Source organism: Podarcis bocagei (assembly GCF_964188305.1).
Source record: "Podarcis bocagei genome assembly, chromosome: 6".
In the NCBI taxonomy this organism is placed as follows: domain Eukaryota; kingdom Metazoa; phylum Chordata; class Lepidosauria; order Squamata; family Lacertidae; genus Podarcis; species Podarcis bocagei.
In genome coordinates this window covers 22,117,985-22,256,415 of record NC_138130.1, presented here as the reverse complement: position 1 = coordinate 22,256,415, position 138,431 = coordinate 22,117,985, and the positions used below count along the sequence as shown (strand labels likewise).

The 138,431-nt window shown below is 41.0% G+C and overlaps 1 protein-coding gene and 1 long non-coding RNA gene across 17 annotated transcripts; one reads left to right on the top strand and one right to left on the bottom strand.

The window, feature by feature from the left end:
* The first annotated feature begins 21,574 nt into the window (after positions 1–21,574).
* On the top strand, positions 21,575–128,729 carry DOCK9 (dedicator of cytokinesis 9). 16 transcript variants are annotated; one of them, XM_081198219.1, is made up of 55 exons: positions 21,575–21,890; positions 56,115–56,231; positions 66,103–66,192; positions 67,061–67,143; positions 68,340–68,409; positions 69,502–69,597; positions 69,964–70,098; positions 72,256–72,430; positions 73,249–73,316; positions 76,011–76,085; positions 76,183–76,323; positions 76,881–77,084; positions 77,178–77,300; positions 79,157–79,239; positions 79,994–80,116; positions 81,002–81,081; positions 81,162–81,349; positions 81,492–81,557; positions 82,821–82,913; positions 84,575–84,698; positions 85,088–85,209; positions 85,788–85,874; positions 86,354–86,443; positions 87,401–87,516; positions 87,654–87,723; positions 87,827–87,952; positions 89,058–89,129; positions 89,754–89,900; positions 91,187–91,270; positions 92,269–92,380; positions 92,713–92,754; positions 94,863–95,041; positions 96,100–96,216; positions 96,327–96,447; positions 97,495–97,628; positions 99,989–100,103; positions 101,790–101,856; positions 104,322–104,369; positions 106,788–106,924; positions 111,354–111,469; positions 112,789–112,926; positions 114,400–114,582; positions 115,114–115,227; positions 115,844–116,059; positions 116,464–116,521; positions 117,876–117,982; positions 118,511–118,633; positions 119,464–119,577; positions 120,216–120,251; positions 120,947–121,093; positions 121,432–121,642; positions 123,289–123,479; positions 124,889–124,989; positions 125,087–125,225; positions 127,564–128,729. In XM_081198219.1, exons 1-55 carry the CDS (start codon positions 21,756–21,758, stop codon positions 127,684–127,686), a joined length of 6,372 nt encoding a protein of 2,123 aa, XP_081054345.1. In that variant the 5' UTR covers positions 21,575–21,755; the 3' UTR covers positions 127,687–128,729. The 16 variants fall into 16 exon arrangements, with proteins under 16 accessions (XP_081054345.1, XP_081054341.1, XP_081054349.1 ...); XM_081198218.1 differs by lacking the exons at positions 21,575–21,890; positions 92,713–92,754 and adding exons at positions 36,172–36,679; positions 106,137–106,174 and having other exon boundaries at positions 104,322–104,376; XM_081198226.1 differs by lacking the exons at positions 21,575–21,890; positions 106,788–106,924 and adding exons at positions 36,172–36,679; positions 107,392–107,435.
* A 124-nt stretch (positions 128,730–128,853) lies between these two features.
* LOC308589475 lies at positions 128,854–130,283 on the bottom strand. Its single transcript, XR_014009300.1, has 3 exons — positions 129,806–130,283; positions 129,238–129,554; positions 128,854–129,021 (listed from the first exon to the last, which is right to left on the bottom strand). It is a non-coding gene; the product is annotated as an uncharacterized lncRNA (long non-coding RNA).
* Between the last annotated feature and the right edge of the window lie 8,148 nt (positions 130,284–138,431).

Below are 138,431 nucleotides of genomic sequence, written 5' to 3'. Positions count from 1 at the left end.
AAGATCCAGAACAAAGTGCCGCCTTTCAGAAATTCCTCCTGGACGTCAATTCCGCCTTTGAACGTATGGCAGCCCTATTTTAAAAAGCAGTAAACGGCAGACAGATAATTTTGGAAGGAACGGGAATCAAACAAGGACAGCCCAGTTCTCCTGGAGTAATCCAGTACTGTACATAAAAATGCTACTCAACCTGAAAAAGTTAAAGCCAGTTTGGGATAATATTTTAGGCAATATTTAGAGGCAAACATTAAAGCATAAATGGCAGAGTTTCTGGAAGTGGCTTTCTCAGTTTAACACCCCACCTCCAAATCAGAGGAACTGAAAGCTGAGATAAACAGAGGCTTAGTCTTTGAAACATTTATGGCAGTGGATTGCGAGAGCTGTCTTCGGCTGATTGATGGGAACTCCGCTTACTATTGTCTCAGCTACTGAGTTGTTGTGAAATGTTTATATGCATTTTAGCTTCTCATAAGTTAATAAAACAAACAAACAAAAACCTGTCAGCACACAAAGCCTAGAGACGGACACAATTAAAATCTCACCCACTCACAAATATGCACTTACAGAGATCTTGTACAGTGGTACCCCGCAAGACGAATGCCTCGCAAGACAGAAAACCCGCAAGACGAAAGGGTTTTCTGTTTTGGAGGCGCTTCGCAAGACGAATTTCCCTATGGGCTTGCATCACAAGACGAAAGCCCATAGGGAAATGCTGGCGGTCGGGAGCAAAGACTTTCGCCCACAGCCGGCCTTCAGAAGAGGACCTCTTCTGAAGGCCGGCGGGGGGCAAAAGTCTTTGCTCCCCCCCGCCTGCCTTCCCCCCCCCTGCCCCGGGCGATCTTAAAATGCTGGCGGGCGGGAGCGAAGCGTTCGCTGCCGACCCCCAGCATTTTAAAATCTCCAAGGGACAGCAGAGAAGTCTCTGTCCTGGGGAGATTTTAAAATGCTGGGGGTCGGGAGCGAAGCGTTAGCTGCCGACCCCCAGCATTTTAAAATCTCCCCCTGTCCCGGGGAGATTTTAAAATGCTGGGGGTCGGGAGCGAAGCGCTGCCGACCCCCAGCATTTTAAAATCTCCCCGTGTCCCGGGAAGGTTTTAAAATGCTGGGGGTCGGGAGCGAAGCGTTAGCTGCCGACACCCAGCATTTTAATATCTCCCCCTGTCCCGGGAAGGTTTTAAAATGCTGGGGGTCGGGAGCGAAGCGCTGCCGACCCCCAGCATTTTAAAATCTCCCCGTGTCCCGGGGAGGTTTTAAAATGCTGGGGGTCGGGAGCGAAGCGCTGCCGACCCCCAGCATTTTAAAATCTCCCCGTGTCCTGCCTTCCCCCCCCCCGCCTGCCCCGGGCGATCTTAAAATGCTGGCGGGCGGGAGCGAAGAGTTCGCTGCCGACCACCAGCATTTTAAAATCTCCAAGGGACAGCAGAGAAGTCTCTGTCCCGGGGAGATTTTAAAATGCTGGGGGTCGGGAGCGAAGCGTTAGCTGCCGACCCCCAGCATTTTAAAATCTCCCCCTGTCCCGGGGAGATTTTAAAATGCTGGGGGTCGGCAGCGCTTCGCTCCCGACCCCCAGCATTTTAAAACGCTGTTCCGAAGGGGGGGTGGGGACACCTGCCCCAGCCGCCCCACTTCGGAAAGCTGTTCCGAAGTGGGGAGGGGGGGTGGGGACACCTGCCCCCGCCGCCCCACTTCGGAAAGCTGTTCCGAAGTGGGGAGGGGGGGTGGGGACACCTGGCCCCGCCGCCCCACTTCGGAAAGCTGTTCCGAAGTGGGGAGGGGGGACACCTGCCCCCGCCGCCCCACTTCCGAAAGCTGTTCCGAAGTGGGGCGGGGGGCGGGGACACCTGCCCCAGCCGCCCCACTTCGGAAAGCTGTTCCGAAGTGGGGAGGGGGGGCGGGGACACCTGCCCCCGCCGCCCCACTTCGGAAAGCTGTTCCGAAGTGGGGAGGGGGGGCGGGGACACCTGCCCCAGCCGCCCCACTTCGGAAAGCTGTTCCGAAGTGGGGCGGGGGGCGGAAACACCTTCTGAAGGCGGGCAGGGGGCGAAAGTCTTTGTCCCCCCTGCCTGCCTTCCCAGGGGCTTTTAAATCGCCCCGGACAGCGGAGAAGTCCTCCGCTGTCCGGGGCGATTTTAAAATGCCGCCCGCCAGCATTTTAAGATCGCCCCGGACAGCGGAGAAGTCCTCCGCTGTCCCAGGGTTTTTTAAAATGCTGGGGGTGGGAAGAAAAGCCCTTGTCCCCCCCCCAGCCTTCAGAAGAGGTCCGGGGGCAGACTGTCCCCGGACCTGGTCCGAAGGCGGTTTCCCTAGGAACGCATTAATTGATTTTCAATGCATTCCTATGGGAAACCGTGCATCGCAAGACGAAAAACTCACAAGACGAAGAGACTTGCGGAACGAATTAATTTCGTCTTGCGAGGCACCACTGTACTCTTATGTTGCAGTGGAATGCACCACAGCTTCATCAGATAAAAGGGGTGATAGTCAACTAAATTTTACTCTATTGAAATGAAATAACTTGACTAATCCAGGTCCATTAATTTTAATGGATCTGAGTAAAACTTAGCAGAATACCACCCAAGCATTACAGATGGCTTGTCATGTGTGTACATAGTCTCCTGGAGCTAAAATATTATGGAACGGCAATCTACACAGTCCCTGCCGGTTCTCAATTATTCCAACAAGTAAAAACTTTTGCAATTTGTTGGGAAACTGAGCACACAAACATATAAAAGAGCAAATATACCAAGGACAGGGCTTGTTAACAGAGGCTGCACAGTGGCTTTAATAATGCTGGACTTTCCCCTCTGCTCATAACAGTTTCTGTTTATAATTTCCATTTATTTCAGTGGGCATCACTTCCAAGTTAGCATCCATAGGACTGCACTTTTGTAACTTACTTTTATTCAGTTACCTTCTTCCCATTTCCCTGAGCAGTGAGAAATTTAAGGGGCAGAGCATACTTGCCTTTGGTTATCTTTAGAAGGATTGATCCCCAAAGGCTTATGACCTTTTATAATTAAATTTATTTACAGATATACATTGAGCAAAGCTGAGCTAGACAGCATAGCTCTACTGCCCTTGCAGAATTCAGAGCTAACTCTTTTCCTGTTTCTCTAAAGACTACACCTTCTGTAGTTTTTTCCACAGTGAACTCTTACTCATCGCTTCCCTTAGCTAGGGAGAAGAGAATGAATCATCTTCACCAAAATGGCTCTGACCTTCCAGCGCTATCTCCAGCTATTTCCTAGCCACTCTGGGTCATTTACCTGTAATCCTCCTAACAATCCTGTGGCTGCCAGTTTATCTGCTGACTACGGATGGAAGAGAAATTAAATTCAGTTCACATTTGAAAGGGAACTTGGCTAATCTGAAAGAAGATGCAAACCAAAATGCCGCTGTCTTTCGAAATCCACACTTTTCTGAATTTTGCTAGGCCGTTCTCCATTCAAGATATTGGCATCCATCTGTCCTGAGAGACAATGGAGTGCCCCTCCAGGGGTGAAGTCAAGACACTGCAGTGTGTATGGGGAGCAAGCCTGTGCAGTGTGTATGGAGGTCCTGGGCTGCCCATATGACAAGGCCTTGCCGATGTGGTCCAAAGGAAAGCAGAGCAAAAGGTCTGGCACCTTCTTGGCTGCAGGAGTTGCTAGAAGGAGGCGTACAAGGCACCATCCAACCGACTTAGGAACTCCACTCTGAATTTATGTAGGGTTTGCTCCTTAGTCTTCACTTCTCCCAAATATATCCCCTAAGGCAGTGGAGGTTTAGGATCAGAGTTTTCCTTCTCCTAGATGGGCTACCTTTCCAGGCCCCACCTGCTCCTCACTTTCCTCTACAGCACATGCACCTTCATGACTGTTGGACCCACTATTGGTCTCGTCCGCTCAATCTTCCGGAGTCTGTCTTTGCATAGGGGGAAGTTCCTAACACAGAGGGTTTGCGACCTATCGGCTGCCCTCACTTGGTTTAGCTGGCCAGTCGAAACTGTTTCCCGGGGCGTGGCCACTGTTGCATGCTTACAGTTTCTGGGAGCCACAGGTGAGAGCTGAGTGCAGGATGGACACCAAAGCACTGGCGGAGGCAGAGGGGGCGGGGGGGAGTGCACAGCCCCCAGCACCACGATCCCGGTGAGGTGCCACCGTGGGCTGCCTCCCGTGCTGGGCGCCACGCCCCCAGGACACGTGCCACGCCCCTGCGGGCGGTGTACCACGCTCCCAGTATGCACACCACGCCCCTGGGACGTGTGCCATGCCCCCAGGACACGCGCCAGCCATGCCCCCACCTGCTCTCTGTCCCCAGTGCTGGAGCATGAAGCTCCGCCACTGCACCAAAGGTGGACAAACTACCCCAGATGGAGCACAGTGTGTCCCCCACCAGAGTTACTACCCCTCCCCTAACACCTCATACAAATAAGGTGTAGGAAAATGTATGCCCTGGGGAAAACTGTGTATGTACAGTGGTGCCTCGCAAGATGAAAAGAATCCGTTCCGTGATTCTCTTTGTCTAGCAGTTTTTTCGTCTTGCGAAGCAAGCCCATTGACGGATTAGCACTATTAGCGGCTTTTAGCGGCTTATCTGCTGATCTGGTCAGCTGATAAGCGGCTTAGCGGCTTAGAAAAAGGGGGGGAACCAGCAGGAACTCGCAAGACATTGTCGTCTTGCGAAGCAAGCCCATAGGAAATTCGTTTTGCGAAGCACCTCCAAAACGGAAAACTCTTTCGTCTAGCGAGTTTTCTGTCTTGCGAGGCATTCGTCTTGTGGGGCACCACTGTAAATGCATACATTAGTGAAAACAACATACGAAAATGCAATATATTTGAGAAACTGCTTTGCAAACATGTATATTGGGCAACATTCTCACCAGAATGCTGATGAATTTTCCCAAGGGCTTTTTATTAATAAATCACATACTGGTGTGGAAATGTGGGAAACTGAAGTTAAGATAGGAAAAATGAGAAATTGAGAGAGGGGCCAAAGCTGTCAGATCTGCCCATCCCTACTGTTGACTGTTAAGGAACTTCAAGCAATCTGTCTCACCCCCCCCCCACTGCCCCCGTAAACCCTCTCCTATCAAAGCTCTCAAAGTAAGATGGGACTTGCATGTCACAAAAAAGGAAACATGTCATCAAAAGACATACTTGCATGAAATGTGCATAAAAACCCATATCTGTATAAATGCAACTTTAGAAGAAGAAGAAAATTACTATAATAGAAATGCAATGTAGCTAACCCTAGACTGTGACAAGGTGCCTAGTACTCACTGTTGGAAGGGCAACTTCAAAGCCTTCTTATAGTTCTTTATCTTTAAACTAGAGTTAAATCAAATAGAGGACACCTTCAAACAGAGGGTTGTTCTCTGTAAGGCAGGATTCTTATCCAGCTTATCACATGCTGCAATACATCAACTGTTTAAAGATGGTGAATAAAGGCAATTGTAATAACGCTTTAGTGAGAGAAGCAATAAGGGAGGATTATGTTTCTTTTTTCAGTTACACTCATCGTACAGACTTTGAATCTCTGTCATTGGCTGAGATGTTGTTTAAGACACACAGGCACACAAACAGCAGTGTGGTATAGTGGTTAGAGTATTGGACTAGGACCTGTGGGACAGGGTTTAAATCTCCACTGGGTGGCCTTGGGCCAGTCACCACCTCTCAGCCTAACCTACCTGATAGGGTTTTTGTGAGGATAAAAAGGGAGGGCGTGAACCATGTACACTACCTAGAGCACCATGTGTCGATCACACAGGGTCCCTGGACATTTGATGGTCTATTGATCCCTGTGCCACCACCACTGTGCTCGCTTCCCCGCTGCCACCAACCCATTTCTTTCGGGTACACACTGAGTCCAGACAGTTGTTAACATTAAACCAAATATACAAGTTAATTTTATAAGCATGAACAAGTTTATGGTTTCAGATAATTTTCCTTGTCAGTTTCTTAATCTTAGTTTTTTTACCGGCCTGCACCTTCCTAATACCTTCTAACTGATTACCCCAACTGTTTAACCGACTCCTCTTAACAGATTCTCTCACTCTCTCAGGTCAAACTAGCCCAACCCACAGACTTATCCTCCCGGAGTCTCCCTTCTCTAACTCCAGACTCACTTCTTAACAACTCTAACTCCTCCCCTTGGGTTCCTATTGGTTAATCATTTTACACTTAGTTAACCCTTTCCTTATGACCCAGTATGATGTCACACACCTAGGAGGCAAACGCCACACACCACTTCAGAGGAAAAGTGGTAGAGAAATGTAGTAGTAGTAGTAGTAAAGTAGTAGTAAGTAAAGGTAAAGGGACCCCTGACCTTTAGGTCCAGTCGTGACCGACTCTGGGGTTGCGGTGCTCATCTCGCTTTATTGGCCGAGGGAGCCGGCGTACAGGTCATGTGGCCAGCATGACTAAGCCACTTCTGGCGAACCAGAGCAGCACACAGAAAGGCCGTTTACCCTTCCGCTGGAGCGGTACCTATTTCTCCACTTGCACTTTGATGTGCTTTCGAACTGCTAGGTTGGCAGGAGCAGGGACCAAGCAACGGGAGCTCATCCCGTCGCAGGGATTCGAACCGCCAACCTTCTGATCGGCAAGTCCTAGGCTCTGTGGTTTAACCCACAGCGCCACCCGCGTCCCATAGTAGTAGTAGTATTAATACATTAATAATTATAATAAAAATTAATTAATTAATAGTAAAACAATTGAGTGAGCATCAGTAACCTGAATGAAGAGAGATACATGAAATTATAATTGCATCAGGAAGCGTACTTGGAAATGAAAAACTTTATCCAGAGCTGATAGAACAAATTTTGAGGATGTGAGGCCCATTTGAAGCAACCAGCCAGTTCTCTGTCTATAAACCTCTTGTATGTGGCAGTTCCGATCATTTTTACGGATTAATTCATTTGCTTTTTTCCACGAGCTTCAGAAATAACCCCCGTATACGTTTGCTTTGGTTCACCGCAACTCTGTCCTTTTAAGACTAAGCACAAAGGGATTAAAGCCGTCAGACTTCAGGTTTGCCTGGCTGCAAATTCAGATGTTTGACTTACAGTTATTGGCTCTAGGGAAGTTGGATTTGTTTCTGTATATTTATGTTGCCAAGAAACAAAGAAATGACTATTGTAAGAATTTTTCCTGGTGCTGGTTATACACAAGAATTTCCTTGTGTAGCCTGAACTATAAGTACGTAATCATAATTGTCTTCAGCAGTGGGGTTTTTTAATATAAAAGGGGGTACTCAAGGGTACGCAGTACCGACACCTATTTTGTTGTTGTTGTTAAAAAGAGTGGCACTTACGGCACCCATTTTTCTAGAATGGGTCTTCAGAACCATTCAGATAGCCAATGCATATCACAAACTGTTTAAGGCAGAGTATTGGAATTTCAGCTGAATGTAGTACAGTGGTACCTCAGGTTACATACGCTTCAGGTTACATACACTTCAGGTTACAGACTCCGCTAACCCAGAAATAGTGCTTCAGGTTTGCTTCAGGATGAGAACAGAAATCATGCTCCGGCGGCGCGGAGGCAGCAGAAGGCCCCATTAGTTAAAGTGGTGCTTCAGGTTAAGAACAGTTTCAGGTTAAGAACGGACCTTTGGAACGAATTAAGTACTTAACTCGAGGTACCACTGTATTATACCGGGGTGTGTGTGTCAAATTTTATTTGAACTTCTTGATGCTGTAATAAGGTAGTTGTCTTACCAATAGTACAAAGCCACATTATTTATTTAAGTCATTTATACCCCAACATTCAGATAAAAAGACTGTCCGAGAAACTTACAAAAACGAGTACAGTAGTCCTTGTCTTTCATTTTACAGTGACATGATACATGAGGAAAAGTGAAAAGGACAGAGAAAGGGGGGAAACAAGCTCAGGCCCCGGTTCTTATAACACATTTATGCAGATCTGTGAAGATCCTGGCTGTCTAGGAGAGCAGAAAAATATCCACCCTGATCAGAGGACAATGTCTAGGCTAAGAGGCCACGGCCATTTCCGAGCACAATTCAAAATGTTGGTGCTGACCTTTAAAGCCCTAAATGGCCTTGGTCCTGTATACCTGAAGGAGCGTCTCCACCCCCATCGTTCAGCCCGGACACTGAGGTCCAGCGCTGAGGGCCTTCTGGCGGTTCCCTCATTGTGTGAAGTGAGGTTACAGGGAACCAGACAGAGGGCCTTCTTGGTAGTGGCCCACCCTGTGGAACACCCTCCCTTCTGATGTGAAGGAAATAAGCAGCTATCCTATTTTTAAAAGACATCTGAAGGTAGCCCTGTTCAGGGAAGTTTTTAATATTTAACGCTGTACTGTTTTTAACACTTGAGTGGGAGCCGCCCAGAGTGGCTGGGGAAACTCAGCCAGATGAGCTGGGTATAAATAAAAAATTATTATTATTATATTATTATTATTATTATTAGTCTCAAAGTGACTTACAATAAAAACAAACCACATACAAAATTTAAAATGCATATTAAAACATCAGAAATAGAAACATTAGAACAGCACTCAATGTCCAAAGGCCTCCAGGGTGGGGGAATGTTTTCACGTGGTTTCTGAAACTTAGCAGGCATGGTGCCTACCTGATTTTGAATAGGAAGGAGTTTTACAAAGTTGGGCCCTCTGCAATTGAAGGCCTGAGTCGTGGTTGACACGAGTTGTGCTTCTGGTCCATCTTGGTGCTGTTACGGCCTGCTTCAGTCCGTCTGGTAGGAACTGGAAAGAGGAAATTATCGTAGGTGATGCCTGCAGCCCCTGCCCACGATCTGGTGAGCATTTTCAGTGATGCGTTTCCCCCCCACATTTTTAACATCATTTTTTATTTACCCAAGTGTATATGAATGAGATGTTACTGTGGTTGGTGTTATTGTTGTGCTGTGTTTTGATACTCGTGTGAAAAGCAGTATATAGGTCTTTGAATAAACAGGGCTCCTTTGGGAGGAAGGGCGGGATACAAATTGAGTAAATAAATAAATTTAGCAAAGAAAAATAAAGAAAAAGTGGGAAGCCCACACAGCAGGACATGAACACAATACTGTTCTCCTTATGTTGTCCCACAATGACTGGTATTCAGAGGCATAGTGCCTCTAACTTTGGAGATAACTATTTTTTTGTTTTTATTCTTATTTATTATTTAAATTTGTATACCACCCTTCATCTGAAGATCTCAGGGGGTACACAGCATAAAAATACAAAATAAAAACACAAAATACATAACAAAAACAATAAAAAACCAACCCATAATCACCCTCCCACGAACACATTTTAAAAAACCCATAGAATGTTAATCAGCCAAAGGCCTGGTTGAAGAGGAACTAGAAGCAATTTATGGCTTAATCCTCCATGAACTTGTCTAATCCCCTTTGAAAGCGATCCAAATTGGTGGCCATCAACATTTTTTATGGTAGCAAAGTCCATATTTGAATTACGTTCTGTATGAAGAAGTACCTCCCTTTGGTTTTCCTGAACCTGCTGTGTGTTCTAGCGTTGTGAACTTATGAGAAAACCACTTTACATTTACCATGCATAATTGTATAAACCTCTCTCATATCTACTAAACTCCCCCCCCCCAAACTAGGATGTGTCATCCCTTTGTTTCAAGGGATGAATAAAGGACAACTCTTCCTGAAGAAGAAGCAGAGCCTCCAAAGATTTAGCAGAATTGTACAGAACAAGCTGGCACTGTGGCATCTGAATATAGACTGCATTTTTAATCAAGGCATATATTGGCTTATATCTTGATCAGGTAAATGGGCTTAGACTTTCAAAAGTTTCATGCCAGGCACAAGACCAGCTGTTTTTAGAGAACCTTGACAGTGTTTTCCTCCTAGACAATGAGACGCCATCCAGATATATTAGTTGTCAAACATTTGTTTAGAAACCTTCAAATGAAGGAGATCTTTCAATGTTTATGTGAACCCAAGGTCTCTGACATCTGTTCAAGATAAAATTTTAAAATTATTAACCATCTGTTTTGGAGGGCAAGGAGGGCAAGAGGTGAGCTGGTAATTAAGATTCTTTGTTGAGACACATGTAAGATATATTACTACTTATTTGTCATTTATAGATGTAACAATATATAGCTCTTTGTGTTCCATATAAGGACAGGAGGATGGATATGGGTGTATCTTAAAATTGGTTATAGCAATCAGCCAATAGGAAATTCAAGCAGGCTGATTGAACAGAGGCAGCCACAGGAGCAGCAAAGGGGGGTGGATTAAGGAAATATAAGGGCTGGCCATAATGGCAGGAGCCAGGCCAGAGCTTGGTAACCATATACCACTGTGCCTCTCATTTATTTGTCTGACAAATAAATTATTATTTAATTTCTCTGTTGCTGCGTTGAATATTTCATTCCAGCTAAGCGTTAACCACAAGCAGGGTGCTACATTTTATGGTGCCGTGACTCGGATAAGTGGTCTGCTGGAACGCAGCGCCTTCGCCTCACTGGACGGGGTACAAGAGAGAGGACAACTGTGCCTACCCAGCGCGCACTGGAAAAATTTTTTCCAGGGGAACGCAGCAGTCTCGTCTGTCTGATACCCTGCCCACTGACGGCGACGGACCGGGGGGGACCAGAGAAATAAACAGGGAACCAGCTAAGGGTAAGTGCACTAAGGGGTTTTGGCCCTCCAATTAATTGGGAGGAAGAGAAGTCCTGATCAAACTTCTGCGTCTCAGTAAAGGGGAACTGAGTACGCTAGGTGGCTGGGTATATCAGATGGTGATCTGGTGGGGGAAAAGGGAAGAATGGGAGGTAGTGTGTGGTGAAGTATCTGGCGCATTGCATGTGTGAGAAAGTACAATGTGTAGCTGACCTAAGTGTGGAGTGAGTACTACTTCGTTTACCAGTAAGGTGTGTGTGTGAGTGACTGAGTGGAAACTTCACAGGGCCATACAATGGGAGTTGGGGGTTCAAAGGGGGGAAATACACCTTTTGAATGTATGTTAAATAATTTTAAGAAAGCCTTCTCAGGGGCATATGGAGTCAAACTGACGCCAGAGCGCCTGAGAACGTTATGTGAATTAGAGTGGCCGAATCAAAATATTGAATGGCCATCTCAAGGAACCTTTGATATAAATTTAGTAAGCAAACTTTGGTCTAACTTCGCCAAAGAGACTGGAGGGTGCCCAGAACAATTTTCATATATAGATTCTTGGCTGAGCACATTAAATAAAAATCCTCCATGGATAAGGGAATGCAAAGTCCAACGATGCAAATTATTGGCTGTAAAAGCCAAAGCTAGGAAAGGAATCTTGCCAAATAAATCCAAACACTCCACCAGTTGTAACCCCAAGGCAAGAAAGTGGAATGAATAATGGGGGTGGAGTCACAGAACTTGATTCCTTGATAGATTATGATAAATATCTTCAGGAGGCATTGGAGTTCTATAATGAAGCCCAAGCAGAAGTGGTTATTCCACCTGTGAGTCCCAGTAGAGCTCCATCTACAGTCTCCTTTAGTGGAGCGGCTGATTGCCCACCCCAAACCCCTGTACATCCAAGTCCTAGAGAATTATTACAGAAGTTACAGGGAGACCTTGATCGGTCAGCAAGCAATACAGCCACCTCAGGCTATGATGGACTTGGTGACTTCAATAATAAATACTCATAGTCCTACTTGGACAGATTGTCGCCAGCTCCTGAATACTCTCTTCACCACTGAGGAAAGGAGAGACATAATTGAAAAGGCACAGATATATTTGCGTGAGCAGGCCAGAGTGGGAAATATTTATAATATTGACCGTCATCTCCAGGACAACTTTCCCTTGGAAGATCCTAATTGGGATCCAAACAATGCAATTCACCTGGCCAGGCTTACCACCTACCGCCAGACGCTTGTGCAAGGTATCTGCAGGGCATGCCAGAAGCCCACTAATATGTTTAAAGTCTCAGGAGGGTAGACGTGTTACCCATAACACTGTTTTGTGTTCGGTGCACACCCACAAAAGACTTAAGTTGTCACCTTTTGAGCTCCTGTATGGGAGGCCGCCCTCCTTTGTTCAGGATATTCCAACTGACCTCAAACAAATAAGAGACCATGTGACACAGGGACAAGTGCAATCTCTCTCCCGTGTTTTTGTCTCTCGTGTTTGTTTGTTTGTTTGTTTTTATCTTAACAGGTGGGCCCTCGAGCGCACGCCGTGCAGCATTGCCGTGCCGATTCATCAGCTTCAGGCTGGCATAGCATATGGGTGAAAGAGTGGAAACGTGATCCACTTGCACCTAAGTGGCGTGGACCTTACACCGTCTTGCTCTCTACTCCAACAGCGGTGAAGGTAGCTGAGGTGACCCCCCTGGATTCATCACTCCCGTTTGAAGAAGTCCGAAGGCAGTTGGACGTGCAAAGGTGACCCCTCTAATCCTCTTAAACTGACTCTCTCCAAAAACCCCTGTATCTAGCCCTACCGGGAACGGGCTAGGTCTCGGGCAGCATTAGACGACCGGCCTGCTGCAGCCACAAACCTGGAAGCTGGCTGACCTGCGCACGCCTGAAGCTTGAGGAGCGTCTGAACCAGAGACTGTGAGCGGGAAGATTCTCTTATACAATTGATTGACTGCCCCCTTGTGGAACAATTATCAGGGATATTACACATTGGGGATCTTTGGGATATATGTTTTGGTCTTGGTGGTTCCCCATTCCTGTCACTGGGGGAATTATATTGGGACTAATATTTATGCTATCACAATACGGTAATCTTTTGTGGAAGGAATGCATATGCTAGACATCAACATGATTTTATTATTAATCCTGATCCCTTGGGAAGGGGAGGGTCCTTGAATCTGACCAAATTTGCTAAATATGGATTCCGCTATGACCACAATATGTGGGTAGGTTTAGCTGAGATGGTAGCCAATGTGCAAATAGGACCAATTGCCTTGTTTGCTCTCTTGGGCCAGATGATTCAGAGGGAGGTGTGCCCTTATTACCGATACCAATAAATGCCATTGGTATGGTAAGCGAAATGCTACACCAAACAGAAGTACAGAATTTCCCCGGATGGAACTCAACTAAACATTACGAGTTATACCTGTATAAGGGGAATTCTGTGTACATAAATCATCAGATGCAGCTGATTCTACCATGATAGGCTCTTCTCATTGTCACTATACTTGGGATTATATTAAGAATAGTCATACCTGGGCAAACGGTACTACCTATCGAACTCGGAATACCTTGCCCTGTGCAACCCCTTTTATTCATGCATGGAAAGTGGTATGGAACATAACTGTGACAGAGAAAGGCAATCTAACATACTGCACTGTGAACTCTATACCCCTTGTGATATTTCGCCTCATGCACTCCACATACCAAAACCCTCAGACCCATGGTTGTGGTGGATATGTGGAGAATGGGCATACAAGAAACTCCCCTCCAAATGGAGTGGGACTTGTTTCCTGGGATGGGTATTGCCACCAATGTGGATTATGCCCACTAATTTGCCCAAGCGTACACGAAGAAACGCTGATATTTCTCATATAGCAGGAGGAAGTACCCAAAGTTGGAGCGGTACTGATGATTGGCCACCAGAGCGCATTATAGCCTATTATGATCCTGCCTCCTGGAATCCTGGTGAGCTCATACAAGGGGCACGGGATCCTATTTATAATCTAAACAGAATAATTCGATTGCAAGCAGTAGTGGAACTTGTAACCAATGTAACGGCCCAGAGTTTGAGACGTATTGCACAACAGTTGGATGAAAGTAGAGCCGTCATTTTGCAGCTGAAAATGGGAATGGATTATGTACTTGCCAAGCAGAGAGGCCTATGTGGAGTCTTGAACTTGACAGGGAATGCCTGTTGCTTTAACATTTCAGATAATGGTGAGGCAATCCGTGTGTTGGCCACATGTCTTGCTTGTTTTTCTTGACAGTAGTAGTGATGGTTTTATGTATGATGCCATGTATCATTTCATGTTTTAGAAGTACAATTAGCAAGATGATTTCGAATGAAACTCTACCTCATGTCATGGCCCTATACAGAGCTTTAACTCAGAATATGATGCAGATCAAGCTATCAAGGACGCTTGGTCCTTGAGCTTGAAAGGGGGGAATGTGGCATCTGAATATAGACTGCATTTTTAATCAAGGCATATATTGGCTTATATCTTGATCAGGTAAATGGGCTTAGACTTTCAAAAGTTTCATGCCAGGCACAAGACCAGCTGTTTTTAGAGAACCTTGACAGTGTTTTCCTCCTAGACAATGAGACGCCATCCAGATATATTAGTTGTCAAACATTTGTTTAGAAACCTTCAAATGAAGGAGATCTTTCAATGTTTATGTGAACCCAAGGTCTCTGACATCTGTTCAAGATAAAATTTTAAAATTATTAACCATCTGTTTTGGAGGGCAAGGAGGGCAAGAGGTGAGCTGGTAATTAAGATTCTTTGTTGAGACACATGTAAGATATATTACTACTTATTTGTCATTTATAGATGTAACAATATATAGCTCTTTGTGTTCCATATAAGGACAGGAGGATGGATATGGGTGTATCTTAAAATTGGTTATAGCAATCAGCCAATAGGAAATTCAAGCAGGCTGATTGAACAGAGGCAGCCACAGGAGCAGCAAAGGGGGGTGGATTAAGGAAATATAAGGGCTGGCCATAATGGCAGGAGCCAGGCCAGAGCTTGGTAACCATATACCACTGTGCCTCTCATTTATTTGTCTGACAAATAAATTATTATTTAATTTCTCTGTTGCTGCGTTGAATATTTCATTCCAGCTAAGCGTTAACCACAAGCAGGGTGCTACAGCACCATCTGGTCAAAAGACAGCCGCTTCCCTTCTGCATCTCTGTGACATGCATAATTGACACATTGATTTTTATTTTTTAAAGAGGAATGTTTTTTACAACCTTCTGCCATTACACCATTGTGCCAGTCAGACTAAGATTTTGTCTGCATCTCTGCCAAGTCACTTAAGCACAGGATGTTGCCAAATTGCTTTTTAAGCTCACCAGAGAGTTTGGTAGCAAGGACTGGGCGGAGGCTGTTGTGGCAAAATTTAATGAAAAGCACTGGACCTCTGCCATTGTTTCAGTCATGTGTCAGTCCTAACTAGCATGGTTTAGTTAAATAGGCAGGGTTTTGTTAAGTGGGGTATGTTGGGTCTATAGGTTGCTATCACTCAAGGTTAGGTCACTGCGAACCTTAAAACACTCTCTCTCTCACAGAGACACATTCACATGCACACTCTTGCCTTAAAGGAACTGTCAAGCTCTTAATCCTGCAAATTATCTGAGTAAATCCTATTGTTTCTGCAAAGAGATTTATTTGGGGGTGGGGCTTACATTTCCACCAGAAGGTAAACAACAAGCTTCCAAAAGAATATTTCCAGTGCTTGCCTCAAGTTAGATGTCTGTTGAAACCTTTAAAACAACCAACTGAAGTATCCGTCTCATGACAGCAAATTAAGAAACCTAATATCCATTCATGATTATAGTTTGAAATCCAGTTTTAGCAGTTCTTTTATGCCATAAAGGGGACAGGGGTTGGGTTTTTTTTAGGTCAGCTACCCAGTAAAATCGACAACCAGCTGGGTCTGTCTGGTGAGTTTTGTTTTATAAGCAAACACGTACCTGCAAACTGATATTAATACTTTCTAATTAACAGCTCCCATTATTCCTGCAACAGGTTATGAGTCAACTGTGCCTATATACTACTAGGTGTCAGGATAATATGACAGCCAATGCATGAGCCACATCCTTAAAAAAGAAACAGGGTTTGGATGGAGAAGGTGAAAGAAAAATCTGCTTGCTGGCAGGGATTTAAGCTTACTCAGCTGTTCTGCCATGAAGCACTTTTATGGAGATATATTTATGCTATGTAAACTGCAAGATTTTTACAGCTGAATACCACCCTAACTTGCTCCATCTTGCTTTTCTCTGAAGTCAAAGGTGCTGACACACAGACAGAAGCACAACTGAATATGGGCGGGCATAATGGAAAGGAAGATGTTAGCACTGAGAACTAGCAGAATCAAAATCATCTGTTCAGTTTAACTTCCCTGGCATTAAACACTGTGCTTCTCTAAGCTGGTTTGTGTGGTCTGGAAACATTTGACCTTGATAAGTACTGTTGTGCACACCCCAGTCTCTGAGCAGTGAGAGACTTTAGGGGTTCCAGCACATATCCAGGGTGCTGTTTTCTTGGAATGAAGGTCAATGGAGGCTCTGATGTCTTTAGGATATATGGTTTTTACAACATATATAACCATAACCTACCCTACTTTTGCTGGTCTATGGCCGTAATAAAGATTTGATTGATTGACATATATAACCTGGGCATAAGCTGGAAATGCTCACAGCATTAACACTCCAACAGATCTTGTTTTCCTATAAGGCAGGGGTGCCCAAACTTTTTTCAAAGAGGGCCAGATTTCATGAAGTGAACATGCGTGAAGGCCGACCAAAGGACCAACCATAGTTGTTCAGCTTTTTCTAGGATTGAAGTTGTTGAACTTTTTTCTTAGGATTTCTCCCTGAAGTTGTTGGGCTTTTTTTAGGTTTTTACCCCAGGACATATGCTGCCACGGGGGCTGGATTAAATCAACCGGCGGGCCCCTGAAACGGACTTTGGACATGCCTGCTATAAGGTTTCTAGTTGTGTCCCCAAACCCAGAGCTTTGGATTCAGCACAGAGGGCAACTCAAACCTCTGTGACCTTCCAGCTTTCACCCATGGCCCCATACTAAACCAAAAGACTAGCTCCTGGCCTACTGTTCTCCTACCTATAAGATGATGTGGCCTCTAGCCAATAGGGAGGAAAGTCTACCTCCTCTAGAAAAAGCATCAGTACCCAGTTGTCTCTGTGTCAACACATCTGTTCTTCACCACCTTGTCAGACATGCAAATGGAGGGTGACAGGCCGGGTTAGGGCAATTAACGGGGGGGGGGGGACACACACAAAAAACAAACCTGGTCTGATCGGTTCTACTACAAACTACAACCTTACAGTTATGAAATCACAGGCTTGGTTGGGATCCATGGACACCACCCAAACAAATCCTCCAATACTATAGCACAATGCAAGGGATACTAGACAGCACACCTTGGCAATTGCAGGGGTGTGTAACCTCTTTCAGACCAAGGTCCACGTTCTTTTTGTGGTCAACCTTCCAGGGACACACCAGTGATGGATGGGACCAGAGGCTAAAGTTTGCAGAGCAATAGACACAGATAGGTCACGTGGGTAGAACCTGTCAATACCTAGGATTTGCTGTATTTTTAGTACTGATTACTAGTTAGTCCCATATAGACATACTCTTTAAATATCCTCTCAGCTCCATGGGTGGGCAGCTCCTACCCAGCTGAGAGAATTGCAAACACTGTAATATCCTATGCTGTACATGTTTACCAAGAGGTAAATTCCACTGAGCAAAGTGCAGCTTATCCCTAAAGCAACAGTCAGGATGACTCAACTAGAGTTGTGTGGGTCAACTGCTTGGTGCTGTAGCAAAAAGATCCAGCTGATCCACGTCCACATGAATGGCTCATTTAAATGTTCTCCCAGTCTCACAGAAGCTGCTTATGGAGAATAGCTCCCACACAATATGTCTAGGTGCACCTAGCAAAACGTGATTTTACTGGTTGGACTAGTATGTGTACTGGGCGGTTTGCAAATTCTTAAATACACTCTAAGCCTTTAGAGGCCAAAAACTACTGTGATTCCAAACTGTACACAAAGCAACCTTTGGGCTACTCTAAAATAACATCACTAGCAGGAGAACTAACAGGAGGCTTTGTTCTCCTGGCAAAGAGATAGGAGTTCACATACTCCACCTTTTACTTATATGTCATATTTGAACCTACAATGTACAGCAGGGAGGAGGAACTGTTTTTCAGCCCAAGGGCCACATTTCTTTCTGGACAGCTTTCTGAGGGCCACATGGCAGTAGTGGTCAGAGCATGTTGGCAGGCTGCTAAATACAAGAGCCTGGGAGACAAGTCTACCCCTGGATTTGCATTTATGATTTTAAAAGTGGCTTCAGTAGGGTTTCCTGCACAGAAAAAGCATGGAGGCTTCTGGAGGCCTGCCTGATGGGGAAAGTTGCTGAAGGGATCAAATTGGTCACCTCAGGGGAGGTGATTTTATATATCTTGTGAGCAGGACATAGCTTGAGCAATCCAATCCAATCTACCCACCTTACAAGAAGATTTCCCTCCGGAGATGGGTCAATTTTTCAGCAGTACAAATTTAATAATGTTAACAAAGGAGTGAATAACACTACTGTACTGTTCTCCACAAAATAAACAAAGAATATCCTGGCAGTGTAGGGACTTGCCCCATCTTGCCACAAACAGAGTTTTACTATGCTGTAGAGAACAAAAGGATGCCCAGGAATTCGTGCCTTCCTCTAACCAATCAGTTTTGGAAGTGCTCTGAAGTTTTTATTTAGGAGGGTATATTCACTCTGGGCTCCACAGCCAAATTGCAAAATCCCTCTTGCTGCCAGCACATAGCCCGGGTCTTTCTCCCCTGGCTTTTCCTCCACTGCTTCCAGTCAGCTGCCTCCATGGATCGGGGCTTGATGAAGCTGATATTATTGCCCTAGCTGTTCAAAAGCCCTTTTTAGGGATCTACATACTGCTGCCACTGTGACTATCTCGCTTCTGTTTTCAGTGTGCGATGAGTGTTTTGTGAATAAACCTGACACACTGAGAGGGGGAGCTACCCCTGTCTTTGTCATTTCCAGTTGATGATGTCAAACACCAGGAATCCTGTTCAGGTGATGAAGTGGAGAAACTCCAAAACAAAAGGGGAAGGGTCTGCTGAACACACCCCAGAAGTACTGCCACCCGATGACACTATGGAAGAGTCAGAGTAGCCAGAAATTCCCTTTCTCTACTGCAGTCAGATACTAAAGCAAAGCAGCAGCTTCCAGTACTGGAAGGGCTCACAATTAGGAGGCAACTGTGTTGACCCTATATAGGGCTGAGCCTCAGTTCGTTCCTTGATGAAGCAACATGGGAGCTATGTGTTCTGTGCGGGGTAGAGCACATCATGAAACCTTCCCTAACTAGTCTTGCCTCATCCGGTGTTCCACTTCAGTCAGCTCCAGAGTATGACAGATGAGTCTAAAGATGGTAACAAAAAACCCCACTTCTTCCTCAACATACAACTTGCAAACATGCCTTAGTGAATTTTATTCCATATCTCTAGCCATGGTTTATGAAGTCACCCAGTTCATCCTACACACTCTACCCAATTCAGTGGTACCTTGGTTCTCAAATGCCGAAAACCCGGAAATAAGTGTTCTGGTTTGGAACTTTTTTTGGAATTTGAACGTAACGTCCGATGTGGTTGTTGGCTATTGTTTCTGGGGCGCCTGCACCAATCAGAAGCTGTGCCTTGGTTTTTGAACATTTTGGAAGTCAAAACGGACTTCCAGAATGGATTAAGTTTGGCGCTTTTGTTTTTGCTATTTATTTTGCATTTTTGTTTTTGAGGCTTTTTCGGTTAATTTGTTATTGTGACTGTGTGAAGCCCAGTTCAGCTACTGATTGATTGAATGTGTGACTGTGGAAATGGATAAAAGCCCTCCATCCAAACAATGGCTATCATCAGTGCCGGTTAGGAAAAAAAATAATTTTAATTTTTAACAGCTACAATACTGTCTTATGTATTTTATAGTACAGTACATTAATTATTGCTTTCATTTTATGGATCAATGGTCTCGTTAGATAGTAAAATTCATGTTAAATTGCTGTTTTAGGGGTTGTTTGGAACAAATTAATCTGGAACAAATTAATCCCTTTTGCATTACTTTCTATGGGAAAGCATGTCTTGGTTTTGGAACGGACTTCTGGAACGGATTAAGTTTGAGAACCAATGTACCACTGTATTAAAATATGTGCCCTAAGTTACTTCGCTCCACCATATTACTCATTATAAACCCTCAGAGTTCCGTTGTTACTCATGAAATTAGGACTGACGTGTAAAGAGGTGTCTAGCATTGTTCTAGCCCCTTACGCAGTACCTTTTCCCTTTGAAATTTCCTTATTCTTGTGAATATAATTTTTTGGGGATTTTTTAAGAATCTAACATAAAATGTATATTTGAATCAATAACACAGTAGATTCCAGTAGCTCGAATGTCAATTAGGGCTAGCCCTACTGACAGCCATTCTCTTGGACAGAGTTTCAGAGAATGTGAAACCTATCTGGTGTCTGGTGGCAATAGTTTCTGGACTGGAGAAGCAGGTTGTCTCCCGTTTCACTTTCTCCTATACAACTCAGCTGAGAACCACCTGCATAGCCCTGAGCTGGGTCTGTCATGCCAGGCTAGAATATGAGGAACTGGCAGGTTGCCAGATGTTGCTTTTTCAAGGCAATCTCCTGCTCATGGGCATAAAACAATAAAAATACTTAACTAACCAATCATATTGGTTCTGCCCCCCCACAAAAATCCTGGCTACACCCACATGCTCCTGCTGTAACATTCAAGTGTAAAAACAGTGATGTAACTTAAAAAATGAAAAACATTAAAAATGCTACCTTTGATTATTCTTTGCAGCATTGTACCATACTTGACAAATAAAAGGCTGTGCGGACTTGATAAATAAAAATAATTCTAAATGAAAGTACTGCTGAACCCCTGACCCCTGTAGAAACGCTACCAAATCTACTTCCCTAATATGGAGACAGGAATTTGGCAGTATGTAGCTGGAATATTTAAAAAATTGTGGGTGAAATCTGGAAGAGTGCTTATGGACTTGGAACAGAATGAGGTGGCGGCCTTTTAAATAAGTAGAGCCTGAGCCATTATGGATTGAAGCCGGCAACTGGCCCTGTTCCTGGAGTGTTTTAAGGAGCCAGCACAGATGCTAGAGCTCTAGCAATATGCATCACTTACGGTAAAGAGCTTCCTCGCGAAGCCGCCCTTTGAAGTTGCATCGGGGGAAAGTACTCACAACGCAAAGGTGATCGGAATACAAAAAAACCGCTAATGCTTTAAAAGTAATAAATCTTATTTATGGAACGTGCAAATCGTATTTATACACACACATCCGCACCGCCGCCCATTGGTTGGGAGTTATATGTATTGCACTTCAGGAAAAAGACCAGCAGGCACAGCGCTCTGCCAAGGGCATCCCTTCCACAGCCGCCCGCCGCCATCCACTGTGGAATGACCTGGTGGCACTCAGTACCGCGCTAGAGAAAGCCAGGAGAGAATAAGCGCCGCTCTGGGATGGGATTTCCGCTCCCTCTCAGCCACGCCCCCTCCTCCCAGGCCGAGCCAATAAGGGGGCCGGGGCCAGGGTGGTGCAGGAGAGCAAGCCAGGCAGGTAACGCGAGGCCCAATCAGGAACCTCGCCAGGGCCACGCAGGTTGGGGAGGCGGCTGGGAACTTCGCTCCTTGTGGGGCGAGGAGGGAGCAGCCGGGCCACGCCCCTCCGGCGGCGCCCGCGCCAATCAGCTCAAGCGAACCCGCCTCCGCTTCGCTCTCTTCACCCCCGACCGCCCACCCTCTCCCGCGTGCCAGTGTTTGGGGGCTGGCGCGAGCGGGCGCCGTTGGTGTGTGTGTGTGCGCGCGTCGCCCGGAGGGAGGGGCCGCCTGACAGGAGCGGCGCCGCCGCGAGCCAAGACCAGCTGCGACACTGACTGGCCGGCCGGCAGCTCGCTCTCTCGCTCGCGCGGCGTTGTTCAGGGGATGGTGGGGGCGGCGGCGGCGACGGGACGCCGCCTGAGGAGCCTCCAGGCAGCGCCCTGAGAGGGCCGGGGATTCCGCCAGGGCCGCCGGGAGGAGCGAGGGCCATGGCAACGATGCCCTTCCAGCCGGCGCTGGGGCCCCCGGAGACTCGCAAGTTCACGCGGGCGCTGAGCAAGCCCGGCACGGCCGCCGAGTTGCGGCAGAGCGTCTCTGAGGTGGTGCGAGGCTCCGTCCTTGTGGTGAGTTGACGGCGACGCGGGTGGGAAACGCGCACACCTGACAGGAATATCCACTTCGCGCCCACTTCTTGCCCCGCCATTACTTCTCGCATGGGGGAGTGGGGGGTGGCGTCGTTGAACCTGGCGCCCTGTTCCCTCCTCCCTTTCCCCCCCACCCTCGGATGGACCTGGCCGAGATGGACACACCTCCTGGGGCACTTCATCCTCCTCGCCATCTCCCCACCTGGCCTGACACCCCCCCCCCATCCTCCGTCTCCTCTCGGAAGCCTCACTCGCTCCGCATCCCTCCCTCCGTGGGGGTTTCCTCCTCTTCCAAGTCAGGGCGTATCCAGGGGCCGGATCCTGGCTTCGTTTCCTCGGGAAGGAAACCCTTTCCTTTAAAAAAGGGGGGGAAACTGTGCTTCCCTCCCAGGAAAGCGTGCGTGAAGGCGCAGCCCAAGGCAGAAGAAGCAAAAAGAGGAGAGGGCGCCTTGGGAAGATTTCTCTCTCTTTTTCTTTCTCTCTCCCCTCTTCCCTCTCTTTTCTCTCCTAATCCGCATGTCGGAATTTGCATGGCTCAGCTTAACCTAATCAGCTGGGGGAAAGGAGCGCTTGGGTGGGTGGAGAGAAGGGGGACACAGCCTGCTTCCGGCCGGCCTTTCCTCCTTTCGTTTTCCATTCCAACCTGCGTATATAATACTTAGACCCCATTTCCCGTCGCTCAAACCCTTCTGTTTCCCGTTCCTTGCACCGGGATGCTGAGCGCACAGGAACGGGAAGGAGAGGGTGGTCCTTTCTAGCCTCGACGTCTGTCTCCAGACGTGCGCTTCTCCCTCTCTCTCACCCCCCTTTCTTTCTCTCCCTGTGAAAACTTCCGTCCATTCACATTGAGTCCCGCCCTTGCTTCCTTCCCCGCGATATCTATGAATGAATGAGTGGCTGGAAAACTTTGGAGGGGGATTTCATATTGCCTGCCCGCACACGAATAAAGGCTGGGAAAAATTTCTGGGTAATTCGCAGATTTGTTCAGTCCCACCCCACATCAGATCACAAAACCCAACATTCAAAGTTGTGGCTGTACATTCATCATACACTGATATCAGGGTGAATGTTTGATTTAATGTTTAAATAGTTTTACCCATCCCCAGTTATGTTTGAAAGTCTGGACTGCATTCTTGTTACTGCCACTGTCCTCAGTTCTATGATTTTTTTGTGATCTGCTGTCTCTTGGTGTCTTATTTGGAATGGCAAGTGGAGCACATTCATTGTGTTTCTATTTGTGTTTAGTTTGGCAGCTTAATTGTTGCTTCCCTGCCTCCTTTTACACTGGGTATAATACTGTAGCTATATGGTAAGCTAAACTGAAGATTCACAGCAAGGATAGAATTTATTTCAAGCAAAATATGTGTTATGGAATCTTTCATAATCTACACAGAATAGAATTTAAATTTTGGCAGCCTTTATTCTAATTCCTACTGTATTATTCACCTTGAATTTGTTGCAAGGTTTTAGTGTGATGATATTACTATTCTAAGACATTTGCTATTAATAACTTGGTATAGTCATTCACAATTAATTGTCTTAAGAATTTGATGCTGCTATCTAATTCTGTTTCTACCTTTTGACAGGACTGGCACTTAAACATATTTTTAGCATCCTAGAATTTTTCATATAGTTATTGGCCATGGATGTTTATTAATTTACAAGAACAAAGTGCTGTACAGTAAAACAAAAGTTAGACCAGTCTTGCCTGCAAATAGGTAAAAAGAGGGAGAAAGGGAGCTTTAGCATTTCATTCAGTGATGTATATTCACTTTGCTAAGGCACTTGAATTTGTGATGAGGACTGGTATGTATCACATGGCTATCCTGCTGATAGGGGAAACTTTTTGTGCACATTAATTGTCATAATCATGTTACTTTTATTGTCACAAGCAGAAATGCCATTGCATTACCATAATTAGAAGATTGTTGTAGCTGGCAAAGTATCAGAGTCTAAAAACCTGTTCACTATACATCTGCAATGTGCTGTGGAAAACATGGCCACCATGAGCTGGACATATGTCAAGAAATGTTTTTAAATTCTTGCTCTCAGCATTGTTGACTACTTCATTCTCAGTGACTTGAAGGTTCTTCTGACATACTAACTTGCACTCCAGTTTATCAGAAATAAAATGTGATTAAACAAAGAAACATAGAAGTACGAAAATGTACAGCCTTTAAAAACTGCTGAAGCTAGATTCTATCTGGTTACAAGCTGTTCCATTACCACATAACTCTTAGCTGTTAAAGGCTGAACCATAAATAGTGTACTGGTCAGGTTTTAAAGGAATTGCTTTACTATGCAATGCAATATGACAGACCACTGCTTCACAGATCTCTTAGCTGTCTTTTTACCTTTTCTCCTCTCTATGTAAATTTCATTGTATATTTTTCAGTTGTACTGTCAAAACTCTGTATAGTGCATTTTCTTTACTATGTGAGGTATTCCTCCCTCTGTGCTATTCTATATATTTCTTAGAGTTAATGTTGCTTAATACAGTGGTGCCCCGCAAGACGAATGCCTCGCAAGACGGAAAACCCGCTAGACGAAAGGGTTTTCCGTTTTTGAGCTGCTTCGCAAGACGATTTTCCCTATGGGCTTGCTTTGCAAGACGAAAACGTCTTGCGAGTGTTCTGATTTTTTTTTCGCTCCCCCCTTTTTTCTAAGCCGCTAATAGCCTTTTAGCCGCTAATCCGCTAAGCCTTTAATAGCCGCTAAGCCTTTAATAGCCGCTAAACCGCTAATAGCGCTAATCCGCTAAGCCGCTAATAGGGTTGCTTCGCAAGACGAAAAAACCGCTAGACGAAGAGACTCGCGGAACGGATTAATTTCGTCTTGCGAGGCACCACTGTATGTTGGAAATACTATGGACGTGTTGACAAATAATACGACAAGTAGTTAATATGTTCTAAAATCTTGCTGTTCTGGGCTTGAGTTCTTCAGTTTATTGTATATTACTGGCTGCCATAGTGAAATTGTTTCTCAGCAGAGGTACTAGACAACTTGGATCTGGGAAATATGCTCTGTGTTAGAAAATACTCTTTTTTTTCATGCTGGTGCCCACCTAAGCTAGTTGAAGCCTGGTGAAAAAATTAAATCACCGTCACTCAATCTGGTTCTACTAAAGTCGTCAGTCTGCTTTTTTGGAAACATTGAAATAATTTATTTCAAATCTGTTTTTGATCTTCCTTGCTTATAGTGCTATCATCTGGATCCTTGTTATCATCTTTTGTCTCTCATGTTTGTACATATTTGTGCTGCTTGGTCTGTTGGCAAAGTATTGCCTACTGAAGAATAATTGGTTCCCCTGATTTTGATTGCAATACTGGTAGTATCTTCTTGTCTGTCATCCTCAAGGTCCTTGAAAAATGAATCTCTTCCTCATCAAGGCCCTTAAGAAGTATCTTAACAGTGCATAGGTTCAGAAATAACAAACTATTAACAGACACATGAGAGCTGGCACAAACCTCTGGCCTGTACAACTATATTCCCCTATATATTGGAGGGGGGAGATTTATAGTTTCTGCCATCATTAGGAACAAACAGTAGTTTGTTGCTTCTTACAAACACTGTAAACAGTGGTTTCTGCAGACCAGATTTTTTTTTTTTTTTTACAATCCAGGATATCAAATCTAGATCTCATCCTGAGTCATGGTTTGTTATACCTGAACTGCATCAGTGAATTTAGTGAATTCCTTTATTAGACCACTTTGAAGCTTTGGGGGTGTGGTGATGCTTCATTCCAGGGTTTCCTAACCTAACAGCATTGTATCACCAGGTGTTCAGTGGGGCCTTGGGGAAACCTGAATCTCTATGCTGAGAGCCCTGGAAGTGTTTTCTTGCAATTAGGTCATACATATATGATAATGAGCACTATATTAGTGAGGGAAAGCTCTTTGCTTTCAGTTATGATTTGTTCTGGTCTCTTATCCATTCACTAACATTATTTTAATTATTGATTCATACTAATACTCCCTCTCACCTCTATCTTCCAAAGCTGCTCCTATTACACTACTACTACTACTACTACTACTACTACCACCACCACCACTACTGCTACTAAATGTAGATTCCATTCTTGTTCCTGAAGGGCCCAGGGCAGCAAACAACAGAGTAGGTAAACAATACAATTAAAAGTTTTCAGAAAATTAGGGGGGAGGAATTAAAGTCATAAACCCTCACATCTATTGTTGTGAGTCACTCATGTTTTCTTTATCTAGCATTGGGCAACCTCCAGTGCACTGGCCTAATTGGGCCCAGTAAGTTCCTTGTTTGCTGCTTTTGCTAAACGGTGCTCATGGGCCCCATACCTGTGGCAAAGCAACATTTGCAGGCATTGTCAATCAGTCCTGTTCCTTTGCAAGTACCAACAATCAGCAGATTGTCAGTGCTTACAAAACCCTTACCTGCAGTAGTGGAGGAAGGCTCTCGGGCACCTGGGGCAGCGTGCCGAGGGGCAGGGCGAACCGCCCATAGGGGCCGGGCGCAGGGCTCATAGGGATGGGTGCACAGCGGGGAGGAAGCGGGTGGACAGCACAGAGCCTGCAGGCACCGAGATGTGCGGCTCGTGAACGCTGCAGGCCCCACGGTGACAAGTGCCGCCCGCCATTTTGTCACCCCCCTGTCAGAGTGACACCTGGAGCGGACCGCACCCTCCGTATCCCCCCTCCGTACATCCCTGCTTGCCTGACAGCCTGTCTTCAAAGTCCATATGCTTATATTAACCAATAATAACTGCATGTGAAAAAACTTTGTGAACTGGTAGAGGCATTCATTATGGAACTATAGTGATTCCATAGTTTTAAAGGGACTTGCTTTTTAAACATTCAGTCATTATAAACCCTGAAAGTTCTTTGTTGTGAAGATAAGATGATTTATCCTATCAATATGACATTTGACATGGGAATTTGCTTTCATTAGTAGTGTAATTTGAGCAAATTGCAGAAAAATTCTATAGAAATTGTTGAGTTACAGCAGTTTTAGAAAGTTTGCTTTTTAAAACTACAGGTGCTTCAATTGTTAAGTGTTTTTCTGGTCATCAAATACATCATATATGTGTTTAAATTTTCATTTTTGTCTTTTAGATTATATAATATAATCAGAGATATTCTGGGAGTCTGCCCTTCAGTGGAAATGCATTGTGTATTTCTAAAACTATCAAGTTTCTAAGACCCCATTTTAAATGGGAAACAATGCGTGTCAGGAATTCTGTGGGTGCATAGAAGTGAAGGAAGTCCTGGCAAATGCAGCACATGCCTGATTTGGCAGATGGAGTTGCCAGGGTACAGCTGCATCCTAGCTGCCATCAAATCAAGCAGAAGGTGGGGATAGTGGTATCTAGAGATGTGAATGCCTGAAAAAAGAGGGGGGAAATGAAGGACTCCCCCAATTTTCCTATCCTTCCCCATTTGTTTTTGAAAAGCAGTGGCCCACCAGATGCTTAGACAAAACTTGCATCGGAAGGTACCTAGCACTGAGTTCGACCATTGGTTTGTCTAAGTAAGTATTGTCTACACTGACAGGTAGTGGTTTCCAGGATTTCAGACAGGGTTGTCTTCTGCCCCTACCTGAAGATGCCAGGGATTGAACCTGGGACTTTCTGTATGCAAAATTGACTTTTTACCGATGGCTAGAAGCTTGGCCGGCCACTTGATGGATCTGATCAACCCCACAGACTGTTGGCTTGCCACTTTGGCTATAAAAAGTAAACATGTACTTCAGTCTGTTATAATGATCACTTAGAACGTCATCTCCTTTTGCTCACACTTACCCTTGGTCTTTCAGCCCAATCCTTTTATCCTCTTGTTTGGAGTTTTTGGGGCATCGCTTGCTGAAATTTGTGGTATGTCAAATTTTAACATATGCTTTGAAATGCTAAACCATTAATTCTGACAATCAACCTCTGGCAAAATTTATTTTAAGTTGAGCACAATCTTTAACCAAAAGTTAAAACAGCAGAGTATCTAATCATAATTAAAGCATTATCCTTGTAGATATGCTCTGCTTGAAAAATCTGAATATTTAATAATATTAAAATAGAACCATCCTGTGAGAGAGCATAGTCCTGTGCAGTTTAATTCATAAATATTGGGTTCACCACCTCTTATTTCTTTTGTGTATCACTAAATAATAATTTGCCCCACTGCCTGTTTGCCTCCAGTCTTGTGTCCTTTTCTTCATCCTTGGTCTATCATCTTTATTCTCTCTCCTTTGTATATAGGTGGAATCTAGACACTTATAAAAAACGTTGTGAAAAATGCTATTTTTTAATGTTTTGAAAAACATATTGAATTTGCCATAACTCATCATTGCCCTCTAGTGTCCCATTTGTATAATTCACTTTACAGCACACTTAAAACGTTTTATTTGCAGCTGTATAGCTGAGTCCTTAGTATGACTTTTTACTAATGCCTTTCTCTAACTCAAATGAAATAATGTAGGGGAAGCAGGGGAGAGTCATTATTTCCCTCACCTGGAACTGTAAAGCCTAAGATATGAGGATACGATATGTGGGATCAGAGAACATGTTTATTGCTTATTAGAACAACTTGTCTCTTAAATGAAAGGCGCCCATTCTAGGGGAACTATGTAGCTTCAAAAGTTCAAATTATAAGATATATATTTAAAATTATTGTTTTTGTTGTTTAAGTACACACTTAAAATATGCTTTGAGAGCCAGAGCTATGATAGACCCTAATCTATTTGTGTTCATACATATTTTTTTTCCTTTTGAATTCCAGAGGATTATTCTGTAATCTAGGAGCGGCAGGATAAAATGCCATTATAATCCTGGGGCTGTCAGTTTGGTTCATGAGATTTATCACTAGCTACTTTACCTCAGTGAATCTCCTGTGAATACTCTTTGAATTTTTGCAGCCCATGTGCAGTGATGAGAATTTAACAAAATGGAACTATTTGAACATATATTTCATTCAAAAATTGTTTTAGTTTATGGACATATCTAAGATCCTTCTCTTGATCAGACTCCTGATTCAATTCTATGGCTCAGGCCAGGCAATACAAAAAATGATTTGGTGCTATGGGAATTAACCTTATGCTCACATGTGCCTTCCCTTGCTTCAATAAATTGCTATGTGGTTTGATCAGACCACAGTTTCCTATGCCTAGAGAGGTTTGCCATGTGCCAACCTATTGTCGTTTTGGCACCAAGCAGAGACTGAGCTTTTTAGATACGCTTTTAATCCTGCTGTTTTATGCAGTTCTTATGTTTTATACTTTTTGGGGTACACTTTTTGTAATTTGTTCCAGGAATACAATTGAATGGCAATATAAATAGACTTATTGCTTGTTTGTGCTTACCCTATAAACCACAATTGGAATCAGCTCCATGTATGTGGATTGAGTAGATAAACTCTAACTTTTCTGGTAGTGTTAACTTGTAAAATGTTTTGGAAATGGATTAAGAATTAGTCAGCAAAATTGTTGGATTATACACACACACACACACACACACACACACACACACACACACACACACAATTTAACCTAATCCTTATAGAGAGCACCCATCGCTGGAATATATGAACTGATAGCATGGCTAAGTGAGATTTGAAGTTAGGCTTGAAATTTTTGATGATTAAGTCCCCCATCAGATTTTATTTGAAAATTCTACTAGAACTATGTCTGTTTTTCAGCCACTGCAGGGGTATTCTGCTTCAAGTCCTTTACCTGTAGATTCACTAAGCATTTTTTCAGTATACCTTGGTGCCCACTTGATTGGTAAAATTTGATGAGGAATTCTGCATTCCTTATTCCAGTAGAAACTTGTTGAACATTTTTTTTCAGAAGTTGTTTGGTTTTACCTACAGTTTAATGCCTTTCGGCAAGATCAGCAGCAGAAAAAATTGAGAGAGCATGCCTGTAAATTTGAATTCCACCCTACTGACTTAAACCAGTTACACATCGTTTGTTTTGTCATTAGTTGAGGATTAATTAGAGCTCATGAAAATTCACAGAATACTGAGTAGGAATTTGAGCTTTAAGAAGCATGTTTCTCTCCTTCCCTCAGATCTTTTGGTGGTAAAAAGGTCCTCCTCTCACTCACCAAATGATCCTTAGAGGAGAAGGCACTGCGTCCTCGGAGACCCATTGGCCACTCTAGCCCCCTTCTCCCAGTCCAAGACTTGAACGGAAGCTAGTGATGGGCTGCTTACAGTGGTGCCTCGCAAGACGAAATTAATCCGTTCCACGAGTCTCTTCGTCTTGCGAAGCACGGCTATTAGCGGCTTAGCGGCTATTAACGGCTTAGCGGCTATTAACGGCTTAGCGGCTTTAAGAAAAAGGAAAAAAACTCGCAAGACGTTTCGTCTTGCGAAGCAAGCCCATAGGGAAATTCGTCTTGCGAAGCGACTCTAAAAACGCAAAACCCTTTTGTCTAGCGAGTTTTTCGTCTTGTGAGGCATTCGTCTTGCGGGGCACCACTGTATTTCCTTTAATCTTCCAATCCTGGTTGGTTGAGGGCTAGTGCCTGCCCAGTAGTTAACAGGAATTACTGTCAACTTGAGAGCAGTGTCCAGGCTTGTATGTCCAGGCTTCACAGAGTAGTATATTTAGAGTTACCGGTAAATGTATTCAGTGGTATCTATCCTTGATACATCTATGTTGCCATCTAACCCTAGAACATAGATTGGTTGTAATAGACAAAAATATATGGCTGCTTTCATCGACACATTGCAATTTACCAAGCCCCTAAAATAACTTTTATCTAAATTGAAAATATGCTTTATATGAATAATGTACCTCTTCTCATGAGAAGACTCCCTGGAAAAGACCCTGATGTTGGGAAAGATGGAGGGCACAAGGAGAAGGGGACGACAGAGGATGAGATGGTTGGACAGTGTTCTCGAAGCTACTAACATGAGCTTGACAAACTGCGGGAGGCAGTGGCAGACAGGAGTGCCTGGCATGCTCTGGTCCATAGGGTCACGAAGAGTCGGACACGACAAAGCGACTAAACAACAACAACCTCTTTACTATTGGGTTATTTTAATTAACCTCAGGATTTCCCCAACCATTGAAATCTGGGGCAACAGTGTACTTTATAATGAGAGAAAAGGAACAATATTCTTAAATCAAAGATTTATAATTAATTTGCACTTGAACATTTTAGTAGCTGAAGCATTGAAGATTTATTTTGTATTGTGTGAATTCACTTCCACGTTCCTGGCCAATACAGCTTGTTGATTTTTAAAATACTGTATTTTTAATATAGTGTTGAGAAAATGCCCCACTGGACTGGGCAACAGTGAATTCACTGTAATGTTTTGAAGTAACATGCATAGAATAGTACTGCACATGACTTTAAATGTATGTACTCCAACCACTAGATGGAGTAATATGAAAGCATTTTAAATAAGATGCATCATACTTCAAAAAACTATATTTGAAGACAAATTGTATTCTTTTAGGTTTTATATTAAATATTTGTTTATCACCAGTGAGAAACATATTTTTCAAGTCATAGCTGTAACATTTTTAAGCTTGTGGATAATAAACCAAAATATTTCTAGTAGTATTCAAATCAAGAAGCTGCTTGTTGTTGTTTAGTCGTGTCCGACTCTTCATGACCCCATGGCCAGAGCACGCCAGGCACTCCTGTCTTCAACTGCCTCCCGCAGTTTGGTCAAACTCATGCTGGTAGCTTCGAGAACACTATCCAACCATCACGCCCTCCGTCATCCCCTTCTCCCTGTGCCCTCAATCCCAACATCGGGGTCTTTTCCAGGGAGTCTTCTCATGAGGTGGCCAAAGTATTGGAGCCTCAGCTTCAGGATCTGTCCTTCCAGTGAGCACCCAGGGCCGATTTCCTTAAGAATAGATAGGTTTGATCTTCTTGCAGTCCATGGGACTCTCAAGAGTCTCCTCCAGCACCATAATTCAAAAGCATCAATTCTTCGGCGATCAGCCTTCTTTATGGTCCAGCTCTCACTTCCATACATCACTACTGGGAAAACCATAGCTTTAACTATATGGATCTTTGTCGGCAAGGTGGTGTCTTTGCTTTCTAAGATGCTGTCTAGGTTTGTCATCGCTTTTTCTTGGAATCCAAGAAAGTAAAATCTCTCACTGCCTCCATTTCTTCCCCTTCCTATTTGCCAGGAGGTGATGGGACCAGTGGCCATGATCTTAGTTTTTTTGATGTTGAGCTTCAGACCATATTTTGCGCTCTCTTCTTTCACCCTCATTAAAAGGTTCTTTAAATCCTCCTCACTTTCTGCCATCAAGGTTGTGTCATCTGCATATCTGAGGTTGTTGATATTTCTTCCGGCGATCTTAATTCCGGCTTGGGATTCATCCAGCCCAGCCTTTCGCATGATGAATTCTGCATATAAGTTAAATAAGCAGGGAGATAATATACAGCCTTGTCATACTCCTTTCCCAATTTTGAACCAATCAGTTCTTCCATATTCAGTTCTAACTGTAGCTTCTTGCCCACACCGAGATTTCTCAGGAGACAGATGAGGTGATCAGGCACTCCCGTTTCTTTAAGAAGTTGCCATAGTTTGCTGTGGTCAACACAATCAAATGCTTTTGTGTAGTCAATGAAGCAGAAGTAGATGTTTTTCTGGAACTCTCTAGCTTTCTCCATAATCCAGTCCATGTTTGCAATTTGGTCTCTGGTTCCTCTGTCCCTTTGAAATCCAGTTTGCACTTCTGGGAGTTCTCGGTCCACATACTGCTTAAGCCTGCCTTGTAGATTTTTAAGCATAACCTTTCTAGCGTGTGAAATGAGTGTAATTGTGAGGTAGTTGGGGCATTCTTTGGCACTGCCCTTTTTTGGGATTGGGATGAAGACTGATCTTCTGCAATCCTCTGGCCACTGCTGAGTTTTCCAAACTTGTTGGCATATTGAGTGTAGCCCCTTAACAGCATCATCTTTTAAAATTTTAAATAGTTCAGCTGGAATATCATCACTTCCACTGGCCTTGTTATTAGCAGTGCTTTCTAAGGCCCATTTGACTTCACTCTCCAGGATGTCTGGCTCAAGGTCAGCAACCACACTTACCTTTGCTTTAAAATAAACACTCTAACAGCATAGCTTATACACTATAGAAGAAAAATGCTTATCCTTGATCTTATGTACTCCTTGATCTTATGTACAAACAAATAGATCAACTGAATATAAGCAGTTGTCTCTAGTGCTTACTCTAAAGGCTGGAAAAAATATTTCCAATTTCTAGGCTCTTATCAAGCATTGTAAGAAGAAACGCCTGCTTGGAGTGGCTGTAATAATTAATAGACAGAGAAGGGAATACAAACTGATGTTCTGGGTAGGGTTGCACTTGCTCTGAACGAACAGGTTTGTTGTTTGGGAGTGCTGCAGGCTCCATCTCTCTCACTTGAGGCTCAAGTAGCCTCAGAGGCTAGGAGTGCCTTTGATCAGCTATGGCTGGTATGCCAACTACAGCCATACCTCGGGATAAATACGCTTCAGGTTGACCGCTTTCAGGTTGCGCTCTGCGGCGACCCGGAAGTAATGGAGTGTGTTATTTCCGGGTCTCGCCACTCGCGCATGCGCAGACGGTCAAAATGACGTCACACCCATGTGCGGAAGCGGCGAAATGCAACTCGTGCACGTGGAGACGCGCTGTCGCGTCTTACGTTCTGTTCAGGATGTGAACGGGGCTCCCGAATGGATCCCGTTCGCATCCCAAGGTACCACTGTATATCTGTTCTTGGACAGGGATAGCTTGACCACAGTGATTTATCTATGTATTGGTAACCTCTAACAGAGACTCCCCCATCACAAAAGCTCAATTGTTAAGCAGGAATGTGAGGAATTCTGCAGTCCTTAAGGTATTTGGGCCCAAGTTGTCAAGGGTATTGTAAATTAATACAAGAAACTTGAACTTTGCCAAGTAGGTAAAAAGATGAAGTCTGAGGACTGGACAGTTAAGTCCAGTCGAAGACAACTATGGAGTGCGGCACTCATCTCACTTCAGGCTGAGGGAGCCACTGTTTGTCCACAGACAGTTTTCCAAGTCATGTGGCCAGCATGACTAGGCTGCTTCTAGGGCAACGGGACACTGTGACGAGTGCCAGAGCACACAGAAACGCCGCTTACCTTCCTGCTGCAGCAATACCTATTTATCTACTTGCACTGGTATGCTTCCGAACTGCTAGGTTGACAGGGGCTGGGACAGAGCAACAGGAGCTCACCCTATTGTGTGGATTTGAACTGCCGACCTTCTAATTGGCAAGTTCAAGAAGCTCAGTGGTTTAGACCACAGTGCCACCCGCTCCCCTTACTTTGCCAAGTAACACAGGCGCAGCCAGTGCAGACTTTTAGGCACCAGAGTTATGTGTTGGTGGTAGTCTGTCCACTGGCATGGTGTGGGGGGCATTGCCCTAGGTGCACAACAAAGAGGGGTGCCTGAACCCCACAGAGATCCTCGGTGTGCAGCTGGGTGAGTGCGGAGAGTGAAGACCACCCTCTGTGCCTCACGTCTGCCTTAACCCTCTATTTAACCCAGCCCTCATTCCCGACGAGCAGTTGGTCTGCACCTGGCAACTTCACTCCTGGGTCAAACTGCTGCCCCTCTCGGCTAGGTGACACCGAGTGAGGATGCTTCCAAGCAGCATTCTTGCAGCTGGACTGGGTCCAGTGGCCTCCCAGCACATCATTAATGGGTAGAAGTCAATAGCCCTTTCACCAATTTTAATGCATATGCTAACAAATTTTAAAAGGCTCCCTCAAAGACAAAACAAAGAAACTGGGGACAGGACAGGAAGCTAGAAAATGATACTGCATGGGCCAGGTTCCAAAAAATAAGCACAGATGCAACATACATGAATATAAGAAACAGGAAATATCTTTTTTTAAAAAAATATTTTTTTAATTAAAGATTTTCATAATACAAGCAGAACAAGTGGAATACCGAGTTCTCTCCTAAAGGCAATTCTCAGCCCCACAAGCTACAGAAGGTAGCAGCCCAGCCCATCTCTCACCTGGGATCCCTCCTTTTCCTTCCTGCCTCTCATCTGGGGGAACCAACATAACCCTGACTCCAACCTTGGAAACAGAAAAAATATCTGTTTTGATATCAGGGAGGGGAACCTCAGGCCCAGAGGCTGAATGTGGCCCTCCAAACCTCTCTCTGGTCCTCAGAACTCTCCTCAGGACAGTTCTCTTGTCCCAAGGCCATAGCCCTCATCAACCCTTCTTTGTACAGTGGTAACTTCAGTTACGAACTTAATTCATTCTGGAGGTCCGTCCTTAACCCGAAACCGTTCTTAATCTGAGGTACGCTTTCGCTAATGGGGCCTCCCGCTGCCGGCGTGCGACTTCCGCAATAATATTTTAAATTTAAATTCAGACTTCAATTCTGATATTAAACATATGGGATTGGATTTGGCTAACTGGTCCTGCTAGCAGAAGCCCTCATAATAACATACGCTAGTGCAATGTTTCTTCCCCATCCCTCTCCCTGCTACACCCTGTTGGCTTGGGGGTGTTGGTAGAAGCCTGAGAACAGTGCATGGGAAGAGTAGAGTGAAGATTTCTCCATTACGCAAGTAGCAATGTGCGCTAACAGAATGTTTGTTTCAGCATGGTGATGAATTCCTCCCATAGGGTGGTATTCAATTAAGTTTTAATTAGAGTAGATCCATTGAACTTAATGGCACTAATGTGGACATGCTCATTTGTATAAATGGGTATTAGTTGAACACACCTCATAGTCTTGTTTTCTGTATTCACTGTGAGTTACTTTCAAATACAGTTTTATTCAGAAGTGTTAAATATGTTTGTTCCATTCTGAGAGCACATAGGATTGCAAGTTTACAGCACATTCCTATACTTGTCTACCTTAAGTCACATGGAATTTAGTAGGGCTTATGACCAGATAATAGAGTTTAGTATATATTTTTTGTTTGTGTGTGTCCCCAGTTAAAATAACAAGGTGTGTCCTCTTTGTTTGGACAAGGGGAAAAACCAAAAACGACAGAACAAAATCTTATGCTCCCTAGTGGTTTTCTACTTACAGTACAAGCATATAATAAAGTGATTTGAAATAGGCTTGCACATTAATATGTGTTAAAGTGTTTCCATAGCAGCAGTAGGTGGGACAATTCTCCTGAATTTTGATTTTTATGAAAGGGATATGGTTCCCTGTCAGTTCCCCCACCCAATGCAGTACTCCCCCACCCTGCAATATTTAGGTCAAGCAAAGAAACGTTGAATTTGAAGCTAAGCATTCTGGGCTAGCCTTTTCTTGCAGCAGATGAGAATTCTTTGTGCCTGACGGTAGAAGCTGCAGCAGCATCTTTGCTTTAATAAGATTTGAGGATATTTGACAAATGGAATTGAGGCAATTTCTTTAACAATATTATGTTTCAGTGTATTGTATTAATAGCATTTGAGAGAGCATTCTCTTTGAGAGAGGGTTATATTATGAGGTGTGGCTCTTGCTGAAACCACAGGATTTTTAGCACTCAGCTAAGCAAGCTTACAATACGGTCACTGATGGTATTTAATCTGAATAGATACTAGCTGGACTTGGTAAAGAAGACTGTGCTTATGAAGCAAAGGAATTAGTCTCTGAAGAGATCATTTAGCAAGAAATGCAAGCTGAATTGTTTCTGGAATGGGTTGCACTACTAGCGTGATTTTATTTAAAGGTATTCGTACAGTTATTGAGAGAAACTGTTCATATATTTGCAAACATCAAGGAGAAAACAATGCTCTGGAATATGCAGCAAATAGTTTGACAAAAGAAGATTCTGGACTATTGAGCCATTCATTACTGGTAAATGTTCACTTGTTTCATTAAGATTTTTTTAAACTGACTTAATATGATTATGTTTTTTTATATCTGGTGTTTCAGAAATGGTCCAACAACTACTGAACACAATGCTGTTGAGTCTTTATTGACACTATAAATGCTATTTGGAATGGGATTTTAATACTGCTCTTATTTTGTGGAAAGCAACATATCTTGCATAGATATGCTTATTCATAATTATAGGAAGCTCTCTGTTTTTGTACAAATGTCCAAATCATACATTTGGATAAACCATGATTGGGGTAGATGGAAAGTTATTTCTCTTTCCTGTACAATATATGTGGTTTAATGTGGTTGGTTGAAAGGATGAACTGAATGCACAGAAGACAAAAATAAGTGATAGCCTCTAAGGCAGGTTTTTATTTCTTATAGCCAGGTGTTTTGTAGGTAAGTGTTGATAACCTAAAGAGGGCTGCTTAGGAAATAGGCACCACTCATTTACTGATGCTTCTTGGCATAACAGTGCATGAACTAGTACTTGGTGGTGGTGGCTGGTAGGTACCACTCGCCTAACTATACACTGTAAAAGCTCATTTGAATAGTTTTTGGAATTACCTAAGGCTGATTCTTGTTCCTTTGTGTTTAGCACGGCTGTTTTGGGAATATGCAATCCTGTACAAGTCCCATTGAACACAGTATGGATTGTACTTTTATGTTTTGTTGTAGATAGCAGGAGACAGTAATTTCATTAGTTTTTGTGGAATTGATCTATGTCTAATATTTTCTAATAAAATCAGAAATGTTGAAGAGAAAATAATATAATGCAGTGGTTCCCAGTTAGCTATGCACTGCAGATACCCTGTTTTTAAAAGCCAAGCCATGGACCCCTCTACTTTTGAAAATTTAGGTGTCTCTATGGTAGCTTTTGTGTGTGAATGGTGCCATGGACCCCCTGCATGGGTTACTGATACAGTGCAAGCAATTTTATTGAAGAAAGACGTTCTGGAAATTAGGTAGCTAATGAGCCTGATTCATACAACCATCCAGTGTCAAAAGAAAATCTAGATACAGAATCATCTTAATTCACCTTTTTAAAATAGCATTGTGGTAATATTAATATATTAAAGTAGCTAGATGCCTGCAGACTTGTGGAGGTAAGTGTATCCTGACACATTGATATTTTATGGAAGGTGTGTTCATTTGAATATGCTTAAGCAAAAAAACAAAAATCTCATTGCCTTAATTAGGAAGACACTTTGGTTTGAAAAGGCTGTATAAGGAGAACTAGGTTACACTACTGAATTTCTTTAATCTTTACCACATCAGTGGATGTAATTTCTCCTTGAAAAGTTTGAAAGGAAATATTGGCTAGAAAAAGTTTCATATTTAGACATGAAGGTTATTGGGTGCTGTTCTGACTGAGGACACTGAAAAATTCCGAATTATCACTTAAATGTAAGCAAATACAAAATTTTCCTAGGAGCAGATCAGAAGACTGAATCATGACATGGTCCTAAAAGAAACTCCTTACTCTTCCTCTATGCTCTTGGGAATACATTACCAGGATGAATATTAAAGCTAGTTTCTAATATAAATTTACACTTAGTAGTCTTGTGCCTTCTCCCAGACTACTCCATTCCATTTTATTTCGCCCTCTTTATGCCTTTATGTCTCTCTCTTTCAAGCAGACACTCTGTGACTAGTGAGCCTGCTCATTCCCAACTTACCTGTTTTGGGAATATACTTAATTCAAGGCACTATACACTGCCTTGTATGATGCAGAAGATAGGTGTGCACCGTTTGGCTTTCTCAATAAAAGCACATAGATTATATACTTGTTAGGGGCTGTGGTAATCAACTTCACTTTGTGTGACTAGGTGACAGGTCAAAATGTTTTTATTTCAGCAGACCCCCCATATATTTTGTGTTGTGAAGGAATAGAATGCCTGGCAATTTGGATTATGCAGATTTATATGTGCCGTGTGTGGAGTTGGTGGTGATTGGAACAGCATTCAGTGCCAGACTGTATTTAATATTCAAGTGGGGGAGATTTTAATGCTTGTATTGCCACTAATTGGGACCTACTAACCAAGTCCAAATGGTGGACTCCCCCATGTTTGGACAACTTTGACTTGGAACATACCAGAATTAGAACTTCAAAGGACAACAGAGTAAACAAAGCAGGAGTGACCCTTTACCAAATGGCCATCCGCTTGAATCTAGTATTCTTGAACGGCACCTTCCCCCCCGATATACCGGGGGAGTTCACTCACCTGGGACCAACATCTAACAGTGTTATCGATTACTTCTTGATCTCCGCAAATTTGGCCGTTAATGTACTTTCCTTCCAAGTTGAAAATCAACATTTCAGTGATCACCTCCCAGTAGTGACCACTTTGTCATTGTTCCGGCGCCAGAAGGACTATAAACACTCAGTCCTTCTGGAAACCTCATCATCGGTCCAAATAAGAGGGACCAAATGGTCGGAGGCTGTGGCCCAAAAATACCAGGATTTTTTCCATAGGGAAATCACTGCCTATCTACCTCAAATAACTACTGATTTACAAGATTCCAATTCGGTTTTGAAACTTTTTAACCTTCTTACAACAAACCTTACCACTTTTTTTACATCACCTCCTCAAAAGGCGAAAGTGGCGCATTGCAGTGTTGGGGCTCCTTGGTTTAACACCTCTTGCAAACAAGCAAGATCCCTTCTTCGTTCCATCTATAATGAATACAAAAACTCTAATGCCCAAGCTCTACCATCCTCCTATTTACAAGCCAAAAGAGCATACAAACAGACTTTAAAGCTGGCCAAACGCGAGTGGCATCAAAAGCGTTGGCGAGCCTTGATAGCGGCCTCTAGATCCCGCAGACCACAGGAATTTTGGGCTCTGATAAACATAAGAGGAAGGAAGTACCCACTGACGATTATCCCTGCGCCCACATGGGAAAAATTCTTGAGTAAATATTTCTCCTTGGCAGAGGAATCCAACTCATCCACGGAATTCCGAGCCGACCACCTACCTTTGTGGCCCTCTACCGACCCAGACCTGATAATGGACTTGATATTAGATCTGAAAACGGGCAAAGCCCCCGGGCCGGATCTAGTCCCTGCTGAGGCTATTGTTGCGCAACCGAGGTGGTGGGCTGAAATTCTGGCCAAAGTCTTTGACGCAATTAATTCTACGGGGCTTATCCCTAGGTCATGGAAGGAGGCCGTGATCGTGCCAGTCCATAAAAAGGGTCCCCCTGCTGACCCGGAGAACTATCGGAACATCAGCCTTTTGTCTATCATCGGGAAAATCTATGCAAAATTTTTGCTGTCTAAGCTGTCTCATTGGGCAAACGACTCAAATCTGATTGGCCATGAGCAAGCGGGCTTTAGGAACAATTACTCGACCTCTGACCATATGGTAATTATGTATCATCTTGCCAGAAAATATTCTGCCCCGAGGCGGGGGCGCCTATGTGTCGCTTTCATAGACCTAAAGGCCGCCTTCGACAGTATCCCAAGAAACTATCTATGGAAGAAACTAGAGAGATGGGGCATAGATAGAAGACTGTTATGGCTTATAACCCAATTACACCACGGGTCGTCGGCTAGAGTGAGACTCACACCTGCGGGAAACCTATCCAACGAGGTCCCAATAAATAGAGGTGTGCGCCAAGGCTGCATTTTGGCCCCACTCCTCTTCAACCTGTTTATTAGCGATATGAAGCTCTTTCTGAATGAGTCTCAAGCCAACATTCATGCCCCCCGCCTAGCCGATTTTCGCTGCCCTTTGCTCCTATACGCCGATGATGCAGCGATCCTTTCCTACTCTAGAGTCGGTTTATGCAGAGCTCTAAAGATTTTTGCGGCTTATTGCAAACTCAACCATCTGACAATTAATCATGGGAAATCTAAAGTCCTGGTCTTTACCAGGTCTCGGAAAACTTACAGCTGGAAGTTAGATGGAGTCCAATTAGAACAGGTTTTTAAATTTAAATACCTGGGAGTCTTTTTTCACTACAACCTAAGCTGGAAGCCACAGATACAGTATTTACTAAACAAAGGGAAAACAATACTTTATGCTCTACTCCAATTTTTTGCGGCTGACGGAGCCTCCCACATCCCCTCTGCACTGAAGGTATACCACGCAAAAGTGGTTTCCACCCTCTGCTATGCTGCCCCGCTCTGGGCCCCTGGGTCCAATTTAACATCGCTGGAGACATTGCAGAATCAGTTTCTCCGTTGCCTCCTGAAACTCCCCATGTGTGTGAGCAACGCAGCCATACATCTGGAGTTAAGGATTGCAACATTGGAGACTGTCATCTGGAAGCGAGTCTTTGGCTATTGGCTGTCCAGCTGGCATAGGCTTCCCGACCATTACCTTTTTCAGTGCCTCTGGCGGGACGAATTTGTTAATCCGTGGGTAGGAAAAATCCATGCCAAACTTCTGAGCTTCGGAATTTCCCCAGCGGACTCCCTAAAGATGAACTTACGCTCAGCTAAAAGCCTCATTGAGCAAAGATTAGCAGACATTGAAAATCAACACAACCTTGCCAGAGGTGGGGGTGTCTGCTCCCCCAGGTATCATGGAATAACCCCACCACTTGACCTTCCATCATACATGTCATCTCTTTCATCAGTACCACACCGACTTGCATTTATTCGTGCAAGGTTCAATGTCCTTCCATCGAACCTGCTGAGCCACAGATTTTCCAAGGGTTTGGTGTCTCCGCTATGCGTGTGTGATGGGAAAACTGTTGAATCTCTTCCACATATAATGTTCAACTGTCCCCTACATAGCATAGCCAGGACTAAATTCCTGGGCCCTGCTTTACTGCGCTTGGTTAGCAGGCCTGTTGAGTCACACGCCGCACTGCTTTTGCAGGATACAGATCCTTCTGTTACTCTGCAGGTGGCGAGATTCCTGAATGCGGTTATCTCACATGCAAAAACCACCAAAAAACAACAACAACATCAAAATCTAATCGGACAGTTATGATGAGAGTGCATGTCGGATCTCGTCTTCAGTTTTCCTTTTTCTGTGAACCGTCCCTTGGAGCTCTCCGGGCCACATCCTGTTATTTGGCTTTGCCCAATGACCCACCCTTGCATCGCAGTGTTCACCTTCTGTTGTCAGATATTTCGGTTTTTAAGCCTTTGTGCTTTTTTATGTTTGTACATATTTTATGGGCTAATAGCCGTAAATAAATAAATAAATGAAATGAAATAAAAAATATTCAAGTGCATGCACTTCAGCATTCTGGGCTATTTTATTTTTGAATAAATCACAATGCCTCATTGTTTACAAGTGAAAATTTATTTTTTATATTCTGTACCTTCTGTATCCATTCTCTATTTACACAGTAGCAACACACACTGCGAATACCACCCATTCATAACACTTATTCACACACAGTCTTAACAGCTGAATATTCATTGTAGTAACGGCCTATGTTCCTTTTCTGTAGCCCTTCTCATCAAGTGTAGCATCTGTTTTTAGTAGGGCCGTGCACCAGATTTGGCTTCTGCCTCAGTCTCAGGCCAAATCAGATCAGAAGGATTTGGGCCTCAGTCAAAGTGAGTTGAGACAGCCACAGACTGCTTAAGTTGGGTTGGATGGCCCAAAGGATCTGGGGCTGTTATGCAGTAGGGCATCAGGCAGGAGGAAGAGGCAAGCATTGGGTTTCCCATGAAGAGGCGGGGTCCTACCAGATGCATTGCTGGTTGTGTCTTCCCAGGAGAACTGAATTCAGTGTGATTTACTTCTGAGTTGAAATGTACAGGGTTGCACTCTCAGGCTGCAATATTATGCTTTCACACTTGTTTGGAAGTAAGATGACAGCTGCACAAAGATGATTTCTAGTTGGGTAGGGTTGAAATGATGAAAGCGTCATGAAAAGGGCAGGGAAACCAACCAGGCAATTCATATCAGGCAAAGACATCTCACTCCCTCTTCACCCTCTGGTGTGGACAGACAGCAGAAGATGTGGAAACACATCAAAGCAGAGGAACTATAAAACAACATGCAAATTCAAATTTAAACAGTGTGGTAATGTGAACACAGCATTGGCCCTACTGGTTTGGGATAATTGTCACCCAGATTCAAATATTCTATCTTGGTCAAAGTGTTGAAACGTATGCTGGCTGTTCAACTCCAAACAGTGTTGGAAGATGCAGAATCTGGTTTCTGCCCTGGTTTTAGGATAGATGAAGTCTTGGTTACCTCGGTGAATGACTCACACTGGTGAAATGGATACAGGAAATTCAAGCCAGTTGATTTTCTTGAACTTCTCAGCAGTTTTCAATACCACTGCCCATAGAACCTTTTGGAGCACTTGTCGTTCAGCCTGAGACGCATGATGTGATGGTGTTTCTAGTCCTTTGTGGATTATTCTTCTCAGGCAGTGCTGAAGAGTGACTTCAGTCCCCATAATGACAATTGACTTAATGACTGTTTCCAGGTTCTGTTCTGTCACTCATGTTTTTTAACATCTACATGCAAACATTGGGAGAAGTCATCCAGAGATTTGGACTGAAGTGCCATCAGTATGTAGTAGTAGATTATATTTGTGGTGGTGGGTGTCCCAAGTCATATCAGAGTAAACCTATTGAAATTAATGGACTCGACTAACTTTTAAAATTTAATTTCAGTGGTCATACTCATGAGTATGACTAACCCTATGTGTTTTATATGTTAGTTTGATTTTGAGAGCCACCTTCTGTTGCTTTTTTTCTAATATTTGGGGTATAAATTCACTAAATAAGTTACTTTTTGGCATCCCATTATCTCCTGAACATTTCTTTTTTTTTTCAGTAGGTTGTCACTTCTTTAATTCTGCTTACTCTTCTGTCTTTTGTTTTGCAGTTTTTATCAACTGATTATTAATCATGTTTTATGTTTCTGTGTTTAATTTATTTTAGCTGCCTTCATTGGTTCAAAGCTTTAACTGGAGAGCTGGAATATAAGTACTTTAATTGTATAATCCTTCAGCTTTCTATTTAAGGCTAAACATTGTTTCTAAGTCACTATGTTTGCTTTTCTTATAAATCAACATTGACAATAGTGTTAGGCAGTCAGATCTCCTTTATCTACAAAATGATGCTATTCATTCCAATAATCCTTATATAGAAATATGACATCACATTTTATCTTGAACTCTTTCCTGCACCTTACTGTGGCTTATTGTTGTTAAAATAATCAGTGATAAATTTAACCCATTTCTGTCACTAAATACATTCGTTTGTCTTTTAAACGTCAAACATAAATTCACTAGCATACATTTTAGATAATGTTTAATGTTACATCTGTGTTTTATCATGATGAGATCCACTTCATGTGTAGGTTTATGCAGAGCTCTGCAGAGGAAGCATCAGGCTGTTGTCCAGATCTTAATCCCTAATGATTGGGCTTTTTTAAACAAATGGAAATTCTGACAGTTTGTGCAGATACATGTTTATACAAAGAAGTGGCTGACAGCCAAATGTGAAACCCATCAATAATATCAGAATCTCCTCAGTTTGGTACGTAGGTCATGGATTTATAACTGAAAAATGGCTATCTTTACTAGCAAAGTACCTGTAAATTTCATGACTGCAAAAGGGAAGCCAGGCCTCGCTATCCCCAAATACAGATCAGCTTGTTTCTGTCAGATAGTTTTGGCAGCTATACAGGTGAAAGGTGAAAGAGAACCCACATGGGTAGAGGGATTATCAAATAGTTTTTGTTTTACAGTTTTCCAGATCAGTGGTACTCTGTGAAAACACCTTTTAAAACAAGCTAGAAAGCAAGATCAGGAGAATGTGGTAGATTGTGTTGTTCATCACTACCATCATCACTAAGATGTGCAGCAAGTGTCCCCTTCTTTCTGTCTCCACACATGCATACACATGTGCCACATTCCACAAGGTAAACAGAATAGCAGTGGAAGTACTGTTTGAGAGAAAGTACTATATTGGTAGCATCGCTAAATATATTTAAATGGGCAATAAATATATTAACATCTATTTATTGCCTATTTAACTTCACTCTAGAAAGAGAATATATTATTTTTAACTTTCAGCTTCCTCCAAGTGCTGAATGCTGGAACTGTTAGGTGCAGAAAATGAGGTTCTGGTCTCAAATACCTGGTCCACCTGACTTACTGCAGCACCAAGCTAAGCAGAGCTATCTACATTTTAAAAACTGATGCTAGGCTGCAACAGGGTTGAGTCCTTGAAGCTTTGCTCTCAGGTTGTGTCCAGAAAACTAACACTGGGTCATTAACTTCTGGGGTGAACCAAGGCTGAGAGTTAGAAGAGCTGCTGAGAAGGCCTAGGCTAATAGTGCTGCTGAACCAGTATGAAACCATTCCTATATCAGCTTCAATAGAGGACCATTGACTAATCTGGGGTGAAGGAGAGGTGAAGTTGTCTAAGGTATATGACCCTGAATAAGAAGAAAATGAATGGGTATGAGAGGGAGGAGAGAGCAAGCAGGTAGTGGTAGGGTTATCTGTGACATCCTTCTTCTTCCTGTTGAATGAATTCTGCTTCTGAAGCAAGGTAAGGAGGATTTGAAGTAAACTCATAATTTTCGATAGCAGAAACTAATATGTCAACACAATCCCTATTCTTAGTAACATATGTCAAATGTTTATTGAATACATAATTTGTTCAGACTGTGGCAAAAATCCACCCAACATTCATGGGAGAATGTGGTACGATCTTTTAGAGCAGTCAAATAAAACTTTATTACATAGCACGACAAAGGTCTAATTTTATCAAGACAATTATTTGTTGTTTACTGGGTTGGGGCACGGTAGAAGCTATTGGTAATTGCGGCTCTGCAGGTGGGCACACGCTTGCAGAGCCATCACCAGAACTCTGCTGACCTGACCTCCACCTTGTCCCTCCCCATCCTGATGAGTGCGACACCCCACCACAAGCCACTTCATCCTACTGTAATCTTGTGGCTGCCCTGAACCTTTTGTGATATGCATATATTGCCCACATCCTCTTTAAAACTTGACCACACTGTTTCTTCTCTCCACAGTTGCCACAATATTTTACTCTGCAAAATATTGTAGAAAGAGACATATTTAGGTGGCTCAGTTCAGTAATATCAGTGCAGAGGTGCCACATTAAAGGCTCAGACAATTTTCTTTGCATGCTCCTGAGAAAAGTTGGCTATTTCATATCAACATCAGTGTTAACTGAGAGAACTTTGACTTGAGTTAGTAATTAATTTCATGGTTTAAGTTAATCATTTTGAAAATCTACTGAAATGACAATACTCAACTGTAAGATTTGCTAGCTTTATTTCATGGGAAAAATTGCTTTCTGTTCCTAACACTGAAAGGGATCCGCCTTCTCTTCTCCCACACTCTTTTTCTCCCCCTCCCAAGGGGTTGGCCTTCATATGTCATGCATTCCCACCCTAACTTGTCTCAGACTGCTGCAGAGTAGCACAAATACTTGGTTTTCTTTCTAGCTTGAGGGTGGAAGAAGCTTTCATTTCCTTGAGATCACTGGTATGCTGCTGTTGGAAGAGAAAATTGCTGAATTTTACAATTGTGTTAAACCTTTTGGTTAAGAATGCTGGCAAGAACAAATAGTAAAAATATGAAAAAGGAACTGGTTATAGAATCTCCACAAAAGTGCCCAAACGCAGCAAGTTCTGAGGCAGAAGTGGACAGTCCAGTTGAAGTTTTGGTAAGGTGATCTCTCTCTCTCTCTCTCTCTCTCTCTCTCTCTCGTGTGTGTGTGTGTGTGTGTGTGTGTGTAAAAGGGAGAGAGGCTATGCAGAAACATTTCTATTTAGAAATCCTTGAAGTCTTGTAAAGTTTCTTAATTTTCTTTGTGATAAACAATTGCATCTTCTACTGTTCACTGTTCTGTTGCAATCTGCTAGTGTGACTTTCAGTGACTAATTTCTATATGAAACATTTGGTCTCTCTTTATAGTTGGTAAAAACACTTTCTAATTTCTTTTCTAAACGGCTACCTAATTTTAAATTAATATAAGCAATCTAAAGTGGAAACTCTTAATCCTTTGATATTTTAAATAATATGATGAAGCAAATGTTCTGCTGTCCCCAGTTTAATTTTCAATGTAGGGTGCATTTAAAATACTTGAGTGTTTGAAATGTGCAGTACAGATATTGTTGCTTTTGCTATCTTGCGGTACACTTCTTAAGGGGAACATTTTTTGTAAGTGCAGACTGAGAATTCTAGTCCTCTTGTTGAGCTTGATTATATTCAGGGGTGAGGGAGCAAGGCATGCAATGCACTTCTGAGGAATCATTGAAAATTTTATGCTCTTTGTGACTGATGAGCTTCTATATTCCACAGGCGACCTGTATAGTTGTACAAGTTGTACAAGAAGTTTCTGGTTGCGTACTCTTTTTGTAAAATCTGCATTAATTTTTATATGTATTGTTTTCATTTGTTTTGGGATTTTTTTTGGGGGGGGGGAATGAGAATATTATGACTTAATAGCTCATGAGTTGTGACACCAAAGGAAGTATGGTTGGACCTTATTGTGTGCGAGGTCCACCAACACTCTGCACTCAGATAATTAGTTCTTTCAGCTGTTTGGCAAGACATTAACTAGAACATTGTGTTAAAACAAAACAGCTGCAAGTGAGCAATTGTTCCAATTGGCAGGCACTCTTCATTAGACCTAGGTGTATTGTTTGTTAATATATAAATGGCTAATATCTGCTAGACAATTTTCAAACATGCATGTTCTCCATGGAGAAATAAAATAAACACGGCAAATGTTTTGCCAGAAAGAGATTGATTTTAAGGAGAAAGCAATGAGCAGTGTGCTAGATTCCTGCTTGCTTCTGTTTTGAATATCCTTCCTGTAAAATCCTTGTGGATTTTGTATTTGGATGCATTGTACTTTCCTAAGTATTTGGGAAGGGCAGTGGGGGATGGAAAAGGAGACATGTCTTAATAGCTCATGAGTTGACTCCAAAGGAAGTGCACACTGCTAACAAAATTGAACGGAGAAGTGAGCCACATCCCTTGTTTTGAGAAACTAGTAATCAGTGGGTGTATATTCTAAATAATATCCGGGTTTTCATCAGAGATATTCTAAGCAAGTTTTCTTTCTCTAAGCCCTTCTTTTGCAATGCTTCTTTATTTAGACACATTGCATTTTCACCCTTATGTTGTAAACAAATTAAATGTTAAAAGTGAAGTTATTCTGCATGCTGGTTATTGAAATTATTTTGTACATTTCAAATGAGTTAAAGGGGGAGATGAAACATTCATAACTTCATATTTGTTGTGTAACATTGAAGTGGGAACTATGTAGAGAGATCTGCAAGTTTCAGTTACATATTATGCTTGTGCATTTAGTTCACAGGGAAGATGCCAATTACGGTTGTAAAAAGAAGGGCTTTCTGTTTCCCACCTGGGGAAACAAGTATGGCTTGTTGCCTTTCACATGTAATTTCAGAATGTTTTGTAACGGTTAAAGGTAGATAAAAAATGAAACCGTATCGCAAGGTGGATTTCTGTTAACCATAGAATAATATCCTTGTTCAGCATAATAGTAAGCTGTTGCTTCACGCTATGTACATAAGTTAGAACGAACCCAAGCAAAGCCTTGGAACTATCCTGTCCCCATGTAACTGGGTGAAGGACTGCTGCAGCATTATGCATGAACCAAAAATTGTTGTTTAAAACACACACACACAATTTCTAAACAAACCAACTTCAGAACATGGGTTCATTGTGCATGTAGTGCTAAACTATAAACAGTAACATGAAAAGTCAGTCCATTATGGTTGACAAAAAATAAATAAATGTGAGTTTAAGGTGGAAAGTTGAGTACTATAGTGTTATTTCTTTGTGTATTTTCTTAGAAAAATTATAGGGCGGAATTCAACTCATTGGACCTGCTAGCAAAAGCCCACACAACTACTTATACTTAAATCCTACCAAATGAAAGTAAGCTTGATAAGGATAAGTCATGTACGGAAATACTGCGTTATCTCCTACCTCTTCGCCATTCATGCTTTTCATGAAGGGAGAGAGGAATGCTCCAGATACTTTGCTCATAGCTTACCATGTTTTTGCCGTAGGGTGGGGAAATCATGGTGGTGAGGCAGAACAGACTGGTCTTTAATTGTGTAACTAAGGGGAATGTATATGCTGCTTTCCTACATCTTGCTTCCCTGTCTTCTTTCTTCAAGTTCCGCAGCTCCTTTACTGGATCACCTTCTTGCTGTAATCCATGTTAGAGTTAAAGGACCCCTGACAGTTAAGTCCAGTCGCGAACGACTCTGGGGTTGCGGCACTCATCTCACTTTACTGGCCGAGAGAGCCGACGTTTGTCCGCAGACAGTTTTTCCGGGTCATGTGGCCAGCATGACTAAGCCGCTTCTGGCAAAACCAGAACAGCGCACGGAAACGCTGTTTACCTTCCCGCCAGAGCTGTACCTATTTATCTACTTGCACTTTGATGTGCTTTCGAACTTCTAGGTTGGCAGGAGCTGGGACCGAGCAATGGGAGCTCACCCCGTTGCGGGGATTCGAACCACTGACCTTCTGATCGGCAAGCCCAAGGCTCAGTGGTTTACACCACAGCGCCACCCGCGTCCCTACCCACCCGCACCCCATGTTAGAGTAGTAATGCTTAAATGCTTATACCACATTGGACACACAATTATTTTAACCAATACCCTTTTGAGTCCTTAATTACATAACTTCTCTTGTATGGTTTGTGCAAAACAAAGTAGTGAGGAAGGAGCAGAAATGCAGACTCTACTGAGACCTTTCAGACTTTACTTCACATGAATGGGTCTCAGATTCCAAATTCAGGCACATGTATACAGAATAGGATTGTAAAGATGAGAACAGAAGGAAATGAAATATAGAAAAATACAAATGGTGGTGATCACAAATGGTGATCATTACCTTGTTAAGAATGGCCATTCACAAAAGTAGTTGATAATACAGAAATTATGGCATTGATAAGCCAGTTAGCACATGCAGTGTGGAAAAAATACCAATTGTGCTGATTCAGATGTAGTCTGAATGTAGTATGTCAGATGTAGTATGCATCTGAATACCAGCTAATAGAAACTGTAGAAGGGCAGAGTATGTCTGAGTTCAGGTCATGCTTGCAGGTTTCCCATAAGCATCTGGTTGGCTACTGCAAGAACAGGATGCTAAACTAGATAGGTCACTGGCTTGTCTTATGTTCTTATGATAGTACAAGTGCTGAACTGCAGCCTTACAGACCCAGAGGGAATGTAACTCTCCAGGGGGTGGGAGTTGCCCCACACCTGCTGCATGGTTCATTACTTTTCAGCAGGCCCTTTTCTTGTGCTACAAATACCTCTGTTCACTACTTACCCCAAAAGGTCACAATATGTAGTTCTGAATACATCTAAAGAGTGGAGCTTGTGCTTCCAAATGTGTGTGTTTTACAGGGGTGAAGTTATTTCCTAGCATCTTGAGGCCCAAAAATAATCACTTTAGAGGTAGTATTGTATGTAGCCTATAACTTTTCCCCTGTTAGACAATGGTTTATAGAATGGAAAATATCTGTAAGAGGGAGCACAGGGGAGAATCTGCTTTCCTGGAAAGTGTGTCACTGTAAGTAGTGCCAAAGTCAATATGTTGTCCTCTATTCTTTTGTTGAGAATGATGAAATATCCTTCCTCTTACTGAGGATGTGAACTCTAGAAAACATATCTGAATATTCCCTTAAATGAGATGATTATTGTTAGGGTTATGCATAGGTGTGTGAGGCATTAGTTTCAAGAATAGCATGCAGTCTTAACGAGGGCCCCGCGGCTAAGGTTAGTAGATTTCCATATGTTTCGGTAGGGTAGAAAGGATAGGAATCTTGTCCATTAGAGCCAAATGTAATCCATGCTATTCAAAAGAAGATAAGAGCAGGTTCACTGGATCAGGCCAAAAGACCATCTGGTCTAGCATCTTGCTCTTACAGGACCAGCCAGACCACAAGCAGCACCTGAGGTTATGAACACTTCCCACTTAAGACAGTGGAAATACAACATAGCCATCATAGCTAGTAGGCATTATATGGTGGTTTTATTTATATTTATAAACTGCTAAACCTTACAAAACACCACAGTGGTTTTTTACAACAATTTTTATTTGTTTGTTTAAAGGTCATACCCTGCTTTCCACCATGCAGGTTTCAAAGCAGCTTACAACAACAAATAAAGTACAACAAATAAAGCAGTTATCCCAAGAGAAATCAGTTACCGCCCATGAGTCAGCTCATCCTTCCTGTAAAGCCTGTAGAAATAGGAGAGTTTCTGGCACCTGACAAAATATGTACAATCTCATAGCTGGGTTAACTTCAATGGGTGATGTATTCCACAAGGCAGGTACTCTGTGTGGAAGGACTTCGAGTCACTGTGAAACAAACCTCTGGTACATGGGACACCACAAGCAGGGCCCCCATAAATGATCACAGTGAACAAGCAGGGCTTTATATATAAACAGTAAAATATTAAGTTTGGCCCAGTAGCTTATTGACAGTTTCTCAACACAGGTATTATGTCCCACATAGAACTCATTGCAATAATTCAGTTGTGATTTTACCAATGTTACCAATGTCTAGGAATATTTGTAGTTGGCACACCAGCCAAAACTTACAGTAACTACTCCCGGCCACTGAGGCCACTTGAGCCTCCAGTGACAATTACAGATCAAGAGGTACTCCTAGACTATATAAATATTCCTTCAGAGGTAGCATAACCCCATGCTGAAAAGGTAACTGACCTATATCCAGAACAGCACAGCCATTCACCCACAGAGCCTCCATTTTACCAGGATTTGGCTTCAGTTTATTGCTTTATTAATATTCTGGGACAATAGGCTTTGAAATACATTCTTTATTTTATTGTGTATCTACATGTGGTTGCAAGATGAAAGGGGGAAATAATCCTATTTTGTTGGATCAACACATGTCAGTACAAACAACAAATAATCTCCCAGTTATTCGTAAACCTTAGCTTTTTATTCAACAGATTAACTACTTTGCTAGAACATAGAAGTAAATATGTACAGTGCCTTAAATATTAAAACATTGTCATGATAGGGAAGAATAACTTTTACTTGTATTCAAACAACAAATTTTATAGTAAAGTAAATGAGGAAAGGAGTTTAAAACTGGTTGTGGGTAGAGATCTGGAATATAACTGTCCACACTGAGGAAGAGAGAAGGAGGTTGTAACTTTTTCCAGGCTTGTCTTTAACAGTAATATTTCTAGCTGCTTTAATTAGTTATTTTTCTATTGGAAATGTGTATTTATTGGGGCTTGAACCTCTCATTTACATTGTGTGCGTATACTTTGCTTGAACTTTTCGTGCTATTATCAGTATCTTGTAATCTCACCAGATGCCTTTTTCATAGGAAACTTTCCATGATATGCTTTATTTTGAAGCTTTCAGGAAATAGAATTTCAGGAAGCATATTTAAAAACAATAGTCTGAGCTGTGTTTGTAGGAGATATTTCCACCTGATACCATAAAACCAGTGTTCTTTCTTAGTGTTGCTAATAGACCTGGGCCCTTGTCCAGAGAACCACAAAAGCAAGAGAACATTGCATAGATGGGCTTGTTCTCTTACAGTGCCAACTGGAATTGAAGCAGGAGCTTAACACAGTGTTGATCCACAGTTGAAGGAGTATAAATAGGGGAAGGGTGTGCCTCTAGTTGTGTTTCTCCTATTGCAGATTGGCATTATGAAGCTTTAGAGTGAAGACTCTCGCATGTTTACCTATTAGACTGGTGAGGAGAGCACAAAGATGGCACTTGTTCAAGTGTGCACATACAGGCAGCTGTGTCTGAGACACAGCACTAACTGGTTCACCCATAGCCCTCCCCACAGTTGGCTTCTGCACCTGTAGTATGGCTGATCTGGAAGATATCTGCATATGGGAATTGCATTCTCTGGATGTATGCAACTGGAAGCTCTTTCACTACCTGTGAAAGAGCTTCAGTATCATTCTGCTTCCCAGTGGTAACAAGTGGGTACAGTGGTACCTTGGGTTAAGTAATTAATTCGTTCTGGAGGTCCGTTCTTAACCTGAAACAGTTCTTAACCTGAAGCACCACTTTGGCTAGTGGGGCCTTCTGCTGCTGCCATGTCCCTGAGCACGATTTCTGTTCTCATCCTGAAGCAAAGTTCTTAACCCGAGGTACTATTTCTGGGTTAGCGGAGTCTGTAACCTGAAGCGTCTGTAATCCGAGATACCACTGTATTTGATCATGGAGTAATAGTCATTATTTCCCTACCCCATAGTATCATTAATCTAAACAGTGGTGTGAAAAGTACAAATTACAGAATCTAGCTCTTCCATTTGTTCGTGTATATTTTCTTTGGTGGAGGAAATAACTGTTATGGTTAGCAGTTCATGCACAGGGGTAACAGATTCTTTAGGTAGCTTGTTTCCCTTTTGAGATCAACAAAGAACTAGTATTTGTTAATAGCACCAAATGGAACTAATTGACATGAAGGGGTGTGATTGGATCTCAGCTAGAAGAGAGATGCTATCATTGAGCTCTATGTAGTGTCCTTTCCCAGGGGCGGAGGAAGGGGGGGTGCAGTGGGGGCAGTTACCCTGGGTGTCACCACTGAGGGTGGTGACAAAATGCCAGGCGGCACTCGGGGGGCCTGCAGCGAGCCCAAGCCACTCGTCTCTCCTGGGAGACACATGGGGCTTGAGCGTGCCCGGGCTCCGCTCTGCCAAATGGTCCGCCCGCTGCCTCCCCCTCAGCTGTAGGGCAGCAGAGTGGGAGGAGGCAGGTAGACTCCGGAGGCCTCGCAGAGTGTCCTGCCCCGGCTGGCCCTGCTCCATGGGTGGTTGGCCCCACTCCCGGGCGCAGGGCATGCGACCACCCCCAGGCGCCTGATCGGCTTGCTCTGCTGCTGCCCTTTCCATCCTCTGTTTATAAGGCAGGCTAATTATTTAAAACCAGAAACAAATTTAGCAGCAATACTGTTAAATTGAGAAACAATTTCCTTTGAAAAAGATTCTGAATTAAATTTAGATTAGGAGTAAACAAAAATAGCTCACCCACAGATTTTTATTGGCTTTTATTGGCTCAAAAACTCAAGTAAAAGTTAATCTATCTGTGTCCTAATACTAGAATGTTCAAGCCAAATGGCTTCCATTGTGTTTTACTCCTTTGCGCCGTGCTGTTGCTGTTTGAAACACTGAGAGAAAAATGAAGATACTAAGTAAACTTGTGTCTACAATACTCTTTTGGGAAAATGTCTCTGGAGTCCTTCATGGTTCTGTCTTAGAAGCAAGGCAGAAAATTTGCTGCAACTCTTAACTGTACACATTCTAGCATTTAAAATCTGCCACCTGGCTTATGCAGGCAATTAAGAAAATTGATGGTCACTGATTTTAAATGTGTATGTGTTGTATTTTATTGTAAACTGCTTTCATGTTTTTTATGATACAGTGGTATAGAAATATTTAAATAAATAAATAAATAATACACATAAAAGTTATTTATTCCTATATAGCACAATAAAAACATTTCTGGTTTGCTATCATATGCGGTTATTGCTTTCACATACAGTTGTGTGAAATACCTGTCATGGCAATCTGTTTCTAATAGAACCTAGATGGGTAGCTATATCATGTCTGTTAAAGTTTTGATACTTTTCTGCAGTAAGCCTTTCTCAGAGTAGGATCAGTTACCTTTATGTTCTTTTTAATCAGTGTTCCTTGATTAAAGGAATTTATCTTTCACATTCATTGGCAATGGTCAGCTGCTTTAATAAGTCTCATCCTGATTTGTTCATTTGCAGAAATCATTAGATTTTGCTGGTGGTTTCAGCGAAAATATGTCTATATAACTAGAGATGTAATGATTTCGTTATCTAGCTGTTGAGTAACAAGTGGGATATTATGGTCAAGTTGTATTTCAACCAGAAAAACTGTGTGTGTGTGTGTGTGTGTGTGTGCGCGCGCGCACGCCTTGTATTTCTTTCTATTATGTCGCCAAGAGTTTCTACGTTTACTTTTGAAGTTAAGTTTGCCTATTCTTTTGCATGTGGGTGTTCTTATTATTCTTTGAACTAAGTATGCTCCGCTATACAAACAATTAAAGCATACTTTTCTTTTTTGTGATAATGTATTGTGTTCTCTGTAAAAAAACAAAAACTAAAACTTAGTTGCACACTCCCAGTTCTCTAGCCTCTCCTTTGATAGTGTTTCTTTCCAAATATAACATTTTGTTCTTTTGAACTCCATCCAATATGACGTTTTATTTAACAGGAATGTTCCCATGTGGTAGATATTAGAAAATCTGAATTAAATTTGACTAACCTGTGTGCAGATAAGTGTGTCTCCAAAGAAGCCTTTTTCGAAGAAAATCTTAACATATGCTGTATCTTCCTCTGAAAAAAATGATCTTTGATAAAAAGTCTTCTGATTTGCCTTAATTTACTTCATGTATTTGTTAAATATTGGGACTTACGGTAAATTCCCACATAGTGTTGCTGATACAGAGAAAGTTTGCATATTTTCCAGTAAAAGGAGCATTCAGAAGAAAAATACTTTATGGGAATTCAAGCAAAAAAAGTGAACTTAAACCATTCTCGTACTATTTTCTGCAAGCTTCCTTCCATGGTATTTACACAACTAGAGCCTTTCTAGATAGCAATAAAAACCTTATCAAGACATGTAAAGTGTTCTATTGCAGCATAATTAGTATTCACAGTTTCAGCTAGAAGTTTACCTGGATCCATGATCCAAAAGGTTTTTTTTTTTGTTGTTTTTTTGTTCAGAGATTCTTTAAAAATAATCAGTTGCTCACTTGGAGTTGGGCAATAATTGGCATAGTTTCTTTATCTATGTTATGTTGAGTAATTTTGCTTAAATTGTATGTATGTATAATGAATAGATAGTTGGATTAGATAGTGTTATTACAGTTATTTCTAAGCCATTAGAATCAGGTTGCTTAATTGCGGCAAAATATACTAGAGGTGTTTGCCTTGTGTTAAGAAAGGCTGCACAATATTCAGTGATAAGAGTAAAATATCTCATTTGTAAACTAGGAGAATACTTGAGAATAATGCAGCTATTAGATAAAGTGAAGCATCAGCTTAATGACATAATAATGTGCTGATTAAAAGAAATGGATTGCTTTATATAAATAAACCTGCATAATTTGTTAAGCATTTTGAACTTAAGTAAAACTTGACTTGTGTCTCCATTGTGTACAGCCATTTCTCCACACATGTTGGCTATATTGTTTTTTATACAAACACTTTGTTATCTGTAGTTCAGTTCAAACTCTGTTTCTATGGTATTCTAACTTTATTAAGTCTGCAATCCTATACACACTTTAAATGGAGCTTAATGTGTAGAATTGTGCTACAGTAGCCCATGGGTATATATAAATCCACATAAGTATATTTATAAATAAATTTGTGTTATCTAATAACTTAAATATTTCTATTTCTTTTTAGGCAAAACCAAAGCTCATTGAACCAATAGACTATGAAAATGTCATTGTTCAAAAGAAAACTCAAATCCTCAATGATGCCTTGCGTGAGATGCTGCTTTTCCCATATGATGACTTCCAGGTAGCGTCTTTAATTCCAACACTAACAATTTTTTAAAAAGTTATTGTGTATTACCTTGTCAAATGCTATTTCCTTTAAACTTAGATTCAGCCTATAACCTAGAATCATAGAATCATAGAGTTGGAAGAGACCACAAGGGCCATCGAGTCCAACCCCCTGCCAAGCAGGAAACACCATCAGAGCATTCCTGACATATGGTTGTCAAGCCTCTGCTTAAAGACCTCCAAAGAAGGAGACTCCACCACACTCCTTGGCAGCAAATTCCACTGTCGAACAGCTCTTACTGTCAGGAAGTTCTTCCTAATGTTTAGGTGGAATCTTCTTTCTTGTAGTTTGGATCCATTGCTCCGTGTCCGCTTCTCTGGAGCAGCAGAAAACAACCTTTCTCCCTCCTCTATATGACATCCTTTTATATATTTGAACATGGCTATCATATCACCCCTTAACCTCCTCTTCTCCAGGCTAAACATGCCCAGCTCCCTTAGCCGTTCCTCAAAAGGCATCGTTTCCAGGCCTTTGACCATTTTGGTTGCCCTCCTCTGGACATGTTCCAGTTTGTCAGTGTCCTTCTTGAACTGTGGTGCCCAGAACTGGACACAGTACTCCAGGTGAGGTCTGACCAGAGCAGAATACAGTGGCACTATTACTTCCCTTGATCTAGATGCTATACTCCTATTGATGCAGCCCAGAATTGCATTGGCTTTTTTAGCTGCCGCGTCACACTGTTGGCTCATGTCAAGTTTGTGGTCAACCAAGACTCCTAGATCCTTTTCACATGTACTGCTCTCAAGCCAGGTGTCACCCATCTTGTATTTGTGCCTCTCATTTTTTTTGCCCAAGTGCAATACTTTACATTTCTCCCTGTTAAAATTCATCTTGTTTGTTTTTGCCCAGTTCTCTAATCTGTCAAGGTCGTTTTGAAGTGTGATCATGTCCTCTGGGGTGTTAGCCACCCCTCCCAGTTTGGTGTCATCTGCAAATTTGATCAGGATGTCCTTGAGTCCATCATCCGAGTCGTTGGATGATTTTAACTGATTTTACTGGTTACTATTGCTTCCCCTCCCTCTAGGTATATGTGTGTATGTATGTATGTAAGTATGTATGTGTGTATATATATGTATGTATGTGTGTGTGTGTGTATACACACATACACACAGTGTATGTGTATAAAGTGGTGCCTCGCAAGACGAAATTAATTCGTTCGGCAAGTTTTTTCTTCTTGCGAGTTTTTCGTCTTGCGAAGCACGGTTTCCCATAGGAATGCATTGAAAATCAATCAATGCGTTCCTATGGAGACCGTCCGGGGACAGAGGGGAAGCACCGCGGCCTTCCCCTCTGTCCCCGGACCTGTTTTAAAGCAAGGGAAGGGGCAGCGGGGAGAATCGCTTCTCCCCGTTGCCGCCCCTTGGTTCAAAAGGGGTCCGGGGTGCAGGGGCAAGCTTCGTTTTGCGAAGGAAGCCCATAGGGAAATTCGTCTTGCGAAGCAACTCGAAAACGAAAAAACCTTTCGTCTTGCGAGTTTTTCGTCTTGTGAGGCGTTCGTCTTGCGGGGCACCACTGTATATGTGTAATATATATATATATATATATATATATATATATATATATATATATATATGCTTTCGTAGATTTTCACGGGTACAGGAATGTAGGTTTTGGTGTCTTCGGGTGTCTTCCCGTGTAAGAGTTGGGGTGTCTAGGCGACGTTTCGACGAGGTCTCACTCGTCATCTTCAGGCTGGTGCTTTCGGCTTCTTGTTACTGGAACAGAGCAGGATCTCAGTGTTTGAGTTCCTATAAATACTGTTGAGGGGGTGTGGTGTATAGCCTCCAACGTTCTGGGCAGAGAGGAAGTTCCCAGGTTAGTGTGTCTTTTCTTCTTTTGTTCATTAATTACTTGAGGGATATCTTGAGTGATTTCTTGAGTGATATTCTGAGTACCACTTAGGAGGGTCATTAGGTGTGGATTAGTTGCTAAAGCTTTCGTGTCTTGACCTCTTGAGCTTGTGAAGAGTTTTTTCTGAGAAGATGGCTGTACTGCACTTAGTTGTGCTCTGGCTTGGCTTCGTGTATAGGGGCGAGCTGTGGTTTTGTGCCCTGTGCCAGCCAGATCTGTGTAGGGATTGCAGGGGGGTGCAGCATCCGGAGGTGCCACTATGGTTTGGCTACTGGATGGTGTCTGTAATTTATCTGTGGAGAGGGTCTGGGTTTGGGTCTGGTGTGGTTGATTGGAGATGGCGTTCTGTGTGCCTCTGGTTCTGGTGTCGGTTTTTGTGGGGAGGGCTATTTTCCAGATGTCTGGCAGGCGGGACGTATCGTCACGCTTGTTCATGTTGTGAGGGTGTTTCTCTATCTCGATGGCTTCCATGATTATTCTCTTGTGGTGGTGTTCCATGTTAAAGAGCAATTTGGAATCTGAAAAATTAATTTCGTGTCCTGTTTCTTTCATGTGTTGGTAAAGAGAGGAAGTTTTTTCTTCTTTTTTGACGGCATTCTTGTGTTCTGCGATACGTGCATTTATTCGTCTGTTTGTTTGTCCAATGTACGTGGCTGGGCAGACTTTGCAGGGTATTTCATAGACCCCTTGGTTTTCTAACTGGATTTTATCTTTGGGGTTTCTGAGGATATTGGCTATTTTTTGGTTGGTGCAAAAGGCTGTTTTGATATTGTGTTTATGGAGGATTTTGCTAATTTTATCTGTAGTGCCCTTGATATAAGGAAGGAGGGCCATGCCATTGTTTTCTTCTGTGTCTTGGTTTTTGGGGGGTGTTTCTTTTTGGATTAGCTTCGTAACCCTGTTTTGCTGGTATCCGTTGGCGATTAACACATTTGAAAGATTCTGTAACTCAGTTGTCAAGTGGTCTTTGTCAGCCAGGCGTTTGGTTCTGGAGATGAGAGTCTTGGCTACGGAGTTTATTTGTGCAGGGTGGTGGTGTGATTGTGCATGTAAGTAGCGGTTGGTGTGTGTTTTTTTCCGGTAGATAGTGTGTCCTAGGGAGCCATCAGGTTTTTTGTAGATTAGGACGTCAAGGAAGGGAAGTTGGTTGTTGGCTTCTATTTCCATAGTGAATTGTATTTTGGGGTGTAGGCTGTTGAGATGTGTGAGGAAGCTATCTAGTTTTTTCTTCCCGTGTGGCCAAATTACAAAGGTGTCGTCAACATACCTGAGCCAAAGTTTGGGTTTGTGTTCTGACTTGTCTAAAGCATTGGTTTCAAAGTGTTCCATGTACAGATTTGCGATGACCGGTGAGAGGGGTGATCCCATAGGTGCTCCTTCTATCTGTTTGTATCTTTGTCCATTGTGGATGAAGTACGTGTTGGTTAGGCAGTGGTTGGTCAGACCCAAACCCAGACCCTCTCCCTCAAGTAATTAATGAACAAAAGAAGAAAAGACACACTAACCTGGGAACTTCCTCTCTGCCCAGAACGTTGGAGGCTATACACCACACCCCCTCAACAGTATTTATAGGAACTCAAACACTGAGATCCTGCTCTGTTCCAGTAACAAGAAGCCGAAAGCACCAGCCTGAAGATGACGAGTGAGACCTCGTCGAAACGTCGCCTAGACACCCCAACTCTTACACGGGAAGACACCCGAAGACACCAAAACCTACATATATATATATATATATATATATATATATATATATATATATATATATATATACACACACACACACACATACACACACACACACACACACACACACACACACACACACATATCTTTTAGTACTTTTAAATTATAAATATGGTAAATATGATTTACCATTATGAAGAAACAAGGCTATTGTTTCTTCTGTGCTGCTTAGTTGCTTGACTCCAGACTCTGTTCAATGTCTTGGTCCTAATCTTAAAAAACATTTTTTTTTAATTGAGTGACTCCTTGTACATTTGTGTCTGCATGCTCAGATCAACATCTGAGGTTCTGTGTCTTGCTCTGTGTGTCTGATGTGCAGGCAGGTACAGATTCTCAGTCATGGAATCTAGCTGCCCTTAGGGATGCTGATGTAACTCCCATCACTGTGTGGTTTTGCCATATAGTGACATCTTGGCTCTTAAGGCAGGGTCTTTGAGATTGCACAATTTGGCTTTTGGCAAATGGCTGTGTAGCTGATTTCCCCACTGTCTTTTTTGTGTCTTTCATTTTTGTTTGCTTCTGTGGCTTTGGTCATGTTAATTTTTTTGTTATAAAACTCTTATTGATTTGATTGTATTTTGTATCGGTTATTAATTTGATTAACTTTTATCAATTTTGGAGTTCTTTTTTGAAAGAAAAATAGAATACAATTTTTAAATAAAAAAGGAAAAGTAAACTATGAAATTTACTATATTTAATCACCTCAGTGTAGCTATTGGAGTTATTTCCTCCCCAAGACAGAGTTCTTTAATTAAATATATATATAAACAAAAATTCTGCTTCCAGAATAAGGTTAACTTAATTGTGAGCATTTCTACAGTGACTTTTTCCTTTACCTCACCATAAAAAAGGCGGGGAACCTTTTTTAGTCTGATGGCCACATTTCCTTCTCAGCAATTTTCTAGGGGCCACACACACCAGTGGTGCACACAGAAGCAAAAGTATGTGGAGCAAAAAATGAACCCCCCCCCCCTTATATAGTAGGCTGTTCTCTACACAAACTCATGCATCCGTCTCTGTCCCCAGTCAAGGCAAGCAAAATGCATCATCAGAGTTCAAGGACATATTCCAGCCAGTCAAAAACAATCAAGGAGGTTGCAATGCAGGACTAGAGGGCAGAGTCAGAGGTGGTTCGGAAGAGATTGCAGTTTGGGAAGAATCCCAAGGGCCAGATAGAGAGGCTTGGACAACTTCTTTTGTCGCTTGGGCCAGATGTTCCCACCCCGGATATACAGTGGTGCCTCGCAAGACGAAATTAATTCGTTCCGCAAGTCTCTTTGTCTTGCGGTTTTTTCGTCTTGCGATGCACGGTTTCCCATAGGAATGCATTGAAAATCAATTAATGCGTTCCTAGGGAAACCGCCTGTCTGTCCCCTGACCTCTTCTGAAGGCTGGGGGGGGGAGGGCTTTTCTTCCCACCCCCAGCATTTTAAAAAACCCCGGACTTCTCCGCTGTCCGGGGCGATCTTAAAATGCTGGCGGGCGGCATTTTAAAATCGCCCAGGACAGCGGAGGACTTCTCCGCTGTCCGGGGCGATGTAAAAGCCCCTGGGAAGGCAGGCAGGGGGGACAAAGACTTTTGCCCCCCGCCCGCCTTCAGAAGAGGTCCTGGACCTCTTCTGAAGGTGGGCGGGGGGCAAAAGTCTTTGCCCCCCCGCCTGCCTTCAAAAGCTCTCCCGGGAAGGCAGGCAGGGGGGAGCAAAGACTTTCGCCCCCCGCCCGCCTTCAGAAGAGGTCCTGGACCTCTTCTGAAGGGGGGCGGGGGGCGAAAGTCTTTGCCCCCCCCCGCCTGCCTTCAAAAGCCGTCCGGGAAGGCAGGCAGGGGGGAGCAAAGACTTTCGCCCCCCGCCCGCCTGCGCCTCCGCCTCGGATGGAAGCGATTGTGCGTGCATCGGAGGAGGAGAAGCCTTGATCTCGCCGCCGTACCTGCGCTGCTTAGCTCCTGGATGCCCGGACCAAGGAGCAAGGCGCCGCCCCGATCGCCTGCTTTCTTCCACCCCAGCCCCCTGCGGGATCGATGCCTGGAGGATCGCCGCCTCTGCAGGGCTCTCGCCCGGAGGTTTCCTTCCGCGAGCTCCAGGCACCGATCCGCTGACGGCGCCGGTGAAAGGGGCCCGCCCACATCAGGACGGGAGAAAGGGAAAGGCATCGCAGAAAAACGAAAGCCACGCCTTGTCCCTTTCGACCGGTTCAAGTCCCTCTCTCCCTTCGCGGAGGCTGTCAGAGTAAGCGCGGCTTCTCTCTCACCGTCTGGGCTGCGTCTCATTCACAACGGTGAACGATGCAGCAGCTGCTCCCGCGTGCGGGGTGTGGGGGGGGAGAGCTGCACCTCACGGAATTCTGCCTTCCGTGCAACTCTTAAAGGCACAGCGACCCTCTCAGGACCTGATCGAGACGCTGCGCCTGGGGACAGAGCAGAGAGGTGCCCTTTCCCTCTGCATTCAGCACACCGTTGTGAATGAGACGCAGCCCAGATGGTGAGAGAGAAGCCGCGCTTACTCTGACAGCCTCCGCGAAGGGAGAGAGGGACTTGAACCGGTCGAAAGGGACAAGGCGTGGCTTTCGTTTTTCTGCGATGCCTTTCCCTTTCTCCCGTCCTGATGTGGGCGGGCCCCTTTCGCCGGCGCCGTCAGCGGATCGGTGCCTGGAGCTCGCGGAAGGAAACCTCCGGGCGAGAGCCCTGCAGAGGCGGCGATCCTCCAGGCATCGATCCCGCAGGGGGCTGGGGTGGAAGAAAGCAGGCGATCGGGGCACCTTGCTCCTTGGTCCGGGCATCCAGGAGCTAAGCAGCGCAGGTACGGCAGCGAGATCAAGGCTTCTCCTCCTCCGATGCGCGCACGATCGCTTCCAGGACCTCTTCTTTGCCCCCCCCCCGCCTGCCTTCAAAAGCTCTCCCGGGAAGGCAGGCAGGGGGGAGCAAAGACTTTCGCCCCCCGCCCGCCTTCAGAAGAGGTCCTGGACCTCTTCTGAAGGCGGGCGGGGGGCAATGTCTTTGCCCCCCCCCCGCCTGCCTTCAAAAGCCGTCTGGGACAGCGGAGAAACGCGCTGCCTTTCTCCGCTCTCCCGGGAAGGCAGGCAGGGGGGAGCAAAGACTTTCGCCCCCCGCCCGCCTTCAGAAGAGGTCCTGGACCTCTTCTGAAGGCGGGCGGGGGGCGAAAGTCTTTGCTCCCCCCCCCCGCCTGCCTTCAAAAGCCGTCCGCGATAGCGGGAAGCTCTTCCCTTCTATCCCGGACTGCTTTTAAAATGCTGGCGGTGGGGAGCAAAGCCTTTCGGCCCCCGCCGGCCTTCCTGGACCTCTTCTGAAGGCCGGAGGGGGGGAAAGGCTTTGCTCCCCACCACCAGCATTTAAAAGAGGTCCCCGGAGATTTCCCTATGGGCTTTCGTCTTGCGAAGCAAGCCCATAGGGAAATTCGTCTTGCGAAGCGCCTCCAAAACAGAAAACCCTTTCGTCTTGCGGGTTTTCCGTCTTGCGAGGCATTCGTCTTGCGGGGTACCACTGTAGAGTCTTCCATCCACTACTTAAAACCTGGTTGTACAGCTAGCATAAAAAAACAACCAGCGGTGTTAGTTTGTCTCACAAGAAGACTTGGATTTCTTACTGCAGCCATGTGAAAGTATTTTAACTGCTCTGGGATTGACCACTATAACTGGCTGTGGCATGGTGACATTGCTTTAAAAAACACACAGCAAAAACTATTCTGAAGGCTCTCCAGCTATCATGGAAGTAACTCAAATTAGTATGTAACCACAGAGATGGTGCAAAAAATGAACATGTAACATAGCATGGCAGACCTGCTTCATGTGTTTGCTGTATCTTCTTGAGACTTGTAGGATCGATCTACTGGGGTTTTACTATTCATTAAACTCCTTTAAGAAAATGATCACGGTTCTGGCTGTGAGATTTCTCTATTTCTTGTTGAAGCCCCATGTATCCTGATGCAAAGTAAAATGAGTGATTTTTTTGTTGATATTTGCCTTAAATGTTTGATATAAATACTGGATTTAATTCATGGAATGCTGATATTTTTTCTGGATATGAGCATGTTACTTTTTTCTTTTTCTTTTTGGTAAATGGCCTTTGTTTTAAAGAAGGATGCCCTCCTTCTTTAAAGGGTTTGAACTATGTTTATCTCTGTTTGGATAATACTATTTTTAGCAGAACAAAGGAAGAAGTATGCTGAGTATCCATGGAAAGACCAGTATTGAATGCAGGAAGCAGGTGTGACTGCAAACAATAGCAAATGTATATGTGGCTCAAAGAAAGTTAAACATCTTGGGATTTGTTAGCAATCCAGCAAGACTCCAAATAAGCTTAAAACCATCCTAGAGTGTAGGCCATAATCTTGATAAGAATTATTGGGAAGACATCAAAGTTAATACACATAATGTACTTTACAAAACAAATTAAACTACCAGTTCTGCCACAGAGCTGACTTTCTGATGCACAATTTGATTTGTAATACAGTAGTAGCCATACTATGTTATTGTACTCCATATAATATGTAATGTAATACTCCATTGCTAATAGCTACGGAGAGAGTCATAGGACTATTACATCAAAAGAGGCAAATCACTTGGGGATCCTTTGTTTGAGTGAAGTTATGTATATGAAGATTTGTAGATGAGGGATTATTGTGGTGTAGAAGGATAGGAGAGGCATGAGTCTCATAGTTCAGGCATACACTAATAAGAGGAGGGGGAAATAGGACATGCCAGGGGAGGTTTGATTTCGGGGAGGAAAGAATTATTTTGACTAAAAGTAGAGCTGAGACAAAAAGTTCTTTCAGTTTGAATTTGGGATAGGCAAAAGTGGGGGCTGATTTTCCCTTACAAAATATTTTCCCCATAATTTTGGGAGGGAGGGGCCCTCTCAGTAGCAACTACAGCTTTCTCTTTATTTAAATTGCTTTTCTGTCAGCTGTCAGCTTCCAGTGCTATATGTCATAACATAGTCCTGTAACAGTCCACCACATCTTGTGAGGGCAAAGTAAGATTGTTGTTTTTTTCTTTTTCTTTTTAAAGCAAATGAGGAAAGCTCCCTGAAGCTTAAATACAAATTAACCTTCACTCCCAGCAATAGTTCCAAAATATTTCCCCAAATTTGCTGCCCCCAAATGGGGTGATGAATTAGGGGAGGGCATTTTTCATCTGCACTCAGTGAAAGAAAATGAAGGCCATCTCTCTGTTGACCCCAACAGACAAAACATAGGTTTGTGGAATTGAAGAGGAGGAGCTGCTACGAGAGAAGTAAGGAGAAACAGCATCAGCGGTGGGTTCTAGTGAGCTCTTGCTGCTGCCACCACTTCTCTGATGGGAGAGGGCTTCAGTAGGGATGAGCAGTGGCAGTAGCGGTAGTGGCTGGGTGAGGCAAAACACTTTTTCATTTTGCCTCAGGCAGCAAATCAGGATGAGCCGCCCTTGAGGTTCCTTGTATCTGTGGTCAGTTAAACTTCCAGGCAGTCTACACTCTTGTGAAAATTAGTCTTCAGCTTTGTTAACTCATACACAGCCTTAACAACTGAAGAATAAAGATGCTTAAAAAGTTGAATCTGAGATAAGAGAGGTAGGAAAAAACTGGGACAATTTCTTTTAGCTTTTTTCGTATTTCAAAAACAGGATTGTGAACACTAAGGGCCCTGTCTCAGAATGATATGTATGATGGCTAAACTAACAAAATCCAGGCTACAGTAAAAACGTATTAGTTATAAAGTGTGGTGTAGTGGTTGGACTAGGACTTGGGAGACCATGGTTCAAATCTCCCCTTGGCGTTGAAGCTCACTAGGTGACCTTGGACCAGTTGTGCCTCTCAGCCTAACCTACCTTACAGCATTTTTGTGGGTATTAAATTAGGAGGGGAGTGTATACCACCATGACCTCCTTGGAGAAAAAGGTGGGATAGAAATGTAATTTATAATAATACTGTAATGAAAATTTATTTCCATCGTGTGTATTTTAGTATTTTACATATAGTTCCAAAAAAAAAAATGAATTAACAAATTGATGAAGAACAAACCTTTCCTTGTGAGCTATTTGATTTTAGAAATCATTTTAGTTAAATTTTATATTCATTTCGGCCTCAGTCCTTGCCATATTTATTTGGGAGTAAGCCGCATGGAACTCAGCGGTGCTTGGTCTTAGACCTTGATAGAATTGCATTGGAGGATGTAATTAGCACTTATAAATACAAGTGAAAACTATTTGCAATTAATTATACTTTGATCTCTCACTAAAGACAGCAGTACTGAAACGACAGCATCGATATGTATGCTCTACAATTCCTGATAATGCAGAGAAAGAAGCTCAGAGTTTATTTGTTAAAGAGGTAATGCTTCTAGTGTATTTGCTATTTGATTCCCATGCTTTGTATTTTTAATTTTATGTTGTAGCAAGTAGAACATGCAGCAAAATGTTGTTACATAGTTATCAACCCTAAAAGGAATGGTCCTGTTCAGGGCTCCTGCTAGCTGGAATAGAAGACATGTAGTTCTGTTGATGCCTCTTGGAGTTTTAAGAAGAATTTTAAAAAGCTCTCACTTTTTAGTGTGTTCTGTGAAGTGGTAAAGACATTCTGACCGTCCTGCCTTAAATCACCCATTCTAGTCTGTTCATACATGTGTTATTTTCACAGTTGTGAATGTTTTTACAAGTTGAGAATTGTATGGTTTATCTAGCTGTATTATTTCACTATAGGACTTTCAAGGACAGCTACTAAATTAACTTTTATGAAAAATTAGTTGCTAGCATAGCCTTGGTTCTTATAATGAGCTTGACCAACATGCAAGATAAGCTAGTGTTGAAGCGAAAATAAATGAGAATTGTTATGTTAGCAGAGCATGGGTGGAGTAAAAATGTACTTCCTCTGATCGAGGGTTGAAAAGGCTTTACTGCAATTTTAGCCAGATTTGCAGCAGAACAAGCTAGTTGTATATTCAGACGGATATTCAGTAATATTAATTGTGATAAATTTTATACAGTATATGGGGCATTTTTATTTTTATACTTTTTCTTACTACAGTATCCTTATTTAATGGGGAGAAATGCTTTTTCACTAATAACAAATCTCATCAAAAAATTTAACTGACAGTTTTAAAAGCAACAATTTAAATAAAAAGAAACTCGCACTGCTAAGAAAATCACACTGTTCTATAAAGGATCTCACTTAAAGTTATATGTTTTGTCCTTATTTGCAGTGCATTAAAACATATAACTCGGACTGGCATGTTGTCAATTATAAATATGAAGATTACTCAGGAGAGTTTCGACAGCTTCCAAAGTGAGTAGGGTTTTCTAGGATTATAAAACCTTTGTACTTGCAATAAGATTTTTGTAAACTTTGGATAACTAATCTGAGGCTGTGTGGGTGATTTGGTGAGTGACAATTCCTTATCTTTGTGCTGCTTATGTAATGTTTGAAATAGTTTTGCTTCTCCTCCTTGCCCCCTTTGGATATTCAAGAGGTCCTTCAATGAACACAGAGTAGCACTGTAGTAGTAGGCTGTATCCGTGTGCTTCCTTATATGCTCACAATGTCCCAAACATACTTTGTTAGGCACTTCTGCCTATGACTGGGAACCCTGTTTCTTCAAGATTTTACATCACAGGGAGATTTATAGGCCTGCTGAAAGAAAAAGCCTGCATGCCCTAAACATGTTTGGTACGTCTTCTTTGGAACTACTGAAAGGGGCTTGAGATCCCCGAGTTCCAGATGTAGATACAACCTACATATTTCATTGGAAACATTGCAGGACATAGGAGTCATTGGGCTCTTATGCTACTTCGTTGTACCACCATATGTTGTATCTGAAGTTGCTATGGGTGGGAATGCTATAAGGAATGTCAACTTTAAATGTCTTCGTTTCATTTTTACCTTTACAGTGCACCTCTGAAAATAGCAACTTGTTACTTGGGAGGTACTACAAAATGGGAATGATTGGAGAGGCAAACATTTTTTAGAAGACAACAAATTCTCCTTTGAGAGGACATATTTGTTGCCAACTCCATTTTATTAAAGAGCATAGAATGTGCCAAATAATGCAAAACCCCAGTAAACATGGAAAGGGGTGAATGTGATCTGTGTGTTAGTACTGGCAGAATATATAGCGAGTATGCCCCAAACACATTGTCTTTTCTGCCATAATTAGGATCATTGCAGCTTGAAGAAAAGTTCCTTTTAATGGTTTCTTGGCAAATAGGAACTTTGTTTTTTATATTTTTTGAAGAGAAATAGAATACCATTTTCTAATAAGATACAATTGTGCTGAACCTGAAAGGCTAACACCATGCACAGTGTCTCACCTGCCACTGCCCCCACAAAAAGCCCCACTACTTTTACTTCCATTTAGGCGAACTAATAATATATGTTCTTTCAAGTATACATCTCTATTTTACTGTGCATATATGCATTGACCATTCATTACTCTAGTGATCCTGAACTGATTATTGTGGGATGTGGTATTCTTTTTTTCTTAGCAAAGGGACCAAATTAGATAAACTTCCAGTTCATGTTTACGAAGTTGATGAAGAAGCAGATAAGGATGAGGTAAGCATATGACTTCTGTTTTCAACTTGTCAGTTTAAACTCTTGTAATAATTATTCAGATATTCTAGCATAGTAGAATGTCAGATGGTTATCAGAGATGTGTAAAATATCCATCTAAACACAGTTTTTGGTTTGTGGTGCATATCTGATCCCAGAGTTGGCAGCTTAATAATCCTAGCACTATTGTCAGCTCCTGCTGACTTCACTTTAACTCTGGTGGAAATTCTCTCAGGCCATGTCTCTCTAACTCAAAACTAGAGAAAGTGTCATTAAATCTCAGTAGTTAAATGTGAAACAAACAAAATTTTAAATAATAATCTAATATGGCCGTTGGCACAACTTATCAGCATTAAGTAGTTTTTGCTTGATTCAAAAGACATTTGAAAACATGACCTGTGTGCAACTTTGATCGGGAAATGACCTGACCTACAGGAACCAGAAAGTCACTTTCTGTTATAAAATTATTGTGTAATTAGTTAGGGCATTGTCTTCTTGATTTAACAGATGGCGTGATATGAGGTACTTTCAAAGTTTGTAAACTAATTCTTTATTCTCATATCCTGCCTTATTCCCTCAAGGAAACATATGTTAAAGCCGATGCAGTCTTGATCTACCACAGTAACATCAAACTGTTGACTACAATTGGCAGACAAGTTAATAGGGCCCTCAAAGATGTAGAAATGTGAATTGAATTTAAGGTTGGAAAAATGAGAAAAGGAAAGAAACTGAAATGGACTTACTTATCGATCTCTAGTACAGTTGTGCCTTGCATCCTGAATGCCTTGTGAGTTGAACATTTTGGCTCCCGAACGCTGCAAACCCGGAAGTGAGTGTTCCGGTTTGCGAAGGTTCTTTGGAACCCGAACCCTCCGCGGCTTCCGATTGGCGGCAGGGGCATCCTGCAGCCAATTGGAAGCCATGCCTTGGTTTCCGAATGTTTTGGAAGTCAACCAGACTTCCAGAACAGATTCCATTTGACTTCCGAGGTACCACTGTATATATAGAACCAGCAGCTCATGATAAAGGACCCAAATATGTATCACTGTCTTATTGTAGCCTTTTCTTTTTTTAAAAAAACAAAACAAATCCCAGGATGCAGCCTCTCTAGGATCTCAGAAGGGAGGAATTACAAAACAAGGATGGCTATACAAAGGCAACATGAACAGTGCTATCAGTGTTACTATGCGGGTAGGTTTTATCTCTTTTGCTAGACTTTCAGTGCACACAGTTGCACATTGTCAATATTATTGATTTCAACAGCACTTCAGCATGTGTAGTGCATTGTAGCGTTGGGGTTGAAATCCAAAGAACTCCCTACTAAAGATCTGTGAAATTTCATTTTCACTTTCTCCTCTGACAACCACTCTTCACAATGCTACAGGATGTTTCTGAAGCTGCTTTTAGGCCAGGCAATATGACCGTTCCTGTTTGGGGGCTTGCAAGCCCTTGCATGTTCCTAATAGGGTCTTTGGATCATGGTGTATGGAAATTGAGTGCTTTTGTGTGTGTTTTGTTAGTTTCATATTTTTAATGTGACTACTTTTTCATAACTAGTCATTCAAAAGAAGATTTTTTCATCTTCTCCAACTTGGTGATGGATCATATAACCTAAATTTCTACAAAGATGAGAAAATATCAAAAGAACCAAAAGGGTCAATATTTTTGGATTCCTGCATGGGAGTGGTCCAGGTAAGTAGAGAATTCTACTGTTTAATATGTTTAAGTATTGTACAAACTTAAATCTATATGTTCCTTTTGTCTCTCTTTAGTACTTTTGGAGTGGATAAATAGGTTTAGGTGGCAGTCATAAATATAGTAGGATGTTTACCTCGTTAAACACAGTCTTACTTTTGAGTATACACGATTGCTCCCTCAGTGCATATTGAATAATAGGGATGATTTAGATAAACATAGTGTTTCTGTGCTTTTAGTGAGCAAATAGTCTAAAATAATGTGTGCATTTTTTATGTTTAAAAAATCAGTAATATAGCACAGTTCATATCAAGATTTTCAAAGAGTGCTCTGTTTTTATATAAAACAATCAAGAAATATTGCCACTAAATGTTATGTTGGTTGCTGCTGCCAACTGATTATTTGTGATTATCTGCTGACTTAAGTTTTATGTCTCTGGAGTTAAGAATAGAAAAATAAATAAATCACAGAATGGAATTTAAGATTGCATGAAGATCTAATAGAAGCACAAACAGTGCTGCAATATGACTGTAAAATGTTTTGCATAACTTCTTGTGTGGGATTTCAGTTGTAGGAGCTTCATCACATTCATAGCTGTACTCCCAAATGTTTTCACTTGACCTTTCCGATATTAACTTCTTTTTATAAAAAAAACCCCAACCCTTTGAAGCAAAACATAACGTAAACTCCAAGTCTAAATCTTGCCAGTAACAAATGCCAAAAATGGGCTGTTTGCATCTGTGTTCTGCTCAAAGAACACTATGGACTTGTTCTGATGGAAAAAACTTAGAAACAATTGGGTTCTTGGATCTCTCCTAGTGATTATTGCATTTCAGTCATAATGGCAATCATACATTCTTACAAATTGCTTTGCAGCAATAAACATCTTTTGCTTATATTTTGTAGTATTCTAGTTTACAGATTTTGTAGACCTGCATCAGAATGTGTGAAATCGATATTTATTTATGTATGCATGCATGCATGCATTCATTCGTTTATTTATAAATGGTCCTATGTGTGAAATTTTATCTTAGGGTTAAAAGAAAATAGTCGTAAGTATTCCTCCCCATATGATAAAGTTGGTTACTAGTTCCAATTCTTTATCTGTGTGAAAGTTTGAAACCTAGCTCAATCACAAAACTTTAAAAACAGCTGACATTTACACCTTTGAATCCCAAAGAGTAGTTGTGGCTCTCTAGGTGTTGGTTGACTACATCTCCCAACATTCCTAATGGCTGGTCCTGCTGGCGGGGGTTGGTGCACCTGAAGGGCACCATGATGGCTACATAAATTTCAATGTCTGGGGACTTGCTTCTTTGGGATCCACAATAATTTTCTCCACTCCAGACAGTTGCTAGGTCCCTTCACTGCTTACATAGTTGATTCATAGTCCATTGCTTTAGAGCCCTCTTCTGACCTACATCTTTTTGGCACTCTAGATTCTCCTATTTCCTGTATTTCAAGTCCCTTCTCCACAGTACAATATGGGCTACAGCAACACATTTGGGAAATGTTGCCAATGGCCCACAATTCATTAAATCTACTCTTAATCATGGTGTCCACAGTGCAGTAATTTTTATTGAGCTGTAAGGACTATAAAAGTTAAGATTTTCAAATGAAGCCTGTCACTTGCTTGAAGAAAATAGCTGCTTCCCCTCTTCTTTTCTTCCCCATTCCCTTCCAAAATGTTCAGAGGCAAGCACACAGATATTATATATTTTAAATAAATTAGTTATTTATCTTACTATTATAAAACAATTCATACAATAATTTAACCTAAAAGTAATTCTTATATTGGCTCTACATCGTCCTATATCTACACATTTCATATTTGTTTTGATTGTTATATGTTTAGAGCTACACACCAAAATTTACACCGTGCCTAAAACATATGCTTAGATTTAATTCTGTGAATGTGAAGCTAGAATCTCTTTCCCACTTGCCAAGAAAAAGCAATAAAAAAGGTCTTCAAAAAGTTAACAAGTTCTGCAAGCTCCAGGGATTTATGTTGAACATGTTCATGCACGATACTTTTCTCCACTTCAAACAGTTACATTTGCCCAATGCTTATATATGTGTGATGACCTCAGATGACAAAAATAAATAAATAAATCCATTGCAGGTAACATGTTAATATCCTTTATTATATTGCAGAACAACAAAGTCCGGCGTTTTGCCTTTGAGCTTAAAATGCAAGACAAGAGTAGCTATCTTCTTGCAGCAGACAGTGAAGTAGAAATGGAAGAATGGATTGCAACTCTAAACAAAATTCTTCAATTAAATTTTGAAGCTGCAATGCAAGAAAAAAGAAATGGAGACTCCCATGAGGGTGAATGCGAGTTACATTTGCTCAGTAATTTAGAAAATGTGATGCACTAAAATAAAGATTTGTAAGGATTTGTGGCTACTAAATACAATATAGTAACTACACACTTCACTTTATTCAGCCACTGCATGAAATACTTTGTTTCTTTGTGCAGCTGCTAGCTAACATCAACATTCTTGAAGGGATTACCCCTTCCACTAAAGCCCCAGTTGTCTTCTTGCATTTGCAGGGGTGGCAGGTTTCTTAAGTTGGACCATTTCCCCTTTAGATTTGGGATCATATTGTCAACCTTATGAAGGGAAGGGGAAGGGGTCAGGTTAAATCTGCATCTTGTTCAGCATTCAGTTTCCAACAATGGCCAGGCAGAAGCCTTTCAGAGGGCTGAAAACAGCAGCCCTCCCTTGTTGCTTCTCCCCAGTATCTGGTACTCAAGAGTTATGTGAACATGGCGATTTTATCTACCTGTGATTACTAATACTGTTAATACATCTATCTACCATGACTATGTCTAGTCCTTTTAAAATTTATGCTTGCCATCATCTGAAGTGGCCTTAAAGAATTATCTGAATGATTTGGTGATGACGAAACTGTGAACCATTTTATTTAGGGAGTGCTTAGAGTTATCACAGTAAAAAGCAGCTGGTCCATTAGATGGTACCTAGGATAGAAAAAAGTATTGTGGGAATGGCTGATTACAGCAAAAACATCTCGTTAGAATTTGCCTTCTCCATATTTCAAGTTAATCCTTACAACATTTTGGTTATAGCACTTTCCTAAAGTCATCAGTGAATTTTTATAATTTCACTTTTTAAAATTTCCAGATGATGAGCAAAGCAAGATGGACAACTCCTCATCCAGTATAGATAGCTATTTTCCTGAAAGTGCCAAGGTAATGTGCTTTTTAAAATTTTAAAGTATGATATGTCAATAAAGGAATTACAAAATCTAATCCTAATTATGGGAGCACTGCTGACTGTGTTGCAATTTGATTTATGATACCTTCACACCATAAATGTTCTTTTGCTGAATGTATATCAGACGAGTATTTTTGAAATAGTTATTTAATAGTCTCTAAATCTTACAAAGAAGTTAATGTAGTTTTCCCCTCCATTGATAACCAAAACCACTCCAACATGAAGTTGCTTTTTTGCACGTTTATACCACTTATACTGAAGAATGTAATGGGTGGACTAGTCTGTCTAGTTTAACTAAAGCAATCTATGGAGGCTCGACTGTAAGACGGATGATAGTTTCCAGTATCAGATCTGTGATTCATCAACTAAAGCCTCCGTGCTCTGCCATCTTTTTTTGCTGCTAAAAATTATTCACTTATTTTTAAAAGGTAGCATTCCCTGCTCAAAAACAGACTTCTTGTTCTGTCTGGGCAATGGAAAGACTGAGCTTTTAAGATAAGCTTCTCTGTGCCATCATGAGTGTGCCTAGATAACAATATGCTGGCCTTGAACTTCCTAAAGTAAGACAAATAAAAGTTACTTATCTAACAGTGCTTGGTGATTCCAGGCACTGGGTAGCAAGATCAGTGAGAAAGAGAGGGAGTAGAGCTACATTAGTAGCATTCTTCATAGAATTGCATCTCCTTGGAGTTCCTCCTACTACAGAAAGTTGCTCCCTTCATCCCAGTACCCAGTGATGCTGGATGCATTTAACAAGCATAAACTAATCACCTATCTGTGATAGATGGGACTACATTTTGTTAATTTATTGAAGTTAAGCTGGATATAAAACTTAAAGTGTGAAGAATTCTAAAATTTGTACATTTTAATGCACATATACTGTGAAATAGGAAATGTTTTGGTTTATAGGCAATAATTGAGATTTGGCTCCTCCTTGAAAGTCTGAACACCTGCTTATTATATCTAATCTTGGTGCCACAAATGCAGCTTCCTGTTTCCGTGAATGCTAGAATCTATTTTGGCATCTATGTTTTTCTTGTATGTTCCCCTGCCTTCCAGGGGCTGTGTACTTTTAGTTGCTCTTTACGATCAGCTGATTTTGTTTTGTTTTGGAACCTCTCCAGAGAATTCCTGAGTGCTGTGAACTAGGCTCTAATGCTCACCATCAATCTGTTAGCTATCTTTTTCTATACAGAAACAAATTTACGTTTTACATAGGCATGGAGAACCTGTAGCCGTCCAGATGTTGTTGAGCTCCAACTCCTATCCTCTTCTATTGGCCATACAGAGGATTTAATGGAGTCCAGTAGCATTTGGAGAGAATGTACAGGTGTCCCATCCATGTCTTAAGCATTCTCAAAAGTGACACAATGTGTGCCCTATATATTTTGGATGCTTTCTTGTTTTGTTTGGTTTTTAAAAAACTTTGTAGCAGAATTTCCAATTGTAATATGCTACTTATCATACATTCTTCTCTTAATTTTTACAAAGTATCATTGCAGAGGTTTTGTTTTGTTTTGCAGAGTTCACTGTGCCATCCTAATTCTTAGTGTAGTGCCAAAATCTCCTGTCACAGTCTTCTTTAGTTTCGAACCAAAATAATTCTAGACAGGATGTATGTTGGTCAGGAAGGTTGTGTTTTAGTACAAAAATAACTGAAAAGTAGTTCTTGCAAAAATAAACTTTATTCCTGGAGAACTGTGCAGAACTGAATATGTTGCCAAATGTGAAAGTTTGCCCCATTGTTACACTATAAACTTTGTCTCAATGACTTAATACTTCCTCTTCATTTTATTAGTTTTTCTTCTCATAAGAACAGGCACTGCACTATTTCCTTAACCTTGGCACTTGTTACAGTGATTCCTTTTCAACTTTTTGTTTTTCAACTGCTCACACTCTTGATATACCTGATATACCTTTCCATACTTTGCAATGTAAGCAAATATGTATGCTTCAGGGTTACAAAATCTCTGAGGATGTACTTTTGGAAGCACCTACTTGGATTGTGTCTGGGTAATAATTAGAATAGTAGTAGTAGTAGTAGTAATAATAATAATAATAATAATAATAATAATAATAATAATAATTAATAATAATAATTTATTTATACCCTGGCCACTTTGGGTGGCTTCTGACAAAATACTAAAACTACAAACATCAAGCATTAAATACTTCCCTAAACAGGGCTGCCTTCAGATGTCTTCTAAAAGTCAGGTAGTTGTTTATTTCCTTGACAACTGATGGGAGGGCGTTCCACAGGGCGGGTGCCACTACCGAGAAGGCCCTCTGCCTGGTTCCCCAGGGAGGGCATTCCCTGTGGCATACCCTAAAGCTTTGGAACTCCCTCCCCACAGAGGTGCATATGACACCTTCATTATACAGCTTCCAATGAATGCTAAAGATGCACCTCTTTACTCTGGTTTTTGACACTTGAGATGTACATTTTTAGGATCCACTTTGCTTCTGTGATTTTACGTTGTTTTAATCTGTTATATTTGTGAGAACTCTGTGAAATGGTACCAATTATTCACTTCTCTCTAGAAATATTCCATAAGTAAACTATTGTTTATTGCAAAGAAAAATCGTAACATACGTTTACAGTTAAAGAATCAACCTTTTGTGTTTGTAGTAAAAATCCTGTTTTAAAATATTAACTTATTATTTTGCAGAGTTCCAGAGATTCTGAAATCAAATTCAAAAGTGAAAGCAGAGTGAAACTCTTTGCATTGGATCCAGATGCACAGGTTAGATAATTTGGTAGGAAAATTGAGAATTTTAAAGAAATAATTATTCTTTTTTGGCAAGTGAGACATTGCTTTCTCTCTTCTATTTATTTTAAAGAAACTTGACTTCTCTGGTATTGAGCCAGAAGTAAAACCATTTGAAGAGAAGTTTGGGAAGAAGATTCTGGTGAAGTGCAATGATTTATCTTTCAATCTGCAAAGCTGTGTGGCTGAAAATGAGGAAGGACCAACAACAAATGTAAATACTTCTGAGAGTTCTCAAGTCTCTTGATGTTGGAATGATGAATCAATATCATGCCTAAATCCCCCCCTTCAGTTACCCCCTTGATATATTAATGGATGTTTAGAGAAAATAAAACAATGAGGGACATAACTGCACCTGTAGATGTTTGTTAAGATTTTTATGAACCAGCCCAGAAGCAGAATGAGTGGCTATTGCCAGCAGAAAGAGAGAAAACAGGAAAGGCATAAGTTGTGCGGAACTTCATGAGTAATTGTTAGTTGTTGATTACATAGCAAACATTGTAGTGTCATATTATAGTGTGTGGATTTTTGTTGTTGAATAAAATACATTTTCCTAAAAGAGAGCCTAAAATCTTTACATATTCAGTGGTATAAGGTATTTGGCTCTCTAAATTATAGAGGTTCTAAAATACAATTCCAACACATTGAATTTATAAAGTAAAAGTCACTGTATAATATAATAACTGCTCTTCCTATGTGCCGATTATCAAGTACCCATTATTTCTTTGCCTGATTGCCATGTTTACTGTTTTTTTTTTTTTTAATGCCCAGGTAGAGCCATTTTTCATAACACTGTCACTTTTTGATATAAAAGAGAACCGGAAGATTTCATCAGATTTCCATGTGGATTTGAATCATAGCACAGTGAGGAATATGCTAGGTAGTGCATTTCAACAGGTATTAAATGACAGCAGTGATTGCTTACATCGGATTCAAGATATTATTCCAGAGATAATGTTACAATATCCCAAACAGGTAAGGAATAAAGAAGTCACTATTTCCCCTTCTTTGCAAAATAAAGGCCTCTATTTTCATTTCAGTGTCAATAAACCAAGCATTTATTTTCAGGGAATATTCTCAGTGACGTGTCCACATCCTGATATATTTTTAGTGGCCAGAATAGAGAAAGTCCTGCAAGGGAGCATTACCCACTGTGCTGAACCATATATGAAAAGTTCTGATTCTTCTAAGGTATACTCTTGACTGTTTGACATCCCATTTGTAAGTCTCAGTTTGTTTGCAATGCCATATACACTGGAGTATTAAAATGTAGTACATATATTCAAGGCAAATGAACTTTTCAGGGTCAAAGATCAGATCAGATTCTGAATCCTTTGTTAAACATGAAAGTTCAAAATGTGGTGCAATATCTTCCTTGAATGTTATGGCTCAGTGCAGACATCACAAACCAGGTCTTCTCAGCTGTAGTTTGGAGATACACTAGGGGCTTTCAGGTTCTGTTCCTTCTCCCTCTTTTCTCCCTGCTTTCTTGAAAGTTCAGTCTTTCACTTCCTGGCTTTTTCTAACTGTAATTTGCTATGACATCAGAGATGGAGAAGGGACGTGGGTGGCGCTGTGGGTTAAAGCACAGAGCCTAGGACTTGCCGATCAGAAGGTCGGCTGTTCGAATCCCCGCGACGGGGTGAGCTCCTGTTGCTCGGTCCCTGCTCCTGCCAACCTAGCAGTTCGAAAGCATGTCAAAGTGCAAGTAGATAAATAGGTATCTCTCCGGCAGGAAGGTAAACGGCGTTTCTGTGTGCTGCTCTTGTTCGTCAGAAGCGGCTTAGTCATGCTGGCCACATGACCCAGAAGCTGTACGCCGGCTCCCTCGGCCAATAAAGCGAGACGAGCGCCACAACCTCAGAGTCGGTCATGACTGGACCTAATGGTCAGGGGTCCCTTTACCTTTACCAGAGCTGAAGAACTGTTGTTAGTGCCTTGCTTTCAAGCCATCATTTGCTGACCCACTTCAAACCTGCCATAGTCAAAGGCACCAACATAACAAAAATAGTCATAAATAAGAAATAAATCATTAAAAAATACACAACCAAGCCAAACAATTTCCAAATAAATCACAAGATCTAAAATAAAGATACAAAAAATGAAGCGGCAACCCCCAACACCAACACCACCACCACCAAACAACACCCCAACTCAATCTGTTCAGCAACCCCAGCTTTTGTAGCTGAAATCAGTCAGGGCCCCGCAGAACTCGAGCTGAGCTTCATGGTTGCCTTGAACACGCATACAAAATTTCACTCTGATGCCCCTAGCGCAATTCAGACATTATAAATCTGGTCCTCCAAATCCTATTTGGAAACTTAAGAACATACCACTGGCTCCTCACCATTTGTGTGTAGGATTCCTCTTCCCCTTTGATTTATTCTGCCTATAATTGTTGTACTTACGTATTTTGTACTTACGTATTTTTTTGTGTTGTACGCTGCTTTGAGCATGGTTGGAACTGTGGAAAGGCAGAATGTAAATAATACCATGTATATATGCATTTTAATAATCAAGTAAAGTAACAGAAATGGGAAAAGGAAGAACGGAACCCAGGTACTTGGTGAGAATAATTATAACACATATAGATGTGTATGTGTCTTGCTCCATACTGTGTCTTGGCTACTATTGTGAGTAATAGTGTTAAAAACCTAAAATCTTCGCCAGTACCTTCCAATCCAAAATTCCCAGTCTGGGAAAGAGTCCCTTCTTGTGGTCCTGTCAAGAAGAATACAGTGGTACCTCTGGTTATGAACTTAATTTTTTTCGGAGGTCCGTTCTTAACCAGAAACCGTTCCTAACCTGAGGCTCGCTTTCACTAATGGCCTCCTGCTGCCGCCACCGCGCGATTTCCGTTCTCATCCTGGGGAAGATTTCTTAACCCGAGGTACTACTTCCGGGTTAGCAGAGTCTGTAACCCGAGGTACCACTGTATCATGAAGGATGAGTATTTGAGATAAGTCATTATCAGTGGAAGTGAGGTTAAATAAATAAACCAAATGTTATTTGATGAAAAACTTATGTATTTCTATTATCATTTACAGGTTGCTCAAAAAGTTCTGAAAAATGCAAAGCAGGCATGTCAGCGGCTAGGACAGTACAGAATGCCATTCGCATGGGCAGCTAGGTAAAGACTGGGGCTTATTTTCTTCAAAGTGTATTAAGTTGTGTGCCTTTTTATTTTAGTCAAAACTCAATTTAGTATTTGGGACAGAATTCCTTGCATTTAGTGGGCAAGGCTAAAGTCACTCTCAACCTACTGTATTTAAATCACAGGACTTGGAAAAAACCAGATACTATTTTAGAAAAATACATTGTGTAGGTTAGGAGTTCCCAAACTGTGCTCTGTTAACCACCAGTGGTCTGTGAGCTTTATTCAGGTGGTCTGTGGTGTTTCTGTGGATTTGTGGCTGAGAACACAAATTCACTGTATTAAATATTCATGCTGATTTTTAATTGTGTTTTTATTGCTTCTTGTTGTATTTTATTTCATTACAATCTGCATTCTACAGCATTCAAATTATAATCAATAAAATGCATTATATAAGAAATAAAAGAAGCACTAAAAGTACAATTTTAAAAAATCATGCCGCTTCTTGCTCATTGCATTACAGTTGCTGCAACATGCAGAAAAATCATTAAGTAGTCTGCCAAGACCCTCAGTAATTTTCAAATGCTCCATGGGGAAAGAAGTTTGGAAACCACTGGTGTAGGTAGTAATATGTATTGTTGCACAATAAATGTTGGCTTCCTTTCTTGGGAGCATTTATGCATATTTCAGTGGATCAGGGTTTGCCAATCTAATTTCAAGATGTCAAGCTGTAGTTTTTTTCTCTGTTTCATTTTGTAATGAGATTCTTATATAAGAGTTCATGTTTCAGGACACTGTTTAAGGATGCATCTGGGACACTAGACAAAAATGCACGATTTTCAGCACTCTACAAACAAGACAGTAACAAGCTCTCAAACGAAGACATGCTTAAATTGTTAGCTGATTTCAAAAAGTGAGTACTGTACATATTTATTATTTAGAATACTTACATCCTGCATTATTTTCCTTAAGGGCTCTTAAAGCAGCACCTGTCACCTTTGTTATATATCTTTAGGTGCCAAGTAGGAATATTCCTCTTCTCCCAAGCCTTTGGCTAATTAAACAATCTATGGCCTTTTAAACTATGGGGTATTGTTTTTGTTTGCTACTATGTTGTATGGGGTTTTTTGTGTGGTTTTATATTGTAAATTATTAAATTTCTATACAGGGCGGTATAGAAATTTAATAATAATAATGTGGCTAAGACTAATTCAAACAAATAAAGTAATATCTCTTGAACTGAGTCTGCAGCAAGCTTCTTTCCGTAAAGAAAACAATCTGAGTATGAGTGGAAGTGCTTTCTACTCATGCAAGTACAACTTCAGAGCCAAATCTGTTTTCACATACTGTACATTTGTCAAGTGCTTGCTGTTTATTATGGAGGGCGGAGGCACCAAAGAAGGCCTTATTGAGTGCCATCATACCAAAGGCTCTGGGTTGGCCTCTCCTGTTTTAAGGTTTCCATTAAATGGGTGCTGTGGAAGAATGAATTTTTTTTTACAAACAGATTATAGGTGAAAAGTCTGGACTGAAGACAGTGGTCAGTACAGCTGTTCTTGTCATAAGGCTAAAAAAGTCAAGTCTGTGAGGGTCAAGTCGTCAAGGGAAGTTGCTAAATTGGGCTTGATGTGGTTTCAGTGAAAAGCTGCACAAATTTAGGAGATAATCTCTCTGGAAAAAGACTTTGTCATGCTTTCCAAGCCTTTTGGGGTGTTTCCTTTCCTATTTGAGTTCTGCTGTATTATCCATCCCGAGTGATTTTTCTGTTGAGTCACTTTGTTTTTTCCTTCTTCCATAGACCTGAAAAGATGGCCAAGCTACCCGTTATTTTAGGAAATCTAGACATAACAATTGATAATATTTCTCCAGACATCCCAAGTAAGTATAGAAAAGTACTTTTAAATAGCTGAGAAGCATTTTTTCTTCAATTTTTTTATTGGTTTTTAATATATTTTCAGATTTTGTTAGCTCATCATACATTCCCATGAAACAGTTTGAAAACAGTACCAAGACAGTAGTAACGTTTGAAGTAGAGGAGTTTGTTCCCTGTATACCAAAACACACTCAGCCTTTCACCATCTACAACAATCACCTTTATGTTTATCCAAAGCACTTGAAATATGACAGTCAAAAGTCATTTGCAAAGGTGAGTTAATGGGCCACTAATAACATTCAGATTCAAGACCAAATTGAATCTGAATTGAATTTGGTGTTCTTTCTTGGAAGTTTTGGTTGCTTATCTGGCACTTCTTAGGAAAAACAAAAATCTCTTTATGTGCTCTTTTTAGGCAAGAAATATTGCAGTTTGCATTGAATTCAAGGATTCAGATGATGAAGATTCCATACCTCTAAAGGTTTGTTGATCTGACTTACAGATATTTATTCAAAAACTCACTGCTTATTATTCTGTGCAGGTAAGGTGTCCTCAAGTAGGAACTCAACCTCCCCCTAGTAGTTGAAGGCAGGAATCAGTTTGCTTCAGAATACGTTTATGGCCTTTTCAATTAGATTGAGTAACATTTCCTTTAGTAGGGCTTTTTTGTACTTGTAGACAAGTATTGAGCAGGCTTCCTCAACCTCGGCCCTCCAGATGTTTTGAGACTACAATTCCCATCACCCCTGACCACTGGTCCTGCTAGCTAGGGATCATGGGAGTTGTAGGCCAAAAACATCTGGAGGGCTGAGGCTGAGGAAGCCTGGTATTGAGTATGTGATCCTTCTGATGATTTCAGTGAAAAAAGAGAGTACTGATTATTCAGACATGCTTTTCTCAGTAAAGTAATATGAAGAGTATGCTTTAATCACAGCTGCTACCTAATTTTGGTTTATGTGTCCCTTACATTTGAATATAGTTTCTAGGTGATGCAGTGCCATCACATACATATGTGAATTTATAGAATAACTTAGGCAAAAAGACAGGTTTCTGCTTATGGTCTAAAATCGTAGACATCAGTCTAGTTGCATAAAACAACTATAGTTCTTGTGTGGTTGTCATACATTGAGTGGGAGCTTTGGTTTATCTAGGCCCAGCACTATATACTTTGACTAAAATCAGTTCTCTAAGGCAGGGGTGGGAAACTTTGGGTCCAGGGGGCAATGCACTTCAGTATGCCCCTTAGGACTCTTCCCTACCTATCCTCAGGCCTTCTCTGCATCCTCCTCATATGCTTTTGCCTGGTTGGAATGTGACCTTGAAACATGATAACACTTCTTGTTTACCTAATGGAGATTGGGTGTGTGTGTGAGTGTGTGTGAGAGAGAGAGAGAGAGAGAGAGAGAGAGAGAGAGAGAGAGACTTTTGTATGGCTGGAATGTGGCCCAGTTAATCAGTTAATCCCATAGGCAGACCGTGGAGGCTTTCCCAAGAGGGAATGTGACTCTTGGCTGAGAAAGTTTCTCCTGCTATATAAGGTATCAGGCGGATAAATTTCCCAGCCCTGCTACCTGAGATCCTTTCACTAGGCTGTATTTTGGCATGTTGCTGCAAGTGTTGTGTTTACATAATGTTATGGGAAGTTCTCTTTGGATTTTTCAACAGCACATCAAAAAATGTTTCATTCATGTTCTTGACCTAAAATACAATGGAATAAGTCTTTCTTTTGTTATTTGATTTTTAGTGCATCTATGGCAGACCCGGTGGATCAGTATTTACAAGACAAGCATTTGCTACAGTTCTGCATCATCACCAAAACCCAGAGTTTTATGATGAGGTAACCCATTATATACTTGCCAGTTTCCAAAAACATAGATGAGATGAGAGTGGAACTGGTTCCTTGAATTAGAGTGCAACTGTCTCAATCAATTTATCAGGTAGCCGTAGGCAAGCTAGCATCTGTCTGCCTCAGTTTCCATCTTACAGTCCTGTTGTAAGCATACCTAGAATAATGCATGTTAAGCGCTTTGAGTGTCTAGGAAAGATAGTAGGATGAGATGGTATAATTTCTCTCAGATTACCTGTTTTATCTACTAAAACCAGAGCTCTATAGTTTTCTGAAGAATTGGGGGGGGGTGCAGGATACAGCTCATTTTAGGGATTATTCTATGGATGTACGAGTGGAAAAGAGATCTTACTTGCTTATCACCATTACATAAATTCCACGTTGACTTGTGACCCTTTTCTGCATACTAAGGGGGTTAGTATATCTAAATCATTTAGGAGAAGAAGAGGAACCCTTTGTGGTCTGTTATGAATAGTTTGTGGAAAACTTTACTGATAAAACAGCTAGAATCCATTTTGATTTTGACTTCTCATTTAAAGAAGGTCACTGATTGTGCCCATGGTATCTGCTTGAGGTTTGAAGCCCATTGTAGTTGCTGACAGCTTCCAGAGGAGGTCTGTTCTGTTGGGTAGCAAAGTTAATGCCTATCTGGTGTTGCACCTGCAACCACTGGGAGAAATCTCCTAGAGATTTATGGTTGCATGCCCCTCTCCTTTCCCTGCATGTTTCCTAAATCTGCCCCAGGGGTTCCCCTAACTATCCAGAGCAAATTTAGGGTATGCAATAAAAGCCGCTACATGAGTGTAACTGTTGAAAGATGTCAAATTTTTTAAAAAATGAATTTTATTGGGGTTTTGTTTATTTATTGTGAGCTTCTTTTTGAGCCCTTTTTAGAGCCAAAAATCAAGGTGAAATCTACACACATATAAAAACCATTCTGAAAATGCTTTTTTAAAAAAAGCCATAAGGCTCACCATCGCCATCTAGTGTCACATTGTATATTGCACACTTAAAACATTTTATTTGCAGCTGTATAGCAGAGTCCCAAGGCAAATAGGTCTCAAAACTGCCTCAGATATACATATGAAAAAACATTGTCATTGATACGTCTCATGTTAAAATTCTTCAACACATATGAAGCTAGAATTCTGTTGGGTATAATTGTTCTAGTCCAGCCTTGTTGCATATTTAAACTCATATATTCACTTTTGTAACTTAATTAGAACTTTTAATGGTAGCACTTTACTACTGTATTTTAATACTGTACACTTAAGATTATATTAAGCTAAAATCATGCAAGCTAGTCAAAATCTGTATATGCTACCCATTCCATTTTAGATAGCCCCCACCTAATTCATTTGATCATGCAGTGCACTCCACTATATTGGAGGGAAAGTTCACTGTGTGTATTTCTTTGCATGATCACAGCTGCCACCTCCATTGAAATGATTCTAGAGTTTCACATATATCTGTCTTTTTTTTAAGTGCATATAATCCACTTTTCACCAATTGCTCCCGATGTATGATCTCTTGTTCTAAATTTTGATTTAATTGCATTGAAAATTATTTCCTATATGTACATTTTATGAGGCATACCACGACACTATTGGGAATATTCTCTGAAGCCAAACTTATATGTTTCTTCTTCTTAGATTAAAATAGAGTTGCCCACACAGTTACACGAAAAACATCATTTGTTGTTTACCTTCTACCATGTCAGCTGTGATAGTTCAAGCAAAGGGACTACCAAAAAGAAGGACATAATTGAAGCACAAGGTATGATTGACTTGGATTTTCTGTGTTGAATTCAAAGTCTGACACTCATTTCATAGCTTCTGAAGATTTATCATTAAATCCATCATTTTCTTGTTGCTGGGTTACAATAAAGAGAGTCCAATGCTAAATATATTTACTGACTTTAATAGCATTTTTAGAGAAATAAGTTGACTGTCAATTGCTTTTTAAAATTGAAATTTCACTCTTAACTGCTATAGATAAAAATGGGTGCTTTCTTCCAATGGGTAGAGCCTTTCTTACATGTTTAACAGGATTTTAGCGGGTGAAGTATAAGACCCACCAAGTCTTGCTAGATGAGGCTGTGTTGTGTTACATTATATACTAAAGGTGTGAATATTAGAAATGTTTTTTCTTTGCATTTTTTTTAGTTGGGTATTCTTGGCTTCAGTTGTTGAAAGATGGAAGAGTAGTGACAAATGAACAACATATCCCAGTAGCTGCATACCTTCCATGTGGATATCTCAACAATCAAGAACCTGGCATGATCAAAGTAAAAAAACCCAACAACACAATAATGATTGATTATTTTTCATAGAACTTGATAGGGCAGAGTTGTTAAAACACACACACAAAAGCAAACATTAATTTTTGTATCCAAATATGCAAGATGTTCAAAGTGCATTACTAAATTTTTGTCATTTTCAAATTTTAAAGTGTCAAGCCTGCTTGCTGTATACCTGTTCACTGTCGTGTGTCACTGACTGACTGTGAAATAATTTTTCCTTGCAAATAAATGAAAGCACCAATAATTTATTATGGTTCTTGCTACAGAAAGTACACCATGCATTTCGAATCCTTGGTTTGCCAAACAAGCCATGGTTTAGTGTTATATTTAAACCAGGCCAGAATATCCATATTTGGCATTTGTTAACTCAAGAGTAGATGGGAAATCTTTCATTTGTGCGAAAGAAAGAAACCATTATTCGACAACATATGGTTAATTCATGGTTTGCTTTAAAAAAGCATGGCTTTTCTGCGTTTGCAGACCAGGCCAACATGTCCATATTTGGTGTAATAACAATACTTACGTAATATCAACAGTATTTTAACTTTCTTCTCTATATACAGCATTCTGGTTCTGAAATTAAATGGGTAGATGGAGGCAAACCACTGTTAAAGATTTCAACCCATCTGGTTTCCACTGTATATACACAGGTAGGCTATTCCACTAGAGCTTTTTACCACATTTTTTGAGTTGATTGTGCTGTTAGATTGTACATAACTGGAGGGCAGGGTGACAAAAGTCCGTGTTCAGTGATGGTAGGGCTGAGTTGGAGTAGGTAGGGGGGAGAGAAGTGAAAAATAATTTTTGGTCTTCTGGTGCATATTATAAAATCTTTGCTGTTATAGCACACCAAGCAAGCAAAAGCAAACTTCATAAGCTTTGGCTGTGAGATTAATGTAGTTTCAAGAATCAGGAGTTATGCAAAGTTTAAATTGCTGAGAATTCCGTCACATTGCTTTATTCTTTTTAAGCTTAACTTTAATGGATACTTGAAAGGAGGGACATTTTGGTCATATTTACAGTGGATTTCTTTTATCTAGAGGAAGTGACATTGCAATGGCACATTTGATCAAATCAATTTGAATTATGTATTAATTGACTTAACCTGTTTTTGTCTTTCTTTTCCTAGGACCAGCACTTAAACAATTTCTTTCATTATTGTCAAAAAACTGAGTCTGGAGCTCAAGCCTTAGGAGTTGATCTTGTGAAGTATCTTAAGGTATATAATTTATACCGTGGGTAGGCAAACTAAGGCCCGGGGGCTGGATCCGGCCCAATCACCTTCTAAATCTGGGAATCAGCGTGTTTTTACATGAGTAGAATGTGTCCTTTTATTTAAAATGCATCTCTGGGTTATTTGTGGAGCATAGGAATTTGTTCTCTCCCCCCCCCCAAAAAAATTATAGTCTGGCCCCCTACAAGGTCTGAGGGACAGTGGACTGGCCCCCTGCTGAAAAAGTTTGCTGACCCCTGATATATACCATGGCTTGCTAGTGTAGACTGTCATACTAAATTATAGTTAATCTTCCTTAATTGTGGCTTGACATGTAGCCTGAATTTGAGTCTTCCTGTGGTATGCCACAACGCAACATGCGGGGAGGAAGTGATCACGTGTAACTAGCACATATTTTAGACTTCCTTTATATTTTAGCCATACTATTATATTTTGCCACGCAAAATGTGCACCTTGCAATGTTGCGGCTGCGAAGTATTTTCAACATTTAATCAACATTTATTTCACAAATGTCTTGACAAGTATTTTAACAAGGCAGCATTAGCCACTATCATATTGAACACATGTCATCTTATCCCACAGCATGATGCTTTTGTGCTGATTTCAGTATTCTCTGCTGAATTGCTATTTAATAATGTATCCTGTATATGTATACCTTCAACTCCCAGTGCACTCTCTCATTTACACCATCTGCTTGAAATCTGACAGGCTATGAAATAGCATCAGATGTTGCATAGGAAACCATTTACTTATATTCTTAGATTTCCATGTTTCCTCCTAGAATAAGTTATGTGTAAGTCCTGTTATTTCAATAGAACTTGCTTCCAAGTAAAGTTTCTGAAGATTGTTAGCTTTACACTTCTGATATATATATATATATATATATAGTACGTTTTGATTCTCATACAATTCTGATTTCATTTTATTATTTTCTTAATTTAGAGTCTTCATGCTATGGAGGGCCATGTGATGATAGCTTTCCTGCCTACTATTTTAAACCAATTGTTTAGAGTCCTTACTAGAGCAACCCAAGAAGAAGTTGCAGTGAACGTGACAAGGTAAGCATTTTGATGCAACAGTCCTGGTACATTTAATCACCTAAAAAGCAATTTTGGGGTATTAATTTGCCAAGGTTGTTCTAATTTTTGTCAAAGTACTTTGCAATGATATTTTATGGTCACTTCATTTTGTTTAGGGTTATTATCCATGTAGTTGCCCAGTGTCACGAAGAAGGCCTGGATAGCTACTTGAGGTCCTATGTCAAGGTAGGATTCATACAAAGTTGCTTTATCAAAAATTGTACCATTAACATCTGTAATAATTACTTCTGTATTATGCAAAGCTAATTTCACTTTTTGTCTTGCCAAGTATGCCTACAAAGCAGAGCCTTACATTGCTACTGAATATAAGACCGTACATGAAGAACTTGCCAAATCCATGACAACAATCTTGAAGCCATCTGCTGACTTTCTCACAAGCAACAAGCTGCTAAAGGTATATATTGAAAAAATCATTGATTGCTGCTTTTCTTGGTATTACCTATTTAACTGTGCGGGGTTGTTCTATAACTAGATTGGAGTCTTTAGTGCTGCTGAGGCATTGCTTTTCCATAAAGTGGAATTTACCGTATTTTTTGCACCATAATACTCACTTTTGTCCTCCTAGAAAGTAAGGGGAAATGTCTGTGCATGTTATGGAGGGAATGCCTAAAGGAGCAAAGTGGGAGAGGAGAGGAGCCTTCTCCTCTTATACCCCTCTTCTTCATTATTAGCAGCATCCTTCTCCACCCACCCCACGCGTGTTCCTTCTCCCCTTAAACCCCTCTTCTGCATTATTAGCAGCATCCTTCTCCACACACCCCACGCGTGCTTCTTGTCCCTTCAGTGCTTTTCCTTCCCTCCCCACTTAGAATATTTTTTTTCTTGTTTTCCTCCTCTAAAAACTATGTGCGTGTTATGGTCTGGTGCGTGTTATAGAGCGAAAAATACGGTAAGCGGAGATTCCACACTGCACATAATATACAGATATATTATCCAAGATCTTCCTTTCTTCATGGCTATGAACCTTCTACAGTGGTACCTCGGATTAAGAACTTAATTCATTCTGGAGGTCCATTCATAACCTGAAACTGTTCTTAACCAGAGGTACCACTTTAGCTAATAGTACCTCGGGTTAAGAACTTTGCTTCAGGATGAGAACAGAAATCGTGCTCCAGCGGCAGCAGGAGGCCCCATTAGCTAAAGTGGTGCTTCAGGTTAAGAACAGTTTCAGGTTAAGAACGGACCTCCGGAACGAATTAAGTTCTTAATCCGAGGTACCACTGTACTTTGGTTGTACTGCAACTGCATGCTGTTGCAAAAGATAAAAATGGTGACAAATCAGATATTTTAAAAAGCATGAGGAGATAAGACAGAAAAAGATGGACTGCAACAATTTGACAAAGTTATCTACATTTTTTATTTTAAAAAATGAGTGAACAAAGAGTAGCAATGCCAGTGAAAACCATTTAACAATAATCCCATTAACAATAAACATTTTATGTATTAGAGGTATAAATGGACTGCTTGTATAATGTGTTGATTTTGTTTTGTTTTAATAGTACTCCTGGTTTTTCTTTGAAATTCTAATCAAATCAATGGCCCAGCACCTGCTAGAAAATGCTAAAGTAAAGGTACGTATAATATTCTGAAGAGGCTTGGTAAATGGCTAGGCTTTTAGTCTCCTTAATTCTAGGCACTTCCGATTTTTTGCTGTATGAAAACGGAACAATGCATAAGTCTAGTTATTTCTTTAGTACAGCCTTCCACAACCTCCCAACCTGGTGCCCATCAGCCCCAGCCAGCCTGGCCAGTTTATTTTTATATTTTTGTAACATATGAAGGAGTATCAAACAGAACTATATCAAAGATGTTCCTGCTCTAAATAATCCAACAGCATACATTTTATTAGAACCAACATGGAATAGTTGTGCATGACATAGTCCAGAGAGACAGAAGTCCAATGCCATACTCACCTGTGAAGCTGGCTGGATGACCTTGGGTTGGTCACTATCTCTTAGTTTAACATACTTAACAGGATTGTTGAGAGGATAAAATGAGAGGGGGGAAAGAGAACCACATTGGCTGGAGAAAGGGCAGGATATAAGTCTAGTTAATAATAAACAGATGCCAGTGATATTCAGAAACTTTTTTTGCCTTTTCCTCTTGGTTTGAGTATTTAACTACCAATTCTCAAACACCGCGTAAGGGTAAAAGGATATTTTTGTCAAATTCTGTTGGTTAATTTTTCCCCCTAGTTGTTACGAAATCAGAGATTTCCAGCATCTTATCATCACGCTGTAGAAACTGTAGTAAACATGTTGATGCCACACATTACTCAGAAGTATAAAGATAACCCAGAAGCTTCAAAAAATGCAAACCATAGCCTTGCTGTCTTCATAAAAGTGAGTATGGTTCTTTGTTGGCCTTTCTTGAAGAAGGCTTCACTTAGTCAACATAGCAATACCTGAAGTGTTACGAAAATTTCTCTTTGGCCCACAAGCCAATCTTGGCCTGGCAGGAGGTCCAATTTGCCCCAAACCATGCCCCTGGGTGGATGGGAGCACATTGTTAAATCCAGTAGGGAACAGGCTGCATGCAGCCAAGGCACGGCTGGGGTTTTTTAACTCCCCTGCTGTCATGAGTTAATAACTAGGGGTTAAATCCTGTTCAGTTTGACAGGATTCCATGGAAACTACTTCCTCATTCAGGAGGAGGGTTGTATTGGACTCTTGCTAAACAGCAGCAGCCATCTCAGAAACAAAACTTTACAAGCTCTTGCATTGTGTTTGTGAGAGGAGTGCTTTTTCTCAGCTGATCTGCAAAATGCAGGGGGAAGAAACCAGCTTTTGGCAAATTGGCTTTGGGAGGGACCTCTCTTGCACATGTTAATGCCTGCAAAATGCCAGCTTCTGTCCCCCCACCTCCCCATGGGGAAGGGAGAAAGAACCACTTTGCTTGTCCTGTGTTTGATGCTTTGGGAAGTGTTGAACACAGGGCTAGCAACCTCCTATGTGCAGTATTCCCAAGCACCCAACAGCCACCAGGCTTGGGAACCCTAAGCAAGGGATTTTGACAGGTAGTTGGATGTGCCCCACCACTGTCTTAGCAATTGTTCATGCAGAACTCAAACTGTTCTTAATCTTTTCTTTTCTCTCATGGTCAACATGATACAGCAGGTTTAGAAAGCAATAGCTGGCAATCTCTCTCCCTACCCCACCCCCAATAAATTGGCATATGAAAGAAAAGTATGTGTCAAGAAAATAGATAATGTAAATCTTTGATTAAAGCTGGTTTTGAATGTTCTGCTATTATTTATAGATAGTACTGAGATGATAGAAGGGGCAGCACTTTTGAAATAAAAATCCTGCAGTTCTGGGGTATTTTGATCCTGGATTGATAGTGAAGACTATGAATTCATAGTCTCTCATCATAAGTGGTTATGTACAATAAAAACTTGTTTGAAATGTGGTGTACAATAAGAAGTTCAGATGAGATTATTAAATCTTTGATTTAATTTAGAAATATATAATTTATGAGTCATTTATTAAGCATCTGATGCTTGGCATCCGACTGTTGCTTTAGGCTAGTTTAGTTTTTATAGATTTTTTTCTTGGAAATAGCTATAAAAATATAACTTACTAACTACCATGCCTTTAGAATGCTCTTGTGACTTTTTCTGCTTTTGCAGAGATGTTTCACCTTTATGGACAGAGGATTTGTGTTCAAGCAAATTAATAACTATATCAGCTTCTTTGCTCCAGGAGATCCAAAGGTACTGTATAGCTTTGTTGTAAGAAATTGTGTTGCCATTGTCATTTTGGGGTGTTTTGGGTTTTGTCCCAGGTCCCCAGCTTACCTAGAGAACCCCATTTGGCTCCCTGTGTGGGCAGAGTGGGTGGAAAAGGCTTGTCCTGGATGCGATCCCCTCTGCAGCGCTGACTGACTCATAGCACAGACAGGTCTTCCGCAGGGAACTAATGTGAGCTTCCATTTGGTTGATTGAGGACCAGAGCCTGGCAGTTTAACCCTACTTGCCACTGAGCAGCTCTCCCTAAGGGATCTTGGACTGTTGCTTTCTACCTAAAACAGAGCTCACGGGTGGCATGAATCCTAGTTTGCCTGAGAGGCCCACTGGACTTGCCTACACCCAGATTGCCCTGTACTCAGGCCAGCTCTTCATTTCTGGTTGAGTTCTGCAGATGGGGCTACACGATGGATAGTTCCTTGTCCCCATTCTAGACTAAACCCAGTTTGCTGTAACCAGTAAAAGTTGTGTCCTTGTTACACCCATGAAAGGTCTGTGTCCGTAACTTTGTGTCCTTCAACTGCAACCTTTATGCATGTAGCATTCTGAGACATATATTTTATGGGCAGTGATTTTTTTTCTTAGTTGCAATATTTAAATACTTTTCCAAAGCAAAGCTTGCTTGTTTTTTGGTTTCCAAGAATATCTTCATCTTATCTCACAAAGCAGGCAAGATTTCACCATGTGTAAGCTGGAAATCGGTTAAACAAAAAGATCTGCTATATTTCATATTTCTAATAAAATTAGAAAAAATATAATGAGCCCTCATGTTATCAGAATATGTGTGTCCTTGTATGAAAACATTGTATGGAAATCAGACAGTGTGCTGTTTGTTTATTGGGTCTTCTTAGCCATCCTTTCAAAGAACTGAAACCAGATATTAAAAATCTTTTGCTTGCTTATTGAATTTAAATACGTTAATTTTGTTAAACAACCAATTTTATGACTTCAACATATTTTTGCAGACCCTCTTTGAATTCAAATTTGAATTTCTCCGGGTAGTATGTAATCATGAACACTACATTCCTTTGAATCTGCCTATGCCTTTTGGAAAAGGCAGGATTCAGCGATATCAAGGTAAATTTACATTTGAAAAGATAATTTGACATTGTTGTCTTGTAAGAAAAATCTTGAAATCTATTGTGACTTGATATATGTATATTGGGGTTCTTTAATTGTGAGATGGAGATTTTATTTCTGTCTCCTCTAATTTTCACCAGTTTGTATAATAAAGTGATAGAGTGAAAGCAGATAGGTAAGTAATTTAGTTCTGGTGTAAAACACACACACACACACACACACACACACACACACTGTCTCATTGTTTCTTTGTGTTGTCTCAAACCAGAAAAGCTATTTGTTACTTATTGGTTTTGTCCTACTTTGCTTCTTTTTTTCCTTTGAATTAGCTTTTCTTTCACCAACAGTGGAATCCTATGACACTCCTATAGGTAGGTGTGGAGTGTGCTGTTTGATCCTACACTGACTTTCTAATTTAAAAACCATGGTGACTTGTGTAAAAAGGAAGAATGTGCAGTAATTCCATTTGTGAGTCATGCTACACTGCTATAGATAAAACAGAGCTTTTAAAATAAATTTGATGTGCTTATTTGGAAACAAATTGAAAATGCATGAACATGTCACTATAAATTGATTGAAAACATTCCAGAGCTTTCATCTTGCTAGTACAAGCCAGAGTATCAAGAAACACTTATTTTCTTTCAGTTGTCTTGTGCTTGCATGGATGCTTCAAGCTTGTGTGTATTGAATAGCAGCTCCCCTGCACTTCACTGCAGAATCCTTGACACAGAAAGGGTTTTCAAAAGTATTTTGTGATGTGGCCTGCTACTCAAAGGGAATAAATTCCCTCTGGGTATGCCCATGCTCTCTTTGGAACCTGTTTTGTGTCAGCAAGCTTTGCTGATGCTAATTGTGGAGCAGCAGGGGTGGGATTAGTTGTGAATCATTTTTGAGTGACTCAGATTCAATGAAGACTATGGGGTGCATTGCAATAAATCACATACCTAACTTTCTCCAGCAGTCATAAATATTAAACTATCCTTTAAAGTGAAATTTCAAGTTCTCAAAATTCAAAATGACTCATTCTGTCTTTCCACCAACTGGACATATTCTATACGCATATGCACCCTGGTGGTGTCATTGGACCAACAGAATGGAATTATTATGCAAGAAGCGAGGCACACAAATATAAAGGCCCAGCCTTTTAAGGATATATTAATTATGGGGTCTCCAAAAGCTGCCTCATCAGCCTCTTGTTGTCTACAACATGCTGACACAGATGGTAGACACTCACTACAGCTGGAGTCATGGGGCATGTTTTCTTCCTGCTTTTCTTCTGTTTCACAGTGCATAAGCAAAATAAGGCCTTTTCCACCATTTTCCAAGTTCTGTATTTCCTGGAAATATCTGTGTCCAATGCATCACATTCTAGGGGCGGTGCTTGCCTTTTTTCCAACCAAGAAAAGGAAGGCTAGCTAGCTGTGTGCCCAGTAATATTAAAAACAAGAAGCTTGATAGTACAGGTGCCACTGAATTACTAGGTACGCCATTGGTTGTTTTCTTTTAAAAAAATGCATGTTCAGTTTTGTCACAGATAGCTGACCTTTTGCTTGTAGTCACCCACACTTGCTTGGTTTTAGCAGAACATATTTGTGTGAAAGTGTGGTTGTCTGAAAATTATTTAAAATGCATAAATGTTGCTCTTTAGCCACATGAAGCATGAAAGAGCTTTGGACCACAGCAGACCACCAATTGAGTTCTTTTCCAAGAGTTCATATTTAGTCAGTAAGCCACCATGTACTCAAGAGAGTAAATTACTGAATTACTGTCAGTACCGGTGACTCTCCATTTACACAGGGCTTCCATTTTGGGCCCCCGTGTGCATATTCGAAATCACGTAAAATAGAGAGCACCCTGGCGAGTCCAACTGGCTCAGCAGGAGGAGACCTACTCCAGAGCCCAAAGAGGAAGGGTCTCCTTGTGAGCTGGAGGAGCTGCAGGGCTTTGTTGAGATTCTCAGCCTTCCCATCTCATCCTCTTTGGGCTCTGGGAAGGGTCTCCTCATGAGCCAGAGGCTTGTTGGGGCTGCTCAACAAAGCCCTCCTGCCCCTCTGGCTTGTGGGAGCCAGAGGGATGGCGGGGCTTGGTTGACCAACCTAGCTGACGTGAGTGGGGAAGCTTCTTCCCCACTCGTGGCAGCTGTGGAAGCTCCGCCATCCCTCCAACTCAGTTGACCAGGTGATCCCCATTTCCTGGTACCACTTCTGGGTATCTGGCACGGTGTGTGCATAGTAGTGTGCAAGTAGAATATACATAAACTGGGAATTGCCTGTAATTCATTACTGCTTAAATATTTTCATTTTTAGTCTTGGCTCTGCTTATAAAAAGCAAAAGAACAATCTGTAGATACATTATTTTGTTTTTCTAATAAATAAGAGGACATTGAATGTAGTGAACATTGTGGTGCTTCCAAATGGCAATGGATTGCATCTTTCTGTATTAGAATATACACTTTCTTAACAGTGGTGTTTGCTTTCAGACCTTCAGCTTGACTATTCCTTATCAGATGAGTTCTGCAAGCATCACTTCTTGGTAGGACTGCTGCTGAGGGAGGTGGGAAATGCACTGCAAGAGTTCAGAGACATCCGTCAAATTGCAATCAGTGTTTTGAAGAATTTGATGATAAAGCATTCTTTGGATGACAGATATGTTTCCAGGGTAAGTGTATTTTCAGAAGCTTTTTTAGTTACATTAAGTGCAGAAGTTTTTGTGACTTGGGTCCTACAAAAAGTTAATTTAAGGAAGTGAACTGAAGAAATGTTTTATATCCCTGTTTCCTTATTGTAACCGCCTGTGCCCCATGAGAATCCTCTGTGGGGGAGGTTGAGGGGCTCTCCTGAACAATGTGGGGTGTGGGTATATGGGACTATTGGGAATCCCATATTAGGCTGCAATTCACAGATAAATTGAACTTCATGAAATGAAATCTCACCTTCCCATCCTTCTCCCAACAGGCCTCCATGCTCTGTCCCCCCATTCTTCAGGAGGGGGCACCACATCTCTGGAGAGGCTTTGTGGAGGTTATAGGTAGCTACAGGAGGGAGGAGGGGATGAAAATATTTCCCTCTATGAACTTCACTAAGCTAGCCTGTGTATGCTACAAAATACCTGCAGTGCTTATTTACTGAAGTTTCACAAATAAAGTCAGTCTAATCCCAGGGCTCCTCTACTCATGCTTTAATAGTAGGTGCAGAGATCATAGCCAATACAGGATTCTAAACTTACTGCACTTGTCTGAATAGGGGGAGCCTGTCTGTGCACCAGAACTCTTATTTCTTTGTAAGCAGAGATCCTCTGAGATGAGGTTCGAGAACACTGGGGGAGATGATCAAAGAGCCTTTTGCCTGTATTACCAGCTCAAGCAAGAGTGAATCATTGGGCAAAGATAGACTTGCTCACCTGGCAAAATATGCTTCTTGCACTATAACATATATTATTAATTCTCACCTTGCCATACTTGTTGAGCTTTTTCTTAATTGCTAGCATCGTGATTAGCAAATTCAGATTCGGTAAACTTGTGACTCCCACCTGACTGCAAAAAGGATATGTTTGAGGGTTTGCACATTTAAAAGGAACAGCCAACATCTGTTCCTTTTAAATGTGCAAGAACCAAAAATCAAGTTATAACTCTAGCTTCACAACAGCGAATATCTGAAATGTGAGTGTGTGTATATTCCCATTGAATAAATAATGAGAACAAAAATGTTTTGGTACAGAGCCATCAAGCGAGAATAGCTACGTTGTATTTGCCAACCTTTGGGGTGCTGATAGAAAATGCCCATCGAATTGATGTCAAGGATATTTCACCTTTCCCTATTAATGCTTCCAGCAGTGTGAGTAGATATTTTTATTTCTGAAACTTTAAAGCTTGAAAAAACTCTAGCGTAAAAATATACCACTTTTAGGCATATCAAAGGAAGTGAAATTATTTCTTTTTTAACAGAGTACAAAAGATGAATCCCTTAGCTTACCAGCTGCAAATCCACTGATGACTCCTCAAAAATCTGTGAATACCCTTGATAGCAACCTCCACAAGGACGTGTTTGGTGCTATATCAGGCATTGGTAACCATTTAAAAATATTTTTTACACTTATTTTAATTCTTCTAAGAAATGAAATTTGATACTTTACATGTAGATCTTTTATTGGTGAAAATGATCTTTTGAGGGATGTAATGTTGATGTGGCATAGTGGGTGGTGTTTGAACTTAGGTCACTGAGACACGGGTTCAAAATTTGAGTCTGTTGTTGATGCCGTAAATGGCTTGGGTATTATTTTGTCATGTGATGGAGGCAGGAGAGCAAAGAACTCTGGGAGGCAGGTGTGGTCGCTCGTCAGTTTTTTCTCTCCTGCCTGACAGAGCAATTCATTTTCCTGCTCTCGCTGATCTCTCTTTTCAGTTAGGTTTTTAAATTAATTTTCTATCTAATTTTGATAACTTTCCCATATACTTTTTCATCCTTTACCTTACGGTTTCTTCTTCTTTCCATTTCTGCGTTCTATTTCTAACTTCACGTCCCTTTAAGCCCTTATATTACTTTTAAAAATCAAATTTCCACACAGTTACAGAGCTTGTTCCCATGAAACTCTCTCAGCCAAATCTACTTTCAGTTGGTTATAAGGAAAAAATTGGGTACTCATTAGTTTCTTGAATGGGATATAAAATAATGAAGTCATATATATGTATATGTATATCCGTTAACTAAATACCGTATTTTTCCATCTATAAGACGCCCCCATGTATAAGACGCTCCCTATTTGGGGGGACTCAGATTTAAGAAAATGGGGGACGATGTATCTGCGTATAAAACGCCCCCTAATTTTTGACATTATTTTTAAGGAAAAAAACCTAGTCTTATGCATGGAAAAATATGGTAAGTCTGTATTTCTTCGCATTCAGATATCTCCTACTGATAAATCCAGATGTTGAATTCTGTCACCTGAAACATGCACCCAGCTGGCAATCCCTTTACAAGCCAGGTTTCTGGCATCTACCTAGCATATAGATACTGGAAGGGTCATTTGAATAAAAGAGGGGCAGTTGAATGCAGGTTGAATCTCACACTAGCAGAGCCTCTAATGTATCCCTTTTCTATCATCTTATTATTCAGCATCCCCATATACCTCTTCGACTCCAAATGTTAATTGTGTAAGAAATGCAGACTCAAGAGGTTCTCTTATAAGTACAGATTCAGGAAACAGTCTCCCAGAAAGACATAGTGAAAAGAGCAATTCCCTTGACAAGGTAAGGGTACTTTTATATATTTGTGCCTGTAAGAGAAGCTTCTACATACTCTAATCTTGCTTTTTTGCTACTACTGTATAACTTACTCCGTTGAGGGAAAATGAGTAGCCATTTCTAGTTCTTCTCTTATTCTACATTAAATAAAATGTGTCTAGCTGTAAGGGGGAGGCCCCTATTGAGTGAACATTAATTTCTAGAGGAAACCATGTCACTGTCTCAATAAATATGTTATATGTGTATTTACTTATGTGTATATATAAAGGTAAAGGAACCCTGTAAATTTTCCTGCATTCATGCAGTCTAAAAAATAGCCAAAATAAGTTGGTATTATATACGTGTATATAATACCAACTTATTTTGACTATTTTTTAGACTGCATGAATGCAGGAAAATTTACAATAAATTAATATTTTTAGACAATATAGTACCATTCTTTGAAGGACACTCTTAATTCACCAAGGGCTGTCTCCAATAGTAGCCATACTCAGTGTAAAGCCATTAAAATTAAGGGGGATAACTTAGGTTCATTAATTTCAATGGATCTGCTTAGAGTGTGACTACCATTGGATACAGCCCTGCTTGTCTTAGTTCACTGGTATAAATCCACATGGTTGCTTTCAGTGAAAGAGTTTTAATAATTAAGCATATTTAGCTTCTCACGTTCAGTTGCATTTGCCTTTTACCTGTCATATTTCTAACGTTTTGAGGTTGGATCTTGTGGCAGTCACACCATGGTTTAATGTTTTCTTCTTGACCCTGACATGCCGCCTTGTGGCAGAGGGAGAAACTTCTCAGAAGGCATTCTGCTCATACATTATTTACTAGTGGAGAGGAACGAGAACACTACCATTCATCAAAGAAAAAGCGTGTTACAGTGGATTTTTCACTATTGACAGTTCCATCTTTACCAGAGAGAGATTTTCATGCTGTTGTGTCTCCTTCATTACAAGAAGTATTCATTTTTGTGTGGTTTATTTGGTTAAGTTTCTGAGTGCAGCTTGCTGCCAATTTTGCCCTGAGCATTGAAGAAGCTTCTACTGGAGAGGAAACAGCATTTTAATTGTTTGAAAGTATCATGGCATACTGAAATGTAAAAAAACCACACCATCAAATTTGTTAATGATCTGCACACTGTAAGGCTACTTCTGCTATATGGCAAAATTGTCATCTAATTACTTTTTTCTTCATGGTAATGGCTTGATTTGCAGTGTGAAGCAATTGACAGTAGTACTGAAATTTTAAAACTTTTTTTGAATATCATATGTTCAAGTTATACTCGTTTCTTGCTTGACATAGCTGCTATTTTATTATACATTTCATGATGGTACTTATCCTAGCTGACTTACTTCTAAGCTTTTCTCCTGGCTGATAATATTTTATTTGGTCTGATTGATTTCAAAGCAAGTTGCCTTTTGGGGCTACAGTGATGGGTGCAGGGCTTTCCTGCAGCAACAAATATTGCAGAAAGTCTTTACAACTCAGGAATGGAAGTCAGAAGACCTGAGTTGATCTTAATAGGATTGAAAGACTGCATACGTAATTGTATATTTTTATCTCAAAATTAGTATGCCTGGGGGAAGGCATGCAGGCAAACACTTGAAAGAAGGCCTGAAACATCTGTAAGGCTTAATTAATTAATGCAGGTTTAAGCATTTACTGTCAAATTGTCTTTGGCTTTTGTGTGATATTCCTGTTTCCTGTGTGTCAGATGATCATGCATGCCTACCAAATATTCTGAAACTTCCATATAGTTTCTATTCCATTTTTGACAGTTATGATGAGACATTATTTGTGTTGGCTCTTTTTATTGTTCAAAGTTATACCATGACACTTCATTCCTTGCTCGTAATCTTCTCTAATTCCACATTAGTTTAAGCTGTTTGTGCACGTTTGCAGTGTAGTACTTTTGCTATTGTAGTTTGAGGCTCAAAAGTAATTGCTTTATGGTTTGGCATTTCCATATACAAATCACATATTGAAGCATGGCTGTATCATACACCTTTAGATACTGACCAATTGCCCTAAAGAAGATACGCATTTACTTTAACTCTTATCCTTAAGTAGTTTTTCTTGTTTACAAATTGAAGGCTTGAGAGAGGTAACCATGGAATGTGTACAAAAAGAGAATTGGATCTGGGCACAATGTACAAACTTAGATCGGTCTATATGCTGGTGTGTCTTAGCAACTTACACTATCAACATGTGAGTGCTCCTCTCCTCACAAAAGGATCTGGCTTATGATTAGGAGTGTTCCACCTTTGTTCTTGGTAACCAACACTCTCTCGGTTTTGAGATGCTGTGTTTGTGCCTTAATGCATTAAGATGAGCCTCTTGTCCGACTGTATTCCTGTATTTTTCAGAACCAACAGATTTGCCCTTTGGGAAGTTCTGTAGTTCGATGTGACAAGCTTGATCAAGCTGAAATCAGGAGTCTACTGATGTGTTTCCTTCATATTTTAAAAAGCATGTCAGATGGTAAGCAAAAGTTTTTCACTTCTTAAATTCTGACAGTGAGTTAACACAATAACTTGGTGTTTTAAACCCTTGTTCAGTAACATGTCATGTGTAACTTGAAATGTAATAGCCTCTGTTTGATTCTCTTCTGATTTGTATTCCTCGTGCTTAATTCTGCAAAAAGTTTTCTGGTTCTGCTGTTATTTATTAGGGGCTGAAGACTAGATTACTTCAATGCTTCCTGCTTCCCTGCCCCAGAACTCATCTCTGAATTTGGCATTCTACCAACCAAATACTTGCTAGGGGATATAAATTTATATAAATGAGCAGAAAATGCCCACAAGATGAATGCTTAATCCAGACAAGACAAAGGTACCATTGGTGGGTAGTTTATCCCTCTACAGAAGTGGAGTTCAGCCTGTTCTGGATGGGATTCCTCTCCCCACAAAAGGATCAGGTTTGTGGTTTAGGAGTGCTACAGCTTTGTCCCTGGATACCCGATGTGTGTTAGTGGCACAGAGCATCTTCCACCAGCTGAAGCTCCTTCCCGTCTGAAATGGAGAATCTGGCTCCGTTATCCATGCTCTGCTAAACCTCCATATTAGACTATTGCTATGTATTGTATAAGGGACTGTTTTTGATGACTGTTCAGAAACTCCTGGCAATTGCCAAGCACAATTCAAAGCTCTGGCATATATTTACATGGCTGGGGACCTGGGGGAATGCTTCCTTCCACATCATTCAGCTTACACACTTAGGTGATATCTCATCCTAGTTCCCCTGCAAAACCTACCTAATCCTTCCTGAACGGGTATCTCCCAAAATATCCTTTGAATTTCACATTTCTACAAATGTTGTAATCCAGTTCTTCAATCAAAAAAATGAGCAAAAGGTAAAAATACAATACAGAAATGCTTCATGTTAGGGTGTATTGCTTGCATATTAGGAGAAATGTGCGCTGAAATGCAGAGCAATATTCCTGAGTAGTTTTTTTTTTAATCACAAGCTAATGTGGAAATGGGACGCGGGTGGCGCTGTGGGTAAAACCTCAGCGCCTAGGGCTTGCCGATCGCATGGTTGGCGGTTCGAATCCCCGCGGTGGGGTGAGTTCCCATCTTTCGGTCCCAGCTCCTGCCCACCTAGCAGTTCGAAAGCACCCTTAGGTGCAAGTAGATAAATAGGTACCGCTTTATAGTGGGAAGGTAAACGGCGTTTCCGTGTGCTGCGCTGGTGCTGGTTCGCCAGAGCAGCTTCGTCACGCTGGCCACGTGACCCGGAAGTGTCTCCGGACAGCGCTGGCCCCCGGCCTCTTAAATGAGATGGGCACACAACCCTAGAGTCGGACACGACTGGCCCGCAAGGGCAGGGGTACCTTTACCTTTACCTTTAATGTGGAAATGTGGTGAACTGAGCTTAAGAGTGGAAAAATTAGAAACTGAGAGAAATTGATAGATTGGCCCATCTCTAGTTCAAGCTATGTAACCTTGACCAGTATAGAATAGAGAGCCTATACAGAAGAGCTGTGGAGTAATAAGCTGTGCACTTGTACCTCAAATGCATATTTAGAAGGCTGTCTGATGTTAGATGTGTAGTCTCAAACCAGGTTTTGCTTTGTGTAACATACTAGCTTTCCTGCTTTGTGTCCTTAAAACTATTCACATCAGTGATACTCACATTTTATTAATTGCTTTTTCCAATACATTGTAGATGCCCTTTTCACATACTGGAACAAGGCCTCAACATCAGAACTTATGGATTTTTTCACAATTGCAGAGTGAGTTGGCTTGGCTATTACTATAATTCTTTGTACAGTACAGTTATTGCATTTCAGACATGAACTTAAAGTCCGCAGTAAATATTGTATATACTATATAGCATTGCAACTTTTCAAAATGTCCTGGTAATGGAGAAATCTGCAATACATCTCACAAGCTCCCACATGCACACATTTATCTCCACACATTCAACATTAATACCATGTTGGCAATTAGAAGTAAACCAGCTTGCAGTTTTTCCAACGAGATGTATGCAAACCTGTGTGTGTGTACTGTTCTACTATTGTTCACGTATAAGTTGGAGATGGAAATTATCATTTTATACTTCATGAAAAGGGATGCACAGATGAGGGGACATTAAACATATTTCCTTTCCCCATCTTACCTTGCTGCATTCTGTTGTTCCAAGTGTTATTATCATTATACAGTATATTAATAAGGTCTTGTGAGCTGCTTTGAACATTTTATTGTAAACACAGGATAATTGTGCTTAACAGAGTACAAAAGATGAATCCCTTAGCTTACCAGCTGCAAATCCACTGGTGACTCCTCAAAAATCTGTGAATACCCTTGATACACCTAAGGTGCTATCAGATTTCTATAAACGTTGACGGGAACTGAAGGCCCTCAGTCAGATACAAAACTAACACATGGTTGTTTGCATCAATCTGTCTGTCCCTAAGAAGAGCGAAAGAGCCCTGCTGGATCAGACCAAAGATCCATCAAGTCTGTTACCCAGCTTCCCACTGTGGCAAACCAGATGACTCCAGGAAGACCACAGAGCAGGGAGGAAATAGCTCTTCTGCATTATCTGTCTGCAGTATATCATATTCAGCCATACTGCCTCTGAATATGGAGATTCATTTATCAGTCATAGGTCGTATCTCTTGATATACCAAATCCCTAATTAATTTGTCTTCTATAAGTCATGATCAAGGGACATGGGTGGTGCTGTGGTCTAAACCACAGAGCCCTAGGGCTTGTCGATCAGAAGGTTGGCGGTTCGAATCCCAGCGACGGGGTGAGCTCCCGTTGCTCGGTCCCTGTTCCTGCCAACCTAGCATGTCAAAGTGCAAGTAGATAAATAGGTACCACTTCGGCGGGAAGGTAAACGGTGTTTCCGTGCGCTGCTCTGGTTCGCCAGAAGCTGCTTAATCATGCTGGCCACATGACCCGGAAGCTCCCTCGGCCAGTAAAGTGAGATGAGCACCGCAACCCCAGAGTCGTTCGCAGCTGGACCTAACAGTCAGGGGTCCCTTTACCTTTACCTTTAAGTCATGATCAAAGTTCTTTTATTATTAAATATTTTAGGTTGCCTGTTTTCTGGGCATTTCTGACTGCCTGTTAATGTTTTCAATGAAGTTACCTAATAATGTGAATAAAACACTCACTACTTCTGCTCCCTTATCTATTAATGATGGGATGCCAGCTACTAGAAACCCAAATAAGTACACTGTTATAGCTCTTTGAGAAGATGTTCATGGTAGTGAACTTTTATGGAAAGGTCGCTCCGCAGGGCAATAACATGTTCTATGATGCCCCCATCACACAGTATCTGTTTGTGGGAGATATTCTGTAGACTGCCTTCTATAATTAGAGGTTACTATCATGACCTCTCTAGCATAGGTAGAGCCCAAGACAGATCCTGGTAAGAATGCATTTTGACCCTAAAGAAGACCACATGCCTTAGGCTTTTCATTCATTCACTTGACTGATGCTGCTGCCATAGCATTGGCATAAATATTTTTGTGAAGAAAGCAGATTGGCTGTGAACCTTTTCTTCACTCTTGGTGGTTCAGGAATTTAAATGTACTAGAGATCATTGAAGACACAGCTACAATCCTAACAACTTACTTTTCAAAATAAAAAAATTCCTTCCAGTAGCACCTTAAAGACCAACTAAGTTAGTTCTTGGTATGAGCTTTCGTGTGCATGCACACTTCTTCAGATATCTGAAGAAGTGTTATCTGAAGTGTTATCTGAAGAAGTGTGCATGCACACGAAAGCTCATACCAAGAACTAACTTAGTTGGTCTTTAAGGTGCTACTGGAAGGAATTTTTTTATTTTGACTATGGCAGACCAACACGGCTACCTATCTACTACTGGAACTTACTTTTCATTAGACATGGTTTGGATTGCACTACAGTACTACAGAAAGTGGGAAAAATTGTCAGTGATAATTCCTATACTGTTTTAATAAACAAGACAGGCATAGCAACTACTGCATCTTGGCTTCACTCTGCATAAGAGCAGAAAGTGTTGAACATAACTTGTTTGGCAGAAAGGTGACAGCTGTAACATGGGATTGAGGTAGAGACTCTGGTTTGGGGATGGGAATTAAGCCAAGTGATCATTAAAATCGTGGACATTCATTATTTTATCATATCATGAGCTGGCTCCAGTTAAGTTTTTACTAAAATTATGCCTTAGTTTTAAAACTAACCCTCACTGTGTTCTTTGCAGAGTGTGCTTGCATCAGTTTCAATACATGGGAAAACGATACATCGCCAGGTACTGTGTATAACCTAATGGTGTAACTTTGTTGTGACAGAATGCCTTAAATTCTTGTCATTTGAATAATGTTCAGTTAATACTGGAAAGAGATGTCTTTGTATTAGAAGGTAAGTATACGGCCTTTGTAGTGCTTGACACATGTTAGCTGTGTTGCCTTACTAGCACTGAAAACTCATCCCAAATTGCTGCACTACATAGTTAGGGATTTTTGTGTTGGCTATTAAAACTGTGGAGGTTTGCCCAAACTGCCTTGTGACATTCTCAAAACCGTGCATAGTACCTGAATGATAGCTTGTGAATTATTCCTACCTCCTGTGCACTCTCCAGTCAGACTAAACAAGGCTTTGTAACACCACATGTATCTTTTCATCGTATCCAGTGCTGGCCACACTGGTCTTAGTTCCATTAGCTGCTTGTATGGAAATTTACCTCGTTTGTTGCAATATTTTGATGTTAGAAACAGCCTCCACATGGACTTTTGGCACAAGCCTGTCACTTGCTAGCTGATGTTATTGTGACTTACATCAGACACAAATACAGGAAATTATGACTTGGATATATGAAAGAGAAATATACAACATACATTGCCTTTCTTTCTCTCCCAAAGATTATCCTATTGCCATTGGTTGATTTTTGCTTTTAATCTTTGACAATGTCTTGAAAGGGGGCATGGAAAAATCAAAATAAAGCATGCTGTTCTGTGAATCAAACTGAATAGGTATTTGAACTCACCTAAAAGTGTTGCAACACTTATATGGCTATTTATCCCCCATCTCCCCAGCCTGCTCCCAGGGGAAAATGCCATTTGGGGTTCTTTAAACCTTGGATTTCCCCCCAGCTTTAGATTTGTTCTGCCTGTTTCCTAATGTTTGCACCTAGTTCTCACAAAGCGCCTGAGGTGGTAAAGCAGTGTATGATCTGTAAATCACTTCAGATAGCAGGTCTGGGCTCTTCTGACCAAAAGATCCCTCCACACAATAAATTAGATGTCAGGGAGAAGGACTTATCTTATCTTCAAGACATTGTTGAACTATAGTGTCCATTATCCTGATTATTGGCTATGTTGACTGGGCTAATGAGAATTAAAGTTCAGCATCTGGAGGGCATTGTGCTGGTTACTCTTGAGTAAGACCTCACATGCAGACTGAAGTGATACAGCACATACATGGTTTTGCCATCCAGAATTAAGCCACACATTTCTAATGTGGCACTGGTACTTGTGTTATTTCTTTGGACTGGAGTAAAATATCCTTTATTTCTTTATTGTTGCATTTTTCTTAATGTACTACATGATGTTTAACCATTTTATTTAAGAATAATACATATTGCTGCTCCTGAAATTACAGTTTGAGCTTTTGCCCACTTGATATAGTTGTATAAGTAGGAATATTCATAATGCATGAAAATGCATTAAATAGCTCTTGATGAATTTGTTAAGAGACTATTTCACCAATAACATACCACTTGGTTGTGTTGCATGTGAAAACATTGAACTGAAAACTATGCACGTTTCTGATGTAAATTGTGATTATTGAAGTGATTCACAAATATTTCACATTGAGATGCACCAAAGGAATGTGCTAGCAAAAAAATAGTGCATGCAATCTTTACACACCCTATGGTTGAGGAAACAGGGATGTGTGTAATTCTGGTATTGGTTTTCATTTCTTGTCAGCTCTGGTGGTGGTACACACTAGGAGGTTAGTCTGTACTGATTGCTAACACAGATCACTTTTCTATTTCCTTCATTTGATTGCTGGCAAGTTTAACAAAGTATATGGCTCTACTCCCTTCCTGCCTCGGTAAGATACAGGCATTAGTATATCACGTAATTTTGCTCTTACTGCATGTGTGCTTACTAAATACTCTCTCAGATCCTCCTTAAACCTTCTATAACAAATTCACATCACACAAAGCTCTCTTAAAAATTATTTGTATACACGGTAGCACATTTACTATTCTGAACTAAATGTTTCTAAAGCAAGTTGTGTGCTGCTGCTCTCAAGCATTTTTGAAGCTTTTGGGCTGAAAAGGTACTTGCTGTGATGCTTTTGGAATTCTGCCTAGTTTAAGCTAATGTAAAATGACCAAAGTACAGTGGTCAGGTAGAGTTAGTCTTCCTGACTGAGTCTGTCTTCCTAAGACTCTCACTATAGCTGACCTACCTCCAGTCTGTCCAACTGTAAATAGTCCATTGTGGTCAAGAAGTAAATACTATAGTCCACATCCTTTATGTACTGCTTTGACTGACTGGATAAATTTCCCAAAACTTTAACTAAAATAGATAATAGGCTGCATTGTATTTTCATCTTCTAGTAGAGTTTTTGCTTGGCCTGCTTAACTAACTCTCACCCTCTCTTGCTGCAGTGCAACATGTTTAACTTTTGCTTCTGTCCCATTTCACCCATCTTGCAGGAACCAGGAGGGGTTGGGACCCATATTTCATGATCGAAAATCTCAGACATTGCCTGTTTCCCGTAACAGAACAGGGATGATGCATGCCAGATTACAGCAGCTGAGCAGCCTGGATAACTCTCTCACATTTAGCCACAGTAAGTTCCATGACATAACACCTGAAATCTCATCCAGTACCACAACACCAGAGGCAGGTCGAAACCCACACCAGAGTATTTTTCAAGGTCAAACACCAACATGAATTCTGTTCACAGCTGAGTGGAAGTAACAAATGATGACACAATGTGGAACATGGTTAACTACAGCACTTTAACATGCTATACTCAAAATTTTGTATACATTGGTATTTGATGTATTCTACTTCAAATTTATGCACTCTGTGGTGTTCATCTTGAACAACGTTTTCAACTGCCATTGAGAACTTTCATTATACTCTTTCTCAAGAACATTTTGAAAACGGTGAAATGTGCTTGGTTGACCATGTGACCATGTTTTGGCATAAAGTTTTTAAGGGGAAGTAGCATAAAAGTACTGTGAAAGTCCATGATTTAGTTTGGATGTGAAGAAGCACCCAGTAATGAAGTGACTTTTTCTGTGTTTTCAGTGTGAGAAAAATATCAAGTTTGCTTGGAATTTCTGTAGACAATGGTAAGACAATCAGGTTGAAGTCAGCTTCTGTTGGAATTTTTGAAATGAAATCTAGATTGAAGTAATCTTTGGAAATATTTCAGCTGCATCATTAAGAATATCACTCGACTTTTGTGAAGCTTCACAGTATTCAAGAATGGGCAGCTTACTGAAATAATAAAACCCACATTAACTATGTACTGCCTGAATACTTTTAACAAATGCATCTGTTTTTCTGGAAATTAGTAGTGAGCTGATTTAAGTCTTGGATACTTTTTCTTCATTCTAGCCTGTTTTTAAGGCTAGAATCTAGCAGTGTATTCCCCATTTTTCAAATTTTCCAAAACTGAAAGCTCACCCAGACCAGACACAGAAAATATTGACAGATTGGCAGCTCTTTCTCAAAAATACCTCACAGAATCCCCAGAATTATTCTCCAGAAACTTCTATCCCTGAGTTCAATTTTTTTGTGTGGGGGTGAAGAGATTTTCCAATACACTTTTTAAATATGGACATGGCACTGCTGCATGCAGATTGATTTGACTGAACACTGCCTTTGTGAAATCGGAAGTAATTTCCACTCAAGCAAAGTGGGGGGATTTCCCCCTCCATCTGGAACTCAAACACCACCTGCTTTGGAGGGCTCCAGGAGCAGCAGACGGAAGGCAGAAAACCCATATTCCGCAAGTGGAACTTAGGACCAAAGCCATCATTTTTGTTCTATTTTAAAAACCCTCATGTCAAATCCCATTTTGAACACAGACATTTAAAGAGCACTTCAGGAATTTGGTTGGGACAATTTTTGAGAAGGAAGGTATTCAGGAGGGAAATGGGTGCATGCAAACCCCCCTGTGTCTCTGCTTGAGCCTTAGGAGATCCTTAGATTTCTTCTTCTTGTAGCCATATTTCACAGTTTGCCAAAATTCCTTTGCCATTCACCCGATGTTTCAATGACGGTTCTTCTCTGCTGCTTCCTTTAATGTACAGCAGGGCTGTGGAACCTTTGGCATTCCAGATGTTTATGAACTACCCATCAGCCCTAGCAAACATTCCCAAATGCCCAAGGATAATGGGATCTGTAGTTCAGCAACATCTGGAGGGGCAAATGTATTAAAGGGCCACCTTATTCCTAAGCGTAGGTTGATCAATGCTTCATATTTCTGGGAAGAAATTTTGATTTTAAATTTTGCTAATTGGTATTCCCCCCCCCCTTAAAATGACTATACCTATTTCTTAGCATCTTATTTACTGATATTATGCTCCCCTGGAGTACAGTGGTGCCTCGCAAGACGAAATTAATTCGTTCCGCGAGTTTTTTTGTCTAGCGAATTTTTCGTCTTGTGAAGCACGAAATCCCATAGGAATGCATTGAAATTCAATTAATGCGTTCCTATGGTCAAAAAAAGTCCAAACAAAGCCATATTTGGTACAACAAGTGTTTATTAAGTGCTCTTTAAAGTCACACATACTGTAAAGAGCATTTCAAAAATTGAAGGAACAATAAATTAAGTTTCTAAACATGACAGAAAAACATTTAAAAATCAGCAAAGTGTACAGTACATTTTCTAAGACTCTGGGGGACAACTCGAAGAAGGTTCCTCTTCCACTCTTTGCTTCTTGCTGAAGAACCCCCTCCCCAACTGTTCCCCCAGCCGCCCACCACACAGAAATTCAAATCCAGATTTTTTTAAAAAAAACAGCAGAGTGGCCCAATGGTCACAGAAAATCATAAAAATGCAGAAAAAAACACACAAGCTTCCAGATTCTTGCAAACCCCTCCTCAACTGTTCCCCCATCCACCCACCACACAGAAATTCAAATCCAGAATTTTTTTAAAAAAACAGCAGAGTGGCCCAATGGTCACAGAAAATCATAAAAATGCAGGGGGGAAAAACACAAGCTTCCAGATTCTTGCAAACCCCTCCCCAACACCAAGTCCTTGAATTCCAAACACCCCAACCCAAAATCCAGAACCCCCCCAAAAAAGTTTTAAAAGTTTAAAAGAAGTTTTGGAAAAGCTTCAAAAATCACCAAAGTCTTCAAAAACCTCAAAAAAGGCTACCACACCGCGTTCTATGAGTTGCTCCTCGAAGTCAAGTCGCAACTGTATTAACGGTGTTAAGAAAAAGGAAACAAACTTGCAAGACGTTTTCGTTTTTCATCTTGCGAAGCAAGCCCATAGGGAAATTCGTCTTGCGAAGCAGCTCAAAAAACGGAAAACCCTTTCGTCTAGCGAGTTTTCCGTCTTGCGAGGCATTCGTCTTGCGGGGCACCACTATAATATGTCATTAAATAGTTAAATAACTCGTTTCAATAGTGCTTTTATGAAGATAGGAAATAATGGTGTTCAGTTAGGGAAATACAAGAGATACGTACATTTCTAACATACCTAGTCTAGCTTTTTATTGGTTTTACAATACAGTTTTAGTGCAAATTCAGTTAACTGTATATGAGCAAAAAATCCAGAAATTAATTGTTCTAACAAAGTGGAGATACAGGAATGAAAGGTAGTTAACTTAAAAAAGGGTTAACTCCACTAAGTTGCTTGGGTTTGCAGTGATTTTAGATGCTGCCTTGTGAGGTGCCTAATGCAACATCAAGCCCAGTGTTGCTGGATCAGTTCCAGTTAATGCAATCTGATGATATGGACAGGATACTTGCAATGATCTGCCTAACTACCTATTCATTAGATCCTTATCCATCCTGGTTTATTAAAACTAGCTGGGGTGAGATGACTGAATGGGTCAGAGGTGCAGTAAATGCATCTTTGTGTGATGGGGTGGTGCCCACTCCCCTTAAAGAGGTGGTGGTGTATCCACTCCTCAAAAAGCCCAATGGAGTGCAATAACTGTAGACCAGTCGTAAGCACTCCTTTCTTGGCAAAGGTGGTAGAGAAGGTGGTTGTGGAGCAACTGCAGGTGTTCCTGGATGAGCCTGGTCATCTAGATCCAATCTGGTTCAGACCTGGTTTCAGAACTGAATCCGCCTTGGTTGTCTTGGTGGATGCCTTTCATCACAAAAGGGGACAGGAGAGTGCAACTCTTTTACGTCTGCTTGATCTCTCAGCAGCCTTTGATACCATTGGCCATGTTATTCTCCTGGATTGACTTAGTGAGATGAGTATCCGTGGCATAGTATTACAATGGTTCCGTTTATATATTCAGATAAGAATGAAAGTAAATGCTCTTGTGAGCCCATTGTATGCAACCATGAAGGAGATTGCCCATTGCATCTCTCAGAGGTGCATGCTGGGGACTTCTTTCCTTCTGTCTGTGTTGCAAATGATTAGAGCATTTAAAGACTCCTGATGCAGCAGAATTATCTGCCTTTAGAGGAGGCTAACAGTTGTCTGTCTGCATGAGTCTGCTCAGGACTTGTCACCTTCCAACAAGCAGGCATATCCTAGAATGAGGACTCATTAAGAAACACATGGATTGTGTTTTTTGAAGGTGGGTAATTCTTAATCTTACATTCTTAGTATGAGGGTAAAACTTTTTGATTTGCTTTCAGTTTTAAATCATGAAAAAATGTGCTTCAGCTATCAGAAGTCTGGAAAAGAACTGTCCTAGACCAAACTGAATGGGTCTCAGAATTTTTGAAAATTATTTCTCAGTTGTCACTTATCTAGGCTAATTCCACCTATGTGTAGGCCACAGGTCTGGGATACAACTGGAATATTACTGTAACTCATTTGTTATTTATGTACTCTCAGCCCTTACTTTTTGCTTCAAGCTATCTGAAACATAAAGCAATCATTTACACGACCCAAGCTTGCAAATATGTGCACATGTTATATACCTGCAACTGCAGCATTCCTGTAAGACACATAAGAATTCCAGCTTTGCTACTATTCAATTAGTAGTGTGGATATTAAAAGGTTGGAGTTTTGTCAAAGTCTGGTACAGCGTTCCAAGTAACAACTGCCTCAAATTTCCACAGGTTATGGCCATTCAGAAGCAGACGTCCTTCACCAATCTTTACTTGAAGCCAACATTGCCACTGAAGTTTGCCTTACAATTCTGGACACTTTATCTTTATTCACAATGGCATTCAAGGTATGTGCTTAGATACCTGTATAGTTAGGCGTAGCCATAGTTTTTATCCAGAGGTAGCCAACATAGTGGTACGTGGGTGGTGCTGTGGGTTAAACCACAGAGCCTAGGACTTGCCGATCAGAAGGTCGGCGGTTTGAATCCCCACGATGGGGTGAGCTCCTGTTGCTCGGTCCCTGCTCCTGCCAACCTAGCAGTTCGAAAGCACGTCAAAGTGCAAGTAGATAAATAGGTACCGCTCCGGCGGGAAGGTAAACGGCGTTTCCGTGTGCTGCTCCAGTTCGCCAGAAGCGGCTTAGTCATGCTGGCCACATGACCCGGAAGCTGTACGCCGGCTCCCTCGGCCAATAAAGCGAGATGAGCGCCGCAACCCCAGAGTCGGTCACGACTGGACCTAATGGTCAGGGGACCCTTTACCTTTAGCCAACATAGTGCTCTCCAGATGTTTTTGGACTCCAACTCACATCAGCCCCAGCCAGCAGTTCTGATGATCAGGGATATTAGGAGCTGTCATCTGACAACATCTGGAGTACAGGAAGCAACCAATTCGTGCATGGTTACACCCTAAGGCACCGCACACTTACGTGAAATCATGTATAATCAGAACACCCATTGAAAAACTTTTCAAACAACCCATTTGTGATGTTTCCGGGTCACCTCTGAGTTTGACACAATGTGTATAGTCACGCTCGTGCTCGTTCATCAAGCACTTCAAGCAACACCACTGCAGTTGGGTCCCACCCAGTTGGGAATCACTGTGGTATGTCCCAATCCAATGGGCTTCATTGTCCATTGCAATAAATAGAACGATTGGTCTTACCTGAAGAGTAGATTTGTAAGGTGACAAACAGATGAAAACACCAGAGCCCTCCCTGCTGTGGTCTGCAGTTGTGCTAATTTCAGACTGCTGTCAAGGCTTTACTTAAGGGTTCCTTTGTTCCTATGTTTAAGGGGTTATGTTATTTATTTTGGCGGCATGTCATCAGCTGGGGGGAGGTACGCAGGTACATTCAGATTTCTTTTCTATGTACATACATCGATTACTGCTGCTTGGTGAGCCTGAAAAACTGAGGAGATTAAGCCTACCTCCCACAATTCTGTGTTCCTGCCTCCATTACTTGATTACCAAATCAAGTGTCTTCATTGTCCATGTTACCAGTCTGCAATTCAAGTAAGATCAATAATTCTTTCCCAGATGTTTGTGTGCAGATAGCCAAAACGGAAGCATTCCATTAACAAGTCTATAAGGTTTAAAATGGCTTTTGAGGCCTTAAAGTAATTCATCTGTGTAGGTATCAAAATATAATTCTCTTAATTTTAAGAATCAGCTCCTGATGGATCATGGGCATAATCCTCTGATGAAAAAAGTGTTCGATGTGTACCTTTGCTTTCTGCAAAAAAATCAGTCAGAAACTGCATTAAAAAATGTCTTCAATGCCTTAAGATCATTAATTTTTAAGGTAAGTAGTCTTCAATTTATAACTTATTCTCTCTGTATGTTATATTGATTGGGGGGGTGGTTCTGTTTTGTTACTTATATGCTGCCTCTAAATGTAGAGAGCCTAGGGCAGGGTATTGCTTTTCTTCAGACAGCGTATCTCTTTGTTCAATCGGAGTATATACAGTGGTGCCTCGCAAGACTAAAATAATTCGTTCCGCGAGTCTTTTCGTCTTGCGATGTTTTTCGTCTTGCGAAGCACGGTCTGTCGCAACTGCGCCTCTTCAAGCGGCTTTAAGAAAAAAGCGCAAGACGTTTTCGTCTTGCGAAGCAAGCCCATAGGGAAATTCGTCTAGCGAAGCAACGCAAAACCGAAAAACCCTTTCGTCTAGCGAGTTTTTCGTCTTGCGAGGCATTCGTCTTGCGGGGCACCACTGTATTTCTGAAACTGAGTGAAGGAGGACTCTGTTGTGTTCATGGAGCTTTAGCTTGGGAACTAGATGCCAGGTTAATTGCTTTTTTGAATTTGGACAAGTCATTGTCTTGTTGAGTAGACTGACATTCTAGTCCAGCCAGTGCAAAGAAGGAGGCTCCCAAATCTCTTGATGGAACAGGTGGACCCATTAACTGAGCAGGCCACTGTATGTTCAGAACCCAGAACTGCATTACCAACAAGTGCTAGTCCGGTATGTAAACATAGTGTTCGGCCATTCAGTTTTATAGTGGTTATCTCCGGGTGTCATGGGAGAGATTAGAATGTGGGCCATATGGCCCACCCTTTAAAACAGGTGACAAAGTCACAATTGCTTTCTTTTTGGGAAATGGAGTTGCAGATCTGAAATCTGACAGCCCCGAAACACTGAATTCCTGTCTAAGCTTTGGTCTTATTTTGAGACAACCACTACCTTCTGTCAGGCTGTCAAAATATATTTTCTAGTCACTTTAAGGGTGAAGCTTTACAAAGTTGCAAATTTCTGCGTAGACTACAATTTACTAAATTTGTGAGGTAGGCAAGCTAGCGAACTCCTTGTACACTTATTTGCAAAGCTGACTTTGGGACTCCTAAACAAACGGATGCACATACAGTGGTACCTCGGGTTAAGTACTTAATTCGTTCCGGAGGTCCGTACTTAACCTGAAACTGTTCTTAACCTGAAGCACCACTTTAGCTAATGGGGCCTCCTGCTGCTGCCGCGCCACCAGAGCACGATTTCTGTTCTCATCCTGAAGCAAAGTTCTTAACCTGAGGTACTATTTCTGGGTTAGCAGAGTCTGTAACCTGAAGCGTATGTAACCTGAAGCATCTGTAACCCAAGGTACCACTGTATCTGTATCAAGGGTGTTTGTTTTCAGGGACCCTTTCTAGTGTGTTACAAATGAAACAGCCAACTCCCATGTGACATTTTTTTGAACACTTTGCTATTTGAAACTTGTTACCTGATGGTTTCGTTTTATCCTACCTTTTAAAGAGTAAATGTTTCTGTGTGTTCTACAGTTTCCTTCTACATTTTATGAAGGAAGGGCTGACATGTGTTCTTCACTGTGCTATGAAATTTTGAAGTGCTGCAATTCCAAACTGAGCTCAATACGAACAGAAGCATCACAGCTCCTTTATTTCTTGATGAGGAATAATTTTGATTACACAGGAAAGAGATCGTTTGTGAGGACACACCTACAAGTCAGTACAGTTTGTTTTTATGTATTTAAGGGGTTTTAAGGAGATGAAATGCTGACCTTTTCTGGTATCATGTCTTAAAGACTGGATTGTGTGTACTTAGCAACATAATATTATAACAGACTTCAGCTACATAGTGCATCGAGCAGCACACACACACACTGTAAGTTATGTGTGATAATAAACGCTGCATGCCCAGCAGCTATGTGAAAAGGTCACCCTTGCTGCTGCACTCTCTATGTGTACTTCCTATAGACAAATTTTGGAACAAGTAGCTGATGTTTCTAGATATTCAAACTCATGCCCCATTGTATCACTGCAGTTTTAATGCAAATTATTCACATACAGGTTTGCATTTTCCCCAGAAGTGTCTACAAATCTATTTGTTTATTTTATGTATTTGTTTATTTACACAAAGTTACAGGCTTCTTTAATATTTAGGAAAGTTCCAAAACTGTATACAGAATTTATAATGCATACAATATAAACCCCAACCTGAAATCTTCAAGATTTATGTTTCTACTTCTTTACAAGGTTATCATTTCTGTGAGTCAGCTGATTGCAGATGTTGTCGGAATTGGTGGAACCAGATTTCAGCAGTCTCTTTCCATCATCAATAACTGTGCTAACAGTGACAGACTTACTAAGGTTTGTAGTAGGCTTTTTCCATTTCATTTTGAAATTATAAAGAAGGGTCTGGATCATCAGTTTCATTCCCATGGCATTGATGCTAAAACCTCAACATGTAAACAGCCCGCATGGATCAACCATAAGAAGGTTATAGTCATGTATAAGCAGAGAACAAAATGTACAGAAATGCTGTAGAATGAAAAATACAGAAGCAGTCACAAAAGGGACCTTGATGGAGTCTTATTTGAAAGTGCCAAAAATGCCAAGTTGTTCTTGATGCTTGAGAGAAAAAGGAATATCTCTGTAAAATCTTTTCAGATCACAATAGTCCATGTTTGAGACACTAGTTTAAATATTCATTGTATAATATAAGTACATACAAAGTTAGCTTTTAAAATAGTTCCATTTTAGAGTTGTTTTACTTTGAAGGAAACAATGTAACATTAACAGGAGTAGATGCAACTAATAGCCAAGACCATGTTCATGCGGTTAGGATTCTGAGGAACAATCCACACAACTTTACTCTTCTTTCATAAAGGAATTTCAAGCAATAGGTCACTAAGTGGATAGGTACAGTTTAGCTTCCCCTTGTTGAGCTCATTTTGCATATCTTGCCACTGTTTTCACATTACAGCACACGACATTTCCTTCCGATGTCAAGGATTTGACAAAACGCATCCGTACAGTCCTAATGGCTACAGCACAAATGAAGGAGCATGAGAATGATCCAGAAATGCTTGTGGATCTTCAGTACAGTTTGGCAAAGTCTTATGCCAGTACACCTGAACTCAGGAAGACATGGTTGGATAGCATGGCAAGAATTCATGTTAAAAATGGAGATCTTTCAGAGGTAAGCAAGACAGAAAGTACTCCACTGGTTTTTGATGATCTGGCCATACTGTTCTTAAAGTTCAAAATAATTCTATAAATCTACCACACACATATTGAAGAGGTTGGAGAAAAATGTGCCAACAGAAATTAGAAAGAATTGCTGTGCTGCTCCAGCGTTTTTAGTTTTATTCAAGATATACAGTAAGCCCACAACTTATGCAGGGGTTACATTCCAGGGATTGTGCCTAAAGCCAAAATTGCATATAGTCAAAATATAATGGGTACAATGGTAGATGGGATTGCCAAAGTTGTGTTTTTTTTAAATTGCCAAGCATGTAAAGCTGAATGTTGCAGGCTTGCTGTATACAGAACTTAGTCACAACAAAAATTGTGTAGTAATGGTTGCTATTGTTTGTATTTTAGGCAGCAATGTGTTATGTCCACGTAACAGCTCTGGTGGCAGAGTACCTTCTCCGAAAAGGTATGTATCATGCACCTACTCCATTGTTGTTGGGATATTTTAAACTGCTGCTTAAGTGGTTATATACCAGTCTGCTTTATAGTTTGTGCATTTATGTTTTGTCTAGCCAGTTGTAGTTATGCATATTGTCTATTGCCCTCGCATCCATGTGGATAAAGGTCCAAAAATAGTTTAATAAATAACAATTAAATTAATATTCTTTCTATTTAAAAAATAGCAATAAACATTTAAAGAAATATCTTCAGAAAAAACTGTTACAGAAAGGGAAATCCAATGTAATCTCATCACACTCCATCTGCTAAACTGTCACTCAGAATGTTTGTTTCCTATAGTTTTATCATTGCCTTCCTCCAAAAAGCTTAGGGTTCTCTTCTCCTCCCTCCTCCTTTTATTCTCACAACAATCTTGTCCGTGCAGTGATTGCATGGTAATAGTTGATCAGTGGACCGCTCTATTGCACTGGTGAGCCTTTTAAACATATCAGCATCACAGGATGTACCATCAGAAAAACAGCTTCTTTACTTACCTATATTGTCTAAAGACCCCCATACAGTTTTTCTGTTTGCTATGAAGGTACCTCACTTCTATTTTGCCACACTGGGTTACTGAAGATAATTATATCTAATGCCAGCCCTGAACAGTCATTAGTAACCATGTGTAAGAGGCCCTCCTGTTACCCAAGTTTCCATCTTAGGCTTTGAAGGAACCAAGGCTGTGAAAATAGACAAGCTTACTAGTAACTTGCAATCAGTAGAATTTTGCCCTATGGTTCAGAAACCCAAGAGCATGGTTTCTGATTATTCAAGTCTTTACTAAAACACTATACTGTTTAAGAATAAAATCCAAACCTGCTGCTGCTGACCCCCTGCATAGTGGTGCTACTGCCACATGGCAGTGCTGCAGCCTAGCCACTGGCAGTGGCAGTGGCATCAGAAGATTTGCAGTGGGGCAGGGGGTGGATCAGGACTTTGGGATTGGCTGTAAGAGCAGCTTGGTATCCAACAGAATGCCCTTGAATGCCCTATTTGGGGACTGCATGCTGGCAAGGATACTTCCAGTTCGCCTTCTGCCCACACATTCAGCAGGCAGAAAAGGGGGGGGGGGCTGCTCCAGCATAGTGGCACAAGCACTACTCAGTTGGCAAGAGGAAACCAGCTGAGATTGCAGAATTTAGTGAAGGGATTCCTCTACTCAATTCAATACGCCCCCCAACCAAGCGTAACTTGAAATTAGATTTATTAACTGCAACTTTAAGATTGTTAATTTCTTTCATGCCTTTGTGGGTTTTGCTGTTCCTCTTCCGTTGATCTACTTCAAGAGTGTTGTCTGTATTTTTCCCATCCAATATAAATAGGAATGTTTAAACAAGGCTGTATAAGCTTCAGAGTAATCACTCCAAATATAGATGAAGAGGCTTCTATGATGGAAGATGTTGGGATGCAAGATGTTCACTTTAATGAAGTATGTAAACTTAATTCATACTTATTTCTGTATCCTTATAATACTAATATTTTTTTTATTGAATTCTAAAATGTCTTGCTTGCTGTCTAACCCGAAGAGTTCATAACACATTGACAATATTTTTAACCCATGGAAACACAACTAAATAATAAATAGCATACACCATTACTCACTTTATAGCATGTTAAGACAAAGAGGCCAAGTTATGCTGGAGATGCTATAAAAGCAAGGCATAAGTTCAGGGGAGAACCTGGGGAGAGAGCATTGAGGAACCTTGGACCTGGCAATTAAATGTTAACCAGACGGGATTTCCACAGTACCCTTTAGAAAAGTGTGACACTGCAGACTGTAGGAAGAAGGGAGAATTGGTAAAATTGCCTCTCCCCTTCCACTGTCAGGAGCCTTTGCTGGATCAGAAACACACTGTACTGGAAATTAATCCTTTTTTATGCTGCTTGAGAAAAATAAAATTAGATTGCTCCAGATTAGTCTCTATCCACATGTGTGTGCTTTTCTTTCTGTAACTAGGATGTACTGATGGAGTTGTTAGAACAGTGTGCAGATGGGCTGTGGAAGGCTGAACGTTATGAACTGATTGCTGACATCTATAAACTTATAATTCCTATTTATGAAAAGCGGAGAGATTTTGAGGTATTTGATACAAATCTATTTATGCTATAATGATTTCATTTGATACTTGTTAATGCTGTGGGATGTTGAAATAGGTAATGTTCAACTAAAGTTACAGCGAAGTCTCATTGAAAGTTGTGAGGATTCATTTGATTGCAACTAACTTCAAAGTGCTCTGGGGTTTTTTACCTATAAAACTTTATAAGGCTTGGGACCCCATTACCTTATGGAGCCTCTTTTCCCCTATGAATCTGGCCAGCTCTTCAGATCAGCTTTGGAGTCCCTTCTCCAAGTACCTCTTCTAAGGCAGGTGCAGAGAGTGGCTACATAAGAAAGAACCTTTTCTGAAGTGGTTCCCATTTTTGGAATGCTGTTCACAAGGAGATACAGCAAGCCCTTAGTCCACCATCTAAGACTTCTTTAGATTCCAAGGCACTGGAAATTTTGATATCTGCATCCTGCTCATTCAATGGATGGTTAGCTATTTACTGGTTTACAGTGATGATAATGTTATGGTAGGATATGTGTATACTTGGGGAAATGTTCACTTTTGGTTATCATTCTTGCATGTTTTTAATATATATTTGCTACTGAAGTCAACTTTAAATATAATGTGACACCTGAAAAAGTAATCATTAACTGTTCCATTGCTTTCAGTGGTACTTAGTTATCCCTAATTTTAGCTAAATTGAGACAATTGGGTTTTCCAAGCCGTTAAGCACTGTATTATTTTGATACAGTTTGCTAATGATATATAAAAGCTTGTTTTTTATTCTGTTTTTTTGTTGTTCAGAATATACTAAATATCTCAGTGCCACCATTTACCAAAACGTATTTTCCCATTTTTTTAGAGGCTAGCTCATTTGTATGACACATTGCACCGGGCGTACAGCAAAGTTACAGAAGTTATGCATACAGGAAAAAGATTGTTGGGAACCTATTTCAGAGTTGCATTTTTTGGACAGGTGAGCATTGTCCAGTGTCTTTCCTTTCCTTTAACTTAGCATATGAAAAATTGCAATTTTTTTGCAATGTATTCTTTTTTACAGCATGTGTTAACTGCATTGTATATTTCTACTTGCATGTATTTGAAACTAATGAACTATTGAACTAATAACTGTTTTCTGAATGAGAAATTTCTTCAGTAAACTTTCTTTTCTTCCTTTCTTCCTTTTTCTATTACTTTCTTAAGGCAGCGGTAAGTTTTTCAATAATAGCCATTCATAGCTATTACTTAAACACTGCCTTTGGTGTTTTTATATATTATGTTGGTTCACTTTCTGATCTGTATTATCTTGGTTTAAAATATTAATATATTTAGTTCCACTTGCAGAAGAAAACTGCACATGTTCTATCTTTGTACTGCATGCTTATACAAAGAATCAAACTTTTTCACTTTTATATGTTATTCCATAGTGGCAAAATACAGTGACTGCAGGATGTTTGTGTGTGTGTGTGTGTGACATGAGCATGTGTATTCAATGGAGGAAACACAGTTTTAGATAGAAATAGTTGATCAAAAAAAAAATTCAGTCAGGGCACTGAATTGTACAATTTGAGTGATATAACATTCCATTTATTCTATTGTCTCTTATGACTGTAGCAATACCAGTTTACAGACAGTGAAACAGATGTGGAGGTAATTACAGAAACTGCTGTCCAAAACAAGCAATGCAGTAAAAATTACTGCATATAAGCTTAGTTTGTTGTGGGTATTTTTGTCAGTCTAGTTTGCGTTTATACATGCTATGTTGTGATCCTTGCACTACATTGTCCATTTCATCTTCAGATAGGAATATTTATTTTTGCAACTTAAAACATTAACTCAGATCTGACATTCTGTATGAAAGCAGACACCTGTTTCACCTTCCATGGGACCTATTTTGGTTGTGTTTTGGGCTTCAAAGTAAATTATAAAATACGATTATATTAAAATTTATCTAGATAACGTTGCTTTATTCGTATAGAACACTTGGCCATATTTTGTTCAAAATAACACTGCTTTCTCAGAGGACTACCATATTGGCATGTGAAACAGGCATGCGAACAATGAATATGGAAATAGAGTGCTGTACCCTCAAAACATTAAAGTTGACATATCATGTAATTTACAGCATTCCCTCAATAATATTGTAATAATTTTCAATGCATCCATACTATAATAGCTGTTTTGCTCTCCTTACCTTGATTTTTCAATATCACTTTTTTCTTTTCCTTTTTGCTTGCAACCTTTGTGTTCTACATTGACCTTGCTTTAATTATTAGGAGTCATTCTTTTTTGGACCTTTGTTTGTTTAGAACTTAACTGTTGTTATTGGTTTTTCTTTTCTAAAGGGATTTTTTGAAGATGAAGATGGAAAAGAATATATATACAAAGAGCCTAAACTCACATGCCTTTCAGAGATTTCCCAGAGGCTACAAAAACTCTACTCAGATAAGTTTGGATCTGAAAATGTCAGGATGATCCAGGACTCTGGAAAAGTAGGACTTAACTAATAATATACAACTGACTTATATATAAATTAACATGAGCTCAAATCAAAATTTTCTTTCTAGCCTGCCAGTTCTTAAGCATAGTGAAATGTGGTTCCACTAAGGATGATCATCTACTTGTGCAGTACAAAAAATACCAAATGAATGAAGCAAGAAGGAGCTTGGTGGCATACATGGATAATTTTTATATTGAAGGCACCATAAGAGTTTTAAAATTTTATTAATGATGATCAGCGTATTAGCTCAAGTAACCTTTTAATAATGTAACTTTTAAATAATTGCATATTTTCATAGTTGAGATTTTAATTCTCTCAAATTCTTTTAAGGTAAATCCTAAGGATTTGGATTCAAAATATGCCTATATTCAAGTTACTCATGTAGTTCCATACTTTGAGGAAAAGGAACTACAAGAGAGAAAAACAGAATTTGAAAGAAATCACAACATCCGTCGCTTTATGTTTGAGATGCCATTTACTCAGATGGGCAAAAGAAGAGGGGGAGTGGAGGAACAATGTAAACGACGCACCATTCTTACAGGTACTAGGTCAAAATTTGCAGTTCTTTGGGACAGTACTTTGATTTCTAAAAACCAAAAGAGAGCACTTAACACCTTTCATTGATGTTTTTTGCCTATAGCACCTGTAACACGCTTCCATTTAATCCAAAAAAGCCACAGAGAAATCTGAGTCTTTGTTAAATCCTGCATGTTTTGGGTCCTAATAACCTATCGGAGCCTAAGTGTTCAGCAGGAAACTAACCTATAACTAACAACTAACCAAGTTAAAGCTATTTCATGCAATACACTCACATTTTGTACATGTAAAGTGTTATTAAAATTAATGTTTTGCAGCCGCATGAACTATACTGCTATACTTTCTGGGGAGCTGGAATTGACATAAGGGTACACTCTGACAAATATGGGCTACCACAATATAATGTGTGAAACAAAGACACACAAATTGATGCTCTATCAGTACCCTGGATGTTATTGATGCAGTTTCTCTGGTCTGCCAGGAAGCTGTTTAACAGCAAGGTCACGTTTTAGAAGCACTTGGAACTGTGATCCAACTCAAAGAGAAAGGTCTTGGGTGTATTTTAAAACCTGCGTAGAAAGGGAGATATTTTATATTCAGGGCAGTTGGCTGTAAAATTAGACAGAGGTATTCACCTCTGGCAGCAGGTGCTCAGAAACAGGAGCTTCCCCATTCATTCCTCCTGAGCCATTCCCTTCTATTGGAGATCAGAGCTGTGTGTGCCACAGGCTTGCCATACAACTGGTCTACTACCCTTAGGCTCAGTGAAGTATGCTACCCCATTTTGCTTCATCCCTAAACTGGCCTAGTATGTACTGTTGCAATCCTGTGAATAGCTAATAGATAGGTAGGTAGGTAGATATTTAAGTTGACTCAAACATTTATTGCCTCTCAATTGCCTTGTGTTCATGTGCAAATATGTCAAGGCCAGGGTCCAGTTATTTTGCATGCTGACTCATGGCTACTCTTTGCACCAGGATTACTGGTAGTTTAAAGACTGACACTGCATGTGAACTACTGTTATTGCTAATAGCTAATCTCCTGGCAAAGAACCAAGTGGAAACAGTAGTGTTGTCATCCTTATTTAGATAACAAAATGTGAATTACATTAACTAAACAAATAGAAAAGCATAGAAAGACCCATGCTTAATATTTTTCTAAGTTTTTCCCACCTGTTGGTTTACCTACTTGATACTTAATCATTAGTCCTTTCTGGATAGAACAGCATGTAACTTTCATGGGCTAGCAGACAGTACTATATATGTCCCGCATAATGAGAAGATACAGGCTAGTCTTCTTCTGCAGATCAGAATTTTTCCAGGAGCATACAAACACTGGACAAAAGAAGCACACAGTCTGCAGAGCAGGGGTAGCCAATGTAGTGCCTTCCAGATGTTTTGTACTAAACTCTTAGTATCCCAGACCACAGGCAATGAGAACTGGGGCTGATGGGAAATGTCGTTCCAAACATCTGGACACATCACATTGATTAGCCTTGCTCTATAGAATTATGCTATTAAAATATAGGCTTGTTTGTTTATAAGTCTAATTGCTCACAAAATAAAAAGCATTGACTTGCAAGTTTCTTAATATTTCAAGATAGCATGAGTATAGTCGTGTAAACATAATTTCATTGTTTTCTTTCCCTAGCTATACATTGTTTTCCATATGTAAAGAAGCGGATTCCCATAATGTATCAACACCACACAGATTTAAACCCAATTGAAGTCGCTATTGATGAAATGAGTAAGAAGGTTGCTGAGCTCCGGCAACTTTGTTCATCAGCTGAAGTAGATATGATCAAACTTCAGTTGAAGCTGCAGGGTAGTGTTAGCGTTCAGGTATGTTGATTAAATTGATTATGGTGTGGAGTTTTCCTTTACCTTAAAATCGCCTAATAAGCTTCTTCTCGCTTTAGAATTCTGTTTGTGTGTTTGTGTCACACCAATAAAATAATATGCAGCGCCAACAATGAATAAGAGTGGTAGACTTTGAATTTGAGACTAAGTTTTACGCAGAATAGACCTATTGAAATTAATAGGCCTAACCTATTCATGTCCATTTATTTCTGTAGGTCTATTCTGAGTAAAACGTAGTTGAATACCACCACAGGTTCAACACTGCGATCACTTGAGCAACTTGTTAATTCTCAACCTTATTTCACAGGAAGCCCCTTCATTTGTAGTTCTGTTTGGGTGTTATCCCTCATGAGATTAATGCATAAACTTATACATCACCTTTGCTTGTAGAGCAAGCTGCTTACTACAGCTGTGCCCTCCAGCAAGCCCATGCACAGGGGACAGCAGCCGGGTAAACTTGCCCCAGGCCTTGGAGGACTAAGGCTACTGGGGGGGGTGCCAGGGGCCTGCCGTACCTACAGTCATGCAAGGAATGCCCTGTGCCTCCCAGCTGACCAGGAACTTAATGGGTGAAACATGCATGTCTGTCCGTATGCACTGCAAGGTTTCGATAGTAAAATCTAGACCTGCGTTACTGCATACAAGTGTGTAGCATCAGATCAAATTAGGTGCCGGCGCTGTGGTGGCACATCTCATGGATAAGGCTCAGACCATCTCCTGCACAGACATGTCCTCCCACACAGGGTTGGTGCTAACCCCACTCTTCCCTCATGGAGTAGTTAATCATATGAAGGATAATGCCTGTGCAGAGCTTCTGTCTAGTTAGTCACTTGTGTGCAACTTGTTCCTTTCATGGATATGAACTCAGTAGTGTTTTTGCACCAGAAGGGCAGGATAGGTAAAGGTAAAGGGACCCCTGACCATTAGGTCCAGTCGTGACTGACTCTGGGGTTGTGGTGCTCATCTCGCTTTATTGGCCAAGGGAGCCGGCGTACAGCTTCCGGGTCATGTGGCCAGCATGACTAAACCGCTTCTGGCAAACCAGAGCAGCACATGGAAACGCCGTTTACCTTCCCGCTGGAGTGGTACCTATTTATCTACTTGCACTTTGATGTGCTTTCGAACTGCTAGGTTGGCAGGAGCAGGGACAGCAACGGGAGCTCACCCCGTCACAGGGATTCGAACCGCCAACCTTCTGATCGGCAAGTCCTAGGCTGTAAGGTTTAACCCACAGCGCCACCTGCATCCCTTAATGTTTTAATAAATACAGGCTATTTTTCAGAAATGTATTTGACTTGTGTATAGCCCTTTTCAGAGGGATGAGCAAAACTGGTTTTAATATTATTGCAGAGGGGTAGGAACATAATTTATAACTGTTTATATATTTTTAGGTTAATGCTGGGCCATTGGCATATGCCAGAGCTTTTCTGGATGATACAAGCACCAAACGGTATCCAGACAATAAACTAAAGTTACTCAAGGAAGTTTTCAGGTAAAAAAATATGAAAGTTTATTAAGTTTCTTTTTGGAACTTTGAGATTAGAACCATTCTCAGTATATTTCATTTTATGTAATTAAATTTATTTCAGACAATTTGTTGAAGCTTGTGGGCAGGCCTTAGAAGTAAATGAGCGGCTTATAAAAGAAGATCAGATAGAATATCAAGAAGGAATGAAGGCTAATTACAGAGAAATGGCAAAAGAACTCTCTGAAATCATGCATGAACAAGTATGTACTGAACATTAAGTATTTCATTCAGGTCATCCTGTTTTGGTTGAGAAGAACCAAATATTTTTATTGGAATTCTTTATTATTTATAATAAAGTATTTAATTCAGAGGATCCAAGTCTTTAGTATATTCCTAACTGTAAATTGCTGTAAATTGCCAATAACAATTTACTGCTTTGAGGGTGGTGGTTGTTTTTTACACTCAAGTTTCTTTCTGTAAGCCACCTTAGGGGAAAGACGAGGTATAAATAAATGTGAAACAATTATAATATGTCTTTTTATGACATTAAATAATATAATGATGCTGAAGGAAATGGGTTAAGACTTCCACCCTGGAATGTTTTATCTAAAGTTAATATTTATAATAGATGTTAATGGATAATGCCCTTGAAGCATATGCTATGATTTATTAACTGCTGTAACAGAGTTATCTAACAATAAATCATTTCATTTCTTCCATTCTGGTTGGTACAATGCAGACAATTTCATGAATTCAGTTGTACGGGGGATTTTAAAATAACAGAATTACAAAGAAAATCAGTTTAGTTGGCACATGAATCAGACTTAAATGCAGTAGCCTATCTTGCCTTAAGCCTGCTAGTTCTAACATGAAAAATGAGCACTTTTCTCTCCCTTTTTTCCATTCTTGTCCCCTAATAAAACAGCTTAATTGATTATTATACTTTACTTGGCGATGTAACACTAGAATATGGTCAGTCCACAAGTACACCATAAGTTGCTTTGCTAAAAGAATGACTTCTGCTGTGACTTCTGTTCCAACATTGCATGATGTGGGTGAATGTTCAAGAATTAATAGATTTCTAACCATTCCTCTACAGCAAGGAGTGGGGAACCTCAGGCTCAGGGACTGCATGCCGCTGTATTTGACAGTTTGAACTCTCCCCAGGCTACTTACTTCTCTGAGCCTAAATATGCCCTAAATATTTTTGCCCGGCTAGAATGTGCCCTTGAACTCAGACAGTGCCTCTTGTTTGTCTGGACAGAGCGTAGAGAAGAGGGGTGGGCAAATGCAAGTAGAAATTAGCTTACCACACCAAGATAAAATTAACATTAATTGCTCCACCCACTTTTGCCTCTGACTCTGCCCACCTCAGGTTACTTTCCCCTGCCTAGAAGGCCCTTGAGCGAAAAAGGTTCCCAATTCCTGTTTTACAGATTTAATTTCGATTTGAAGCTCATGTATTTTTCCATTGGAAAATGTAATCATGATGGAAGCAACTCTTAAATACCAAGGAAACGGGCATTTTATGGAAATATAAGTGCATGGCTTGCATGTAAATTTGGTTGTACTACCTATTCTGCAAACATTGGAATGTCCATTTTGCTTTCTTAAATAAATGTTTCAGAGATATTTTTTCCCCTGTTTAATACATTTTATAGAAATCTTAATGGGCATCTCTCTTTCTTCCCTTTTCCCCTATGCTGCTTTGAAAATGTGATCAGCTGGGATGGTAATACATTTTTAGTTTCTCTTTCGAGTTCTGAGTTTTGTTTAACTTCCTTTACCCAATATATAATGTGGAATTTGTAGTGCAGAACTGAGGGAAGACTTAGGCTTTATTTCATTTTAATGTTGAATAGTCAATCATTATGCATATCGCTGTTGCTTAACAAAATGTTTATCAGTCAAATAATAATGTTTTGCTACACTGCTTCTTACATAACTAATAGGGCAATCAGATTTTTTAAAAAGAAGAAGGATCTAGTTTCTTGACAGAAGTCGTTAGAGAAGGGTGAATTTTAGCTAAACATCTTTGCTATTTTCAGAACCAGTCACAAAATTAAACATATTAATTCAGAAGGTCATCTGACCTATATCTAACTTTTGTGTCACTGTAGACTTGCTCCCTATCATAATTCCAATTATCTAGAAATACATTCCATTTAAATCAAGTTGGACTTTGCTTCCAAGTAGAGATGGGGGAGAAATTTAATCCTGATTGCATTTAAAACTGAATCTACCTAATTCCCACTTTTTGAAACAGTATGCAAACCAGAAAACAGCCATCCTTGGAAATTTGCAGGCTTCCCAGTTTTGTAATGCAGTTCTCCTGCCAAGCAATATGTCGAAAAATGCATATCTGGTGAAAATAATATACAAAACTGCATTATATTAGAGAAAATATGTTTTGCAAGGATGTATGTGCTAGGCAGAGTTGCATACTAAAATGTGTCCCCCCTACTTGCTGTATCTGAAGTTAGGTCCCAGTTCACATTTTAGCTAGAAGCCAAAGGACAAGCCCATGGTTACCCCACTCTTTTGAAAACCTTCTCCTCCCTCAACCATGTGTAAGGCATGTGTTCTTCTCTCTTTAAGATTACTGCTATGGAAGAAAAAGCCAGTGTAATGCCCAACTCGCTACACATTTTCAATGCCATAAGTGGGACACCAACAAGCACAACAGTTCATGGGATGCCCAGCTCTTCTTCAGTTGCATAAGCATTTTGTGACGGAAAGCGCTGCTTACCTTGGAACACAAGTGGATCTTTGAACATTTGCAAACTCAGGATGAAATCCAAATCTGAAAGAGGACTGTGAAGATACTAACAATTGAGCATGCTTAAATCTTTGGGTCAGTCAGGGATAAGGAAAAAGTAAGAGGTAGATTTCTAAAACATATACTGATGGTGCACATATTTTTTATATTCTGCTGGCAATATTACAACACCCAACACAGAATTGTTCTGGGGAACTTAACTGGTTCTTCTGCTCTGATAATGGTATTCTAAAATAAATGGCACCTTATAGGCAAGTGTTATGGAATGTAAGTTTGCAGACATAAACCATAAAAGTGTTCTTTGATATATGCACATACAAACTGATATAAAGTACAAACACTATTAGACTTAATAGGCACTAATTTGAGGGGTTAATGTAGGTAGAAGTAGTTTTTTGTACTGTTGACTATAACAGTTGTGCACCATTTTATACCTTGTTGGCATTTTGGAGAGCATATAAGCTTAAAATTGATCAAGCAGTTGCATCCAACCAAAGGTTACCATATGTTACTAACTAACTATATATTAAGCAAGACATGTACATATTTGTTAATACAACTCATAAACCCTGTACATAAATAAAATGCATTTCTAAACATTTTTAATATTCATACCAGCTTACATCCTTCTACAATTGTGATAAATTCATGTTCATTCCAAGTAAATGCTCTATTTTCTTTTACAGTTATTGTATATAAATACAGTAAGTGCAATATGAGGTTGTATACAGTTTCTATAACGTTATGCACTGTTTTTAAAAAGAATACATAATTTTTGCCAAAGTGATGGAGTATATAAGTGGTGATAAACTACTGTGGCTAAATGGTGATGTAATTTAAAGCTTTTGCTATATTGTTTTAAGACATGAATTAGTAATTTTATATTTGAGAAAGATAAAGGGTTTTAATTTTATTTAACTGGAATCACTGGCCTGCTGTAATTAAACATTATGTACTTCATCTATATTAAAAAGGAATTAATTTATGCAGAGTGTGGTTGGATCATTTTATTTTGCTGCTGTAAAGGAACACTGTGTATTAAATCAATTTATGGAGGGTGTCGCTGGGCTATCAGGTTGGTCTTAGGATGACAAGGCAGGAGCAAAATTCTTCAGGACTCCCCATCACTTTTCTGCTCCTGCCTGCAATGAGCAAATCACTTCTGTTTTTTTCTGTCAGGTTTACTCACTTTTCTTTGCTATCTTTTCTTTATTTGCCTTCTCCAAATCTCTCCTTGGCTCTGCTGATATCAGTTGCCCTTAATCTCCTTTCCTTTACTAGGGGAAAAAAGGATATATACGATATCTTTATTGTCATTGTCCCTTGCAGAACAATGAAATTGAAAAACTACATGATACATACAAAAACCCCTAAAAACTCTGAAACCCCATTTTAAAATACACTATACTATAGAGACCCCTTATGCTGCATTTAGAACCAGAATTTGTGTAGAAACTGTTTCTACACAAGGAAGGAAGACAAAAAATATTTACCTCAGGTTCCCTCTGTCTTCTGTTTTCCCGCCTTTTTTTTTTTTTGCATGCCCCTGCACACCCTTGCTTTGTTTGCTGGTGGATGGGGTTTTTTTGCCTGCTCTTTTGGGTCAGAAAGAGAGGAAGGCATATTGGGTGAGACAACCTTTGAAACAAAAGCAAAAGAGAAGCTCCTTTGCTTGGACTGAGGCCTCAGCCCCAGTCGCTCTAGAGCTCCATTTCTCCCGGTTTGTGGCCTCAGGGTTTGTCGATCCGGTGAGTCTCCTCAAGACCTGCTGAGCTCTGTCTCCTCATGGTATTCTGAGCTCTGTTCCTTCCTCCTGATATACAGTGGTACCTCGGGTTACATATGCTTCAGGTTACATAATCTTCAGGTTACAGACTCCGCTAACCCAGAAATAGTACCTTGGGTTAAGAACTTTGCTTCAGGATGAGAACAGAAATCCTGCTCCGGCAGTGCGGCGGCAGCAGGAGGCCCCATTAGCTAAAGTGGTGCTTCAGGTTAAGAACAGTTTCAGGTTAAGAACGGACCTCCGGAACAAATGAAGTACTTAACCCGAGGTACCACTGTACTGAGCTTGGTAATCTTTTGTCTTCCCGGGCTCCCTGGCCATAAGCTCTTTTCCATGACAAGAGGTCCAACAGGCCCAGTTAGCCATGACCCTCACTGCCCTGGGAAGCCTCTCGGGGCAAAGGAGGAGGATCAAGGCTTGGAGGCAGTGGCAGCATGCCAGCGGGAGACAGGCCAGACAAACGGAGTTTGAATCAAGAAAAAGGCAATTATTACAGGAGAGCTGAAGATCTTCCCAACCCTTCCTTGCCCACATGTGGACTTCCTCTTCCCCAGAGGCTTCTTCATTTCTCCCAGCTCAGGGGAGGGATGGCTTAAATTCACAGGATCCCTCCCAGCTTTTTTGCTTTTTCCTCATCTTCGGATGAAGATGGCTTAAGGGGCTTCCTGAGGCAGTTTCTCCAATTTATGGCCAAAAAAAGAACAGCAGCGGCCTTCCAACTCCAATCCCATCCCCATAATAATAATAATCATCATCATCATCATCATCATCAGGTTTGCGGTTGACTCCCCACTTAATTGCTCTGTTGAAGGAGACTTTGATTGCATCCATTGCCTCTGAGGGAAGAGAGTGAAGTGAAAGTGAGGTTACTGAGGAACTGCAATCCCACTGTCTGTTTCAGGATGTGAATCATATGTGGCTTCTGTGCAGAGCCTCTAGGTTTGAATTCCTCTCCTCAAGAAGCCCCCACCCCACCCCAGCTCATCTTGAGAGATTACTCTGCATTGCCTTGCCAAGTTCTCCTGGCTTAAAGATACACTGTGCAGTAGGGGGGGAAATAAGTATGAAAATTTGTATTGACTGACAGAGCAACACACCTCTCCTGCTGCCCTGCTCTGAAATAGCTGGGTTTGAGCAAAATGCTTCCATACTTCCCTCCTTTGCTAAGGGGACAAATGAAATTCTGCTATCTGGGCTGCCCTTGATTCACAGGACAAAGGCGGCTCTTAATTTGCAAAAGAAAGAGAAAGCCCAAGTCCCTGTCAACATTTTATCCTCAGCAAACAGGAAAAAGCTCTTTATTGGATATTTATTTCTATTGGATCCTAGAACTATAGGCAGATAGGATCCTAGAATGCAACAACCTGATTGGCCAGCAGGAGCAGCCCAATCAGACCCCAGGGGGAATTTAGTCAGCCTGTTAGGCCAGTAGGATACTAGGATGCAACAACTGATTGGGCTGCAGCAGGAAACATAATCAACCAATCAGTACTCATTGTGTAAATAATGTATATAAAGCCTGAGGTTTGGGGGGGTGGGATTCAATCACTGTTCCTATGAGTCCAGTTAGAGATAGGTAGCCGTGTTGGTCTGCCATAGTCAAAATAAAAAAAATCCTTCCAGTAGCACCTTAAAGACCAACTAAGTTAGTTCTTGGTCTTTAAGGTGCTACTGGAAGGAATTTTTTTATTTTGTTCCTATGAGCTGAAAGAAAGAGCATGAAATTAATACTTGACTGAGTATATTGAGAGCCTCAACTCATTTGCAACAAAACTGAAAGGAGAAGGAATTTAGATCCACCCCTTTCCTATAGACTGTTTGGGTGTGTTGTATCTCCCAGTCATCCCTCATCAATGACTGAAACCTCTTCTGCAGTGTCCACTAGTGTTACAGTTCATCTCGCCGTGTGCAAAGCCTCATCCCCGCCCCCCCAAAAGGCACCTGGATCCTGCAGGAGGAAATCAGGATCAGACGCAGAAAAAGCGTATGTCCCCACAGGGCATGATCAATCGAGGGAGACTAGGAGGACTAGATAGCTGTGGGGGGGAAGTAAAGTACCATCTCCCTCCCTTGAGGCAGATCCCAGTTTAAACTTTATTCTCAATAACTGCACAACTGTGTCCTACACTGTGACTACCATTGAAATACCTGTAAGGCTTAAATAGCTATGTAAAAGGTATGCCCAGTCTATTAAACAGCAACAACGATACATCAGTGATGAGTTGTACCCTTCCCATGGTTTACCGTAGCCCCTAGCCTCATTTACACCCCAAAGTGAGCCTGCTGAGGCATGTTCTATCGTTTCCATAGAAAGTGGTGCCGAGTCCAGAAGAAATGGAATGGACTGTGTGCACTTCAAATTGCAAGAGAGGCAATAACACATTTAAATATCCCCATATTTAACAACAGAAGAAATATTCCCAGCAACAGAAGAAGAGGAAAAGGTACCCACTCCTCAGTGATTTCCAGCAGATGGCCTTGTGGCCAAGACATCTGAGTGGAGAGATTTAAAAAAGATAGCTGGGTTGATACTGCTGGCTTCTGGGTTTTGGAGTTGGGGGAGTGTCATTGAATCTTGCCCAGAAATAATTGGGGGGGACGACTTTGTGCAAGCGCTAGAAAACTAGCACAACAGGGGCTAGAACCTTTCTCTCTAATGTGCTTGTGTGTTTTTTTACTTAGAGGAACCTTTTTACGCGGTTTAATTTTTTTAATTGTAAAATAAAAACTTACACTCTTATCTTGCTGCATATAGACCAAGCCTGAGAGAAGTGTGGAAGAGAGCTCTTTATCCTTAGGCAAAGTGTCCCATATTTAAATAGAACTCTCGCCTTTCAGGTTGCTGCTGATTCGGGTTTGAACATGCAGCCTTGCGCCATTGCATGCATTTTGAACCTCAGCCATGCATAGATTGTGCTCACAACATGGGCGCCTCAGGGAGGTTCATGGGTAGGCCGATACCCAGTGTTCCTAGAAACCAGCACATCCACCCACCAGTGGCGCTAATACATAGGACCTGTTTGTCCATCTGGCCCAGTATTGCCTGTTCTGACAGGAAGCAGCTCTCTTAAGGCCTTCGGCAGAGGTGTTTGCACAACACTTGCTAGAGCCATGATGGTTTCTTCTGTCACTGGAAGCAGTTTGTGCACACCCTGCCATTGACCCTGAAGCCGCAATGATGTTGTGCACCTTTTATGAATGGTGCACCAAACACACAGTGCCGAAACACAGCATTCTGCTCTTTATGCATAAAGGGCAGATAACCCCATTCCAAAAGTATAAAATACAACCCAAGACTTATCAATACACATGCAGCTACTGAAGTGGAATCTTCTTCCTAATTTAACAGTTCAGTTACTCTTATCATTTGCTATTCTTGTCTAATCCTCTTCATATACAGTGGTACCTCAGGTTAAGTACTTAATTCATTCCGGAGGTCCGTACTTAACCTGAAACTGTTCTTAACCTGAAGCACCACTTTAGCTAATGGGGCCTCCTCCTGCTGCTGCTGCTGCTGCGCCGCCGGAGCACAATTTCTGTTCTCATCCTGAAGCAAAGTTCTTAACCTCAGGTACCATTTCTGGGTTAGCAGAGTCTGTAACCTGAAGCGTATGTAACCCGAGGTACCACTGTATTTTAGAGATGATGATGATGATGATTAAAATTCGTATACAGTGGTGCCTCGCAAAACGAAAAGAATCCGTTCTGTGATTCTCTTCGTCTAGCGGTTTTTTCGTCTTGCGAAGCAAGCCCATTGACGGATTAGCAGATTAGCGCTATTAGCGGCTTTTAGCAGCTTTTAGCGGCTTATCTGCTGATCGGATCAGCTGATAAGCGGCTTAGCGGCTTAGAAAAAGGGGGGGAGGAAAAAAAAACCAGCAGGAACTCGCAAGACATTGTCGTATTGCGAAGCAAGCCCATAGGAGATTCGTTTTGCGAAGCACCTCCAAAACGGAAAACTCTTTCGTCTAGCGAGTTTTCCGTCTTGCGAGGCATTCGTCTTGCGGGGCACCACTGTACCTCTTTATACCTATAGATCTCAGGTCAGTGCACAGGAGGGAGAGAGAGACCCCTATGTATGGGGGGGTGTCTTTGTGCAATGTTTAGGGTGCTTTTTGAAGATATTTTTACTTTGAATGCATCATTTGACTTCAATTATATTGGTTCTAAATATAATTTGAAATTCTTGCTACACCAGGATTTTTGTAGTTTTGTTGCCTCTAATTTATATCTCACTATTTCAGCTAGTTACAGGTAGGTAGCCGTGTTGGTCTGCCGTAGTCGAAACGAAATTAAAAAATTCCTTCCAGTAGCACCTTAGAGACCAACTAAGTTTGTTATTGGTATGAACTTTTATGTGCACGCACACTTCTTAGCTTACAATTAAAATCCATCACAATGACAGTGACAATCTCCTCATTTTACTGTTGATCATCTTGCCTACTATTTGCAGTTTCACTGACACGTTTTAAGAATGGACACACCCTCCCAAGTGTTTCACATTTAGGCTGGCAGAACTGGTTTTGTGAGAGTTAACACCTACTATTTAGTTTCTCTAGCTTCGTTGTTTCGCGCACTGGAAAATATCCACCTAGTGGCAGAAGGTTTGTCTTGTCAACTGAGATGACACTGCGTTCTGGAAGCAGCAGTCTTTGAAACAATATTTTAATCTATTTAGGTCACACAAGCGTAACGGAGGAAGAAATTTCTAATTCAGTTACTCTTATCATTTGCTATTCTTGACTAATCCTCTTCATATATTTTAGAGATGATGATGATTAAAATTTGTATACCTCTTTATACCCATAGATCTCAGGTCAGTTCACAGGAGAGAGTGGTAATCTTGCTGATCCCCATCCCCATTAGGAATGGGGAACCTGTGAGCCTCCAGATGTTGTTGGACACTGTTAGCATGGTCAGTGGTCAGAAATTGTGGAAGCTGCAATCCACCAACATCTGGATGGTGATAGTTTTTAATGTTTGAAGTTCTCACTGTGCTCACACCATGCATTTAAAGCACATTGTCGTCGTCCCCAAATCCTGGGAACTGGGATTTATCCCCCAGGACTACAATTCCCAGGACTGGGGGAAGTCAGGTGTTTTAAATGTACAGTCTGTGTGCATGCTGTGTAGCCTTAGCTCACACATGCACTATACAAAAGAGTTCCCATTCTGCTGACTGTAGGGTCAGAGGGAGTGTATGGAACCTTTTTCAACCTAGATTATCTGAAAATACATTAGAATTTAAAGCTACATAACAGCTAAAGGGAGGAAATTATACCTTCATAAGGTCTATGTTTGGAATGTAGGTAACACAATCACTCGGGTTTGGCCAATACCTTTATAACCTTTGCCTGAATTTAACAGAGGTGACTCACATTGGTTGTGCTTCCATCTTCAGTAGTTAGGGATGTGTGAAACCGATTAAAATTCTTGTACCACCCCTTAGAATTTTGCAGATATTGTACCCGAATAGACATCTCTGAATTTGCCTCATATTTCAAGGTAGGCAAAATCTGGCATTAAGTGGAAACCCACTGAGTTTCCCTTAGTCTTCTTGACATTCCTTTGCTTCTCTCAACATTCCTTTGATGTTTTGTGGTTCGAGGACCCGACCCCCGCGAAGTAAAATGAAGACACAGGGACACGTGATATAAGGTTAATGGGCTAGAAAAGGCCACAACTTTATTGATTACAGCAATGAAAAGGTATTGGCTTAGGCATTGGATCGCAAAACAAGTGGGTTTATTCACCAGGAGTTCATCACCTGTTGATGCTAATCCAACTATAGGCTCACCCCTGATGTCACCGCGGGTCGTGCCATGGCCTCCCGCCAAGCAGGCTTCGGACAGAATACACGACCGCAGATTCCTTTACCGGAATACCCCTATAAATTGAAGGCATAGGCGATGGCCACACCTAGCACTTCAACACACCACAACACATTATTCCAATGCCTAACCGCCACTCGAGCTAAATTTGGTGTCAGTGATGTTTGTCTAGAAGGAGATACAATGTGAGACATTATCTTGCGCATACGTTCTCTTCATATTCAGAACGTGGCAAGCACCTATATGCTGTCCCAAATCCAATGTGAGAAAAGCCATGTGAGCACAGATTAAAAACCCAGCACTGGAAACCACAGTACAGTGGTACCTCGGTTTTTGAACAGCTTAGTTCCCGAACAACTCAGAACCCAACGCTGCAAACCTGGAAGTAGGTGTTCCGGTTTTCGAACTTTGCCTTGGAAGCTGAACGTGCTCCTGAGCTTCCATTTCTAATGTTGCACAGCAAATTTAATTCCTTTTACCCTTAAGCAGCAAATTTAAGTTGTCCGAATCTACCAGTCACAGTTGCACGCAGGAACCACCAGAAGACTAGAAAGAAATCCAAGACAGAATTGACACCACCAGGTGAGTCAGTAGCACTTACCTATGTTTGGTATATTTTTGTATGCCTTCCTCCTCCTCAAATCAGACTTGAGGTCAAGCCTTTTTCCTCCAACTAGGACGGTATAATTTAGATTACAACATAACTGTGGGCAGCTTCTGTTTAGAGGTGTTTAAAGTTTCACAGTGAATTCCAGTATGTCAAAACAAACACAACAGGGAGGGAGCCTGTTGCACTTGGAGCAGGGAGACAAGGCCCGAATCCCTGTCCAGCTATAAATCTCTGTGATGTTGTTGTAGACAGCTCACTAACATTCTTATCCTAATTCGCACTGTTTTAAAATAAAATGGGAAAATAGCACCGTGGGCCATCCTGAACTCCTTGGAGCATGGGCAGGGACATAAATATACATAAATCTAGCTGCGTTGTTAATAAATGTTTTCTGTTTTCACTTGATGTTGTATTTAACTGGAATATTGTTTTATTATGTTTTAGTGTTGTTCCCCACTCTGAGATTGTGTGAATAATGAAGAGCAGGTTACAAATAATATAAATGCATAAATAAATAAATAAATAAATAAATAAATAAATAAATAAATAGTAAGTAAGTAAGTAAGTAAGTAAGTAAGTAAGTAAGTAAGTAATCGCCTTTCTCCCTAGACTCCAGAGGGCATTCCTAAACCTTTAGGAAGCATGAAGAGGAGGAAGGGATTTGTCTTCTTCAGTTGCTCCTATAAGGAGAGGGAGCCTTCCTTCCAGCATCCCCAGTTATCCCTACCAGAGCAATGGCAGTGAAGCAAGAATTCCAGCTAAGCTGAGCATTTGCCATCGCCAGTATCATTAGTGTTGATCTGGATGAGGGTGGGGCATTTTTCCCCTGATCCTGCCCCTTGTCCCAGTGCTGGTTTCAGGCTGGTACAGATTGCTTGGAGCTTCTTAGTATCCAGTGGACCAAAGCTCAGCTCTGTTTCACACAGTCCCATTACTCACCATTTTAGGGCCCTATACTTGCTACCATTTGTGGATGCACCACCAATAGTAGTGTTCCAGGTGCCATGCTTTCTAATGATTGGTAGAAGGCAGTAGGTGAGCATGTATAGAGTATACTATTTTCTAACCTACTCCAGCAGCAATAATCAGGGAGTTAAAGCTGCATTCTTTCCATCCACTAGCTTGGAAATTATGTCAAAGAATCAATTTTTAAAAATCATTTTGTTGTAAACCCCTATAAGAACAACTAAAAAAAAAGTTGCCTTTTCCTACTTTGAAATATTGGTGTAAATACAAAACAAAACTTAAGACCATCCAACTCCTATGGGGCACAATTTATCTAATTATTTGTGGAAAATCAAGGCTATTAGTTCATAGATTAAAAAAAAATGTTTTCAATCTGGCCTAGAAATAAAAGTTTATTGAAGATAAGATTTGAAACGTACTTTGGAATCATGATGCTTCTTATCTCTCTTTCAGTTTCTATCTAATTCTTCCAATAGAAACAGGATAACACCTATGATGATGAAGATTAGACCAATAAATAATTGTGGGTCCGTCCAATCTGTTGTTTTACTGCAGGAGTTTGCAGCAACATCATTGATGCATTAAGACTGCATTTGACGTGGATGTATTCTGCATCCCATTTTATCACTTGTTCTGAGATACTTCCCTAATGCTTTCACATTACTGCATCCACATTAGCTTCACTATGATTCCATGCCACCATATTTTCATTTGTACACTTTTGTGTTTATGTTGGGATTGCTGTGCTAAAGCCATCCCTTCTTTCAGAGGGAAAAAACCTTCCACAGAAATTCTGATATTTGGCACCAACAGAGTAAGTAGGTGAGGTGGCTACCTCATAAACATGTGGATACATTTCCTTTTACTAGACAGCAAACTCATTTCTGTGAGCAGAAGCCTATCTCAAATTGTTAAACACAGAAGAAAAAGAGTCAAGGCAGGAGAAGGGAGCAGGGTTGCGATTTCAGTCTTGGACTTTTCCTAAGGCATGGTTGGGGAACATGTGGGGTCCGCTAAAGTTAAAGGTAAACCTTATGCATCTTTAGATAAGAATCAGTTACCCGGTAGAAAAATGTCCCTATATTTCTGTTGGGTATATGCAACCTTGCATCCCTCCCATCAGTAAAGGGCAGAGTTGAGACTAGCAGATAAGTCAATGAGAATACACTTTGTGGTTTCCCACTAAATACCTAAGCTCTGCCCCTTCCTTCTGCGCTCTCTCTCTCTCTCTCTCTCTCTCTCTCTCTGATGCCATTCAATTAGCTCCATTCATATATTGTAGAATCCCAAACCACTCGTGAATATGAAGTGACCTTTTTTGTTTACCAGTGGGACCTTCGGTGTGTTTTAACTTTTAACTGCGGGTGCGATTTTTTTTACTAGTAAAGTTAAAGGGACCCCTGACCATTAGGTCCAGTCGTGACCGACTCTGGGGTTGCGGCGCTCATCTCGCTTTATTGGCCAAGGGAGCCGGCATTTGTCCGCAGACAGCTT

Coding starts and splice junctions, on each gene's coding strand:
- DOCK9 (XM_081198217.1), top strand. CDS start 36,518: ATGGGTTGCACTACTAGCGTGATTTTATTTAAAGGTATTCGTACAGTT. Junction 81,082..81,161: donor TATTTCTCCAGACATCCCAA/GTAAGTATAGAA, acceptor ATATATTTTCAG/ATTTTGTTAGCTCATCATAC. Junction 89,130..89,753: donor TAGAAAATGCTAAAGTAAAG/GTACGTATAATA, acceptor TTTTCCCCCTAG/TTGTTACGAAATCAGAGATT.